A 126,188-nucleotide genomic window follows, 5' to 3' on the forward strand; every position below is an offset into this window, starting at 1 on the left:
GTTATCAAGTCTATGAGCCAAGGGAAAACTTTGGATCAGGACCGTATTGAAATGAAGGGGAGTGAACAGACCCAAGAATAAGAGTAATAATAATAATAATAATAATAATAATAATAATAATAATAATTTATTTATACCCCGCCCATCTGGCTGGGTTTTCCCAGCCACTCTGGGCGGCTTCCAACAAAACACTAAAATACAATAACCTATTAAACATTAAAAGCTTCCCTAAACAGGGCTGCCAAGGTGGGCATGTGTCTCTAAATGGCAGAAGAGAAAGTTAACTTTCACATCACCAGTGGAGTAGAATTGAGTGAAGAAATGGTGCACACCAATGTACCACTTCTTTAGCACATTGGGCTCAACCTCCTAAACTTCCTAACTCAGAAAAGGCAACCAAAACGGTCGAGGGGATGGAACAACTGCCCTTGGGACTTTCTAGTTTAGAGAAAAAGCGAGCACAAGGTGAGAGCAGCATTACAGAGACCCACAGCAAGGGAGTGTTGCTCTTGTGCTTGAGTCCTGAGTAGTTGGCTACGGAAAGAACAGGATGGGCCTTGTTGGGCTTCATCTAGCAGGCTCTTCTTATGTTAAAGGTAAAGGCAGTGGCGTAGCGTGGGTTGTCAGCGCCCGGGGCAAGGCAAGTAATTTGCGCCCCCTAACCCGTGGATTTGCGCCCCCTAACCCTAACCCCCAGATGTTGCGCCCGGTGCGGCTGGCCCCCCCTGCACCCCCCACGCTACGCCACTGATTTAAATATACCTTTGTTAAGAAACCGGAGGCCTTCCTCTTGGGCATTGTCGGCCAGAAGGTGTTAAAAAAGGACAGAAGTTTCTTTATGTATGCGACAACAGCAGCAAGAATACTTATTGCAAAGTATTGGAAGACACAAGACTTGCCCACACTGGAAGAGTGGCAGACGCAATTGATGGACTATATGGAATTGGCTGAAATGACTGGCAGAATCCGAGACTTGGGAGAAGAAACAATGGAAGAGGACTGGAAGAAGTTTAAGGACTATTTACAAAAACATTATAAGTTGTATGAATGTTAAGTATTTGCACGATTTAGAAAATATCAGTTCCAGCAAACAGACTTTGTAAAATAGAAAATTAAGTTATAAGTAAGAAAAGGTCGAAATTTAAGGCAACACTACGTTTAATTTTAAGGTATGAGCAATTGATAAAAATTGTTTTAAATTTAGAAGTATAATATTTGGAAAGTACAAAATAAGGTATGAAACAAGGTAATAATTTGCTGACATTCTTATTATAAATAATGCAGGGTAAGGAGATGTGAGGAAGTCCAATCAGCTATATAAGAAAAGTTGTACTGAATGGTTGGTTATATTTTTCTCTTTTTTCTTTTTTCTTTTTTATTTCTTTCTTTCTATATGGCTCTTTGGTATTTTGGTTCTGGCTTTTTGGTGTAGGGATCTTGTATTATGTATTTGAAAATTTAATAAAATATTTATAAAAAAATAAATGAATATTTTTATGGGTGTGGACAATGAGGAGCGTTTCTTATGCTTAATATCTGCAACACATTGAGTGCTCGTCCAGAAAAGTTGAGACTCACCCTCCAGTGCTATGCTCATGAGGCGCTTTCCTTCTCGTTGCTTAGGACTTCGTAGCAGCGGGGGAACCGCCAAAAAAGCCCCTTCGGGCGCACGGGAGGAGCGAGCCGCCCGCTTTCCCGCCCTCGCCGGCCTCCTGGGGCGCACGCAGCGCTCGCGCCCTCCGCAGCCCGCCCAAACGCGCGCCAATGCCGGGCGACGCGCCCCCTCCGGGAAGCGCGACGTAGGCGCCGCTCCTGCACCTGACGGCCTTTTCTGCAGGGCTTCTAGCTGCAAGCGAGTGTGCGCGCAGAAGGCGGCGCCTGGGCTGGGGAGCGCGCAGCCTCGTCCTTTCCTTCGCAGCCAGCACTGTGAGAGAGAGAGTGAGCCACCAGGACCAGGTAGGGGCAGAGAGCTCCGAGTGCGCCCCCAAAAATGTTGCGCCCGGTGCGGCTGGCACCCCTTGCACCCCCCACGCTACGCCACTGGGTAAAGGTAAAGGGACCCCAGATCATTAGGTCCAGTCGTGGCCAACTCTGGGGTTGTGGCGCTCATCTCGCTTTACTGGCTGAGGGAGCCGGCGTACAGCTTCCGGGTCATGTGGCCAGCATGACTAAGCCGCTTCTGGCAAACCAGAGCAGCACATGGAAATGCCGTTTACCTTCCCGCCGGAGCGGTACCTATTTATCTGCTTGCACTTTGACGTGCTTTCAAACTGCTAGGTTGGCAGGAGCAGGGACCGAGCAATGGGAGCTCACCCCGTCGTGGGGATTTGTACTGCCAACCTTCTGATTGGCAAGTCCTAGGCTCTGTGGTTTAACCCACAGCGCCACCTGCATCCCCTTCTTATGTTAAGAACAGGTAAAAAGGTAAAGGACCCCTGGATGGTTAAGTTCTGTCAAAGGTGACTATGGGGTTGCGGTGTTCATCTCGCTTTCAGGCTGAGGGAGCCGGTGTTTGCCAACAGACAGCTTTCCGGGTCATGCCAGCAGGACTACACCGCTTCCGGTGCAATGGGTCACAGTGACAGAAATCAGAGCACACAGAAACGCCGTTTACCTTCCCGTCGCAGTGGTACCTATTTATCTACTTGCGCTGGTGTGCTTTTGAACTGCTAGGTTGGCAGGAGCTGGGGCAGAGCAACGGGAGCTCACTCCGTCGTGCAGATCTGAACCGCCGACCTTCCGATCAGCAAGCCCAAGAGGCTCAGTGGTTTAGAGCACAGCGCCACCCGCGTCCCTTCCCTTCGTGAAGAACGTCACACTTGGGGGAAAATGTGTGTGTGTCTTGGTAAAGAAAAGTATTTCAATTATTACTTTTGGTCACATTTATTTTAAACCCTGTCTTTAAAAGCAATCAGAAGCCAAAGCAAAACACAGGCCTTTTGGTTTCTGCGGGGAAAAAATAAGAGCAGAAAGGAGCTTTTGGCTGGTCCCTGTTGCTATCTTCTATCTAAGCCAGCCCCCCCCCACCTCATTCCATAACTCAAGAGTGCTTCATTTAAATTTCAAACGCAGCATTGTTTAAGTTGTCAGGTGGAATGAAGGCATATAATTTTATGATGGGGCGTGAATCAGCCTCTCTCTACACCTGGCACCCTCTCATTTGTCTCTCTGATGCCTCCTTGCAAGATGGGGGGGGGGCATTGCGACAGGTATGGAGGTGGAGAGTGAGAGCTGCAGAGACAATAACACCTGCTGAATTCATCTCGAGTCATTTCCTGATCACCTCAAAGAATATTCAAATGTGAACATGAAGATACACCCAAAGGCAGAGGTTGCAACAGAGATCCAGTTGCGGGGGGGGGGGGCTGGGGGCTGGTGATATCTGGGAATGTGTTTACGATGTGGATTCATGGAGCTGGAAGTGATCCAAATTACTCTTAAATGGCATGTTTACCGTTTTCTACTGTACACTGAGAGTTGAAAACATCTCCTCCTCAATGCCTTGCTAACAGCACCTGCGCAGCTAAAAGGCTCTTCTTATGCCAAAGACATAAGAGACACCTCTGATGTCATGATGACACCTCTTACCTATTATGGGATGTACATGTGTGGGGGAAAGGGAGGGTGAGCCTTTGGCCTCCAGTGTGCACCAGCCCCAGCAAGCAAGGCTGCAGGTTAACCATGATGGGCGCCAAGGTTCAATGATGTCTGTGTGAATGGTGCCTGGAAACACTGGGATCTCTGCTTCTTCTTTCTTTGGCGATCCCTCGTAGCCGAGTAAGATTGTCTTCCATAAACACGGTTTTAACAATGAGTCCTTAAGTGACTGTGGAGGCCAATTCTGGATCCACACGTCCTTCCACAGTGGGGACATTGGTTTCTGGGTGGGAGTTGATCACAGTGAGGGTTTGCCAAGAGTGCCTTCCTCTTAGCATATTTCTCCCTTTCGTCCTGAGTTCGAGTGTCTTCAAAGCCCATGACACCTTTGGTAAAAGCTGTTCTCCAACTGGAGCGGCCGCAGGCCAGTGTTTCCCAGTTGTCAGTGTTTATGCTTTTTTTTTAATTTGCCTTGAGAGAGTCTTTGAACCTCTTTTGTTGACCACCAGCATTACACTTTCCATTTTTAAGTTCGGAATAGAGTAGTTACTTTGGAAGACGATCACCAGGCATCCGCACAACATGACCAGTCCAACAAAGTTGACGTTGAAGAATCATTGCTTCAACACTGGTGATCTTTGCTTCTTTCAGTACACTGGCATTAGTTCGCCTGCCTTCCCAAGTGATGCGTAAAAATTTTCAGAGACACCGTTGATGGACTCTTTCGAGGCGTTGGAGATGGCATTTATAAGTGGTCCATGTTTCACACGCATACAGCAAGGTTGGTAGTACAATAGCTTTGTAAACAAGCATTTTGGTTTCCCTGCGAATGTTCCGGTCCTCAAACGCTCTGCACTTCAATCGGGAGAAAGCTGCACTCGCAGAGCTCAGGTGATGCTGGGATCTAACCCTGCTTGGAGATTGGGGTGGCACACAACAAAGAGTTAAACCTCCCAACCCCCCTGCTTCTGAGACTGCTCAGGCTTATCCAGGATCCCTATTTGCATATTTGAAAGCATGAAGGTTGATTGCATTTGCAATTAACACCTGGTTTCTAGTTTGGGCCTTCGGAAGTTGGCTCTCTCCTTATCAGGCCTGAGCTGAGCTCTCCAGCCAATCTCCAAAAGAATTTTTAAAATGAGAAATATCTCTCTACGCCTTAACCCTCTCTCTCTCTCTCTCTCTCTCTCTCGGCTTTTACACACCAGCTCCAGAAAATGTGGGCTAACAAAGCAACGATGAATTTGATTAGCCTTTTCGAAAGAGTGAGCGCAATCTTCTATTATCCCAGTGACTCAAATCTTGAGAATATTAATACATACCAGAGATGAATTGCCCAATTCAGATTACTGATAAGCTTTTAACAGGCCCTGTGTTATGCAATTAAGGAACTTTAAAGAACTTTAAGACTCTAAACATATTATTTGCGTGTCCATACACCTACACATGCCCATCTCTGGAAAGCCCATGCAATTTAGGACTCATCCACACTTACATTTTGCCCTATAATTTCTAGGCACGGGTACACATTTCAACCTGATGTGTCCAAACACTTTTCTTTCTTTCTTTCTTTCTTTCTTTCTTTCTTTCTTTCTTTCTTTCTTTCTTTCTTTCTTTCTTTCTTTCTTTCTTTCTTTCTTTCTTTCTTTCTTTCTTTCCTTCCTTCCTTCCTTCCTTCCTTCCTTCCTTCCTTCCTTCCTTCCTTCCTTCCTTCTCTCTCTCTCTCTCTCTCTCTCTCTCTCTCTCTCTCTCTCTCTCTCTTTCTTTCTTTTTCTTTGCTTTGCTACTTTCCCCAGGAAAACCTGCTCTTCAGTGCTGAATCAGAACAAACATCAATTCAGGTTTTCTGCAGAATTGTTTTCAGCGATAAGAAGCAGGTTTTTGTGGGAATTGTGCTGGGAATGAAAGGGGGAAAGAAGGAAGGAAGGAAGGAAGGAAGGAAGGAAGGAAGGAAGGAAGGAAGGAAGGAAGGAAGGAAGGAAGGAAGGAAGGAAGGAAGGAAGGAAGGAAAATGCTCAGACACAAGCTTTAAAGCGCAGCCCTGTGGCTAGAAACAAGGCAAAAAAAGAATGTCCGGATGATCCCTCTTTGAGTAAAATATGTCCTAAGTTGCAATGTTCTTAATTAATAAAAGTGGATGTGTGCAGTGTGTCTTCATCTCAAAGAGCAATGCTAAAATGAAGTTGCCTGTCTCTTATCTTTGGGGCATGAGAGGAAAATGATTGACAGACATCTTGCTTTGAGGCATGAGCTGCCCTTTGCTAGCCTGTTACTGTTTTGAATTCTATTGTGTTGTTATGTTCCTTAGGGGGTCCTGCAAAACACTATTCTGAATAATAATAATTTATTATTTCTACCCCGCCCATCTGGCTGGGTTTCCTCAGCCACTCTGGGCAGCTTCCAACAAAAGGTTAAAAAAACATTAAAACAGCAGTCATTAAAAGCTTCCCTAAACAGGGCTGCCTTCAGATGTCTTCTAAAAGTCTGGTAGTTGTTGTCCTCTTTGACATCTGATGGGAGAGCGTTCCACAGGGCGGGTGCCACTACCGAGAAGGCCCCCTGCCTGGTTCCCTGTAACTTGGCTTCTCCCAGTGAGGGAACCGCCAGAAGGCCCTGAGTGCTGGACCTCAGTGTCTGGGCAGAATGATGGGGGTGGAGACGCTCCTTCAGGTATGCTGGACAGATGCCATTTAGGGCTTTAAAGGTCAGCACCAACACTTTGAATTGTGCTCGGAAACATACTGGGAACCAATGTAGGTCTCTCAAGACCAGTGTTATGTAGTCTCGGCAGCCGCTCCCAGTCATCCATCTAGCTGCCGCATTCTGGATTAGTTGTAGTTTCTGGGTCACCTTCAAAGGTAGCCCCACATAGAGCACATTGCAGTAGTCCAAGCGAGAGATAACTAGAGCATGCACCACTCAGACGAGACAGTCCATGGACAGGTAGAGGGTCTCAGCCTGCGTACCAGATGGAGCTGGTAGACAGCTGCCCTGGACACAGAATTGACCTGCGCCTCCATGGACAGCTGTGAGTCCAAAATGACTCCCAGGCTGCACACCTGGTCCTTCAGGGGCATAGTTACCTCATTCAGGACCAGGGAATCCTCCACACCTGCCCACCCCCTGTCCCCCCAAAACAGTACTTCTGTCTTGTCAGGATTCAGCCTCAATCCGTTAGCCGCCATCCATCCTCCAACCGCCTCCAGACACTCACACGGGACCTTCACTGGTTCTGATTTGAAAGAGAGGTAGAGCTGGGTATCATCCGCATACAGGGACGCGGACTTATAAAAAATATTGGGGGGGCCCGGGAAAGCTCATGAATAATAAATAAGCTCATGAATATGCAAATAAAGTGGCGCCGCCTCCTCGTGAGCGAATAGGGGAGAGCGTGCTGCGCCTATTAATCAGCTCCAAAGGAAATTGGGTGGAGCTTTTGCTCGGGAGGGAGGGCAGGAGGCATGCAGCCCGCCCCTCCCTGTGCATTTTGGGCTGGGGGAGGGGCGGCGATGGCGCTCTGCTGGAGGGGCGCCGGAGATTATTGGGGGGGCAGAGCCCCCCCAAACGAATTTTTGAGGGGGCTCGGGCCCCCTCAAGCCCCATGGAGTCGGCGCCTATGTCCGCATACTGATGAACACCCAGCCCAAACCCCCTGATGATCTCTCCCAGCGGCTTCATGTAGATGTTGAAAAGCATGGGGGAGAGGATGCTGCTTTTTACAGGGTTGCACAGGGGCCACTGGGATGAGTTTGTGGAACCAAGGGTCAGTGGCCCACAAAGGCTTGAGAACTGCTGGTGTGGACAGTGCTGCGCTAGCTGGACTGGGCAATGAGGTCCCAAGTGGGTTTTGCAGTGACCCTACCCTGACCGCCAGGCATAACTCACAGATGGTATTGATTATTCATCCCCCAAAGGCAAAGAGGTGCAAGGCCCCCACCTCCCACAAAGCATGGCGCCATTTGCACCTCCCTCAGACACCTCTGCGCACTGTCCCTGGCTGTCACTCAGCTTAGCTGGGCCTAGCTGAGCCTGAAGCCTGGCTGCCCGTCAGAGAGGGCCTGCTGTCAGCTTGAAATGAGGGTGAGCAAGTGGGAAGGTGTTGTCTTTTTGCTTGATGGATCTTTCTCCAGAGGAGAGCAAAGGCGGCAAGCTGACCCTCCAAGCCAAGCCCAAGAGCTTCTCTTCTGAAGAGATGGGGTGAAGCATTCCTGGCTTCGGGAACGCTCTGATAAAAGCCACCAACCTTTTCCCTCTGGGGAACAGTATCTCTGCAGCAGGAAGAACAATAGAAGTCATTATGCAAGAACTGGGAGGGGGAGCAATGATGTCTCAATGGAGGGAAGGATTCATTCTGGAAGGAAAGAACGAAATGGGCAACTTGCAAAACAGACATTTTCTTCATCTTAACTTTGTTCATTTGCAAAATCTGGAGCATGTGGGAAGAAAGCATTGTAATGGGGAAGGTAAAAGCTGCAGAAGGCGGTTTTTAATAAGTGTATGAAGAAGCGAATGACTTGGAACCAAGAGCGACAGGCAAGTGCGCAATACTTTCTCCCTGGCTACTAAAAGGCCTGTATTGGGCAACATCTGGCTTTGGAGGCCACAGAAGAAATCTCGTTCCCCATGTACTTTCCAGCATTGCTACACAACAACAATAATTGGTGGCTTTAAAAAATTAGGCATATTCAAGGAGATGAAGATAAAGGACCCTGGACAGTTAAGTCCATTCAAAGGCAACTATGGGTTGCGGCGCTCATCTAGCTTTCAGGCCGAGGGAGCCAGCGTTGGTCCACAGACAGCTTTCTGGGTCATGTAGCCAGAATGACTAAACCGCTTCTGCCGCAATGGGACACTGTGCCGGAAGCCAGAGCGCACGGAAACGACGTTTACCTTCTTGCCACAGTAGTGCAGTGGCACCTCGGGTTACATACGCTTCAGGTTACATATGCTTCAGGTTACAGACTCCACTAACCCAGAAATAGTGCTTCAGGTTAAGAACTTTGCTTCAGGATGAGAACAGAAATCGTGCTCCGGTGGCGTGGCGGCAGCAGGAGGCCCCATTAGCTAAAGTGGTGCTTCAGGTTAACAACAGTTTCAGGTTAAGAACAGACCTCCAGAACGAATTAAGTACTTAACCCGAGGTACCACTGTACCTATTTATCTATTCGCACTTGTTATAAGAACTTTAAGGTCACAAAGATAGAATAAATATTCATAAATGCACACATATCTAAATACATGAACCATGTGTCTGAAATAATACGGGAAAGCAAACCTGGAGCCATTTCAGCTCTCCCAATGACCTCAAATATTTCTCCGCAGTAAGGGAGGCAAATAGGGAAAGCCTTCCCATTGTCTTTTTGCTTGCAAATCTTGTCTTAAGGCCACATTTGTGTATGAATAAGGGTAAGCCTGTGACCTGGATTCAGGAACTAAAGTATTAACCATCACCAAAAAAAAAATGGCCAGGCTGCCTTGGTAATACAATCAGTGACCATTATCAGGTATCCTGGCAGGAAGGATTTCTGCTGTAGACCGCCTCCTTCTGTGATGTATATATGATGTTTTGAGGGGTGGTCTTGGGCTAACAGGTGGGCAATTTAAAAAGTCTATATAAGGGCTTGCACACCATTTGTCTGGGTTCTCTCCTCCCTCCATGTGGAGAGTGGGGACCCTGTTGCAACAGTTCCTTTAATAAAGATCCGGCTTACTAGCCAATTTGCTTCTCAAAATACTCTGGTTGGCCTTTGTTTTCTCCTACTGACAGGGAAACTGCGGGAGGCAGTGGAAGACAGGAGTGCCTGGCATGCTCTGGTCCAGGGGGTCACGAAGAGTTGGACACGACTAAACGACTAAACAACAACAACTGGCAGGGAACCCACTTAGAGACTCTATTCGGGCTCCGGAATACCCCATAAGAGAAAGTTTTTCTTATAGCACACTGGTGTGCTTTCAAACTGCTAGGCTGGCAGGAACTGGGACAGAACAACAGGATCTCACCCTGTCGTGTGGATTCGAACCACCAACCTTCTGAGCAGCAAGTCAAAGAGGCTCAATGGTTTAGACCGTGTCCCTTAACTTTCAAGGTGGAGAAGGCAATCAGTGGCTACAAACCCTCATGAGTATATTCTGCCTCCAGCACCAGAGGCGATGGTGCTTCTCAATATCTCTTGTTGGAAAACACAGAAGGAAAGGTTACTCTTGCACTTCCTACTGACAGTGGCGGAGCTTCATGCTCTGGCACCGGGGTGGTGGAGAGCTGGCGGGGATCGGCTGGTGCGCATCCTGGGGACGGGGCGCCCAGTGTGTGCGGGGGAGCAGCCGTGGTGGCACCCTGCGACAGAGTGAGCTCCCGTTGTTCAGTCCCTGCTCCTGCCAACCTAGCAGTTTGAAAGCACGTCAAAGTCCAAGTAGATAAATAGGTACCGCTCTGGCGGGAAGGTAAATGGCGTTTCCATGCGCTGCTCTGGTTTCGCCAGAAACGGCTTAGTCATCCTGGCCACATGACCCAGAAAAACTGTCTGCGGAAAACGAGATGAGTGCCACAACCCCAGAGTTGTTGGTGACTGGACTTAACTTTCAGGGGTCCTTTACCTCTTTAAGGACGCCTGAGATTGCGTTTGTGAAGTCTTTTAGACTGAGTAAAGCAAGAGCTAAACATGGTTTCTCTTGTTTGCCTCTATTTTGAGACAAGGTGTTCCCTAATTCCCCCTGTTACAATGTTATATTGGGTACATAGGCACCCAGCCGATGCGCCATAGACACTTTTTATATGGAGAAAGCCAATTCAGCGTGCAAATTGTGCAAAGAGCCAGCCTAATTGAAATAACAGAGTACTGTTGACAGGGAAACCAGTGAGAAAAAGCCATCCATCCCCCCCCCACACACACACTCCAATTTTCTCCTCCTCCTCTCTCTTTCCCCCACAGTAGCTGCTGAAAGGCATTTTTTTTTAAAAAAAAAAAAGATAAAGACGCTCCACACCTCCCACACAGTTCAGCAGTGAATCTGTGAGCATCCATTCCTATCATGCTTTGAGACTCCAGAGCGAGAAGATGTGAGTAAAACATCTTGTGGAATTGGATTTGCAGCCAATTGCGCGCGCTCTCTCTCTCTCTCTCTCTCTCTCTCTCTCTCTCTCTCTCTCTCTCTCTCTCTCTCTCTCTCTCTCTCTCTCTCTCTCTCTCTCTTATCAGCATTAATGCTTCTGACCAATTTAATTCCCCCCTCAGCTGGCAAAATGTCCAGGGCACCTCCGCTGGGGATGAACGGGGCTCCTCCCGATTTTGCAAACGCAACCGGCCACCCGGCACCTGCCACGGGGAATCAAACTGCGGAGGAAAGCTGGTCCGAAGATACTTCGCTCGGCTTGGGGGTGCTCTGCACAATCTGTGTGGCTTACGCCGCGATCATTGCCGTTGGCCTCCTTGGGAATGTGATCCTGGTTCAAGTCTTCTTCAAGATCAAGTCCATGCAGACCGTCCCAAACATCTTCATCACCAGCCTGGCTTTCGGAGATCTGCTCCTGCTGCTCACCTGCGTCCCTGTGGATGCTGCGTGCTACATCGTGGACACCTGGCTCTTCGGGAGAATGGGCTGCAAGCTGCTCTCCTTCATCCAGAGGACCTCTGTCGGCGTCTCCGTGTTCACCTTAACCGTGCTCAGTGCGGACAGGTAAGTTGGAAGAATTTGACAGCGGGGCAGGGTTTGCTCGCGCGTTGGCTTGCATGGGGCTGAGTTCCGAGTGGGGAGTTTTGAGCCTTGCATACCCTCCAACATTTCTCCAGTAAAAAAACAGGGACGCCCCTTCCATAATGATAATTTTATTTTTATTTTTATTTTTTTAAAATGATATTTTATTAAATTTCACAAAAATTAACAACAATAAAAACAACCCAAATCACAAAAAACCAACAAACACATACAACAAAAAATACCAACAAAAGACAAAAAATAAAAAATAAAAAAACATAACAAAGAAAATTCAAGATTAAAAACAAACTCTGTTTCGAATAATGATAATTTTATTCTTTCTACTAGAGATGGGAGGGCCTGGGGGGGACTGGAAAAATAGGAGGAAAACAGGGGTTCCCCATTTTTCCCTGGGGGGGTCCTCTTTTTTCCAGGAAAAATGGGGGGGGGAATATTAAAACTATATCAAACTTTTTTTTTCTTTCAGTTTTTCCTGGAAAAGATGGCTGTGGGGAAGGGTGGAAAAAACCTGGTGTGTCCCCCCCCCCCATTTTTCTGGTTTTTTTCCAGGCCTTTCCCCTCTCTAGTTTCTACCCCATCCATCTGAGTTGCCCCTGCCACTCTGAGCAGCTTCCAGCATATATAACATAATAAAACATATACAGGGCTGCCTTCAGATGTCTTCTAATCAGCTTGGCTGTTTGGCATAACTCCATACCCACCAACATTTCTCTGATGAAAATAGGGACGTCTTAAGGAAAAGCAGGAAATTCTGGGATCAAGAAACGGGGACGGCTTCTGTAAATCCGGGACTGTTTCTGGAAAATAGGGGCACTTGGAAGGTCTGAGTGACCTGCCCAGGGACACCAGTGAAATAATCTATAGGCGCCATGGCACCCTGTATTTATCACCTCTCATTTTAAAAACTGCCTTCTAGCAATAACTCACTTGCATGCTAGGCATTTACAGAGTGTTGTCCCATAGTCCCTGCCCCCAAAATAATCCTGGTAACAGTGGTTTGTTAAGGGTGTTGGGAATTGTAAAGCTGGGAGGAGGTCAAAACTGTTATTTAATTATTACCTTCATAAAGGTAAAGGTAAAGGGACCCTGACCGTTAGGTCCAGTCGTGGCCGACTCTGGGGTTGCGGCACTCATCTCGCTTTACAGGCTGAGGGAGCTGGCATACAGCTTCCGGGTCGTGTGGCCAGCATGACTAAGCCGCTTCTGGCAAACCAGAGCAGCGCACGGAAACGTCGTTTGCCTTCCCGCCGGAGTGGTGCCTCAGGTTACATACGCTTCAGGTTACAGACTCTGCTAACCCAGAAATAGTGCTTCAGGTTAAGAACTTTGCTTCAGGATGAGAACAGAAATTGTGTTCCGGCGGCGCGGCAGCAGCAGGAGGCCCCATTAGCTAAAGTGGTGCTTCAGATTAAGAACAGTTTCAGGTTAGGAACAGACCTCTGGAACCAATTAAGTACTTAACCTGAGGTACTACTGTACTTGCACTTTGACGCGCTTTCGAACTGCTAGGTGGGCAGGAGCAGGGACCGAGCAACAGGAGCTCACCCGTCGCAGGGATTCGAACTGCTGACCTTCTGAACGGCAAGTCCTAGGCTCTGTGGTTTAACCCACAGCGCCACCCTTGTCCAATTACCTTCATAAACCACATATTTCTTCCAAGGAGCTTAAGAGAGTGTACATGCTTCTTTCTCCCTCTCCCCCAATTCATCCTCACGACGACCCTGTAGGTTAGGCCAAGAGGCAGTGACTGGCCCAGGGTCACCCAGTGAGCAGGATTTGAACCCTGGTCGCTCTAACCATTATGCCACACTGCCTCTCTACGGTTATAGTTACTGTTGTTGCTGCTATTAATTAAATTTATGTTGCTCAAGGAAACCTAAAGCAACTTACAACCAGTTTCCAGATTCTTTGAGGGGTCCTTTGCGTTTTTTACCTATAAAGGGGGGGCTGGGAATTGTAGCTCTGTGAGGGGTGAACTGCAATTCCCAGGATCGTTTGGGTGGAGGGGGATGTACAATGTGTATACAGTCTTTGAAACGACCCCTTAGCCTGGGAGGGTGGGATTTGAACCTGTGGCCCACTCCACCAGGTATTGGATTCCACCTTCCCAACCAGCATAGCCAAGAGCCAAGGTGATGGGAGCTTTTGATGTCCCTGTTTCCCATTATTTCAAAGCTTTGCATTTCCAGTCTGTGTTTGGAGATTAAGACCTCCCTTTCTGTTAATGGAAGCAACTGTATTTTTTAGCAATTTGTCTCAGATATGTAAAATGTTAACTCTTGATTCCTGAATAACGGAAGCGGAATGTGACATGGAATATTTGGAACAAATCCCAAATGATTAAACTGCTAGCATCTGGAAGAACAACATTTCCCACTTTATATGATAGTGATAACGATGGTTGGTGGTGGTGATGATACAATGTTGTTGTTTAGTCATGTCCAACTCTTCATGACCCCATGGACCAGAGCATGCCAGGCACTCCTGTCTTCCACTGCCTCCCGCAGTTTGGTCAAACTCATGCTGGTAGCTTCGAGAACACTGTCCCACCATCTCGTCCTCTGTCATCCCCTTCTCCTTGTGCCCTCCATCTTTCCCAGCATCAGGGTCTTTTCCAGGGAGTCTTCTCTTCTCATGAGGTGGCCAAAGTATTGGAGCCTCAGCCTCACAATCTGTCCTTCCAGTGAGCACTCAGGGCTGATTTCCTTAAGAATGAATGATGATACAAACCAAGCGCCAAAAGACAGGATAAAGTGAGCTGTGTCTTGATGCCACCTAGTGGTTTATTAAAGCAGTTCAGGAAGAGCAAAAATTGAAGTGTAAGAATGACAGAAAACCTTTGCAGCCCATTTATCAGTGTAGATCAGGGGTCAGCAAACTTTTTCAGCAGGGGGCCGGTCCACTGTCCCTCAGACCTTGTGGGGGGCCGGATTATTTTTTGGGGGGAGGAGGGGGAAATGAATGAATTCCTATGCCCCACAAATAACCCAGAGATGCATTTTAAATAAAAGCACACATTCTACTCATGTAAAAACACGCTGCTTCCCGGACCGTCTGCGGACTGGACCGAGAAGGCGATTGGGCCAGATCCGGCCCCCGGGCCTTAGTTTGCCTACCCATAGTGTGGATGAAGCCCCAACCAAAAGGCAGAATAGAATCTCCAAGGCCCAATATATTTGGCCAAACAGTCTTGAGATCAGCAAACCCAACTGCGTTCAATTTCATTAATTCCCATATGCACCTAAGAGTTAGGCATTCGTAACAGATTGTTCCAAAAGCTTGGAAGCCAAACACATTTCCCGGAGTCTGATGGGGCACAGAGAATGCCAGGGAGACTGTTCTGGGGAAACGGGGTGTTCCTTTGATTTCGCTCAGTGCTTTCATTGCTTTCAACACCCTGACCTTAATTGCCATTCCAGGTATAAAGCAATTGTGAAGCCCTTGGAACTGCAAAGGGCTGATGCCGTCCTGAAGACCTGCTGCAAAGCCGCCGCCGTCTGGATCTTCTCCATGTTATTAGCCGTTCCAGAGGCCGTGTCCTCCGACCTCTACGCCTTTCACATTCCTGATAAAAACGGCTCCTTTGAGACCTGCGCTCCTTACCCCGTCTCCGAGAGAATCATCCAGGAAGCTCATTCTCTGGTGTGCTTCTTGATGTTTTATATCATACCGCTAGCAGTTATATCGATCTACTACTTTCTCATTGCAAAGGCGCTGTACAAAAGCACATCCAACATGCCGGCAGAAGAGCACAGCCATGCTCGCAAGCAGGTAAGTAGAGATCTAGGGCAGCCTTCGCCAAGCAGGTGCCCTCCAGATGTTTGGGGTTGTTGCTCTGGCACAAGGCTGATCGAGAGTCCGTCTCCCTGGAAGCCCATAGCAGAAGCTTATTCACTTATGGACCAAAAGTTGTATCAATAAGTGAGGGAGGAGCCATGCACCTGGAAAGCACCACTTTGCTTAATTAAGTAGCTAATCAGCAATGTTAATTAACTGTGCTACTGAGACGTATGTTGTGCTGACCTGAACAGTGGTTTTTAACTACTAGTGGTCATCTGCTTCAGGGAGTTGAAGGCCAGATTTCAGTTCATTGATGGGAAACATCGCTTTCACTCGTCTCCTGCATCAAACCTTACTTTCTTTTAACTCTCACCTGGTTTATCAGGGGCAGGCTATGCCCAGTTGATCGTCTGTGCTGAGAAGATATGGAACGGAAAGCCACAAATGTTCTCCTCTACCACTGAGAGGGTTTGGTTGGCAAATCTCTGGTCATACCTAGCCAAGCTCAAATATATTGATGAAGTTGTGCGAAAAAGGCCATTTCTTTGTCGCCATGGCTTGAATTCAAGCCCTGCCTGCAAAGGACAAACTTTATTTGCAGGTGCAGCTTGAAGAAGCTGTGGTTCGTTAAGAGTATTAAACAATTAATTTCATTCCCCCCCCCCCACAAAATGTACAGTTGAATTGGTATTACTGGATGTCTCTGTTACCAGTGAACAAAATACAGTGGTACCTCGGGTTAAGAACTTAATTTGTTCCGGAGGTCTGTTCTTAACCTGAAGCACCACTTTAGTTAATGGGGACTCCCGCTGCTGCTACTGCGCTGCTGGAGCATGATTTCTGTTCTCATCCTGAAGCAAAATTCTTAACCCGAGGTACTATTTCTGGGTTAGCGGAGACAGTAACCTGAAGTGTATGTAACCTGAAGTGTATGTAACCCGAGGTACCACCGTATTAGTGTTTCGCAACTTTAACCTGTTGCACGATCTTAGCCAGACCCAACTGAGTATAGTAGAGCATACGCAGACTTCCAGAAGCAATCAGTTGCAGGCAGGAAGGATGAAGCAGGAACAAGACGCTGCTACTAGTAACTTGGTTACTTAGAGGTGTTTATTATTTACAGCAGACTCTACAAGTTGCTGTATACATGAACAGATACGGACCTTCAACTAGCTCTCTCTTAACAAACTCCAAACGACTCTCAGAACACCACACTTCCAGTCAGGGAAGCTTATGAGTCATCATGCCTAAGTGGAAACCTCGACCAATAGCAGAGTTGTATCCAAGGTCCCAGATCTCTAGGCAGAATAACTCCCTCTGCTCAGTCTTCTTGGCCTTCGGCCAACTCTTAATTGCTTTGTATGAAGCTGCACATAGGCAAAATCCCAACACAAAATACATTTGATAAAATGCTGTTGGTGTTTGTCTGAACCTTGCTTTGACAAAGGTTTTGACCATAATCAATGAGCATGCAGCAGAAGAATTCTACTGTTTTTTCCAAAGTGAGCAGGTCCAATCCTGTACTCAGAAGTAAGTCCCATTGAATTCAGTGGGAAACTCTTTGGTAAGGGAGTACCCTAGGCTTTTTGTAATTCTCCAAGGTAACAAATATTTTGACGATTAAAGCATTTTTGTTGTTGTTCCAAGAAAAGTTAATACTTTAAAAACACATTGTCAGTATTTGACATTTAAGTTGGTCAGCCACTCAAATCTTCTTGAACTATTAAAATCTCCTAACCTTCTGCAAATAAATAAAATTGCAGGATGGAGAGTTCCTTTTGTTTCCTCCAACACATAAACCATAGCTCCCGCCCAGAGAAACTTCAATACAGCTTGTGCCTCCCAGATGTTTCAAAATACAACTCCCATCATCCTGAGCTAGCAGAGCTGACTGGGGGTGAGAGTTGCTATCCAAAACATCTGGAGGGCACCAGGTTCAGGGACACTGGTCTAGCCTTTACCGCCATGTTGATTTGGGGCTATTTTCTTTCAAGATTGTATGCAGAAGGACACCCAAATAACCTGGCTAACACACCACCAATTGCACACCTTCCTCAACAATGGGAGGACAACATAGGCCACAAAATTAACCCCACCCAATAGACCAGAATGTGGTCTAAACCTCCCTTAAAGTCCATATCAGCGAAAAGAAAAGAACTCACTCTGAAACTCACCTACAGGTGGCACCTAACACCACGGAAACTAGCGCTAATACGCCCAGGAACCTCACCAAAATGCTGGAGAGAGTGCACCTCCACAGGCACATACCTCCCCATGTGGTGGGAATGCCCTAAAATCCAACCCTTCTGGACAGCAGTCATAGAAGAAATAAGCAAAATACAGTGGTACCTCTGGTTGTGAACGGGATCCATTCCAGAAGCCTGTTTGCAACATGAAAAGAGTGCAACCTGCAGCGGCATGTCTGCGCATGCGCAGATTGCGATTTGCCGCTTCTGCGCATGCACGTGACATCATTTTGTGATTCTACGCATGCGCGAGCGGCGAAACCCAGAAGTAACCCTTTCCGGTACTTCCTGGTCACCGTGGGCTGTATCCTGAAAGAACGTAACATGAAGCGGACGTAACATGAGGTATGACTGTAACTAAACAGGTATTAGACGTCACCCCAGAACTGGCCCTACTGAACATCTTCCAAGATAATAATGCCCACTTATAAAGAGCTCATAACTCATCTACTCTCAGCAGCCAGAAGCTTCATAGCCAGACACTGGAGAGACCTGTCAGAAATAAACATGGACCAATGGTACCCCAGGGACAAAAAGAAGAAGACGCCTTCACCCCGGTTTGGTTCCCTTTATCACATACGCAACCCAACAAGACAACGACAAGAATCCACCGTCAGCAAACGAATCAATATGGCTAACCCGATTCAAAAACACCCACCCACCCCACAAATGCAAACAAACCCCAAATAATAATAAACAAATAGAAAGAAGAACCTACCCAGCTGACGCTGACACAAAACCCCACACATCCACTAAGTAAAAGAACATAAGCTTTACCACCACCACTCTCCCTCCCCAACTCTTTTCTTCCTAACCTTAAAATGTATATGACACCGATGAAACTGATCTGTAGGAAACACAACCTGAAGAAAGAGGCAATGCATGTGCTTTTGTGAACGAGGAAAATCTTTAGCCAAAAATTATTATTATTTTTTAAAGAGATTGTATGCAGATTTAATTTTTTTTGGACAGGAAATATCTTTAATATCAGAAGTCTACAGAAACACTTTGTTAAGCAACCACAAATCTTCTACAGTGGTACCTTGGGTTACAGACGCTTCAGGTTACAGACTATGCTAACCCGGAAATAGTACCTCAGGTTAAAAACTTTGCTTCAGGATGAGAACAGAAATCACGCGGCGGCAGCGGGAAGCCCCATTAGCTAAAGTGGTGCTTCAGGTTAAGAACAGTTTCAGGTTAAAAATGGACCTCCGGAACGAATTAAGTTCTTAACCCGAGGTACCACTGTACATAACATAGGTGCCATCAGGTATCCTGATGGCAACTCTTAAATTCTCCCAGAATTACGACAGAGCTAGCTGCATTCACTTTCATATCACAGGTGCAGAGCTGCGTGTTTACTCAAACTGAACAGACTCAGGTTTTCATCAGCTATGCACGAGGAGGACACAGGCTTATATTAACATTTATTTCAATTTGCTGAAGGGTTTGTGAGCCACACAATTGTCTCTAGCATGCAAGAAGTCAAAGAGTTCATCTGTACACTCCTCTAAACATTCCCAAGCTTTCACACATTTCTCAATCTGTTCACAATGCTCCCTGACAGTAGTTTAAGGATAAACGACCTTCTTCAGAGGGCTCCCTTTCTCGATGTACACGGGGTGGGGTGGGGGTATCTGGCGTACACATTGCTTTTTGTGACTCTCGCCTGCAGATTTTTTAATTTAAAAATGTGGGGTTTTTTACATGTGCAACGATTTCCCCCTGCAGATTGAATCTCGCAAGAGAGTCGCCAAAACTGTGCTGGTCTTGGTTGGCCTGTTTGCCCTCTGTTGGCTCCCGAATCATGTCCTTTACCTTTATCGTTCCTTCACTTACTACGCTTCCGTCGACACATCCACCTTCCACCTCGTTGCCACAATATTCTCCCGGGCTTTGGCTTTCAGCAATTCCTGCGTCAACCCCTTTGCTCTCTACTGGCTGAGCAAAAGTTTCCGCCAACATTTTAAGAAGGAAGTCCTGTGCTGCCAAGCCAAGACCCCTCCGGGCCATTCCCGCATCGTCCAGAGTGCAACTCCCACCAGGGCCATGTCGGTCACAGGCTCCGAAATCAGTGTCACTCTGCTGACAGATTATAGCATCACTAAAGAAGAGGAGAGTGTTTAATTCTGCCTGGCCTGTGGCCCAAGGCCCACTGAGATTAAAGCATGCCAGGGTGCAGGAAAGAGGTAAAGCCGCTTTTTCTTTTTCTTTTCTTTTTTTTTTTTTTGCTTTAAAAAAAATATTATTTTATTTATTTCATTAATTTTCCAAAACCAACAAAAAATAAAAGCAACAATACATATTCAAACATAGGGGGAAAATAGAGTTGACTTCCCCTTATTCCCTTCCCTGGTTCCATTGTTTATCATCCTACTGCATGTCCATTTTAAATTATGAAATCATTAAAATTACTTATGGTCCAATCATAATGTCTTTACAAGACTTTAAAAAATCCTGTGTACATTGCTTCTGTATATATGCAATATAGTCCTTCCAATCTTGCTTCCAAAAATTGGATTTTTTTATTTAAATTGGATTTTTAAAATAAAATGCTTTCGAAGGAAAATCTTTCTATATATATTTCTGTTACATTATAGTCCAAATGCTATTCATCAGGAAATAAGGATTTGTTTTAAGTTTTTCATGTGTGCTAAAACTCAGTCTGTTTTTTTTAATTGTTTAAACACATCAGTTAAGAAACATGGATACATGTTATTGTTTTAGTTAAATAAATTGTTTAAATTGTTATTAAGGAAATGATTATTTTTCTCCATCCAATAAAGTACAGCGGTTTCTTCTCCGCCTGATGACTTCTGACCTCCTCTGTGTGGTTCTTTTAGTTCCTTGTTAACTGCATCTGTTTGGGTCGATCGGTCCCTGACCTTTTCTGTCATAATCACGAATTCTGTGTACTCAAACAGTTTAACCTGCCACTCCTCTTTAGTTTGGCAAATACAATACCCCCTTAGTTTGCAAGTTTCAGCTGTTTTTGGACTAGGATAGCTTGGCCTCCGGAATCCACACTCTCTCAATATCCACATGGCTGGATTAGTTAAAACTGTGGCACATGCACCCACAAGAGGTAATACTATCCATCAACCTGGAGTCACAACTCTTCCCAGAGCTAATACCTGAGCTGAGCTACGGAACTCCTTGCCACAAGGGCTGTGTAGGTTTAGAGCACACTTGAAGAACACTTCCTCCTTAAAGGATCCAGGGAACTGTTGCTTGAAGCTCTGTGAGTGGCAAATAATTCCCAGCACAAACTACAGTTCCCAAGATTCTTCGTGGAGGGGGCGGGGGAATGTGGTGTGAATGTGTGTACATGGCTCTGGCATTTGTATGGAGCCCCCAGTCATCTCACAGACTATTCACCCGTACACCTCTGATCTGCTGCCACGAACCAGGTCCTCCCCGGTAAATAACTTAGACTCAGTCAGGTTCTTAAGTTAACAAAGAAGAGTGTAAAAAAGGTAAAGGTAAAGGGACCCCTGACCATTTGGTCCAGTCGTGAACGACTCTGGGGTTGCGGCGCTCATCTCACATTATTGGCCCAGGGAGCCGGCGTACAGCCACCATGACTAAGCCACTTCTGGCGAACCAGAGCAGCGCACGGAAACGCCGTTTACCTTCCCGCCAGAGCGGTAACTACTTATCTACTTCCACTTTCGACGTGCTTTCGAACTGCTAGGTTGGCAGGAGCAGGGACCGAGCAATGGGAGCTCACCCTGTTGCTGGGATTCGAACCGCTGACCTTCTGATCGGCAAGCCCTAGGCTCTGTGGTTTAACCCACAGCGCCACCCGCATCCCAAAGAAGTGTGTAGTTTATTGCAAACACAAATAAACTTTAACCGCATTCAAAATGTTGTTACTCTTTACCTTCTTAGTCTTATTTTATCCTGTCTCTAACTCTTCTACCTCCCCTCACACAAGAACCAACTGCACTAACTGTCTCTCTAATTCCAACTGTCTGCCAACCGCTTTTCCAACTGCCCAACCAATCAACCCACTAAAACCAACCAACTACTACCACCCAAACCTTGGGCAAAGCCCTTTTATAAACAGGTAGGCTCCGCCTCCGGCTTTCCTATTGGTCTACATATTAACCCTTTCTTTTCCCCTCTATGGACATTTTCAAACAGGCAAATGCCACAACGGCAAAGGAAGATCCTTTGGCAACTGGCAAAGAGGGATAAGCAAGAGAAAATTATCCAATTCCTTCCTCACTGATTATACCCAACTCTGCCTCCATCCGCCACCATTTATTTCTCAGATCTATCTCAGAAATCTCCAGGCCCATCAACTAGGGCCTGGGAGTAGAAGATTTGAAAAATCCTAGTCTAGGTAACAAACAATTTAGGTTTGGAGCAGAAGGGAAGTCCGGGCAGGGAAAATGAGAAGAAGAGGGGAAGTTGGGGGGGGATGGAGAGGCAGAGCAGAGGGGAAAGGCTGACCCATACCACTTTCTCCATATGTTGCAAAGGCAACAGCGCCCCCAAACCCTTCTCTTCCGCCCCGAGAGGCTGGGAGATTTCGCTGCCTGCCCCCAGGGGCTCCTCTTCCTGCCTCAGCATGAAGTCCTCTGCCAGGGTGAAGGTGTTGCAGGAAACACCCCCCTTCCCCATCATTCAGTTTCTACAAACTTCACACACACACACACACACACACACACACACAACATACCCTACGCTTCTGTTATAAATTCATAGAAAATCAACCATACTTCGGATCTGCACTGTTCCACTTTTGTTTTACTCCATGAAGGAAGGACTACAATATGGGGAAGGTTTGATACAGGCCAGCCATAATCCCTTGAGCATACCAGCACATACACAGGAGGCCCTGCCCAGCTGCTATGCCAACCCTGATGGTCCTAGACAGAAGACCATCAAGATCACAAAGAACTTGCATATGGGAGTGGATTCAACACGGACTGAAACAAAGGACAATGATCAGATCTTCCCTCAGGGGGCAGGAAACTGTCAACTCCCCTTTGTCTCCTGGAAGTGACTCATGGGGAGGGGGAGAGAAGGGAACCAGCCAGGTGACAGGACACTCAGGTTACCACCACAACTCCTCCCTCAACCCCTCCTTTTTGTGATGTAGTCTCAGGGGTGTAGTTTGGGGGATTAGTAACTAATAAAAGTTGGGGTCTTCTTTTGTTCTGGGCTTCCATTTTGCTTCATCTTGTTGCGGGTGGGAGTCCTGTCGTGACAGTATTCAATAAAGGCCAAGCCTACAGGCTGCTGTTTTGCTCCAAGTTATCCTGGTTGGTGTCCAAGGGAGCCCTCAGATTTTTCTGTTAACACAGGTCTCTAGGTCGCGATCCTTCACCCAGCTCTGCATCTCCGAGGGCAGGACGGCCAGGAACTGCTCCAGGATCAGCAGCTTCAGGATCTGCTCCTTGGTGCGCCTCTCCGGCTTCAGCCACTGGTAGCACAGGAACCAGAGGGGGCTGCAGACCTCGTGGGGACCCTCAGCCTCCCGGTAGCCAAAGTGCTGGAACTGCACATATTACAGGTGCAGAACGAGGAATAAATCAGGAGTTTGATTACTGAAATTTACTTGGAGTTGAGAGTGGATTTCATGCTCTTTATTCAGCTCATAGTGGTGAGGAGGAATGGAAGTTCCCCCAGAATGTCTGCTTTATATACATTATTTACACAATGGGCCCCACGTGATTGGCTAATTCCAGAATTCCCCTGTAGGCCAATCAGGTTGCAGATTCATTTCCACCTGGAGCTGGATTGGGTGGCTCCTGTGGACCAATCAGACTGCTGCATTCTGGATCCTATTGTTCTAGGACCAATCAGAATGCTGCCTTTTGGATCCTATTCAACTCAGTACATAACAATTACTTTTCGAGAAAAGCTACAGCTATTATCATGCTGTTTCTGAACTGTACAATTAGTACCCTGGGCGGGACTTAAATGCATTTGTTAAATATCATAATATCAAAAATTTCAGACTGTCTTTTAGGGCATATTTTATTTTATATTATTTTATTTAAAACAAATTACCTGAACAAAGAAAGCTATCATGTTAATAGGAAGAGTACCAGCCATGTGCAGCTTAAAAAAATTATTTAGATGGAGGTGCATTTAATTGTATGAAAGAACACAACAATTGGAGGCAGTATTGTTCAGACTGGTGACTGGAGCCCCTGGCCCTTTAAGACTTGTATAGCAGAATGAATTTCATCCACAAACTACACCTGTGGGTATGCCCTCTGTTATAAGAGACAAAAGGGAAAGAGGTTGGGAAACAGTAGCAGAACAGAATAATGGGGTTTGTTTTCGTGGGTGTTGCAAATGCCTGGATGAGAATGCTATCATTTCTCTATAAAGGAGGAGCTGGAGGAGGAAGGGACTTTGCAGTATTTAGAGTCCGCCCCCTCCTCCTTTTCAAATTTCTTGGCTTCTCTGGGAATCATTGCTCTGTGGTTTTAACCCTTTTAAAGGGCCACCGTTGGAAGCAAAAAAAAGGGAGAAATGGTGATGAACAGCAGCGGCTGATGTCCATCGAGAATGATAGGGTGGAGGGCAGGGAGCCCGACAGTAGGTGGCGCCGGAGAGCCGATGACCAGTGGAGCCGACCAATTCTAGTTGAGCCACCCATCTTCTTCCTGAATCTAATCCTACATCAATACATTATTGACTAGGAGAGAGAGGGGGGGAAAGTAATGTACTATAAACATTTCTTATTCTATTTTTTCCATTGGAATTTTATTAAATTGTTTCAAGTATCTCAAACTCAAGCACGTGCAGGACAAAAGCAGCAACGAAAAAGATTAAGCAAAGCCATAAGCAGATTTCAAGTAACTGCACTGGGGCAAATAAAATAACCATCGCACGCCGACCCGGTGGAAGCAGGAACTCCAAAACGGTACATGAGTTTCGTAAGACGTCTCAGTCCAAGAAGTGCTCATCAGAGGGCGACTGGAAACCTCTGCTTCAGAGTAAGTCTCGGATCAGGCTCAATCTGGGGATGAAGAGCCAGGATCCTTGGGACAAGGCAGAGGAAGAGCTCAGCTTCTGCAGCATCAAAATCCCTACCCAATCTCTCCCTACAGCCACCAGAAACTATTTTCTTAACCATGCCCTTCTGCATCAGGAACAGCAGCCCTCTGAACCAGGGTCTCTAGCTGTTTTTGGACAACAGTTCCCATCGTCCCTGACCACTGGCCCTGCTAACTAGGGATGATGGGAGTTGTAGTCCAAAAACAGCAGGAAACCCAAGTTTGGGAAACTGCTCTAAACAGTGCTGGGCTACAACTCCCATCCGTCCCAGGGAGAAGGGACAATGGGAATTCTAGTTCAGCAGCTCCCAGAGGTTCCCCCGCTTCCGTTCTGCACAGACATTCTTGCGCCTAACAGAGCCGGAGTTTTCGAAGTCCCCATTTGTCCGAAACGTGCCTGGCTTTGCTTTTTCTCCCTCTCTCGCGAGCCGAGAGCAGAGCACTTTTCACATGGCCTCCCTGGTGTGGATTCTCTTGTGGCTGAGAAGGCGGGAGTTCTGGCTGAAGCCTTTCCCGCAGTAGGAGCACTCGTAGGGCTTCTCGCCCGTGTGCGTCCTCTCATGCACAATGAGGTTCGAGCTGCGGCTGAAGCTTTTCCCGCAGCTGGCACACCGGTAGGGCTTTTCCCCCGTGTGGGTCCGGGTGTGCGCCAAGAGGTTCGAGCTTTGGCAGAAGCTGATGCCGCAAACGCCGCACTTGTAGGGCTTCTCGCCCGTGTGGGTCCTCTCGTGGGTGATGAGCTCAGAGCTCTCGATGAACCTCTTCCCGCACTCGGCGCACTGGTACGGCTTCTCGCCCGTGTGGATCTTCTGGTGGCGGATCAGGAGGGAGCGCAAGCTGAACGACTTCCGGCACTCGGCGCACTGGTACGGCTTCTCGCCCGTATGGATCCGGCGGTGGCTGATGAGCTGCGAGCTTCGGGAAAAGCTCTCCCCGCAGTCCAGACATGTGTAAGGCCTCTCTCCTGTGTGGGTCCTCTGGTGGTTGATCAGGTTCGAACTGCGGGTGAAGCCCTTCCCGCAGTCCGAACATTTGTACGGCTTGTCGCCCGCGTGGGTCCTCTGGTGGCTCATGAGGTTCGAACTGCGGGAAAAGCTCTTCCCACAATCCGCGCAGTTGTATATTTTCACGTCGGCGTTCACTCCCTCGGGTGCTGGGCGGTTGGGACACACCCTCGAGAGGTCCTCGCTTTCACCCTTGGAAAGTCCTTGCAGAGTCCCAGCCACGCTGAGGTCGCCATTGTCCTTTGCTCCACTGCAGCGGGACAGTCCATTGGGCTTGATCCCTCTGAGGGGCTCCTGCTTCCTCTCTGGCCTGTCCAGATTCTTAAGGGCATCCCCCTGGTTAGAACATTGGACCACGTTCTCCTTGGCCTGTCTCAGTGTTGTCATCTGCTCGCTTCTTCTGAGTAAGTGGTTTTTCTCATCCTCGCTTCGCCACCCACCTGGAATAAGGTAAAAATAAAAGAGAGTTGGCACGTGAGTCATACCTTGTGCCTAGGAGAAATGCACCCCAGCCCTGGGTAGGGCAGTGTTTTTTTGTGTGGATGTATTCTGCAACATGTGGGACGCGGGTGGCACTGTGGTCTAAACCACTGAGCCTCTTGAGCTTGCCGATCAGAAGGTCGGCGGTTCGAATCCCCACAACGGGGTGAGCTCCCGTTGCTCGGTCCCTGCTCCTGCCCACCTAGCAGTTTGAAAGCACGTCGAAGTGCAAGTACATAAATAGGTACCGCTCCAGTGGGAAGGTAAACGGCGTTTCCGTGCGCTGCTCTGGTTCGCCAGAAGCGACTTACTCATGCTGGCCATATGATCCAGAAGCGGTCTGCGGACAAATGGCGGCTCCCTCGGCCTATAGAGCGAGATGAGCGCGCAACCCCAGAGTCGTCTGTGACTGGACCTAACGGTCAGGGGTACCTTTACCTTTTTATTCTGCAACATGGATTGCCAATTAGCTACTAGGCCAAGTTCAAGATGCTGGTTTGTTTATTTACAGTGATACCTCAGGTTAAGAACTTAATTTGTTCTGGAGGTCTGTTCTTAACCTGAAACTGTTCTTAACTTGAGGTACCACTTTAGCTAATGGGGCCTCTGGCTGCCATGCGATTTCTGTTCTCATCCTGAAGCGGAGTCTGTAACCTGAAGCGTCTGTAACCCGAGGTACCACTGTATTTCATAAAATTAATCCACTTCTTGATTGTAAAACAAGACCAAAACCACCAGCTGGACAAATTTTCTGGCGGTTAAGAGCTGTTTGATCGTGGAATACAACTCTCTCATTCTCTACCAAGGCAGATTACAAAAAACAAAACAAAGAAAAATAGCAATCGAAGACATTTGAAAAATTAAAACAGCAAGAGACTAAAAACAGATTAAAACTCACATGGCTTGGGTGTATAAAGGCTATCTATATAGCTCGGGGCCAGGATACCTGAAAGATCCTTTCATTCCTATATTCTCAATTGATTGCTGTATTCTGCAGGGGGCGGGAGGCTACTGCAAATGCCACCTTATTATAAGTTCTGTTCTGTGCAATGTAGGAATCAGGCCTGTAGTGTAGCGGGGGGAATCTCCTCCCATCTCTGCTGTCTTTTTGCTGTCTGCTGAAGACCAACCAGTCTTTTCAGCAGAGATCCTTCCCAGTGTGCATGTGCTGCAATTGTTTTTAAGACACTTTAAAGAAGTTCTATGATTTTTAAATTGTGCTCATATATCAAATTTCCTTTTCTGCATATACTGTAATGTTTTACTGTTGCTATGGCCATTGGCTGATACAAATAAAGTTTTATCTATCATTTTTTAAAATTCTTTTTTAACACTCACTGTTTCCTGCCTTTGGCTCCTTTGGGAAGAAGGGGGGGGGGGTGAAACACAGTACAAAATAAAAATAAAAATAAAAATCCAGAGCCCCTTTCCCAACAAGTGGCAGGAAGAAGAACCTGATAACATCCCAAGGAAGACAGCATGAAGGACTAGAATCTTAACTTCCCTATTTAAAAGGAGCCAGCACCGAAATCCCATTATTAATGTTGCTGTCTACTGCCAATACCATGCTTCTCTCCTTACCCAGCAAGCCGGCATCTCTGTCCCCCTCTAGCTTGCTCCCTCTGCTGAGGTGTTTCTGCCAGATGTTGGAAAGCGTCCACTCAGCCGTTGAGAAGTTCAGAGCTGTCGTCTCCAGAAGCCCCGGGACCTGCAACAGCAGCAGTGAAGGTCTTGCCTCAGTGCAGGGGGGCGGGGCTGAAAAGGGAAAAGCTACAGGCAAGGGCTGGATGCCGTGCGCACGCACAGACGGCACACATACCGACACATGCGCCCCTTCCCAAAGTCACCCATGTGAATGCCTTTGCGAGCAACATTACAAGTTAGCTGGGCAGCAATGGGTCTAATAGCTGGTTTCCAACACACACTGCACTCTGGCGCATCTGCACGCTGCATTTAAAGCAGAATTATATGACGCCAGAGCATCCAGGGAACTGTAGTTTTCTGGGGGTGCTGAGCATTGTTAAGAAACCCTCTATTGTCCTCAAACAGCTACAAAAAGAGGGACTGATATTTAAACCACTCTGCGCATTGTAGCTCTGCCTCACTTGTTTTCCTTATGTAGGAAGTAACTCTTGTACTGTGTGGTCTAAACCACTGAGCTTTTTGGGCTTGCCAATCAGAAGGTTGGTGGTTCGAATCCCCGCGACGGGGTGAGCTCCCGTTGCTCTGTCCCAGCTCCTGCCAACCTAGCAGTTTGAAAGCATGCCAGTGCAAGTAGATAAATAGGTACTGCTACTGCAGGAAGGTAAATGGCGTTTCCGTGTGCTCTGGCACTTGTCACGGTGTCCCGTTGCACCAGAAGTGGTTTAGTCATTCTGGCCACTTAACTCAGAAAGCGGTCTGCAGACAAACACTGGCTTCCTCAGCCTGAAAGTGAGATGAGCGCCGCAACCGCATAGTCGCCTTTGACTGGACCTAACCATCCAGGCGTCCTTTACCTTTTACCTTTACCTTTACAGGTAAAGTAGATCTAGATAGTTAAAGTAGCATAGAATATGAAATAATGTTTGAAGCTACATTATCTTGAGCCACGCAATTGCTGGTTCACCTAGCTCAGCATTATCTACCTCATGGGTAGGCAAACTAAGGCCCGGGGGCGGGATCCAGCCCAATCGCCTTCTCAATCCGGCCCGCGGACAGTCCGGAAATCAGCCTGCCTGGTGTTTTTATATTAATAGTATGTGTGCTTTTATTTAAAATGCATCTCTCGGTTATTTGTGGGGCATAGGAATTCGTTCTTCCCCCCCCCAAAAAAATATAGTTTGGCCCCCAACAAGGTCTGGGGGACAGTGGACTGGCCCCCTGCTGAAAAAGTTTGCTGACCCCTGGTCTACCTGCACTATTGTCTACCTGCAAGTGGCTCTGCAAGGTTGGAGGGGGGAGACATTCCCAGCCCTTACCCACCAAGGCCGAGGATCGAACCTGGAACCTTCTGCATGCAAAGCAGATGTGCTGCCTTTGAGCTACAGCCCTTCCAGTTGCAGGGAGATGGGGGGTGAACACATGCACCATCTCAGCACCCATCCTTGCCCTCTCCCGCCAGAAGTCTGCCTTCTGACACTTCAGATCTGCTCTGCAGCCCATGCCAGTCCTCCCTCCATCGGGGCAAGAGATGCTCACCTCATGGAAGTCACAAACTATTACCCACAAAGGAGGAATGGATTTGTAAACTAAATGAATATTTAATTTTGGCAAAATTAACTGTTATAATAAGAAATCAGTCGAATCAAAAATTAAAAAAAGGAGTGGAAATGTTTTGATGAATATATTGCTCAAAAAAAAGATATGCTAATATGCCTAGATTAAAATGTGAAGTACTGGATGGAAGAAAAATTAGTAAGGAAAGATAATAAGAATATCTAGGTGATTTGAGAAGATTGTAGAATGCAAAGATTATTGTAAATTGTATAATGTGGAGCAAATCGAGTGGGGGCGGAGGGAAGTGGGAGGAAGGAGAAAAGAATAATATATGGATTGAGGAAATAGAAATGTGAATGTATGGGGGAATGGGGCAGAAATGGTGTTGGCTTGGGTACATCTGTATTGTAATGTGAAAACCAATAAAAATAATAATAAAAATAATAAAAAGAGATGCTCACCTCACGCTGCTGCTTCTCGGCCTCTCGACACCTCAGCAGAAAGGCCTCAGCCAGGGCCACTGCCTGGGCACACGCTGCTGGGCAGCGCTCCCTGACCCAGCTCTGCATGTCCGGCGGCAAGATGGAGACGAACTGCTCCAGGATCACCAGCTCCAGCACCTGCTCCTCCATGGGTGTCTTGGGCGTCAGCCACTGTTGGCAAAGCTCCCGGAGTCGGCAGCAAACCTCCCGGAGGCCCTGGGCCTTCTGCGGACACAGCTGTGGGTCCTGCATCTCTGTCCCCACAAAGGCTTCCCTACCCTTCCCGGAAGACCCCACCTGGGCCACGTTCAGGGGGCTGGAAGCTCGGTCCGCTTCTCTGCCGGAGGAAGGTGAGAGACGGGTTACCCACTCTCCTCGAGCCCAGCGGCGAACGGTAGCTGCTCCCTCAAAGGAGGCAAGAAAGGCCATCGAGTCGCTCCATGGCGGATACGACGGCGGGTCATCAAGTGTCGAGCGAAGGGATGGTGTGGCCTTCAAGAATCCTTGCCACTGGGCTTCCCAGTGCTCAGTCAGTTTGTCATCTGCTTCTTGCTTGACCTGAGGGAGCAGCGGCCATCTCAGCAAGTCCTCAGTGGCTCCACACTGGATAATTTGAGGGTTTTCCTTCCCCTCTTGCTTTTCCTCCGCTCGGTCCCCTGACCCACGGCCCTTTGCATCCAGCTCCTCCACCTTCGCTCCTGACTTCTCAGGCACATCTTGGTCCTGGTTTCCTGCCGACTCCCATTTTGACACCCTCTTTCGTTCCACAAGAGACATCTCTGAAGTCAACCGTTGTCTTCCTCAGGCTTACAGCTGCTCTCAGAAGAGCCCACCATGAAGTCTTCGCCGTCCCACAGCCCATGAGTTTGATGCTCACCCTGATGCTCATTCAACAGGCTGATCCGATACAACCTTCTGCAGTGTCACAGTTTTGGGAAGGAATGGCAGTGATGCCATCAGCTCAGGACAAGCCCAATTCTCCCTGTTTGTGAGAAAAAGAAAAGCCTCAGCACATTTTTGCCCCTATTTGAAAACAAATGTGTTTTTTTATAATTGTCCAAACCTTCCTTTTGAGCTTTATCAAATCAGTATCTTCCAAACTAAGTTATTAGGCAAAACTGTTTGCAATATTAAACTGTGTTCCACAAATATCAGTCATTTGGCAATCAACTGGCCTTTGGAGACTGCACTCTCTCCCCCCCCGGGCCCTAGAGGGGGGGCTGCTAGACATCCCTTAGCCTTCTCTCTCACTCTTAATGAATATAAAATACTTCTGCAAACAGCTGCACTGTATATTGTAAATGTTTTTTTTTATAAAAGATTTCTTACAAACTCAGATTTCTTACATGCTGACGCAGCTCAGGACCCCAATATGTTCTGGAATGTGTCTCCTGATATGAACCTACCCAGACCTTTAGATCTTCTTCTAAGGTCCTTCTCCAGGTCTCCACTCTGAGGGAGGCTCTGAGGATGTTGAAATAAGATGAACCTGCAAGCAGGATCAGAGCACAAGGGCACGATCACCTCCTGTGGTTTCCAGCAACTGGTATTCAGAAGCATTATTTCCTCCAAGCATAGCCAAGCATAGTCATCAATAACTGTCAGTTTCAATCCCCGACATCTCCATGTAAAGGCTGGAAATTTCTCCTGCCCAAAACCTTACGAGAGCTGCAGCCAGCTCAGCTAGATGGTCAAAAAAATGATCGGTATAGTGTTGTGGATTCGAGTCTCATGTTGGCCAAAAAGATTCCTGCATTGCAGGGGGTTAGACTGGATGACCCTCGGGACCCCTTCCAATTCTGTGCTTCCAAAGTTACACTCCGAATTTGATTCTGAATTAATTCTAGAATGAATTGATTTTAGAATGCATTTCTATTAATTGATTGTGATTTTATGTAAACTGCGTTACTTTTACTGTTGTTAGTCGCTCTGAGCCCGACTTCGGCTGGGGAGGGCGGGTTATAAATAAAAATTTATTATTATTATTATTATTATTATTATTATTATTATTATTATTAGCAACCCACCCCACCCTATCTTTAAAAAGAAAGGGAAACGGTGTGGGGTGGGAAAGAGAGAAAATGTGTGTTGTCCCCCCCCACCGCAGTGGCTTTCAACCAACCAACCGAATCTGCAGGTCCTTTTGGGACTCCAAACTAAGGGGAAACTGCAAAATAAAAAGCTCCACTCTTCACCTCGGCCTGGAAAAAATAATGCTGAATTCGCTTCCCACCCCGATGAGGCTCCGCGCATCTCTCACCTCCTTCGAGGGCGACCCCTGCAAGGTCGCTGCTGCAGCTGAACTCCAGGTGCCACTTCTGCCAACAGCGGGAGGGCGGGCGGGGGCGGGTCCAGAAGGCGGAACAGGAAGGAACCTTCAGCACGAATCGGTGCACACCCACGTGCCCACGCATTCTCAGGGCCGCTCTAGGAAGCGAGGCGCGGCGCGCTTTATCTTTCTTTACCCTTAACCCTTTCAAACCTACCACCCCTCTCGAATCGATTAAAACGCACCCAGTAGGTTTGTCCGATTGAGATTTGTGCTCCTCCTTTTGAAGGCGCCTCGTTGCCAAAAAAGGCAGGGCTCCCGCACCTCGTTGACCTGTGCATTAAGCAGTTGCTGCAATGTTAAAATGCAATGTTAAAATCAGAAGAAGAGGGTGGGACCTGCAAAGTCAAAGTGCATTTTGCTGGTTAACTGACTTACTGGTCCCACAACCCAAAATTGCTTTGGCTTTGAAGCCCACAGTTAACATTTCTTACCCCCCAACCACATCTCCATGCTTGACTTCTATATACTAGAAACATTACAGCAAACAAAAACAACACCCTGTCCCTGTAATGGCCTTCTAAAAAATGTTTGTTTGTTTTTTCAATTGTTCCAATTTCATTATTTTCACAAACTCTGTGTAATTTGGACATAATCCGCCAGCGGCATATCCAAAAAACCACCAGGCTAAGGGACAGCTATGAATTTTGCCTCCTCACTTGCTCATTTAGCTGTTCTTTACTTTCAGCACCAAAGCACAGCCTATGTAAGGGAACTGGAAGTGACAAATTTAAGCTAACCTTTGAATAAGCATAAGGTAAAGGGACCCCTGACCATTAGGTGCAGTCGTGGCCGACTCTGGGGTTGCGGCGCTCATCTCGCTTTATTGGCTGAGGGAGCCGGCGTACAGCTTCCGGATCATGTGGCCAGCATGACTAAGCCGCTTCTGGCGAACCAGAGCAGCGCACGGAAACGCCGTTTACCTTCCCACCAGAGTGGTACCTATTTATCTACTTGCACTTTGAGGTGCTTTTGAACTGCTAGGTTGGCAGGAGCAGGGACCGAGCAACGGGAGATCACCCCGTCGCGGGGATTTGAACTGCCGACCTTCTGATCAGCAAGTCCTAGGCTCTGTGGTTTAACCCACAGCGCCACCCGTGCTTGAATAAGCATAGAACCCTATAATTGTAGAGTTGGAAGGGACCCCCCAAGGGTTATCTAGTATAACCCCCTGAATCTCAGCTAAAACATCTGTGACAGATGGCCACCCGACCTCTGCTTGAAAACCTCCACGGAAGAAGTCCACCACCTCCCAAGGGAGTCTGTTCCACTGTCAAACAGCTCTTACAGTCAGAACGTTCTTCCTGATGTTTAGTCAGAATCTATTGTAGTTATTCTTTTGTTCTGCTTATTGTTGATGAAGATTAAATACCAATAAAATAATGTTTTAATTGCTTTAATTGGAATGTTTTCTGGATTTGTCACTCCTCAGGGGTTGCCAGAGTGGGGCCTGCGGGTGCCAGTACCCCCTGACGGCACTTGCAGGTCTAAGTAAATATTCCCTCATAAAATCACAATACCCGAAAAACTGTGCATGCCAATCAGCTGAGGGAGGCTGGAGTTACCATGCTCTCTGTGCTCAGCAGACTATGGTGCTGATGCCTGAGGAGGGGCCATTTTTTAGCCTCCCAAAAGGGCTGGAGTCTGCTCATAGTAGCGCTCTCACTGTGTGTGAGCTGGACTGACATTACCCTTGTCAAAATCAGTGTTCGGGGGTCCAGAAAAGACAAGTTGGGATTAGAAAAATAAAGAGCAAACACCTCGCTTACTGGAACAACAACAAAAGCTGTGGAATAGCTTGTGGTTTGAACAAACATTCAAATGGGAGACACTTGAGTTGTTGGGGTCTATGAGGACCACCCACAATTCATGCTGAAGCCCTGAGAAACACAATTAACTTCCACAGTTTATTGTGGACTTGGTACTGTTCACATTTTCCACAATATCTTGACCATGTCATCCTCAAGCAAATGACGTTCCCTTCCTCCCTGCCCAATTTAATCTCTTTTTACAGCTTCTTTGTTTGTTTTAAATTTATTGGATTAAATTCCACAGCAACAGGTTTTCCACAGCAACAGTACGTCTCAATTAAGGGGGAAATTACACAGGATAGCATTTTGATGAGGACAATAGCGTGTGGTCGGCCACATTTTTTGGGCCAGTGGAATTCTGAGAAACGGCCAGCGGCATCTGTCACAAAATGGCTGCTGTGAGGATGTGGCAAAGCACAAAATGGCGGGCACATCCACAAGAGCAGGAAAAGAGACAGGGCCGCAAAAAGATGCAGGCATGCACCTTCCCCCTCAAGAAAAAACAGGCGCCTACATCTGCCACCACTTATATAGAGAAGGTAGTTGCTCTTCTCTCCCATTCAGAACATCTCTCTGAAGCCCTGGCGCCTAATGAAATGTGGGCAGCTATAAAGAGGCGCATTTAATGTAGGAGGGGCTGAGACAGTGCAGGCAGGAACTGAGTAGGGAGGGCAGGGTCCCTTTCAACTTGTGGATGTTTGAGAGGTGATTTATTTATTTCCATAGGTGCCTCAGGAGGGCACACTGTCTCCTGTGGGTGTTGTTTGGCAACACCTGGCATGGACACAGGTCAAAATGTGCCACATGGCACTGCTGTGGGGATGCGCCCACAATCAGGTTTGCTAACGGAACCCACTGTTTGGCAGCCCTCACATGTAACTGATGTTTCCCCCCAAAAGCACCCCACAGACCAGAGGTTTGAGGTCCGACCTCTGCCCACCTCACACCCGGACCCCCTGAATGAGAAAATGTAAAGTTATTCTGTCAGGTGAGTTCTCTCGTGCTTGGTAAGCTTTGACCTCTGGCTATAGCTCTTCCCGCAAGCCGAACACTGGTAAGGCTTCTCTCCCGTGTGGGTCCTCATGTGGAGCGTGAGGCCTGAGCTCTGGCTGAAGCCTTTCCCGCAAGCTGGGCAGGCGTACGGCCTCTCCCCGGTGTGGGTCCTCTCGTGTTTGATAAGGCCCGAGTGGTGCCGGAAGCTTCTACCGCAGATGGAGCACTTGTACGGCTTCTCGCCCGTGTGGGTCCTCTCATGGGCAATGAGCGTTGAGTTGTGGCCGAAGGACCTGCCACACTCGGCGCACGTGTACGGCTTCTCTCCCGTGTGGGTGATTTCGTGCCTCACCAGGTCCGAGCTGCGCAGGAAGCTCTTCCCGCACTCGGAACACCGGAAAGGCTTCACCCCGGTGTGGGTCCTCTGGTGCAGGATAAGGTTGGACCGCTGGCTGAAGCTCTTCCCGCAATCCCCGCACGCGTAAGGCCGCTCGCCGGTGTGGATTCTCTTGTGGAAACGGAGGCCGGAACTCTTACTGAAGCTCTTCCCACAAGTCGGGCATGTGTAAGGCTTCTCTGCCGCCAGAGTTTTCTCTGTCACGGAAGGAGGGCTGTCGCTCCGGCAGATTCGCTTCCCGGCCTCAAAGGGCGCATACATCTCCTCTCCAGCGTGGGTGCGCTTGTGTTTCATGAGGCTCGAATAGAGGCTAAACTTTTCCCCGCAGGTTAAGCACGCGTAACGCTTCTCTCCTGCATGGATTATTGCGCGCTTAACAAGTGCCGAGCCCCTGTCGAGGTTTCCCCCGCAGTCTGAGCATCTGCAAGCCTCTTCTTCCCGTGCGTCACTTTGCTCGTGCTCAGCTGGGCTTAAATCGGAGTGCAAGCTTTTCCCGCAGCTCAAACAGCAGCAAATCTTCTCACTTGCCCCTTGGGCTCCCGCGCGATGCTTCATAAACTCAGCTCTCTGACTGGACGTCGCAAACTCTGAGCGTTTGTGGGGCTTGCCCTCGGCATCGATTAAAAAGTCCGCATCGTCACCAAAATCGCCCCCTTCTTCCTCACAGGGCTCCACCTTCTCGGACGCAGGCCTTGCTGGGGTGTCCTTGACATCGTCTACTCCAAGGAAAGAGGCATCTGATCTTTTGTCTGGGCTACATTCCTGCTTCCTCCTTGTCTTAAGCCATTTCTTGGAAGTTTGTCCTGGTTTTGGATGGTGCCGGGAAACACATTTTTCTCTTCTGAGCAAGGCTCCACCAATCTCTGTTTGTTTTGGATTTCCCACAGAAGCCTCGTTTTCACTGGATCCCTCAAGGTCACCTGTTAGAGACAACATCCAAAGAGAGAACTGTATGAGTGACAAGATCCTGGGGCTCAGTTTCTGCCCAGCAGGGCAAAGGAAGTCTCTACCTTTCATGGTTGCAAAGGCAGGTTTCGAAGCAACACAAAGGGAAGACTAACCCACGTACTGCACTTACCACAGATGCTCTCATCTGCTGGGTCGCTCTCTTGCTCAAGTTCACTGTCCAGCTGTGTCTGGTTGGAATCCAACAGGATCTGCTCACCCTCGAGGGAATCCCCAGCTCCTTCCTCAAACAGCCCCAAGACCTGGAAAGGCAGCAAGAACCCAACAGTAAGGACGGGCAAATCTGTCAATTACAGTTCCTCTCAGTTCCCCATTTTTCTAATTGTAAGTTCAGCTCTTCACTCTCCTTTGGCAGTTTGCTATTATTATTTTTCTGGACGAGATACCACAACACACTTTTGTATGCAAGTTTGCATAAAATACACATTTTTTTGCAGTGCATTCCCCCCTCCCCCACAACAATATAATGCATTTTTGGCTGTTATTTTCACTACTTTTTATGCATACTTCTTTACCCCGACATATGCATTTCTGTACATGCCACTTGGCCAGAGAACTGTATGGCAAAACTCAGAGAAGTGCATACAGTGGACGCTTGGGTTGTGAACGGGATGCACGTTTGCAACCCGCAGAATCCGCAACCCACAGCAGCACATCTGTGCACGCGCAGGTTGTGATTCAGTGCTTCTGCACATGCGCAAAGTGCGATTTAGCACTTCTGCGCATGCGCGACTGCCAAAACCTGGAAATAAACCCATTCCAGTACTTCTGGGTTTCGGCGGTCCGCAACCCGAGAAAACGCAACCTGAAGTGTCTGTAACCTGAGGTATGACTGTATTTTGAATGAGCTGTAGTCCAAAAACAGCTGGATATGAATGAATATATAATGATAATAATCATATTGTCTGGGCAGCCCAGGGCATCCATACACACAACCTAGGCTTCAGCCCCGAGGTCGTCACACTCCAATGTCTCTTGAGGTAGGGAGAAGACAACAAGCACAACAATACAGTGGTACCTCGGGTTACATACGCTTCAGGTTACAGACTCTGCTAACCCAGAAATATTACCTCGGGTTAAGAACTGTGCTTCAGGATGAGAACAGAAATTGCGCAGCGACGGTGCAGCAGCAGCAGGAGGCCCCATTAGCTAAAGTGGTGCTTCAGGTTAAGAACAGTTTCAGGTTAAGAACAGACCTCCAGAACGAATTAAATACTTAACCCAAGGTACCACTGTACTAGGAAGCAGGAGCAGTGAAGGGGTGGCCTGGGGCAAGCAGAGGCTGTGAGTGGCCCCCAGGCCTGAGGTTCCCAACCCCTGAGCTAAAGGCAGCCCAGCTTGCATGTCTGAAGCACCACAACTTCAGGGGCAGAGCAATACTGTTCTGTACGGAGCAATAGCAGCTCTCAGGCTTTGCCCTCTCCCTCTCGGCAGCCTCACCTCCTCTTCTTGGCGCTCGCCCTCTCGCTGCCTCAGCAGGAACTCCTCCGCCAGGGCCACCGCCTGCCCGCAGGTCTCCGGGCCGCTTCCCTTCACCCAGCCCTGCATCTCCACGGGCAGGACGGCCAGGAACTGCTCCAGGATCACCAGCTCCAGGATCTGCTCCTTGCTGCGCCTCTCCGGCTTCAGCCACTGGTGGCAGAAATCCCGCAGCTGCCCGCAAACCTCCCGGGGTCCCTCGGCCTCCTCGTAGCAGAAGAGACGGAAGCGCTGGCGCTGCCACTCCCTGCAGCTGGCCTCCCCGCGCAAGATGGCCGCCTTCATCTTCCCGTAACTCTCTCGGGCGTTGGGGACGCCCAAGCCCTCCTCGGCTGCTTCTCCCAGCCGGGTGGCCCACTGCTTGGCCTCGCTGGCCCCCTCAAAGTGGGCCAGGAAGGCCTTGATGTCTCCCCAGGGCATGGCGGGCTCTGTCGGCTGCGAGCAAGGGGCCTGCTTCCCCCCGGGGGACTCCAGCCACTCGGACCCCTGGCTCTGGAGCAGGCCCTCCTCTGCCTCCTCTTTAACCCGGGGGATCGTTATCCTCTTCATAAGTCTCCTCACGCTCCCGGGATGAAGGATGCTGTGAGGTGCTTTCCCGCGTCTTCCAGATCCCTCAACTTGTTCAGGGCCCGTGAGGTCCTCCTCCTCCATTTGGTCTTCATCCAGAGCAGCCTGGCCTCCCAGAATCCTTTGCTGGTCGGCCATTTTCTTTCCCGAGCAACGGGACAGCCTTATCGCAAGTCAAGCCTCACACCACTCTTCCTCGCCTTCTTATAACTTCAGACTTTCGGATAAATGGCTCGTGTCTCCACCGTACCTCTGCCCTTCAAACAAGCTGCACTCACAGATGATGGGCCTGTTTAGAGAAAGAGACATGGGTTTTTTGGTTTGTTTTAATTTTTATTCATATATTAATATGATATATGCAGAACATATATATATATAATAACCATTGACCTGTTAGTGTGACACTTTGGAACTCCTTTCCATTGACATCAGGCAGGTTCCTTTACTGTACTTTTTCTGGGACTTGCTGAAAACATTTTTCTTTAGGCAAGTAGGCCATGATTGGACCTAATGGTCAGGGGTCCCTTTACCTTTACCCAGGTATGTAGACTATTTACATGTGTTTTAATCTGTTTTTAGCTAATTTTTATTATTATTTGAATGTTTTAAGCAGCTGCTTTTAACTGCTGTTAGCTGTTTTTACTGATCACTTTTAGTTTTATTCTTTTTGTACATTGCTTTGAGAGGTTTTTTCAGTCAAGCAGTATAAAGTGGTACCTTGGGTTACATACACTTCAGGTTACAGAATCCGCTAACCCAGAAATAGTACCTTGGGTTAGGAACTTTGCTTCAGGATGAGAACAGAAATCGTGCTCCGGCGGCAGCGGGAGGCCCCATTAGCTAAAGTGGTGCTTCAGGTTAAGAACAGTTTCAGGTTAAGAACGGACCTCCAGAACAAATTAAGTTCTTAACCTGAGGTACCACTGTATAAATTGTATGAGATAACTTGTATGGGATAAACTGTATGGTATATAAAAATAATTTCACAGAAATAAAACAATGTTGATAAAAATATTTTTTTAAAAAAAGAAATAAATAAAACAGTGTATGGATGCATGTATGCATGCATGTATACTGTAGTTACAATATTTCAAATAGTAAACAATACTCCAGTTAACAATTAAAAGTTGTCTTCTCTTTTAAGATGTATTTTCTATTGTTGCTTATCAGAACAGATACCTCAAAATGTAATTCACCAAATTGTAAAACTGGAAGGGTGACATCTTTGCCAGTGTTAAGACAGGCATTAAAGTGTGTTAAGATGGGTCTCTACACACTTGTTGCAAGTCCCAGTATACTGCCTCCGACAGTGGAGGGAGGACACAGCCATGGATCCATTCCAGTCCAGCATCCTGTTCTTACACGTAAGTAAGACCTGAACACAAGAGCACTGCTCTCCCCAGCTGCTACTCTGTTTATTATCTTCATCACCATGATCCTATACATTGTTGAAGGGAAACTCCCCAAAAGGGTAGAGATCATGTATTGAACAGATGGAAAGCTCTTTAATCTGAGTAGGCTGAAAGCAAAGAGTAAGGTTACCGTAACTTCCGTCATAGATCTTCAGTATGCTGGTGACAACGTAGTGAGTGCACACTCAGAGGATGACCTCTAAACCAGTATCTTCGCAGAACCTTGTGGAAAGCCTGGCCTGTCGCTCAAAATCCAAAAACACACACAAAGTGCTGCAACAACCCCTCTGCAGTGCCACAAATCCAACTTAATGGTGTAACGTTGGAAAGTGTCAATCACTTTTCCTACCTGGGCTGTTATTTTTCCACAAGGGCTGACATCAATGCCAAAATCTGGCATTGCCTGAGCTCTGCGAGTGCAGCTTTCTCCCAATTGAAACATAGAGTGTTTAAGGACCAGGACATTTGCAGGGAAACTGAAATGCTAAGCTATTGTACTACCAACCTTACTGTACGCTTGTGAAACATGGACCACTTATAAACTCCATCTCCAACGCCTTGAAAGATTCTATCAACGGTGTCTCTGAAAAATGTTACACATCATTTGGGACGACAGGCGAACTAATGTCAGTGTGCTGGAAGAAGCAAAGATCGCCAGTGTCAAAGCAACGATACTTCAACATCAGCTTCGTAGGACTATTCCATGTTGTGTGGATTCCTGATGCTCAAACTCAGGACGCAAGGGAGAAACACGCTAAGAGGAAGGCACGCTTGGCAAACCCTCACCGTGATCAACTCCTGCCCAGAAACCAATGTCTCCACTGTGGAAGGACGTGTGGATCCAGAATTGGCCTCCACAGTCACTTAGGGTCTCACTGTTAAGACTGTGTTCATGGAAGACAATCTTACTCGGCTACGAGAGATCGCCAAAGAAGACGACGACTCCAAAGCACATAGTGGATGCAGGAAACTCATGAAATAACCAAGCAGAAGCTGGTTGTGGCAGGTGAAATTTGCACAGATGCATCTAGGTGTTTGTTTGCTTTTTAAATGACTGGAGGGTGGGTGGGTGCGGGTGCCTGGTCCCTACAGCCCATTACCTCCTTCTCCTGGTGTCTCTCCTCCCCCCCCCTTTCTGATCTTGCACCCACCCCTTTAAAACTCACCTCCCTTCCAGAGATGCAGCAGAAATAAATCCAGAGCAAAACTCCTTTGCACATCAGCCAAGCAACGCAGTGCAAACCGTGGCTGGGGATTCAAAAGGCAGGTTTCCTCCTGGAGAAGGTGGAGCAGGAAAGAGACTGGAGGGTTTCCCATTCTCCACCCCCCAGCCACACACACACACACACACACAGACACACTTTTAAGAAAGGAAAACCCACAGATTTCCGGCCCTTCTCTAGCAACTACAGCCTCTGTTGACTTAACTCTTTGCAGCATGCCAAGAGCTCAGTTTAAAAGGATCAAGGAGATTGGCAGAGCGAGGAGAAGGAGGAGCTTTCTCTGCCAGCCAGAGTTTTAATTATTTGTTGCATTTATATCCCTGAATTTGCTGCATTTAGACTCTTTCCAGCCACATGCCCTGCCATAGACTGGCCTGCTGCTTTTCAGTGCTGGGCTTTTAATTGTTGCTGTCATGGGCATAGCCAAGGGGGGCAATAAAAATCAATAGCAAGCTCAGGTTCGCCCCCCCCCAACGCAATGCAGGAATGAAATAAACACTAGTTCTTTTAAATAGCCAATGCACAAGCTTAGCAATGTAACTTTAGGACCACACGGTACCACCTGTCGCGATACTTTCTTAGTTCATCATGAACTTCCGAATAAGACCGAACCTTCTCGCAGAGGCAGTGTGGGGTAGTGGTTAGAGCAGGGTTCAGCAATCTTTTTCAGCAGGGGGCCGGTCCACTGTCCCTCAGACCTTGTGGGGGGCCGGACTATATTTTGAAAAAATAATAATGAACAAATTCCTGTGCCCCACAAATCACCCAGAGATGCATTTTAAATAAAAGGACACATTCTACTCATGTAAAAACACGCTGATTCCTGGACCGTCCGTGGGCCAGATTTAGAAGGCGATTGGGCCGCATCCGGCCCCCGGGCCTTAGTTTGCCTACCTATGCTGTATACCCCTTTGAGCTCCTTAGAGAAGAAGGTGGAGGGAATGCAATTTGTTGTTGTTATGTTTTTACATGTGTTGGAAACCGCCCAGAGTTACTGGGCCAACCCAGCCAGATGGGTGGGGTATAAGCAAAATTATAAATAAAATTATAATATAAATATCTAGCAGTGCACATCAAACACAGCCCTTCCTGAGTTATGGGGGTTTCCACCATCCTCTCCCCTAAGGGGTCTTGCGTCTTTCAAGTGGCAGGCAGAAATTCAGCAGGCAAAGCTCTCCCCGGGCATGGAAATGCAATGCTGTGCCTGGCTGCACCTGTTAGATGTCTGCCTGTCACGGTGCCACTTAAGGGCCAAGGCTTTGTTTATTTTTTAAGGAGTACTAAGGGATCTTGCGTCTTTCATAGCACAGTGGCAGGCAGAAATTCAGCAGGAAAAGCTCTCTCCTGGCATGGAAATGCAATGCTGTGCCTGGCTGCACCTGTTAGATGTCTGCCTGTCACGGTGCTACTTAAGGGCCAAGGCTTTATTTTTTAAGGAGTACTAAGGTATCTTGTGTCTTTCATAGCACAGTGGCAGGCAGAAATTCAGCAGGAAAAGCTCTCCCCGGGCATGGAAATGCAATGCTGTGCCTGGCTGCACCTGTTAGATGTCTGCCTGTCACGCTGCTGCTTCAAGGCCAGGGCTTTGTTTGTTTTTTAAGGAGTACCTGGCCTTGTGAGAGTGATGGTGGCTTGTCCCAGAAAGAGAGAAAGAGAGAGAGAGAGAGAGAGAGAGAGAGAGAGAGAGAGAGAGAGAGAGAGAGATGTCTGCAATAAGGGTTAAAAAAATAAAGCGTCACCTAGGCAGTTCTCTGCTTCCTAGAGAGGCCAGGAAAGGCAAGAGACTGCAAGGGAATATATTCTTTCCTCTTCCCTGGCGAGGAATCCTTTCCTGTGTTTTGCCACAGAGGAAAACCAGAGCCTTGGCAGGACATTGCCCAGAGGTTTTGCAGGGCAGCAGCTGCTGCAAGGAGCTGGTGAGTTGGAGGAAGGAGAATGGGGAATCTTTGTGGGGGGGAAGGAGGTTTCACTGGCGTTGGAGAGGAAAAGAAACTGCTGGGGGGGAAGGGATTACTTTTTGCTCCGTGCAAAGAGAGAGGGGCATTTCCCCCCAAATGTGCCCGGAAAGAGAAAATTGTATTTACTGGCACATTGGTGCTGCGCTGTTCGTTTTGAGCTGCTTTCACTGGCATAACAGGGTGGTGTGCAGTTCTGTCATAAGGCAGAAAGGCAAATGGTCAAATATTTTGGCAGGCGGACAAAACCAATCTGATCAATTAAAAAAATAATAATGTTTGTATGCCGCTAAAAAAATATCAAAGTGGTTTACAACAAACGAGTGCACAGAAACACACACTAAAGAAACATGTCAAAATGAAAACCCAAGATCACCCACTAACTATTTTTAGTAGCCTGCATAAGTCTGGCAGCATGGGAAAGTTCGCAGCAGACTTTTAAAGATTAAAGAGAAGGCAGCTATTGGGTCTCTATTGAGCCTTCCACAGGATTGGGCCAATGACCCTAAAGGCTCCCGTTTCTTGCTGCTCTCAGTTCAGCCTGGATGTGATCCCTCTGATCTGAGCCAGGATATAAGGCTTCAGGTGGCCCCTACATATTTTGATCCCCCTTTCTTCTTCCTTCTCTCTTTGCAGAAACTTATTTTCCTGGCTGTAATCATATTTTGATCATCCTATTCCACCCTGGGCTCGTTTGGGGGAAGGGAAGAGTATGTATTGAATAAATGAATAAATATTCCCCTGGAAGGGTCTTGAATACTTCTCCCTTAAAAGGGGAAAGCTAGAAACCTGGAGAGTATTTTATTACTATCATTATTGTTTCTTTGTGTTCTCCAGGTGTTTCAGGCTACAACTCCCATCGGCCTCAGCCAGTCCAGAATGGCACTGATGGGAGTTGTAGTCCGAAACGAAATGTCAGGAGGGCGCTGGAGAAGGCTGATGTACCGCATATAAAGCTCTACATCTTGGAGAAAATAAAAGATAAAGTGCGAGATTGGTTACATTACGTTCAGATTAAAGAAGTTTTTAAGTTGGACAAAAAGATAGGATTCCAGGTGGAAAAATCAAAGTTAGAAACAGAACTGTTAGAACCCAGTTCTAAGATACTTTCAAGAATGTATAACTTGTTGCTAAAATGGAACACACAAGATGAAACGGTCAAATCAGCTATGATAAAATGGGCACAGGACATAGGGTACAATATCATGTTTGCTGACTGGGAAAAGTTATGGACCACCGGTCTGAGATTCACGGCATGTAATGCCTTGAAAGAAAATATTATGAAAATGATATACAGGTGGTACATGACCCCAGTCAAGCTTGCATAGATATACCATTTGTCTGATAATAAATGTTGGAAGTGTAAAGAAGCCGAAGGAACATTCTTTCACCTCTGGTGGACTTGCCCTAGAGTGAAGGCTTTCTGGGAAATGATATATAATGAGCTGAAAAAGGTATTTAAGTATACATTCCCTAACTGATGGACTATATGGAACTGGCGGAAATGACTGGCAGAATCCGAGACCTGGGAGAAGAACTGGTGGAGGAGGACTGGAAGAAATTTAAGGACTATCTACAAAAACATTGCAAATTGTATGAATGTTAAGAAAGATGTAAGATTAGCAATAACATTATTCCAACAAATTAGTTATAAGGAATATGAATCTAAATGCAATTAAAAGAAAAGACAGATTTTGGATAAATAGTATGTTAAAACTAAGTCTCCAAAAGGGTGATCTAAATTTTCTAAAATTTGAGATTTAATATTGGAAAATTACATTACATGAATTGAAACAAGTTAATAAATTGCTGGCAAAATTTAAGAGTTTGGAATGCAGGAACAAGAGTTGTGAGGAAGTCCAATGATGAGAATGAAATGTGGATATTGGAAAATTCTATGTTACTCTGTATGTTTTTTTATTGTTTAAACAAAATTTTAATAAATATTATTATAAAAAAAAGCTCTACATCTAGGGCAAGGGTAGAAATTTGGTTCACTAATTTTTATTATTAGTTACATTTGCATACCATAGATCTCAGGGAGATCCATAGATCTCAGGGAGGTTCACAGCATTGAAATACAAGATAAAAACACAAATGCATAATGAAAACAAGAACAAAGCAAACCAATAACCCCCCCCCAGCCCTCCTAATTTACACTTTCTGGAAATAATATGTGACCAAAATACAGGGATCCTTCAAAATGTGCACTTATCCGAAATTTACAGTGCCGTTCCCCAGCCAAAAGGATGTGTATGAAACAGTGTATATTTGTGAGACATAGAATATAGCAAAAATGTGTTCTGTTTGTGAAAGTCGCTTGCCAAAATGTACATATTAGGCAAAAATGCATAGAAAGAGGTTTATTTTAGGTAAAATGGGCACTAACAAAGTTTCATAAGGAACGTTTTTTTTAAAAGGAAATTGCCAAATAATTCCCTTTCCGGCATGACAATGTACACCAAAATATTGTCATGCTTTCTCATCAGGCAAAAAACAAAGAGGTGTGAACCTTGAAATGGGAAGAGGGGCAGAGCATGCGGCCTCACATCTTGCAACATGAGTGGCAGTGGCCTGAAAAAGGTGGCAAAATTGCAATGAGAAACACCACTAGGTTGAGGGGGGTGCAAACAGATTTCTTTGGTACCAAATGACACAGAAACGAGTGCTAAACTTGTGCCATATGCCATTGCATTGCAGCTCAAATATTATGTGCAAAATAACAGGAGAAATGGAATAAACTGCAGTGAGAAGCCGAAAGCAGTCTGCTCCAAAAGTAACTGCACTTTAACAGTCTTTCTCCTTCTCTTGGTTATCTTCTTTCAGGGAGAAGGCCCAGTTGCCATTTGAGAAGGCCCTCAACTTCAATTTGACAAAAAGAGACTCCGATTCTCATGTTTGGATGCTTAGCCATCTGCCCCGGCACAATGTTTCCCTCGGATGTGTGCTAAGCCCTGCGAGTTTGAGAAGCCACGGCTGAGGGAAGGCCAAGACAAAATGGCCGCTGAGGAAGGAAGCGCCTCGCCATCCCTGAGCCTGCAGTTCCGGGTTGCGCTCGGACAGCACGGCGGGATAAAAACAGAGGCTCAGGACCCGGCTGACGCCGACGCTCACGATATCCAGATGGTGTGCGTCGGCGAGCCTCATGGATGGACTGCCTCAACCCATGTCAAGCCGGAACTGGAGGAGGTGCATTGGGAAACCCGAGAAAACGAGGTGTTCTTGAAGGCGAGGCCGTCCCCCCGCTCAGGGTGGGGAAGCCTGCCGCCGTGTCAGGAGGCCCTGCCTTGGGATGGGGTCAAAGTGTTCCCTGCCTCCTTCGAGGGAGCGCTCACGACGTGCAAATGGCTGGCCAGAGAGTGGGGGTCTCGACAGAGGACACCCGCCTCCGAAATGGAAGGGCAGCAAGCGACTGGCACGCCAAACGGTGCCAGAGCGAGGAGGGGCGGCAGGAAAGGGAAGGCCGCTGTTCTTCTGAGCGGTGCGGTCGGGGCAGAGGCCCAGCGCCAGCAGTTCAGGCGCTTCTGCTACCAAGAGGCCGAGGGTCTGCACAACGCCTACGGCCAACTCCGGAGCCTGTGCCATCGGTGGCTGAAGCCGGAGAAGCACTCGAAGGAGCAGATTTTGGAGCTGGTGATCTTGGAACAGTTCCTGGCTGTCCTGCCCCCGGAGATGCAGAGCTGGGTCAGGGAACGGGAGCCTGAGACCTGCGCCCACGTGATCGCCCTGGCTGAGGATTTCCTGCTAAGGCAACAAGAGGCAGAACAATTGGGGCAGGAGGTGACTGGGGCGGTGGTCGGTCTGAAGTTTGGGAGGTTCACGTGGGAATTTGCTAGATTAGGTGGGGGCCGAGTGCCTGGATCTGTTGATAAACCAGAGTTTAACTTGAGTGGGTGGGGCAAAGGGGGGGAGGGAGTGAACTGGAAGTGTGGTATAGTGTGTAGAGCAGGGTGGTGTCGTGGTTGGACTCTGGCCACATCCACAGTAAACACTGTAGAATCCTAGAATGGAAAACTTGGAAGGGACCATGAGGGTCATCTGTTTCCACCCCCTGCAATGCAGGAATCTTTTGCCCAACATGGGGCTCAAACCAACGACCTGGAGGTTAAAAGACTCATGCTGTACATTCAAAGCACATTCATCACACTTTTTGCAGCCATGGCGCGGGTGGCGCTGTGGGTTAAACCACAGAGCCCAGGACTTGCCGATCAGAAGGTCGGCGGTTCAAATCCCCACGACGGGGTGAGCTCCCATTGCTCGGTCCTTGCCCCTGCCAACCTAGCAGTTCGAAAGCATGTCAAAGTGCAAGTAGATAAATAGGTACCGCTCCGGCAGGAAGGTAAACAGCATTTCCGTGTGCTGCTCTGGTTCGCCAGAAGCAGCTTAGTCATACTGGCCACATGACCCGGAAGCTGTACGCCGGCTCCCTCGGCCAGTAAAGCGAGATGAGCGCCGCAACCCCAGAGTTGGTCACGACTGGACCTAACTGGTCAGGGGTCCCTTTACCTTCCCCCCAAAGATTCCTGGGAGCTGTAGTTTGCCCCTCACAGAGCTATAATGCCATTCAAGCTCTGCTCCAATGAAAGTCGTTCCTGATGTTTAGTCGGAATCTCCTTTTTCTTTTCTTTTTTGGAATATCCTTTCTTTTAACTTGAATCCATTGGTTCATTGTGGTGCCCAGATCGACACAGTGTTCCAGGTGTGCTCTGACAAAGGCAGAATAGAGCCGTACTATTACTTCCCTTGCTCTGGACACTAGACTTCTGTTGGTGCAGCCTAGAATAGCATTAGCTTGTTTTTTGCTGCTCCATCACAAACATTCCATTGCAATTTAACTTTATGAAGTGACGCGTTTCTTAACAAAAATTGGGGGAAATTTCCTCCCACCCTGGTCTCCCTGCCGCCTCTAGTGGATCCTTTCCCTGTCCCAGCTCTGACAGAAACCTTTCTGCTCTTCTTACAGGAGCTGGGATCCTTTGTGGAGGTGATGGTGAATTCTCCCGAGGGAGAGCAAGTTCCATCAGATGCTTGGCAGAGACCGCTCTTCAAGGAGATCAAGCAGAAGGGCAACAGAGATGCAGAAACACTTGGTATGGAGTCACTTAACTAGCAGGAGGGGGAGGAGGGAGGGGGAGGAGCTAATAAGATACCTGAAGGAGCGTCTCCACCTCCCATCGTTCTACCCGGACACTGAGGTCCAGCTCCGAGGGCATTCTGGTGGTTCCCTCACCGTGAGAAGTGAGGTTACAGGGAACCAGGCGGAGGGGCTTCTCGATAGTGGCACCTGCCCTCTCGAACACCCTCCCACCAGATGTCAAGGAAATAAACAACTATCTGAGTTTTAGAAGACAGCTGAAGGCAGCCCTGTTTAGATAAATTTTTAATGTTTGATGTTTTATTGTCTTTTTTATATTCTGTTGGGAGCTGAGGGAAACCCAGCCAGATGGGAAGGATATAAATAAATTATTATTATTATTATTATTATTATTATTATTATTAAGCTTGTAAGCGAAAAGTAGGCCACACCACTAATTCATAGCACTTGTCATGGCTTCCGCCAAGGAATCCTGGGAACTGTAATGTGTTACAGGTGCCAAGAGTTGTTAAGATACACACACACACACCACGACGACACGGCTTTATTCCCCTCACAGAGCTACAGTTTAACAATGGTTTAACAGTCAATCAATCCATCTTCCATGGGAACTCTGGGAACTGTAGCACTGGGAGGGGAATAGGACACCTCCTAACAGCTCTCAGCGCCCTTAACCACCTACATTTCCCAGGATTCTTTGGGGGAAGCCATTGTAGTTGTACCTTGGTTCTTGAACAGAATCCCTTCCAGAAGTCCATTCCACTTCCGAAAACATTCAAAAACCAAGGTGCAGCTTCTGACTGGCTGCAGGAGCTTCCTGCACTCAATCGGAAGCCGTGTTGGATGTTTGGCTTCAAAAAACATTCACAAACCGAAACACTCACTTCCGGGTTTGTGGCGTTCGGGAGCCAAAATGTTTGAGTCACAAGGCGTTCCAGAACCAAGGTATGACTGTACTGTTTAATGTGGTATCATACTGCTTTGAATGTACAGTGGTACCTCGGGTTACATACGCTTCAGGTTACAGACTCCGCTAACCCATAAATAGTACCTCAGGTTAAGAACTTTGCTTCAGGATGAGAACAGAAATCGTGCTCTGGCGGTGCAGTGGCGGCAGGAGGCCCCATTAGCTAAAGTGGTGCTTCAGGTTAAGAACAGTTTCAGGTTAAGAACGGACCTCCGGAACAAATTAAGTACTTAACCCGAGGTACCACTGTATAAGGCAGGAAGAAGTGACGTTAGATGGGAAACCGCTTCCGTTTTTGAATTATTCTTAAGTGGCATCTAAATCTTATTAAATAAAACTAAAAATGATTTGACCGGGGGTGGGTGTCGATGACTCAACCGTGTCTTTTCCTTCAGACAGCCGTACGACGTCCCAGGAAGAGGAAGAGGTCGGTCAGCAAAGAGATTTGGAGTTAGCGGAAGCACGCAGGATGTTCCTGGGCAAATCCGCCAGCCGCCTCACGCTGAGGTGCGAGAGCTTTGAGGAAGCTTGCGGATCGAAGCGGCAGCAGGAGTGGCTTCCCGCGGCGACATCGGAGGAGCCGTCGCACCGGTCGGAAGCCGACGGGCCTGTTCCTGAGGCGGGGATCCACGGTGTGGCGGTCAAGTACCTTTGCCCTGAGTGCGGCCGGAACTTCCAGCACAAATCGACCTTAATCCGCCACCAGAAGATGCACACGGGTGAGAAGCCCCACGTCTGCCTGGAGTGCGGGAAGAGCTTCCGCCGCAGGGACAAGCTGATCCGCCACCAGAGGATCCACACGGGACAGAAGCCCCACGAGTGCGCCGAGTGCGGGAAGAGCTTCCGCGAGAGGGGGAAGCTCACCAACCACCAGAGGATCCATACCGGCGAGAAGCCCTACGCCTGCCCGGCCTGCAAGAAGACCTACCGCTGGAAGGAGGAGTTTGTGAAGCACCTGAGGATCCACACGGGCGAGAGGCCCTACGGGTGCGTGCTCTGCGGCAAGGCCTTCATCAGCAAGGCCCACCTGGTCTCCCACCACCGCAGCCACACCGGCGAGAAGCCGTACGAGTGCGCCGAGTGCCGCCGCCGGTTCTGCAGCAAGCAAAGCCTCGCCAAGCACCAACGGGTCCACGCGGAAGAGAACGCCTACGAGTGCCAGGACTGCGGGAAGGTCTTCCGCTATGTGTCGAACTTCGCCAAACACCAGAGACTCCACACGAGCGACAGGATCCTCTAGGGAGGAATAATTATAATAATTAATTTTTTGTACCCTGCCCATCTGACCAGGTTGCCTCAGCCACTCTGGGCAGCTTCCCACAGAACACAGTGGTACCTCGGGTTACAGACGCTTCAGGTTACAGACACTTCAGGTTACAGACTCCACTAACCCAGAAATAGTACCTCGGGTTAAGAACTTTGCTTCAGGATGAGAACAGAAATCATGCGGCGGCGGCAGGAGGCCCCATTAGCTAAAGTGGTACCTCAGGTTAAGAACAGTTTCAGGTTAAGAACAGACCTCCAGAATGAATTAAGTTCTTAACCAGAGGTACCACTATATACTAAAACACCACAGACCGTCGTCGCACATTAAAAGCTTTCCGACGCAGGGCTGCCTTCAGATCTCTGTGGAAAGTCATATAATTATCTCATTGGCATCTGAGGCCAGGATGCATGAGTGTAGCCAGGATTTATGTGGGGGGTGGGGCAGACACGCGCCTGTCATCCTCCTCTGTCTGGCTCTGTCTAGCAGATTCGGAATGAAACGTCTCAACAACCGTTCTTTTATATTACTTTCTTTTGACCCTAAGTGCTCGGGATAAATCTGTCGAAGCCTTCAGTCATTTGAAAGCTAGGAAGTTAAATAAAAAAATTAACATCATCGACTGAGGGCTTTCTGCTGTATAGAAACTTCCAGTTGTTTCTAGGCTGGCCCTGCAGGTGCGCGCTCTCAGGAGAAAATGCCGGAAAGGATGAGAAGCTTCCAGAACTGAGCCATCTGCAACGCGATTGGTCAGTTCACGGAAGCCATGCTGATTGCTCAGTTGAGTTGCTAGAATGCACCACATCATCCAAGTGACCTCAGCGAGCATTTCAATTTCAAATATTCTGATTCATTTAATTATTTTGATTTATTTACTTGATGGGGGGGAGCTGCCCTCCTGCCCCCTCAGCTACGCCCATAGGTGGGCATTGCACAGGGCAGGCTCCACCACCAAGAAGGCCCTCTGCCTGGTTCCCTGTCGCTTCACTTCTCGCAGTGAGGAAACCGCCAGAAGGCCCTCGGAGGTGGACCTCAGTGTCCGGGCTGAATGATGGAGGTGGAGATGCTCCTCCAGGAACAATTATCATTCCATGATAAAAATCTACTTCTCCTTTGGCACTGTCAGACACCACAGCTTGTCTCCTGAGGCCCCCAAAATCCCACCAGCCTGCAGACATGAGCGAATCCACTTGCTCGGAGGAAGGGCCTTGTCTCATCCGCCTTTCATGCAGAAGGTCCAGGTTCAATTGCCCAAAAGCATTTTCAGGTACAGTAGGGAAGAGTCTCCCTGCCTGAAACCCTGGACAGCAGCTGCCAATCAGTGTAGACACTACTGAAGTAGATGGAGCAACAGTCAGGTTCAGGAGAAGGCATCTTCCTTTTATCCTGTTTATAACTGCTTATAAAACCTATTGCCTCGTTTTGGTTAGCCTTGTATGCTCAAAATCTTTGTAGCCACATAAGGCTAGACAGCTGTGCATTTCTATTTTTTTGTCTGAATGTGAGGAATGATGGTCTATTTGTGCAAACTAAGCTATTCTGGATAACTTGAGCAGGGAGACCCTCTGCTCAGTGGACAAACATTTTGAGAAGCAATTTACACAGCCGACCACCAACAGATTTCAGTGACTTCAGTGACAGAAACCACTCAAACCATTCAAGGGCCAAATGTGGACTTGCCTCGGACAAGAGTCATTTTTTAAAAGTCTTGATAATGGAGAGAAAGGCTTCAGAACATTTTGACCGCAGAATCACAGCTGAATGGTGGAAGCATGAACTGCCGCAGGGAACGTTTCTAGACAAAAACTTGGATCTGAACTGGCAGGTTTCTGCCCAAACCTCCTGGTCCCAATCCATAACATTGTGAGCTGGTGCTTCTATGTGCAGTTTAGGAAACACTGGTAAATTTAGTAACGCACTTTCTCAAATGTTTCTGTTGTGATTATTGCTGCTCCACTTTGGTGTTTCTTTGTGTGACATAAAAAAGGTAAAGGGATCCCTGACAGTTGTCCAGTTGTGGACGACTCTGGGGTTGCGGCACTCATCTCGCTTTATTGGCCGAGGGAGCCAGCGTACAGCTTCCGGGTCATGTGGCAGGCATGACTAAGCCGCTTCTGCCGAACCAGAGCAGCGCACAGAAATGCCGTTTACCTTCCCGCTGGAGTGGTACCTATTTATCTACTTGCGCTTGGATGTGCTTTCGAACTGCTAGATGGGTATTATTATTTGTAGTTGTTGTAGTAGTAGTAGTACTGTTATTATTATAAATTATTGCCTGCCCCTCACCCTAAGATCCCAGGGCAGGTTAGAGCAATCAAAAAACATTATTAATTTTAGAAAGAGTGTAAAACAACTTGAAATTCCAAAATAAGTTGAGTCCTGAAAATATACACCTCAAGGTCAAAAGCATTGTTTGTTATAAAACCATGACTTGTGTGGTGAAGGCGAACAGGGTTGCATATACACTGTATCTTTAAAGCACATTCTTTCCCTTGAATTCTGGGCCTTGTAGTTTACCCCTCACAGTTACCATTCCCAGCACTCCTTAAGAAACTACAGTGCCCAGAATTCTTTGAGGGAAAGAATGAGGTGGGAAGAATGCGCTCTGAATGTGCTTTAAAGATGGTGTCTTGTATGAAGCCTAGGAAGGCTTTCTCTCATAACATTAGAAACGGGTCATCCAGTGAATCTGACTGGCTGGACTTTCAGGCAATGAGGAAGGTGGTAGAGCATCTGCCTTGCAAATAGGCAGTGCGGTGTAGCGGTTAGAGTGCTGACCTAGGACTTGGGAGATCAGGGTTAAAATCCCCACTCGGCCATGACACTCGTTGGCCAGTCACTGTCTCTTAGCCTAAGCTACCATACAGCGTTGGAACCGTAGAATCATAGATTTGGGACCCCAAGGGAAACCTAGTTCAACCACCTTGAGCTCCTGGGATGCTGAAGCTGCAGAAAGGTCCCTGGTTCAAACCCCAGCATCTCTAGGTAACATTGGGAGAGACCTCCCCTTCTGAAACCTTGGAGATGCCCCTGGCAGTCTGTGTAGAGAACACAATCAAAATCATCTTGGTAGCTTCCTCAGTTTGTCACGGGTTCCCAAAGTCATGCAGCTTAAAAGGCGTTGCTTATTTTCACTTGTGACTCAAAGAGGGCATCTATTGGGAAAGATCAACAACACAGGGCCCTTGCAAATCTGCTCAGAAGTAAGCCTGATGGAATTCGGCGGGGCTTTCTTTTGGGTAAGTGGGGTTCGGATCACAGCCTGAAATGCCTGCCTTACCGCTGGCTCTGCTAAAACAGAAAATACGTTCACATATCATACACAATGCAGGAATCTACACAATGCAGGAATCTCAACCAAGCATCCCTGACAGATATGATGATCAGTGACGGTGGGGAGGGGGCAAATTCAGCCTCTCCCCAGGCCATGCCTCCAACTGACTTTGCTTCAAATTCTCCCTGAGTGTTTGGGCCTGGCTGATGTGTCCTCAAGCTCCAGTGATTGCATGGATGGAGGGTGGAGAGGGTCGTGTGCGCATGTGTGAACACCAGCCCCCACTGCAAAGGCAACGTTCACCTTTGCTCCACCCACTTCTGCCTCCGGCCCCTCCCACCACTTGCATGTGGCCCCCAGAAGGGAAAACCTGAAAATGGTTCTCTGCCTTTGCTCTGTTCCAAATTGGGTTCTGTGCACCTCACTGGGTGAGTGGTGGCGGTAGAATGTTTGCAGGCAGAAATTCAACCAGTGCCACTTCCCCAAACATTTGCTGCTTATGTGCCCCATTAATTTCTGCCCAGCCCTCCCTGCCTCCCAAAACACACTGAGCTGCTCTGCTGCAGCTACAACTGACGGGGATGTGAGTTAATGCAGCAGGTACAAAGCGGTGCAGAATCATTGTCCCGCCAGATGTTGCAGGACTACAATTCCCATCATCCCTGGCCATTGCCCGTGCTTGCTGGGGCTGATGGGAGTTGTAGGCTGACTGAAGCAGAGCCTCTGTCCCTCTACATTTCTGAATACAGCTCCAGGAAGAAGAAGAAGAAGAAGAAGAAGAAGAAGAAGAAGAAGAAGAAGAAGAAGAAGAAGAAGAAGAAGAATAGTAGTAGTAGTAGTAGTTTGGATTTGATATCCCGCCTTTCACTCCCTTTTTAAGGAGTCTCAAAGAGGCTAACATTCTCCTTTCCCTTCCTCCCCCACAACAAACACTCTGTGGGGTGAGTGGGGCTGAGAGACTTCAGAGAAGTGTGACTGGCCCAAGGTCACCCAGCAGCTGCATGTGGAGGAGCGGAGACGCGAACCCGGTTCCCCAGATTACGAGACTCTTAACCACTACACCACACTGGCTCTCTAGGGAAACACTCCCTAGCCCCAGTTTTCCGCACTGGGGAGCTGTAAACCTTTGATACCCCACCTGTCTGGCCTCCCCTATTCCCCAACACTGGGATCGGACATAAATCAAGCTGTTCCCAGAGGAACCTGCTTTTTTTCCTGCATGGGAAACTCTGCTTCTAGCCTACCTCATAGGGTCGTTCGGAGGATGGTGTGAGACCCAACGACAGTGCCCTGGGGCCAGAGGAGAATAAACAGTATAATCAATAGTAATAAACATTGTTGTTTAGTCGTCTAGTCATGTCCGACTCTTCGTGACCCCCTGGACCAGAGCACACCAGGCACTCCTGTCTTCCACTGCCTCCCGCAGTTTGGTCAAACTCATGTTTGTAGCTTCGAGAACACAATCCAACCATCTCCTCCTCTGTTGTCCCCTTCTCCTTGTGCCCTCCATCTTTCCCAACATCAGGGTCTTTTCTAGGGAGTTTTCTCTTCTCATGAGGTGGCCAAAGTACTGGAGCCTCAGCCTCAGGATCTGTCCTTCCAGTGAGCACTCAGGGCTGAGTTCCTTCAGAATGGATAGGTTTGATCTTCTTGCAGTCCATGGGACTCTCAAGAGTCTCCTCCAGCACCATAATTCAAAAGCATCAATTCTTCGGCGATCAGCCTTCTTTATGGTCCAACTCTCACTTCCATACATCACTACTGGGAAAACCATAGCTTTTACTATACGGACCTTTGTTGGCAAGGTGAGGTCTCTGCTTTTTAAGATGCTGTCTAGGTTTGTCCCCTTAAGGGGTCTCAAAGCGGCTAACATTATCCTTTTCCCTTCCTCCCCCACAACAAACACTCTGTGAGGTGAGTGGGGCTGAGAGACTTCAAAGAAGTGTGACTAGCCCAAGATCACCCAGCAGCTGCATGTGGAGGAGCGGGGAATCGAACCCAGTTCCCCAGACTATGAGTCCACCGCTCTTAACCACTACACCACACAGAGGCAATAATGCCTCTGAATATCATTTGCTGGAAACCACAGAGGGGGGGAAAGTGCTTTTTTGCTTTGGTCCTCCTTGAAGATTTCCCACAGCCACTGTGACTTGAAACAGGATGCTGGGCTGTGATCCCAAGGGATGCTACACAGAAATGGTCCTCCGCTTTCTGAGCAATTTCCTTTATGGCCGTTCACCAAAGGGGTTAAGTTCATGGAGACTTGCATTTCCTAGAGATGCTAAGCGGCTTTGGGAGCAGAGGGATGCGAAGAGAGCGCAACTCACTTCCTGCCCCGCCTACTGTGGGAAAGCAGGGGTTTAAATTTCCCAGGCGCTGCAGGAGGAGCAGCGGGGCTGATCTCTCCCACCTCCCTTGTTCTTTTTAGGAAAGATCAGGTGAGTGGGGGAAAGGGGGTTTGCAGCAGGAAGAGATGGAGAATTTCAGTAGAGAGATTCTCCAGTTTGGGCTTCTATGCCTTTCGTTACTGGGTGGCAGGCAGAAGTTGAACAGGTGAAGCCTTCCTCCATCATGGCATTTCTGTGTTTGGCAGCAGCTGCACCTGACGGATTTCTGCCCTGGGGTTAGCTTGTGATGGTGCCTTTTTGCACGCGCACACGCCCTTCCTCTGTTGGATCGCTCTGAATCAAGGACCTAGGGAGATAGCTCAGTCGGTAGAGCATGAGATTCTTAATCTCAGGTTTGTGGGTTTGAGCCCCACTTTGAGCAAAAGATCCCTGCATTGCTGGGGGCGGGACTAGATGACCCTTGTGGTCCCTTCCAACTCTGCAATTCTGTGATTTTATGCTTCTTGGCTTGATAAAGCATCCAGGGGCTGCCAGCCACAGTGTCTGTGTTTCCTTGCACTGGCAAAGGCAGAATACGCCTCTGGTACCAATTTTTGGGAATCACAAGTGGGAGGAGTCAGTGGCGTAGCGTGGGGGGGTGCAGGGGGGGCCGGCCACACCGGGCGCAACATCTGGGGGTTAGGGAAATCTACGGGTTAGGGGGCGCAAATTACTTGCCTTGCCCCGGGTGCTGATAACCCACGCTACGCCACTGGGAAGAATCAGTGCTGTTACACTCATGTCCTGCTTGGGGTTTCCCATTGAGGTGTCTGGTTTGGCCGCTGTGAGAAGAGAATTCCAGACTAGATGGGCCATTTATTTACTAATTATATTTTATATCCCACCTTACCTATGAGGAAGAATGATTTATTTATTTATTTATTTATTTATTTATTTATTTATACCCCGCCCATCTGGATGGATTTTCCCAGCCACTCTGGGTGGCTTCCAACAAAACACTAAAATACAATAACCTATTAAACATTAAAAGCTTCCCTAAACAGGGCTGCCTTCAGGTGTCTTCTATAAGTTCTATTTTTCTCTTTGACATCTGGTGGGAGGGAGTTCCACAGGGCAGGTGCCACTACCGAGAAGGCCCTCTGCCTGGTTCCCTGTAACATGGCTTCTCGCAACGAGGGAACCGCCAGAAGGCCCTCGGCGCTGGACCTCGGTGTCCGGGCAGAACGATGGAGGTGGAGATGCTCCTTCAGGTATACTGGACTGAGGCCATTTAGGGCTTTAAAGGTCAGCACCACCAGTTTGAATTGTGCTTGGAAACGTACTGGGAGCCAGTGTAGGTCTTTCAAGACTGGTGTTATATGGAACTCAAGGTGGAAGACATAGTCCTCTCCAATTTATCCTCAGAACAGCCCTTAGGGGTAGGGTAGGCTGAGAATTGCTGACTGGCCCAAGATTAAGGTTACCAGATTTTTTTCAATGAATCCAGGGACACTTTTCAACTTCAATTGATTTTGTATGGGGACAGATTTGTAAATCCAGGGACTGTCCCTGGGAAACGGGGACATCTGGTAACCTTACCCAAAATCACCCTGTGAGCTTCATGGCCGAGGGGGATTTGAACCCTGGTCTCCCAGCTCCTGGCCCAACACGCCTTAGTGTTATTCCCTAAAAGAGCTGTGGGTGTTGATTGTATTGAATATGTATGAACACAGGCATGGAAGGAGAAATATGGGCAGGAGGGTGCAATAAATCTCTGCTAAATGAAGAAAATGTAATAGCTCAGGGGTAGATCCCCTGCTTTGCATGTGGAAAGTCCCAGGTTCATAGAATTATACAGCTAGAAATGAACAGGGAGGTAATCTATTCAATTCTTTTGTTTAAAGTGTCCCTGTCCGGCCTCTGCTTAAACATCTCCAGCAAAAGAGAGGCCATTGGTTTATTGTGATATTTATCCAAAATCTGCATCTTCCCTGCAGTTTCCTCCTACAGGTTCTAGTCTAGGGTTGCCATATTTCAAAAAGTAAAAACCAGGAAACCCCAAAAGTTATTGATTTCTTTTTTTAGGAAGACCCCAAAGTTGTTGAGCTTTTCATCCTGGGGTGACGGAGAATGACATTCACGCCTTTTGGAAACATTCTTGTTCCATTTTAAGAGTCATGGACAGTTGTTAGGAGACTCTTAAAGGTAAAGGTAAAGGACCCCTGACAGTTAAGTCCAGTCACAAACAACTCTGGGGTTGTAGCGCTCATCTCGCGTTACTGGCCGAGGGAGCCGACGTTTGTCCGCAGACAGTTTTTCCGGGTCATGTGGCCAGGATGACTAAGCCACTCCTGGCGGAACCAGAGCAGCACACGGAAACGCTGTTTACCTTCCCGCCGGAGCGGTACCTATTTATCTACTTGCACTTTGATGTGCTTTCAAACTGCTAGGTTGGCAGGAGCTGGGACCAAACAATGGGAGCTCACCCCGTTGCTGAGTTTCAAACTGCCAATCTTCCGATCGGCAAGCCCTAGGCTCAGTGGTTTAGACCACAGTGCCACCCGTGTCCCTAGGAGACTCTTAGCAAGCTACAGTTCCCAGAATTCTTTGCAGGAAGCCATGATTGTGGAATGGTATTAAGTGCATATGTTTAGCCTTGGTTCAATCTAGCAGTGCTTGTCTTATATACTTATGAAATTAGTATATCTCTCTCCCTTTTTTTCCTCCTCAGGAAGCTTAAACTTCCCTTCCAAACCGCTTGCATGTCTGCACACCCTGCAGCTTCGTGAGGTCAAAAGCTTCACAGTCTGGGCTTGCAGAAAGAATTGGTAACTTGGGCTCGGGCAGACATTTGCCGGGAAGAAATAAAATGGCAACCAAGCCGAGGGACGGATTGGTGCTGGGTCTCCAGCCTGAGGCTGGGCCTCAACAGGGAGTGAAATTGGAGCAACCGGACCTAGCAGCCCTTGACCCAGGAGTGGGGAATGGCCCGCACATCATGCAGGCCAGGAATACCAGGGAATTCTGGGAGAGAAACATGTCAGGCCACGTTAAGCAGGAGCCACAGAAGGGGCTGCAGCAGCCATGGGAGGCCCAGCTGCAGGAGTTCCTCAGAGCGATGGAGTCTTCCCACTCCGACGGGAGAAACCAGCACCAGCGGACGTTAGCATTGCGGGATGAGGCCCACCCCGTCCTGCCTCCTTTGGTGGGAATGGATGGCGCCAGGCCGCATCTGAGGAGAGAGATGGCAACCCCTGTCCTGCCAGGGCCCTGCAGAGAAGCCCAACAGCCGGCTAACAGCCTCTTGGCCAAAGAGACAGGAGAGTCCGGGAAAGTCAAGGAAGAGGTCCTGGGGGAGGAGGAGAACGGCGTGGCCACTGGCATGGACGCTGAGCGCCAGCGCTTCCGGCAGTTCAGCTACCAGGAGGCTGAGGGGCCTCGAGAGACTTGCAGCCGCCTCTGGGATCTTTGCCACTGGTGGCTGAAGCCGGAGAGGCGCAGCAAGGAGCAGATCCTGGAGCTGGTGATCCTGGAGCAGTTCCTGGCTGTCCTGCCCTCGGAGATGCAGAGCTGGGTCAGGAAAGGCGGGCCAGAGAGCTGCTCGCGGGCGGTGGCCTTGGCGGAAGACTTCCTGCTAAGGCAGCGGCCCGAGGAGCAGCGGCCCGAGCAGGTGAGTATCTGCTTCTCCCTGCTACCTTCCTCTTTTTTAATTTTATTGGAAGGTTTATTTACAACATAACATAACCCCCCCCCAATACAGAAATCCACCCTCATTAAACGTGAACATAACATACAATAAGCATAACATACAACAATACAAACAACCAAATAAAAGACTTCCTTTCTCCTGTATCTGGCCTCCTTATTTACTTCTTATAAGCTGTTTCCTTTATGAATAATTATTAACATTTTTCTAATTATAACTTAAATATCCACAAAGTCTCCTGCAGACATTAATCGAAACAAGTCCAGGTAGGTATTTTAGGGCACTGTTTTGTGATGTACTCTCTGCATTTTCCCCATGCTTTTTGAAACCCTTGTCTAGTGTGTTCTCTAATTGCCTCTGTTAATCTAGCCAGTTCAATATACTCTTAACAGTTTGTCTTGCCACTCCTTTTTCGTTGGCACAATTTCTTTTTTCCAGTTTTTAGCAGTTAGGATCCTTGCCACTCCTGTGGCATAGAGGAATATTTGGAGGAATATTCTGCTTTCTCCCTGCTACCTGTGAGGCTTTCGGAGTTGCGGACAGGGCAGAGATGGGCCGCATTCACAGCCTACATTAAGGCACTATAACAGTCATGGCTTCTCCCAGAGGATTCTGGGAGCTGTGATTTAAGGATGCTGAGCGTCGTTCGGAAACCCCCATTTTCCTCACAGAGCTGCTGTTCTCAGAGTGCTTTAACAGTCAATCCCTCTTCTCAGGGAGCTCTGGGAATTGACTGCCTCTGAGGGGGAAAGGGGGCTACCCAACAACTCTCAGCACCCATAACAAACTCCCATAATTCTTTGGGGGAAGCCATGACTATTCAACATGGTCTCATAGTGTTTTAAGTGGGGTGAACGTTGGCCTTAATGGACGGGCAGTGACAGAGCTCTTACTTCAGATACAGGAATATTCACAGGTTCATTCCCTGGCATCTTCAGTTCAAAAAAGGGCCTGACCACAAGGGATGGGAATAATCCTCTGCATGTGACCTTGATAGCTGCTGCCAGTCAGAACAGACAACACTAAGCTAGATGGGGAAGAAACTTAATTCATTGTACACACTTAGCAAGCCGAAGGTCCCAGGTATCTGAAACCCAGGGTGTGGGTGTGTGCTTCTAGCCTGTGAATGGTCTGAGTATTCCCTACAGTAACCAAAATAATCACACATTTTCCCCTTCCTCTCTGACCCACCTATTTATTAATTTTTTACAAAAAATTAGTGTAAGCTCTTTGGGCTGGGGTTGGATAAGTAAGAACAATCTTTCCTTCTGTTTCAGGTGCCGGGGGTGTCCAAGGAGGGGGCTGCCAAGATCCCTGAAGTGGAGGCACCTCCCTTGGGTGCCTGGCCAAGGCCTCTCTTCAGAGAGATCAAACAGGAAGGTGACAGAGATGCAGCCTTGCTGGGTAAGGATTCCTGGTGGCAGAGTTTTAACCACATTGCTTCTCCTGTGTTTTCCTTTCGTCCTGCCCGGCACTGGCATATGGCCCTCAGAAGGTTCTGCAGAAGGGAAAGTGGCCCTCACACTGAACAAAGTCTAAACAGAGTACATTGTCCTTCAGGTAACCTGGTGCCAAGCTCCTCAGGGCTCTGCACATTAATAGCAAGCCTTTGAACATGGCTTCGTAGCTAACAGGCAAACAGCAAATAACATTGAGATTCTCTCCTTATTCCAGCAGGAGGTGGGCAGGAGCAGAACATACAAGAAGATGCCAGGAAACGGGAACCGCACTGGGTGTTGTCAGGAAGAGGCGGGCAGAACGCCTCTGGCTGGCCCAATCGGGGCAAAGCGTCTGCCGGCCAGGAGGAAGTGTACCCCGAGAAAGAAGGGGACAAATTTATAAATTCCCAGGGCAGGTACGTGGAATTTGATGGAAATGCCGCCCAGCTTGCCGTCCCTGCACCAAGCGAGTCGCAGAAGCCAAGTCACGAGAGGCAGAAGTCCTGCGCCCACTGCGGAAAGGACTTCCAGCTGAAGTGTAACCTGCAGGCCCACGAGAGGACCCACACGGGCGAGAAGCCCTACAAGTGCTCCGTCTGCGGGAAGGGCTTCAGCACGAGGGCGTACCTGATCACCCACGAGAGGATCCACACGGGCGAGAAGCCGTACCAGTGCTCGGACTGCGGCAAGAGCTTCTGCGACAACTCCAACCTGATAGTCCACCGGAGGACCCACACGGGCGAGAGGCCCTACAAGTGCACGGACTGCGGGAAGAGCTTCCGGGAGAGGCCGGTGCTCATCCGGCACCAGCGGATCCACACGGGGGAGAAGCCCTACAAGTGCAGGGACTGCGGCAAGAGCTTCAGCCAGAGCTCGGGCCTCCTGGTGCACGAGAGGACCCACACGCGAGAGAAGCCCTACACGTGCACGGACTGCGGGAAGAGCTTCGGCGGCAACTCGAACCTCAGGGTCCACATGAGGATCCACACAGGGGAGAAGCCCTACAGGTGCTCGGACTGCGGGAAGATCTTCAGCGACCGCTCACTACTCATGCGGCATCAGAGCACCCACCAAGAGGGGAAGTGTTAGAAAAGGGGGGGGGGACAACACACAAACTGGAGTTTCACAGTTCCATACTGTCTAGGAAAATGACATTTTGATGCACACATGTACGCCACTCACATATACGTTTAACATGCTGTGGTACCGCTTTAAACAGTCATGGCTTCCCCCCAAAGGATTCTGGGAGCTGTGTTCTGTTAAAGGTGCTCAGAATTGTTAGGCGAGACCTCTATTCCTTTCACAGAGCCACAATTCCCAGAGCTCCGTGTGAAGAGGGAATAATAATAATACAGTGGTACCTCGGGTTAAGAACTTACAGTGGTGCCCCGCAAGACGAATGCCTCGCAAGACGAAAAACCCGCTAGACGAAAGCGTTTTCCGTTTTTCGATGCGCTTCGCAAGACGAATTTCCCTATGGGCTTGCTTCGCAAGATGAAAACGTCTTGCGAGCCTTGTGATTTTTTTTGCTCCCCCCCCTTTTTCTAAGCCGCTAAGCTTTTAATAGCCGCTAAGCCGCTAAACCTCCAATAGCGCTAATCCACTAAGACGCTAATAGGGTTGCTTCGCAAGACGAAAAAACCGCTAGACGAAGAGACTTGCGGAACGGATTATTTTTGTCTTGAGAGGCACCACTGTAATTTGTTCTGGAGGTCTGTTCTTAACCTGAAACTGTTCTTAACCTGAAGCACCATTTTAGGTAATGGGGCCTGCTGCGCCGCCGCCGCGCGATTTCTGTTCTTATCCTAAAGCAAATTTCTTAACCCCAGGTACTATTTCTGGGTTAGCAGAGTCTGTAACCTGAAGCGTCTGTAACCCAAGGTTAATTTATTTTTTATACCCCGCCCATCTGGCTGGGTTTCCCCAGCCACTCTGAGCGGCTCCCAACAGAACATTAAAAACACGGTAAAACATCAAACATTAAAAACTTCTCTAAACAGGGCTGCCTTCAGATGTCTTCTAAAAGTCAGATAGTTGTTTATTTCCTTGACATCTGATGGAAGGGCGTTCTACAGGGTGGGCGCCACTACCGAGAAGGCCCTCTGCTTAATATCAAACCACTCTGGGAGTTGTAACTCTGCGATGGGAATAGAGGCCTCTCAGCTCCCTTAGCAAACCACAGCTCCCATATTCTTTGGGGGAAACCATGACTGTTTATAGAACCATAGAATTGTAGAGTTGGTCCTGTGGGTCGTCTAGTTCAGCCCGCTGCAATGTAGGAACCTCAGCTAAAGCATCCATGATAGATGGCCATTCACACTCTCCTCAGAAACCTCCAAGGAAGGAGAGGCCACAACCTCCCGAGGGAGACCGTTCCACTGTCAAGCAGATTTTACTGTCAAAAAGTTCTTCCTGGTGTTTAGTCTTTTTTTGTAACTTGAATCCGGCAGAGGTGTGAATGTGGCTGTAGTTGCCTTACGACCCACCCTGATTACGCCCAGACTCTTTTAAAAAATGCATCTTTCTGCCTTTTAATATGAACCACATGCCAAAATGGCTGAGTGGGAAGACCTAGAAAGCGTCTGATGTCCACAACCAGGCAATAAATAGCTTTATCAGGGCTAACCAAGATGCTGGAAAAGCGCAAGCCATTCTCAAGGTCCACAGAACTCTTCCATCAGCTTGGACGTTAAGCAAAGCGGGAGGGAGCGAATCGCTGGCACTGGCACTGTCTAGCTGCAAAGACACATGCTTTGAAAATCCGAACAGGAGAGCCACAGCAAATGCGCAGGGAATCTCTGGGATTAGGGAGGAGAAAGTGTGGGACGGCAGCCTTTGGAGGAGAACACCACACAGACGAGGGGGGAATAATAATAATAATACATTTTATTTGTACCCTGCCCTCCCCAGCCAGAGCCGGCCTCAGGTTGTCTAACACCAATAAAATCACAGTAAAAACATAATAGGGGGAAGGGGGGGAGGAAAAGGGGGACAAAACTATTTAAAATACGGGTTAAAATATAATTTAAAATGCAGCCTCATTATAAAGTAGCTGATAAATCAAGACCATAAGGGGAGGGAAACATAAGGGTCAGACCGAGTCCAAACCAAAGGCCAGGCGGAGCAGCTGTCTTGCCAGCCCTGCGGAAAGATGTCAAGTCCCGCAGGGCCCTAGTCTCTTGTGACAGAGCGTTCCACCACGTCGGGGCCAGTGCTGAAAAGGCCCTGGCCCTAGTTGAAACCAATCTAATCTCCTTGAGGCTCGGGACCTCCAAAGTGTCGTCATTTGTGGACCTTAAGGTCCTCCGTGGGGCATACCAGGAGAGGTGGTCCCGTAGGTACGTGGGTCCTGGGGCTTTAAAGGTCAAAACCAGCACCTTAAACCTGACCCTTACTCCACCTGGAGCCAGTGCAGCTGGTAAAGCACTGGATGAATGTGATCCCGTAGCAAGGACCGTGTAAGGAGTCTCGCCGCGGCATTCTGCACCCACTGGAGTTTCTGGGTCAGCTTCAAGGGCAGCCCGGCGTAGAGCGAGTTACAATAATTAAGCCTGGTGGTGACCGTCGCTTGGATCATTAAAGGATGAGCAAGCGATTCACAGTCCACATTGGTGTGCCCAGGCCGTGTGACTTAATGCAGACCTCATGGCTACAGCATCTAAAGTGGTTTCTCACTGCCCTTTCCCTCCTCCCCTCTGCTCTGCTTAACTTCCTGCCTGATTTCTGGAGAAGTGGAAAGCTTTGCTGACCGCTGAGCACCTGCGACTCTCCACTCAGGATAGGCCCTCTTTTCTTGCGAGGTGGTGGAAAAGTACATGGAGCTGGAGGGGTGATGGGAGTCATATTCCATCAAAAACCTGGAAGGGCGCAGCTTCCGCAGCCCTGTCAAAGAGACTAGTCCTCAAACAAACGGCAGCCGGGGTGGCGTGCTGTTCACAATTCCAGTGCTCCTTCGACACATGTCTTTTACCAAGGGGAACGAAACCCTAGTAGTAGCTTAGTAGCGGTCAGGCGTACAGGCCGAAGTTTCTAGTAGGTTTTAAGTTTGTAGGGTATAAATCTGTAGCATGTACACGTTCCTTGCCACTTCTAGCGGGAGGGAGGTGGGTTTGAAGGGCGAAGAGTATGAAATGTGATGCTGACGAATGCTGATTTGTATACATGCAGAGAATTTTAAATGTAATATTTCTCTTCTCTCCCACTGCCCTGCCTCTGTGTCAGCAGTTCTTCCAGGAGTGGCTCCATGTTTTGGGATTAGCTTTGCCCTAGGAGAGGGAAATTTGTCATTAGAAAGACGTATGACTCACATAGCTAATAGATTTTTTTTTGTTCCTAGGTAGCTTAGGGGTTCTATGATGATCTGATTTGGTTTGTTTGGGCATTTTTCCCAATCCAAGAATTTTAGAGAAAATGTTTTTATGGACATGTAAGAAACACTGATTATAACAAATAAAAAGGAGTTCTTTAAAAAATGTGCAAAGTATGGCTTGGACCTGATATACTTGGCCTCGGCTCAGTATACCTGAAGGAGCTTCTCCACCCCCATCGTCCTGCCCAGACGCTGAGGTCCAGCGCTGAGGGCCTTCTGGCGGTTCCCTCATTGCGAGAAGCAAAGCTACAGGGAACCAGGCAGAGGTCCTTCTCGGTAGTGGCACCCGCCCTGTGGAACGCCCTCCCATCTGATGTCAAAGAGATAAACAACTACCTGACATTTAGAAGACATCTGAAGGCAGCCCTGTTTAGGGGAGTTTTTAATGTGTGATATTTTAATTTATTTTTAATCTTTGTTGGAAGCCACCCAGAGTGGCTGGGGAAACCCAGGCAGTTGGGCGGGGGTACAAATAATAATAATAATAATAATAATAATAATAATAATAATAATAATAATTAATCTTTGAAAAGGAAAAGTGTATTTATCATTGTAAACTCTTAATACTGTGGTGGTTTGTTTCTTAAGAGAGTCAGTGCAGCAGTTAAGAGTTGGGGTAATCATTGTGGAACCTTCCAGATCTAGTTGAGATCCACTTGGAACCAAAAAGATCCTTTATGGAGGAGCAATCCATCACTGGGGGGGGGGCACCACAGAGAAGGCTCAGTGCAACTTATAAAGAGCAGGCTTACTCAAGGTGACTGGACTACAACTCCCATCATCCCTGGGGGCTGATGGGAGTTGAAGCTGCAACACCTGGAGGGCACTGGGCCTGCTGCCACCCCTGCGTTAGACTATCATTACTATTATTATGATGAGTCTCTGTAGGGCTCCCTCAGAGTGCACGGTCAAGGCTGTGTCATCTGCAAACAACACCTCTCAGATAAGGACCAGCGACTCTTTCCTCTTGGTGCAAAAATATGCCAGATTGAACAAACTCTAGGCACTTTCTTGAATGGATGTAACTGAAAACGAACAGTGAGGTTGTGCCTCCATAATGGTGACCGGAGGAGGAATGGCTGCTGGGAGGAGTGCAGAGAGAAGAAACGTTGCAGTGTTTCTGCAGCACCACAGCTGGACACCTTTCTCTGCCCAGCTGCAACAAAACATGTCTCTCCCCTATCGGTCTCTACAGCCACAGATGGATGCTAAGATGATGATGATGATGATTACGCATTTATTTATTTATACTCCACCTTCTTCCCTGGCAGCTTACAGACAATAAATAATAATTTTATTATTTGTACCCTAACCTTCTGAAGCTGAGGCTCCAATACTTTGGCCACCTCATGAGAAGAGAAGACTCCCTGGAAAAGACCCTGATGTTGGGAAAGGAGAAGGGGACAACAGAAGACGAGATGGTTGGACAGTGTTCTCGAAGCCACCAGCATGAGTTTGACCAAACTGCGGGAGGCAGTGGAAGACAGGAGTGCCTGGCGTGATCTGGTCCAGGGGGTCACGAAGAGTCGGACACGACTAAACAACTAAACAACAACTATTTCTGACTGCGTTGCCCCTGCCAGTCTGGGCGGCTTCTGATGTATATAAAAACATAATACAGTGGTACCTTGGTTTACAACCATAATCTGTTCCGGAGGTCCGTTTGTAAACCAAAACAGGTTGTAACCCAAGGTGCACTTTCGCCAATGGGGCCTCCAAAAAAAAAAAGTTTGTAATCCAAAAAAAGGTTGCAAACCAGGACACGCACGTCTGGGTTTGACGTGTTTGTAATCCAAAACGTATGCAAACCAAGGTACCCCTGTAAAACATTGCACAATACACATTAAAAAACTTCCCTATACAGGGCTGCCTTCAGATCATAGCTGTCAACCTTTCAGGTTTGAAAATAAGGGATCAGCAGCCTCACCTGTCCGAAGGACAGTCTATCCCGGATATCTAACAATCCAGGATAGCAGCGGGAAACGGTGCTGGAATAAGGGAATTCCCCGCAAAAAAAAGGGTGATATAGTTGTTCATCTCTTTATCTTCCTCTTCCTCCTCCTCCAACCGCCCTACGCCCTATTGCACATTCTTTGCACCAAAATCACTAAAATGCCAATATTATAAAAACAAGAGCATAAAATGTACGCGTCGCGACCGTCTGAATTCGACCAGGATGTCGTTTGCCAGGATTTTACAACAGCTAGCGACCCCCCCAAAAAAAGGGCTAAATGGAGCCTCCAGTGCCAGTGGCAGTCTATCTCTAAATCCTTGCAACAGAAAAAGGAGGCGGCTCTTGCGCTTGCAGTCTTCTGGCTGGCCACTGTCAGAAGAGGAGGCTGGGCTTTTTAAGGAGAGGCGAGCCTTTGGGGTCCTATCCAGCAGGGTTGGGGTTTTTTTGGGGGGTTAGGGGAAGTTGGGGGGTGGAAATGACTTTCTCAGGGTTAAGGCGACAGATTCCTGTTTCCCAGAACAGCCTGGGAGGAAGGGGAGGGAGAGGAACCGAGGACATCACTTCCTATCCTGCCGGCCATAGGGGGCGTGGGGTTGGGGGGCACCGGCAAGGGTCCTTTGCCCCCCAAGTAGCAGCCCAGCAAGAGGGTTGGGGGGCACGATGCCCCGTTGATGCCTCCTGCCCTTTCCCTCCACATTTTGCAAGAAGCTCCTTCCTTGGTGAGTGCCAGGCGTGTTGCAATTGCAGAGGGAGGGATTTCAAACAAAGCTCCTGGGAAAAGTCCAGGGAGACGAGAGAGCAAAAGATCTGGGGCTGGAGGGACTTTTGCATGCATATATTCTTATTATTTTCATGTTTTCAGCTGCTTTCAATTATGTGCAGATGGTGGTTTGGGAAGGCGATGAACAAAGCAATGGTTCTAATGAAAGAGGAGCGGGAGGCGGTTGGAAGAAAAGGCGTTTGCAAAAATAAAAATTAAAAAAACGAGTTTTAGGGGAGGGCTTCGCCAGCCCCGTTTTCATCCAGGCTCAGTATAGGGCTTTAATGTGCTGCGACCCCAAAGCTGGGGGGAGTGCAGGGGGGTAGCCAAGGATGTAAGAGAAAATAATAATAACAACTGGGGCTGGGGGCACTTGTAGCTCCAAAATGATGCCCTCCAGAAGTTTGGGGGGTACAACTCCAGCCAGTGCCAGTTCGGAACATCTGGAGGGCATCTGGAGCTTAGGGAAGGCAGTTCTGAAGAATAAGTGACCAGTTAATTTAATTTAAATTTCACAATGTTTATAGACCGCTTGGTTGTCATCAAACCTCAGAGAGGCTTACAGAAAAATGATGAAACCATAAAATTTAGGGTGTGTGTTTTTATGAAAAACAAACAAAAAATGCTTAAAACATTAAAAAACAATTAAAATGAACTAAAACCAGATTTGAAAACTTGGCAGCCTCTCTGAAATGTGTTCCAGGGGACTGTTTGGAAACCAATTCTGTTTGCATAATTTCTCTGCAGTAATTTCCTCAGTATTCAGTGGGGCTTACTCATTGGTAAAGGTAAAAGGACCCCTGACCATTAGGTCCAGTCGTGACCGACTCTGGGGTTGTGGCGCTCATCTCGCTTTATTGGCCGAGGGAGCCGGCGTACAGCTTCCGGGTCATGTGGCCAGCATGACTAAGCCGCTTCTGGCGAACCAAAGCAGCGCACGGAAACGCCGTTAACCTTCCCGCCTATTTATCTACTTGCACTTTGACGTGCTTTTGAACTGCTAGGTTGGCAGGAGCAGGGACCAAACAACCTCCCCATCGCAGAGATTTGAACCGCCGACCTTCTGATCGGCAAGTCCTCATTGGTAGGAGTGTGTAAATTTGTAGCCTGACTTAAACCTTTGTTCTGCCTGCTTTTGCTTCCAGCCGTAATACTTTTTGTCAGGAAAATTGTTTGTTAATAGTCCCCAGTGAATGGTATCCTCCCCCAATGGGAAGCAAAAGATTAGGAAATAACTGGTGAATTGTCTTGAATTTTTATTATTGCAATTGTATCCCACCATTTTCTCCAAGGAGCCTACATGGTCCTCCTTCATTTAATCCCCAACAAGAACCCTGGGAGTCCGGTTACTTTGAGAGGGAGAGACTGGCCCAGGGTGACCCATTGAGCTTCATGGACGAGTCAGGATTTGAACCCTGGTCTTCTTGTTCTTAGTCCAACACTCTAACCACTGCACCACACTGACTCTTGTTTTTCTTTTTGGAATGTGAGAGATTATCAGATTTTGGGAAGCCCTTCTTCTCCCCTCACCCCACTTTGAACTTTGAGGGAGATTTCTGATGTCAGCTGTGTGTCAGAACATTTGCTTTACAGGAGAAGGCTCCAGGTTCAATTCTCAGGGACTCCAGTTAATATTAATTATTGTTATTGTTTATTTCAGTTCTATGTCGCTTTACAGTTTTAAAGAAAAATATATCGAAGCGGTTTACGGCACATTTAAAACAACAAATAGAACAATCCAGGATAAAACGTTGCTGAAGAAAGTCAGAGGTAAAATACCTTAAGGATATCAAAATGAAACATTGGAAAGGAGGCCAGCTCCAGAATGCACATTTAATGCATCAAAGATAACAACAGAAAATAAATTGGAAGCATTTCAAAAGAAAACATTACTAAAGGAAGTCAAATGTAAAATGCATGTTCAAAACAACAGGAAATGCAGATTTTAAAGTAAAGTAATAATGGATGCGGGTGGCGCTGTAGGTTAAACCACAGAGCCTGGGACTTGCCGATCAGATGGTCAGCGGTTCGAATCCCCGTGATGGGGTGAGCTCCCATTGTTTGGTCCCTGCTCCTGCCAACCTAGCAGTTTGAAAGCACATCAAAGTGCAAGTAGATAAATAGGTACCACTCTGGCAGGAATGTAAACGGTGTTTCCTTGCGCTGCTCTGGTTCGCCAGAAGCGGCTTAGTCATGCTGGCCACATGACCCGGAAGCTGTACGCCGGCTCCCTGGGCCAATAAAGCGAGATGAGCGCCGCAACCCGAGTTGTCCGCGACTGGACCTAATGGTCAGGGGTCCCTTTACCTTTTTAATACGGCCAAGTGTCCCAAAAAGTTATTTATGTATGCTACTACAGCGGCCTGTGTTTTGTTAGCCCAAAAAAAGGGAAAACGAGAAAGGTCCAAACTAAAGAAGAACGGCAACTCAAGTTGACAGAATATACGCAGCTTGCAGACTTAACATATAGAAAAAGAAAGCAACAAGAACATACATTTAGAGAAGATTGGGAAACGTTTATTGAATGTGTGGGGAAAGAATTGTGTATATCTGAAAACGGTGGCAGCATTAAGATAAATTCAACAGTGTAAATAAGTTTAGATGGATGTAATAATGGAATACTGAATGGTTTAGTTTACATAAAATATGCAGAGATTTATGATATGTAAAATGAACCATGGAAAGAGAACAAGGGAAGTCACTGATATTATAAGGAAGTTAAAATGAGTATTTTAAATTTCTAAACAGAAAAAATTAATTTTTTACATAAAAAATAAAATAAAGTAATATGTTAACACCTTGCTTCATGTTGGTTGGTTGGCATCAGCAAAACTAACTCAGGTCAGTTCCAGTGTTTGTACTATGCTATTAGGCTACCTGAGCCAACATAGTTTTCAGAAAAAAATCATTGAGAGTACATATCATTGTAAAGTTAGCTGGGATGGGATTTCATTGCAATCTGATTTTGATCTCAAAGAACCCATAGATTTCCATGGGAGACAGAAGCAAGTTTTATTTTGAAATCTTTAAGATAATATTTTAGTTTTCTGTTAATGTTGCTTTGACTGTATACTCTGTATTTGACTTTCTTCAGATGGTTTTATTTATGTTTTATTGAATTAATATGCTGTAAACCGCTTTACAGTGGGTGAATTTATGTGGGTGGCGCTGTGGGTTAAACCACAGAGCCTAGGACTTGCCGATCAGAAGGTCAGCGGTTCGAATCCCCGCGACGGGGTGAGCTCCCGTTGCTCGGTCCCTGCTCCTGCCAACCTAGCAGTTTGAAAGCACGTCAGAGTGCAAGTAGATAAATAGGTACCACTCTGGCAGGAAGGTAAACGGCGTTTCCAAGCGCTGCTCTAGTTCGCCAGAAGCGGCTTAGTCATGCTGGCCACATGACCCAGAAGCTGTACGCCGGCTCCCTTGACCATTAAAGCGAGGTGAGTGCCGCAACCCCAGAGTCAGCCATGACTGGACCTAATGGTCGGGGGTCCCTTTACCCTTTACCTTTAAACTGCTTTGATATTTTTCTTAAAAATATAAAGCGGTATAGAAATTAAAAATAAATAAAAATGTTTCTAGTCTCTCCTAACCTTTTTAATGGTGCCTACTCCTTCCCTTAGGGAGAAACTCATCGAGAACAAATTTGGGCCTCTTTGGTCTGTGGTGTGTGTTGTTTTGAGGTGCCCAACCACCCTTCCAAAAGTCAACATTGGACGAATGGTCACCCCGGTCGCAGATGCCCGGCTTGGCCTGAGACACAAAATGGCCACTGAGCAAGGCAGCGCCAACACCCGAAGCTTCCAGTTGCCGGCGGATCCAAAGGTGGGGACGAAAATGGCGGAAGAGGAGCAGGCTAGCTACCTTGCTGGCAGGGCTGCGGGTCCTTGCATTCTTCAAGCTGGGAGCATGTGGGGCCTTGAGAGGAGAAGCGGGGAAGATATCCCAAATGGGACCAGCAGCGTCTCCAACACTTGGCATCAATATATCCGGCCATTTAGCCACCACGAAGCCGAGTGGCCGAGACAAGTCTGCCGGCAGCTCTGGGAGCTGTGCTGCCGGTGGCTGAAGCCCGAGAGACACGGCAAGGAGCAGATTTTGGACCTGGTGGCCCTGGAGGAGTTCCTGAGGGCCTTGCCCCCAGAAATGCAGAGCTGGGTCAGGGCGATTGGGCCAGAGGGTGGCTCGCGAGCGACGGCGGCCGACAATTTCCTCCCGAGGGAAAGAAGCAGTGAGGAGCAAGAAGAAGAGGTAAGAACGGTTTGCTGCAAGCAATCTGAAGGGGTTGAGAAGGTAGGTATTGGCTGATCACTGTTGCGCCGTTCCTTTTTTTCCTCGATTTTCGGGAAATGGGTGTCATTCCTTAAGTAGCCAAAACAGCACCACCCACAAGGGGGAAGCACCAGCAGGCTTAGGTAACCCCAGTCTATCCGTAGAAGTACAAAAAGGCTTTATAGTGGTACCTCGGGTTACATATGCTTCAGGTTACTGACTCCACTAACCCAGAAATATTACCTCGGGTTAAGAACTTTGCTTCAGGATGAGAACAGAAATCGTGCTTCGGTGGCACAGCGGCAGCGGGAGGCCCCATTAGCTAAAGTGGTGCTTCAGGTTAAGAACCGTTTCAGGTTAAGAACGGACCTCCAGAATGAATTAAGTTCTTAACCCGAGGTACCTCTGTATAAGGGGGTCTGGAAAACCTTGAAAGGGGAAAATCTCGAAATATTCCCATAAGTGAGAATTCTTAGATGACATTTGAGCCATACCTCTGAAGCGCTAGCGACACCACTTTAGACGGTCATGAATTCACCCAAAGAATCATGGAAAGTGGGTTGTTGTTTTTTAGGATGCCCAGAATTGTTAGGTAGGGGCGATTTTGGGCATCCTAAACCACCCCCCCCAAAAAAAAAACCACTTCCCAGGGATGGTAGGATGAAAGGAGTCTTTCAACTTGCCAAGGAACTGATAAGGTTCATTTTTGAGTCATCTGCAGTTTGACAGACTGCTCTTCTTCCCAGGGTGAGATGGGAAATGGCGAAAACAGATTATTTTTTGGGACAGAGTGACTTTTGCAGCTGTTGTTAAAGTTGCAAAACAACGAAGCATGGGACAGAGCGAGGGAGAAATTTCTGGAACAACAATGGAATATCAGCTTCGCCCAAGGCATGATGGAGAACAGCAACAACTGGGGGGGAAATAGACATAATATTTTACAAGGACAGGAAGAAATAACATGGACAGAATAATTTCCACACACAGGAAGAACAAGGTTATAGTTTGAGCGCTTCACTTGTAGTTTCATAAATAATTTAATGTGTCAAGACGAATAGAAGTTATTAATATTGCAGTTGTTGTATAATGGGATTATTATTATGACCGGAATGTAATTGAAATTAATAAGATTTTGGAACGCAGAAATCAAGAAACTCATCAACCATCAATTCTAGCATGTGGGGGGGGGCACTTTATCTAAATTATATAATTCAGTATTTGAATGGTTGGTATTGGTAATTGTATTGTAAACTGGCATTGTTATAATGAGGCTGTTATTGGATTGTAATGGAAAACTAATAAAAAGTATTATTAGAAAAATAAGAAAAAGAATTGTTAGGGGGCCCCTATCTCCATCACAGAGCTACAATTCCCTGAGTAGTTTAACATGCAACCCCTCTTCACGGGGAACTCTGGGAACTGTAGCTCCGCCTGCTTTCTAGCGGATCTTTGCACCCATGATAATAATAATTATTTTATTTTATTTATACCCGCCCATCTGGCTGGGCTTCCCCAGCCACCCATGGCAGCTTCCAACAAGATATTAAAATACAACAATGCATCAAACATTTAAAACTTCCCTAAACAGGGCTGCCCTAAGATGTCTCCTAAAAGTCAGATAGTTGTTTATTTCCTTCACATCTAATGGAATGGCGTTCCACAGGGCGGGTGCCACTACCGATAAGGCCCTCTGCCTGGTTCCCTGTAACTTGGCATCTCGCAGTGAGGGAACCACCAGAAGGCCCTCGGCGCTAGATCTCAGTGTCCGGGCAGAACGATGGGGGTGGAGACGCTCCTTCAGGTATACAGGACCGAGGTTGTTTAGGGCTTTAAAGGTCAGCACCAACAATTTGAATTGTGCACGGAAACATACTGGGAGCCAATGTAGGTCTTTCCATGAGGGCTGGAACCTTAAACAAGCACGGAAGCTGCATTCTTTGCTCAGCTCCACATCCCGTGCTTTTTCCTACGTTCCCTGGAAACAGTGGCACAGCCCTCGCTTGATATGAACTGTGAGCAAATGAGAAATCGCGCTGCTGAGAAGTTGACGGTGCTTTCTCCTTTCAGGAGCAGGTGACTTTTGAAGAGGTGGCTGTGTATTTCTCCAGCGCCGAGTGGAGTCTCCTGGATGCCGGCCAAAAAGCCCTGTACAGGGAAGTTATGCTGGAGAATTATGGGAACGTGGTCTCCCTGGGTAAGGACGCTGTTCAAAAAGCACAGAATATGAGTACTGGTTATTGGTTTGGTTCATCTCAAGATGTTCTTGGCAGCTGAATTTCAAGACCTTCCCTGCTGGGGGCAGGAGATTCATAATCCACCAGACCCCACAGGGGACACTTTCATATTTAAAGCTCTATGATAGCACTTTAAAAGAGTCATGGCTGCCCCCAAAGAATTCTGGGAGCTGTAGTTTATTAAGGGTGCTAAGAGTTATTAGGAGGCCCCTATTCCCCTCGCAAAGGGACGTCAGTGGCGCTGTGGCTTAAACCACAGAGCCTAGGACTTGCCGATCAGAAGGTCGGCGTTTTGAATCCCCACAACGGGGTGAGCACCCGTTGCTCGGTCCCTGCTCCTGCCAACCTAGCAGTTCGAAAGCACGTCAAAGTAGATAAATAGGTACCGCTCCGGTGGGAAGGTAAACGGTGTTTCCGTGCGCTGCTCTGGTTCGCCAGAGCATGCTGGCCACATGACCCGGAAGCTGTACGCCGGCCCCCTCAGCCAGTAAAGCGAGATGAGCACCGCAACCCCAGAGTCGTCCGCTACTGGACCTAATGGTCAGGGGTCCCTTTACCTTTACCTTATTCCCTTCCCATAATTCCCTGGGCTTGAAACTTAAACCAGTCTGGGAATTGTCGCTTTGTGAGGAGAACAGGGGTCTGCTGTCAGCTCTCAGCATCCTTAAGCAACCACAGTCCCCAGGATGTTTTGGGTACAGAAGCTGTGGCTGCTGAAGGGATATAAGAATTCTTTAAATGTATAGGGGAACGTGGCCGGGGTCAGCTCCACGTTTGAGGGCGGACATGGCAAAGTGGGGAAGAATTGCAGCTCTGTGGGTGAGCAGAAAGTCTCAGTTTCAATCCCTGGCACCTCCAGGCAGAATTAGGACAGGCTCTTTGCCTGATTCCCTGGATAGCTGCTGCCAGTCTGTGAAGACAACACTGAGATAGATGGACCCATGCATCAGGTAGCTTTCCTGTGGAAGAGCTTAGCCACTTTTCTGGTGTATGCAGAGGGCCAGTAAGGTTGAGTGGAGCCCTTTTCGAGAAGTCACAAAAGTAAAAAGGTTGTGCTGATGGTTCTTCGTTTTGTTTCCTTTGAAGGACTTTGGCTTCTCAAACCCGAACTCGTCTCCTGGCTGGATGAAGAGGAAGAAGAAAGTGAGATATTTGTCCAGGGAGCTGCTGAAAGAGAGGAGAGAGCAAGAGGAAGGAGTTCTTTGGGTATTTATTTGTATTCACTCTTATTTGATTTACACGCTGCCCTTTAATAGGTTCCCAGAGTAGCTTACAGAAAGTCCAAACCACACTAAAAGTACACACACACACAAAATGCTAAGCTATCAGCAGAATTAAAACAAAACACCAGGCAGCCTTTAAAAAAAACACCAGACAGAAGATTTTTAAAACCAACGAAAATCTTATGTCACAATTCTCTGCTTCTTCCGGCAGGGGTTGAGAAGGGGTATGAGAAGCAGATGAATGGGCCGGAAAGTTCTAGAGACGTGGAACTGTGCAGTGAGGCTTTGTTGAGAAGAGCTGAGCCAGAAGATGCGCTCGGTAGCGCATGGGCCGGAGACGCCAAGGGGCAACTGGGGAGCCGCTCACATGAAAGCCAAGTCCAGTTCCTTAATTGCCTGGAAGGCTACGGCAAGCCTGAGGATTATTTGGCCCAGCTGGGAATCTTCCAGAGCGAGGGGGCTTTCGAAAGCATGAAGGCCTTCATGCAGAATCCTGACCTCCTTGTCCCGAACCAAGCGAGTCTTCCGGGACGGAGGACGCACCAGTGCTTGGTGTGCGGGAAAAGGCTGGCCAGCCGAGGGAAACTCATCATCCACGAAAGGACGCACACGGGAGAGAAGCCGTTTGCCTGCTCCGACTGCGGGAAGTGCTTCAGCCAGCAGGCGCACCTCAGCGGCCACCGAAGGACCCACACGGGGGAGAGGCCCTTCCAGTGCGCCGAGTGCGGAAGGAGCTTCAGCGACAGGACCTCCTTCAAGAGGCATGAGAGGATCCACACGGGAGAGAAGCCCTACGAGTGCACCGAGTGCGGACGCCGCTTCAGCGACTGGACGGCCGCCAGGAGGCACATCGCGGCCCAAATGCGCACCAAAGCCCACAAGTGCGCCGACTGCGGGAAGGGCTTCCAGAACCTGGAGGAGCTCTTGAAACACGAAGAGGGCCACCCGAGCGACAAGCCGTACACGTGCTCGGTCTGCGCGCAAGGCTTCAGCAAGGCGCAGTACCTTTTCCGGCACGGCATAACGCACGTGAGGGAACGGCGCGAGCAGCAGCAGCAGGACCAGAGAGGCTCCCCTGGCGAAGCGGCCGCGCAGGAATCGCCGGTGTGCGCGAGGGAGGGGCGCGAGGGCCGAGGGTGCAGCGAAGGCTCGCTCGCCAAGTGCGCCCTGAAACGCGCGGGAGCCGGGAAGGCCTTTGGGTGCTCGGAGTGCGGCCGCAGCTTCAGCCAGAGGACCAACCTGGTCATCCACTGGCAGACCCACACGGGGGAGAAGCCCTATGAATGCGCCGAGTGCGCGAAATGCTTCGGCACCCGGACGTCCTTGCGGAGGCATCGGAGGATCCACACCGGAGAGAAGCCCTATCAGTGCTCAGACTGCGGGAGGTGCTACAGAGACGGGACGTCCTTCCGGCGGCACAAATTGACCCACACAGGCGAGAAGCCGCTTCCGGAGAGCTTTCCAGCTCCAGCCCAGCTCATTAAACAGGAAGAGACCCACATGGGAGAGATTCTCTGGGGCAGCCCCAGTTGCAGGGAAACTCCAGCTCAACAGCCTTTCTAAAGGAGGAGGTTTCCGAGAAGGAAGTCACATAACAGCGGGGGAAGGGAACCTGTGGACCTCCAGATATTTTTCTCCCCCAATTATTTTTGCTGGGTTCAACTCCCTTCCTCCCTCACCACTGACCATGCTGGCTGGGGAGTTGGAGTCCAACACAGACCTAGAGGGTCATTGTGTCAATGAAATACAAACTCTTGTACAGTGGTACCTTGGGTTACAGACGCTTCAGGTTATATACGCTTCAGGTTACAGACTCTGCTAACCCGGAAATAGTACCTCGGGTTAAGAACTTTGCTTCAGGATGAGAACAGAAATCGCGTGGTGGCAGCAGGAGGCCCCATTAGCTAAAGTGGTACCTCAGGTTAAGAACAGTTTCACGTTAAGAACGGGCCTCCAGAACGAATTAAGTTCTTAACCTGAGGTACCACTGCATTGGGGTAGAAGCTGTTTCTTCTAAACCTGCCACATCCCCTCAGACCGCTTAGCCATTTGAACTCCCCTTAACCGAATTGTAGTTCAGCAACATTTAGAGTGCTCACAGCAGGCCGCCACCCCATCCCTGATTTAACCTTTCCTCGACCCCCCAGAAAGTTCTAGCAGCCCATTCCCGCCCCCCAAGTCATAATTGTTACGTTTCAGAACTTTGGCCATATTTACGCCACACATTTTAAGACGCCGTGATGACACTTTGAAGTGTCATGGCTTCCCAACAACAATTCTGGGAGCTGTAGTTTGTTGCTCCACTCCCAGATGTACAAATTTAATAAATAGTTATAATAACTATGGGAATAGTAAGTCTAAAAGGGGAATAGTGGGGTCTCCTATCAACTCTCAGCACCCTTAGCTAACCGCAACTCCCAGAAGTCTTTGGAGGGAAGCCATGATTTTTGAAAGCGCATTATAAATGGATTGTGCGCAGGTGCAAGTGCCTCAGTTTGAATGTGTGCTGGATCAGTTACAAAGCAGCCTGGTATCTATAGGCAAAGACTGCAGCTTCTGAAACTATGGAAATCTGGAAATTAAAAATAAAAAGATCTTGTTTTAAAAGGGATGCATATTACATCTTGTTTTGCCTCTACGATTTGAGTATGCAGCAGAATGGGGGCTGGGGCAAAACACCTTAAAAGTGGGGAGGGGAGGCAAGCTCTGGTGTCCAGTGAAGCAAAATTCTTCACTGCAGCTTGCTCTGTGGGTTTTGGAGTTTAAAACTCCTTCAGGAGCTCTTGGTGGAAACAACAGGATAACAAACCTTGTGAAGAACAGTTGAGGAAGTTGGGTACAGTGGTGCCTCACAAGACGAAAAGAATCCGTTCCGCGATTCTCTTCGTCTAGCGGTTTTTTCGTCTTGCGAAGCAAGCCCATTGACAGCTTAGCGGATTAGCGCTACAGCGGTCTAGTGGCTTCCAGCGATCAGCTGTTAAGCGGCTTATCAGCGGATCAGCTGTTAAGTGGCTTAGCGGCTTAGGAAAAGGGGGGAGCGGAAAAAACCTGCGGGAACTCGCAAGATTTTTTCGTCTTGCGAAGCAACCCCATAGGGAAATTCGTTTTGCGAAGCGCCTCCAAAACGGAAAACCCTTTCGTCTAGCGGGTTTTCCGTCTTGCGAGGCGTTCGTCTTGCAGGGCACCACTGTATGTTTAGATTGGATGAGACGAGACTGAGAGGAAATATGATCGCCACCTTCAAATATCTCAAGGGCTCTCACATGGAAGATGGAGCAATATTGTTTTCTTGTGCCCCAGAGGGTAAAATCTGAAGCAATGGCTTCAAGTTACAAGAAAAAAGATTCTGACTAACACCAGGAAGAACTCCCTGACGGTAAGAGTTGTTTGAGAGGTGGTGGACTTCCTTGAAGTTTTTTAAGCAGAGGTTGGATAGCCATCTGTCATGGATTTAGCTGAGATTCCTGCAATGCAGGGGGTTGGACTTGATGACCCTTGGGGTCCCTTTCAGCGCCACAATTTTATATGTACTTTTATGGATCTCTGAAGCACCTCCCTGGTTGTTAAAGGTGTTTAACACAGCGCACCTCCCACTCTCCTTGAAACAGCTGCCTGGCATCTGCGCTGCTGTGCTGTTGTATGTTGGAGATAGCTTGTCCCCCGAGAGGAAGTCGTATGAACTTGTAATGTAACGACAGCCCTACGTTTTTATGTATATAGGAAGACATTTCCAGCCCCGGGAAATCATTGAATATTATGTACTGCTGGTATCCATGCCTCACATTTCTGGAAACAAAGTTTTTCATTTCTGATATTCAGCCAATTAGGAATTTTATTTCACTGAGTCCCAGACCCATTTTTAAGCACATGCGTCGTAGGCAATGTGTTTTGATGCACCACAGTCACACATTTCCCTGTCTGCTACCCGGGTTAAAAGGAAGCAAATGCTCTCCAAATGCTCAATTGGGCAACATTACTGCGGTGAGTTGCTACTTTCATTTTCAGTCATGGGACTGTTTAAAGAATATTGGGAACCTGTTGTTCGTTAAAAGTGCTTGTTGGGTGATCTCTATCATATCTCTATCATCAGATCTACGGTTTTCAGAGGGGGTTAACTATCAGTCCCTCTTATTACTTACTGTATTAAAATTATTAGTCGTTTTTTGACACAGCAGTTCAAAGCGACTTAAAATATTTTAAGCAAAAACACGCATATATATAAAAGCCAACTTTTTAAAAAAATATATATATAGAATAAAAATATATTTCTTTAAAATAAAAAGAAATCCCACCCAGGCAAAAAGTAAAAAAAAAAGGGTTGAGGTGGAGCTTCTGCCACAAAAGGGGGTGGGTGGGTTAATGGATTATTTTTGTTTAGATTACGTATTTTTTGTTATTAGATTGTGATTTTAGATGGTGAATTACCCTGAGACCTGCAGGTATAGGGCAGTATACAAATTTAATCAGTAACAATAAACAAAACACACAGGGAACCCCTTCGCCGCCTAAGTTTCTTTCTCCAAGATTCCTGTATGGAGTTGTCACCCAAACATCATCACCACCATTATTATTACTATTACTATTATTGAGAAACCAGCTCCTCACGCACACAGGAGAGAAGGACGCCTCGTGATAAACCCTCTCTTTTCGCCCCGCATATGGCGCAGGTGAGGGCAGGGAGCCGGAAGTGTTTATGAGTGCCAGGCCTGCGATAGTTTCCCGCTTCTCTAGGAGCGGCAGCCTGGGCGGCCCTGATTGGCTGCCGCCGCTCCTTATTTCCCTCTCGGCCGCCGTAGCCCCACCCACAGCGGCCATGTGCGAGGCGGCGCGCGAGGGTCCGGCAGACGCCGTGCGGCGCTTCTTGCGGGAGCATCCCGCGCTGCGCCTCCTGCCCGCGGGGGACAAAGTCCGCTGCGCCCTGACCGGCCACGAGCTGCCCTGCCGGCTGCCGGAGCTCCAGGCCTACACGAATGGCAAGAAGTACTCTCGGCTGGTCCGGGCGGCCGGGGCGCTGGACTACGGCGAGTACGGGCCGCACATCGTGCCCAGCACCAAAAGCCCGGGGCAGCTCTTCTGCAGGCTCACCCTCCGCCACATCAACAGGATCCCGGCGCACGTCCTGCGCCACGTGCAAGGCCGGCGCTATCAGAAGGCGCTGAGGCGGTACGAAGAATGCGAGAAGGAGGGCACGAAGTACGTCCCCGCCTGCTTGCTCCGGAAGCCCCGGTCCGCCCGGGATGATCCACCGGCAGGGATCCCCCGGCAGTCCGATCGGAAGGGATCCTGGGAGCACCCGTCCAGCAGCGAGAGCAGCGGGACGGACGACAGCATGAGCGACTTGTACCCGCCTGAGCTTTTCCCGGAGAAAAACCCAGCAGCCAAGGGAAGGAGCAGCGACGGAGAGGTGGCAGAGCCAGCGGCGGATAAAAGTGTCGCGCTGGCGGAGAGAGGGGATCCCATGGAGGTGGATTTGCAAGCAGGCAGCAAAAGGGCAAAGAGACAAGCAGGCCCCCGCAAGAAGAAGTTCAAAAGTTGAAATCGGAGCTTTGGGAGAGACGTCGGTGGGAAGGAGACGTTTCTTGACACCACAAAACACCGATCGTGTGTGGCGAGGGGCTGGGGAAAGAAGACTGGTTTCGTCTCGCCTAATTCTGACCCCCCCCCAAAAAAATATGTATGTCTACTGGCTAGGAAAACAGCTGGAAAATAGGCATCTTCCCATGTGTTCTGGTTAAGTGCATTGGTTGAACAGTGTTCAGTGAATTAGTTCAAAAATCTTGGGTGATTTTTAGTTCATCGGACCATCTTCTGTCAGGTCACAATCTGAGGCCCATGGCATTCTTTCAGAAACCCAACCCTTTGGGCCTTTTAAGTTTACAGTTTGCAATTGTTGGGGGAAATAAAGAATTCAGATTCCACTCTGTGTGTTCCAATGTTTTATTAGTCTTAGTATATTTTATACTTCAGCACAGCAGCATGTAAACTTGTGAATACTTTTGGGGGGAGATTGCCAAGGATCAGGGTTTCCCAAATTTGGGCCTCCAGCTGTTTTTTTGGACTACCATTTCCATCATCCTTGACTACTGGTTCTGCTAGCTAGAGATGATGGGAGTTATAGTCCAAAAATAGCTGGAGAGAGACCAAAGTTTGGGAAACCCTATTTTAGATGAACTGTGGACTTTGTTTTGTAAAGGGTCAAATTTGAACTGGAATGGATTCCTTTTTAAAGCAAACTCCAATTGGCGCATTTGTAATTATGATTCTATCTGGCTAAAAGGGAGGGGAGCAAATGGGCTCTGCAATAAAATGTTGCGGTGTGGAGAACTCCCAGTTCAGGATTTAAAAATGTAATAAAATATTAGGAAAAATGGAGGCTGGAACCAGGTCTGGGTAGTTTTTCACTGCCTGCAGCTTCAACGACAGGACAGAAAATGCAGAAAAACAAATCAAGAGTTATATAATTGGGTGGGAGCTGGAAGGCTGGAAGAAAGCTTACGAAACTGGCAGTAAGAAAACATACACAAATCTGTGCTGCTCTTTCCAAAATATTTTATTTGTGCATGGTGTGTTAAACCATAAATACAGTTCTGCACAGGCTGTGAATGCAGGCACACCAAAAAGAGAATATGAGGAAAGACACAACTCAAGTCTCCTAAGGAACTCAGTTTTTTAAAATGCGAATTTCTAGTCCTTGTGGATTCAGAGGTGCTTGAAAGACAATGTGGGTGATGCTTGCTCAAATCACAGAACCCAGTAAGGGTCCATCAGATCCCAGGGCTGGGAGGTAGCTGCAGGGTCTGGTATAATTCCTTCCTTCTCCCCATAATTTACCATATCTTTTCGCAAAATAGAAATAAACTGCAGACTAGGTTATGCAGAGCAAGATGATAATTTATTTAGGTAGCAAAACTTCCCCCAAAGGTTCTAGAAGAATTTTGAGTGCCTGAAAGCGAATTCCCCCCCCCCTGTTGTTTGGTCGTTTAGTTATGTCCGACTCTTCGTGACCCCCTGGACCAGAGCACGCCAGGCACTCCTGTCTTCCACTGCCTCCCGCAGTTTGGTCAAACTCATGCTGAATCCCCCCCCCCCCCCGCAAATATTTATTTCTCCATGGATTATACATAGCTTCAGAAATATGGAATAATTCCAAATGGACCACACCTGCAAGTTTCTCCCTCCTGAACCACCAACACAGTGCTCTCATGACTGGGAAAGGAACAATTCTCCAATCTGACATGATCTTACAGGGGTTTCTCTACCCACACCTGTTAAGAAATGGTTTTTTAAAAAATCTAGAATAAAGGTGGCGGTCACATAACTAATGTGTGGGAGAATGTTTTTCAAAGATAGGGCTGCTATGCACTCTGGTTTTCCCAGACATTACTGGGATTTCACATTTCAAAGGTGGAATTGATGTCCGGGGTGAATCTCTGAATGGTGGCGCTTTGTCCTGAATCTGGGGGTTGTCTAAAAGCTCAACAACTTTTGGCAACCCTAAGCAAAGGCTATTAGCCATGGCAGCTGAATAGAGACTCCGTCTCTAGGACCAGTCTACCTCTGGGTATCGGTTGCACAGGAGGGCTGTGTCCTTTATGCTAAGCTATGGCCCAGCCAGAGGACTCTGGCTGGATGTTTGGAGGAATTAAGGAAGCTGGACCAGATGGGCTCTTTGGCCTGATCCAGATGTTACATTCTCAGAAAACGTTTTAATAACTCGGGGACATCCAGCAAAGCAGGAAGTTGGAAGATTCAGGGCAAGCACAGAGTTTAACTCTGGAACTCGCTGCTGCAGGATGCAATGGCTTTAAATCAAATTAATGGGGCATAAAGCTGGCTAAGTTCTACCTTCACTGCTAGAGGTAGTTCTGGGTAACAGCTGCTGGGAATGGCAAGTGGGCAAAGTGCTACTGCACGCAGGTCCTGCTTTTGGGGTTCTGTTTTGGGGCACTAGGAAAGCGGGATGCTGGCTGGGCCTCCTGTCCAATCGAGCCTGTCAGGCTCATCCTTGTTGGAGGAAGAGCTCTACAACCCAGCAGGGATTGTGTGGCTTCTGTATTCATACTATGTGACCACCCTGAACAACCATATCAGCACCAGTAAGTTGATACTGAGACTGTTGTGGATCAAAACTTTAATCTATTTCCAACCCCAAGGTATTAAAATTTTGACCCACAACAGTCTCAGCATCATGCTTTCACACACCCTACCATTCTGCAATAGTCCAAAATCCACACCTTTTTAGCCTATATATTTATGGCCGATTTGGGGTAAAGGTAAGTCCAGTCTGGTAAAGTCCAGTCGAATTAGACTTTGGGTTCAGCACTCATTTCTGCTTTCAGGACAAGAGAGCCAGTGTTTGTCCACAGACTGCTTTTTGGGTCTTGCGGTCAGCATGACTAAACAGCTTCTGGCGCAAGAGGACACCGTGACGAGTGCCAGTGCGCACGGAAACGCCGTTTACCTTCCCGCCACAGTGGTACCTATTTATCTACTCGCGCTGGTGTGCTTTCAAACTGCTAGGTTGGCAGGAGCTGGGGCAGAGTAACGGGAGCTCACCCCGTCACAGGGATTCAAACTACCAACCTTAGGATTGGCAAGCTCTAGAGGCTCAGTGGTTTAGACCACAGTGACACCCACTGATTTAGGGACAGTTTTATCAGTCCTGCTAGCCAGCTTCCCACTGAGGCATCTGATTGGCCACTGTGAGAACAGAATGCTGGACTAGATGGGCCCCTGGCTTGATCCAGCAGGCTATTCCTATGTTGTGTGTGTAAACAGGTGTTCATTAAATTTGTAATAGTCCGTCAGGCTTTTGCCCATGGGCAAACCGTGTTTCTTAAAACAGCGGGCCAGGAGTCTCAACCCACTCTCAGGTGGGGCTCAGTGCCATCACCTGCCCAGTGCTTTCTCCTCACTCACCTGCCTGGTTCCTGAACTGTTGGACCAATGTCAGCACCATAATTTTATTGCACACCGGGTCAAGTTTTCTGGGAGACAGAAATTTAGAGGAGCAGGAAGAAATGAAGATCTCCTTCCTCTGGAGGGAACCGGCCAGAGGAAATATTGAGGGAAATCAGATATTCAAAGGTTAATATTTCAAATAACAATAATAATATTTCACCCTTCCCGTAAGAAATCCCCACACACCTGAGAATAGCAATGAAAGGAAAAAAGGAAGAAATATGTTATAGGAGGAATGAAAGAAACTGGCAGCTTGGAGTGGGCACAGGGAACGGTGAAGGGAGGAAAGGAGAAGAAATAGCAGGAGATGAATAAATGTACTTGTGAGAGGTGCATGGAGAGAAAAGAAACATAAAATAATTTGACGTCTCCACTTAGCTTCGTTTTAGGCAGAATTTTGCTCTATCATGATATTGCTCACAGCTTGAGGAAAGCTGAACCATGGAACTCTGCACTACAGTGGTGCCCCGCAAGACGAACGCCTCGCAAGATGAAAAACCCGCTAGACGAAAGGGTTTTCCGTTTTGGAGGCGCTTCGTAAAACGAATTCCCCTATGGGGTTGCTTCGCAAGACGAAAAAAATCTTGCACCCCCCTGCGGGTTTTTTCCGCTTTTTCCGCCCTTTTCTTAAGCCGCTAAGCCGCTTATCAGCTGTTCCACTGATAAGCCGCTTAACAGCTGATCGCTGGAAGCCGCTTGACAGCTGTAGCGCTAATCCGCTAAGCTGTCAATGGGCTTGCTTCACAAGACGAAAAAACCGCTATACGAAGAGCCTCACGGAACGGATTAATTTCGTCTTGCGAGGCACCACTGTACAAGGAAATTGCTAAGGCAAAGAATTTAGAAACTGAGATCAGGGAGCAGTGGTTTTCAGCTGATTGTGCTGAACTTCATCTCAGATCTGCCACCATTTTGCGACTGGCTCTGCCCTCGCACCTTGTGACTGGTGGGCCTCACGTTTGTTGCTGGTGGGTCTAAGTAAGTTTCAGCCATTTTAAGTGTTTGCTGGAGGTGGACAGTTTTGAGACCAACCCTGCTCTGGTGAGAAACTAGCTCAGCCTGGCTAAAAAAATCTGCCCCGTAATCTTGTTTCTGCGCCGTTTTTGCTTTCCTGTGTGCGATGATCCGTCAGCCACCATGGAAGCTTTTCCTGCAATCTGTGCCTTTGTACATTTTCTCTCTGCTGAGGAGCCATAAACGTGGTTGAAGCTTTTACCCTGCACTCTCGGATTGCTGATACGATTTCTCTCCTAACTCAGTGATTTGGATTCTCAGATGAGGAAGAAGGCAGACGATGCAAACCTTTACAAGGTTTCTCGTGCTAGGTGGATTTTCTTGTGCCTGAAGAGGTGCGAGGGGTCGCTGAAGTTCCGCCCACATTCAGGACACACGAATGGCCTCTCCCCCGTGTGGATTCTCCGGTGGTTCACAAGCTGCGAGAGCTGACGGAAGCATTTCCCACACTCCAAACACGTGTACGGTTTCTCCCCTGTGTGGATTCTCTGGTGTTTCACAAGCGGGGACCGCTCTCGGAAGCACTTCCCGCACTCGGAGCATTTGTACGGCTTCTCTCCCGTGTGGATTCTCTGGTGACTGATAAGGGCCGACCTCCTCCGGAAGCACTTCCCGCATTCCGAGCACCGACACGGCCTGTCGCTCGTGTGGGTCCTTTCGTGCACGAGTAGCTCGTTCCCTGTGCAGAAACTCTTCCCACAGGCCAGGCATTTGTACGGCCTGTCTCGTGTGTGGGTCCTCTTGTGTCTGATCAGGTGCGAGGGGTCTCCGAAGCTTTTCCCGCAGTCGGGGCAGCTAAAGGGTTTCTCCCCCGTGTGGGTTCTCTCATGGTTCATGAGCTGCGAGTGCTGGCGGAAGTCCTTCCCGCAAATGGAGCATTTGAAAGGTTTCTCTCCTGTGTGGATTCTCTGATGTTTAATGAGGACTGATCTGCTGCTAAAGCTTTGGCCACATTCCGGGCATTTATATGGTTTCTCTCCCCTGTGGATTCTCTCATGGGCAAGGAGACCTGAATTGTGGTTGAAGCTTTTCCCACACTCTGAGCACTGATACGGTTTCTCTCCTGTGTGGATTCTCATGTGAGTAGTAAGATAGGCACTGGTGCTAAAGCTCTTCCCGCAAACAGAGCACTCACAAGGTTTCTCTCCGGTATGGGTTCTTTTGTGTCTGTTGAGGTGAGACGGGTCGCTGAAGGCCCTCCCGCAATCCGAACACGCATATGGCCTCTCCCCTGTGTGGATTCTCTGGTGGCTCCCGAGCTGAGAGTGCTGCCGGAAGCATTTTCCGCACTCCGCGCACTTGTAGGGCTTCTCTCCCGTGTGGATTCTCTGGTGTTTCACAAGTTGCGACTGCTGCCGGAAGCACTTCCCGCACTCGGGGCATTTGTAGGGCTTCTCGCCCGTGTGGATGCCCTGGTGGTTCATGAGCTGGGAATGCTGCCGGAAGCACTTCCCGCACTCGGAGCATTCGTAGGGCTTCTCTCCTGTGTGGATTCTCTGATGTTTTGCGAGCTGCGAATTGTATTGGAAGCACTTCTCGCACTCGGAGCATTTGTGTGGCTTCTCCCCTGTATGCATCCTCTGGTGGCTAATGAGGACCGACATCCTGGTGAAGCTTTGCCCACAGTCAGCGCACTGGCACGGTTTCTCGCTTGTGTGGATTCTCTCATGCATGAGAAGCTCGTTCCCTGTGCAGAAACTCTTTCCACACACCAAGCACTTGTACGGCCTCTCTCTCATGTGGGTCCTCTTGTGCCTGATGAGGTGCGAGGGGTCACCAAAGCTTTTCCCGCAGCTGGGACAGCTGTAGGGTTTCTCTCCGGTGTGGATTCTCTCGTGGTTAACAAGGTGAGAGTGTTGGCGGAAGCCCTTCCCACAAACGGAGCACTTGAAAGGCTTCTCTCCCGTGTGGATCCTCTGATGTTTAATGAGGACCGATCTACTGTTAAAGTTTTGGCCACAATCTGGGCATTTGAACAGAGCCTGGTTGGCTTGGATTATTCCATGTGCCAGAAGATCAGACATCTCCCTTAAGACTTCTACACACCCAAGGGGTCCTTTTTCGTGCTGATCCTTGGGGAGACCCTGCTGGAATATTCTGTCCTCCAGTTCCTCGTACCTGCCCTGGTGATCAATCAGGTTGTCCTCCTCTCCTGCTAGGCAGTTTCCCTGCTGGCTCTCAGAGGCTTCATCTCCCAGATTGGGGCTCCAAGATAAATTCTGTTCCGCTCCTCTCAATAGCATCACATGTGGTTCCACTTCCGTGGGATTTCCAGCCTGATTTGGCTCATTCCCACACATCCACTTATCACCTGCTGGAATAAGAACAGAATTGCAATGTGCGTCTTTTTTTGAGAGAGAGATGGAGGGACAGAGAAATGAAGCAAGCAAGCTCTGACTATACACTAGGAACAGCTGCATGGAAACACCGACGGTGCCACACGCCTGAATTACGTCTCAGTTAGACTACTGCAACCTCCTTGGAAGCCCCACCTGAAACATCATATCTTCCTATACGAACTTAAAGGTAAAGGTAAAGGTACCCCTGCCCGTACGGGCCAGTCGTGTCCGACTCTAGGGTTGCGCGCCCATCTCGCTTAAGAGGCCGGGGGCCAGCGCTGTTCGGAGACACTTCTGGGTCACGTGGCCAGCGTGACGAAGCTGCTCTGGCGAGCCAGCGCAGCACATGGAAACGCGGTTTACCTTCCCGCTAGTAAGCAGTCCCTATTTATCTACTTGCACCTGGGGGTGCTTTCGAACTGCTAGGTTGGCAGGGGCTGGGACCGAGCAACAGGAGCCACCCCGCTGCAGGGATTCGAACCGCCAACCTGACGATCAGAAAGTCCTAGGCGCTGAGGTTTTACCCACAGCACCACCCGCGTCCCTTATACGAACTTACCTGGGTGCTAATATCCTCAGGTGAGGCCGTTCTGTCAGAAGCACAGACCCTTTTCTGTGGCAGCCCCCATACTGTGGAATTCCCTCTCAGGAGATGTTAAGCTGCCTTCCTTTTTGTTATCCTAAGGCCTTCCTATTCATCCAGGCTTTTGAAAACCAAGGTGCGGGTGATGCAGACCACCAGGCCGCTATCAGGGCAAACTGCATCTTAAGGCTGGTTTTAAATGTGTTTCAATGGTACTTTTAACTATTGTTTCCTGTCAGGATAGTTTTACTCCTTTGTATCTGATACAGTCAAACCTCAGGTTGTTGAACATAATCCATTGTGGAAGCCCGTTTGGCTTCCGAAAAGTCCGACAACCAAGGCGCGGCTTCCGATTGGTTGGAAGAGCTTCCTGCACTCAAGCGGAAGCCGCGTTGGACGATTGGCTTCCGAAAAACATTAGAAAACCGAAGCATTTACTCCCAGGTTTTCAGCATTCGGGAGCCAAAACGTTTGAAAACCGAGCCGTTCAGGAGCTGAGGTTTGGCTGCTGACCTGTAAGCTGCCGTGGTGGAAAGGTGGGATAATAAATACATCAAATAATTAAATAATCTCCGGCTTTAAAAACAAACCAACCAGGGTATGTGTGACTCTAAATTCATGGCGATTAGATCTGTAAATGACCACTAATCATGGTGATTAACAGCAGAATTTCTATCGTTCCCCATCTCTAGAGCACAGTTTCCCAAAGTGGTCAATACTGACCCTTTGGGGTCAAATTGGAAGGGGTGGGAGTCCCAGGATAGGATGAGAGGGCAAATCAAGCAAAGAGGATCCTTGCCTGAGAAGGTGGCAGCTCCATCATCGGCCTCTTGCTTGATACCCTGGAAGAGCAATCCCTGCCAAGTGTCTTGAAGAGTGTCCTCTGTCTCGGGGAGATTCATTTTTTCTTGCTTCTGCGGACTCAGAACCTAGCAACAGAGCAGCAGAGATCTTGTTCAGTAAAGAGGTGGAGAAAAGGAAAAAGGACCACTCTGGAAATTATAGCTCTGTGAGGAAAATATGGGGAGGGGACTCCTACGAACTCTGAGGATGCTTAACAAACTACAGTTCCCAGGATCCTTTGGGGGAAAGCTTTGACTGTTGAAAGACCCTCTTGCCCTGATGGGAGGGGAAGTTGGACACCATATATATTAAAAAAGCACTTGGTAATTTCCCTTTTTTTAAATCTGTTTTCTGTACAGTGGTACCTCTGAATGCGAACGGGATCCGTTCCGGAGCCCCGTTTGCATCCTGAAGCGAACACAATCCGCTTCTGCACGTGCGCGGGTCACGATTCGCTGCTTCCGCACATGTGCATGATGTCATTTTAGAATCATAGAATCATAGAGTTGGAAGAGACCACAAGGGCCATCGAGTCCAACCCCCTGCCAAGCAGGAAACACCATCAGAGCACTCCTGACATGATTGTCAAGCCTCTGCTTAAAGACCTCCAAAGAAGGAGACTCCACCACACTCCTTGGCAGCAAATTTTGAGTGTGCATGCGAGAGCGGTGCAACCCGGAAGTAACGCATTCCGTTACTTCCGGGTCACCACAGAGCATAACCTGAAAACACTCAACCTAAAGCATATTTAACCCGAGGTATGACTGTAGTTCTGTGTAAATCTACACACCTCTGTTTTTTGCCTTTATAAGTAAAGGAAATCCCATCAGGGAATTCCCATCTGAAGCAAATATTTTTCTTTTAAAGGGCCTCCGTCAAAAATTTATAATCCTCTCTCTTCTTTTTCCCTCCAAAAATCAATGCATTGCCTGAAAATATTACCCTCTCTCTGCAGGGTATAATCATAAATCCATATTCTTCGTGGGAAATGCTTCTGCCAAATGGAAACAAAGAATAAGGTCAATATTCAGCGACAATGCATGTTTCCAAATCTTAAGAAGAGCTTGTTGTTGCTGTTGAATTATGAATGTCTGTGTTTTCATCCGCATTCCCGCCCCCACAAAAAAACCTTCAATTTCAGATGAGAAAATTGATGACTTTGCTGTTTCCTCCCTGCACTGTAAAAATTTTGCTGCGCTTTGAGCCAGTAAAGTCAGTTGGGAAACCTCTATTGGCTGTACCGATGTGGCTTAATCCCCCAAACACTCAAAAACAGTGAAAGTCTGGAAGCGATCCCAAGACCTCTCAAACGATACACATAGCAAGTCATCAATTTGGACACAACAACCAAAATATCGGAAAACAGAGGCCAACTTTTCCGCTTTCTGCTGTCAAGAGACTGCCTGCTAAGCAAACAAGAAGGTGTGCTTAAAACCATGGAGAGACCTGGTCTGAACAAAGACATTGGATTCTTATCTCATTGTACATGACAAAGCCATTTTTCACCTTCTCACCCCTTGCTTTTTCCTGTAAGACCTATTGCAGTCGTTAAGAGTCGTCAACAGGCTCATCACAGCTATCTGCCAATCACCCATTCCCACCACCCTTCTGAGTAATACCCCTCCCCACCTTCTCACTATATAGAAGGGTCTGGTGACTTCTGTTTCAGTGTATCTGAAGAAGTGTGCATGCACACGAAAGCTCATACCAAGAACTAACTTAGTTGGTCTTTAAGGTGCTACTGGAAGGAATTTTTTTTGTTTTGACTATGGCAGACCAACACGGCTACCTATCTGTAATTAAATATAGTATTTAGCAACAGCTTTAAGAGGGAGTGTTGGAGGAGATTGCAGATTTCCATCTGGGGCTGTGGAGACAAGTCAATTTCATTTATCTATTTTATATATATAAATTTAAAAACAAACGAGGAGTCAGCCATTGTGTGCTCTTTTCTCCCAGCAGCCCTCGGTGTAACCTGAAACTTGCAGAGCAAACTACTACGCCCTTACCCAACTGAGCTTGCAGTCTCCTCCCCATAGAAGACTGGGATTAAGTGCATTAAATGTGGGCTTTGGGGCCGCAACATCGCCAGGCCCTTTCCCCCACCCCTCTCCTCCCTCCTCCGCCCCTTGCTCTGCTTAGCCTCCAGCCTGACGAAGGGCTCTGCTGAACCCGAAAGCGGGCGCTTTTCACACTCACCGACATCACCGCCCACCAGCTGCCCTGCTCTCTCGGGTCCTCCAGCCAAGGTTGAGCGAGGCCGGAAGAGGCTCTCGCGCCCTCTCTAGGAACGAAGGCTCGCTCTCCTTAACCCTTTTAACGGGAGGCGGAGAAGGCGGTGGGGTGGGAGAAGTATTTTCAGAGTCTTGTGACAGCTGAAAGGCTGCCAACGTAAGATGCCACGATGCAGCCTTCCCCAAGCTGGTGCCCTCCCATCAGCACCATGGAGCTTTGCCTTGAGTGTTCGTTTAGCATGATGTTGCTGCTGGTTTATTTATTTTAATTCTGTTTGATTGAAAACATTTCGACTGAGCAAAATAACGCGGAAAAAGGAAAAGGAGCATTAAAAGAAACAACCACTATAATTCCATAATACAAAGGTATATGAGTGAAATTATTATTCTAATACATATACATTTATTTGTAACCCACTGTGTACAGATCTGTAGGCACAGACCATCCCCCCACTCAAACTAGTTGGTGAAGAAAACCCCCAAACTCGGTTCAATGGGTGACTCTGCGTCATATCTATGCGGTAGCTTATCTTAAAGTTTTAAGTGTCCATATGCTTATCGCATTTATAAATGTATAATTTATTGTTGTACATTGTTTTAACTGTTTGTTTTCTTTCTGGGATTGTACCTCCAAGTGTGTTTTATAAGCTGTTCTCCGACCATAATAAATTATCTATCTATCTATCTACCTATCTATTTAACCCACTGTATTTTTTTATAAATATATTGCAAATGTCATTCTATTTGTCCAGACACAATCTGTGTCTATAAGCTATCTGTCTGTCTGTTGCAAGAGTTGTCAGAATAAAGGGCGACTATAGATTTATCATTCCACTGACTCAAGTCTTTTAGCTGTAGCGAGGGCACAGCAAAACCATTTACGTTGACAGGTTGTCAAATCCAACGTAATTTAAAATAATGTTACCCTCTGACAGTACTACCCCGCCCCCGTGCCAAAAAAGTAATATTTATAATATAACAATCAGGGACTTTCTCCCAAAACTTCATAAGCATAGGATATTGCATAAACATATGTATCAAAGAAGCATTATCTTTATTACATCTCCAATATGCTGCCATAAATAGTTCCCTTCTAGACAACTGTAAGAGTACAGCTGAGATGATTGTATAGAATCATAGTAGTGTTTTGAATGGGACTCTCCGAAGGTCCTCTAGTCCAACCCCCTGTCACACAGGTATCTCAGCTGAGGAATCCCTGACAGATTGCCACCCAGCCTCTGTTTAAAAACCTCCAATGAATGAGGTCCAACACATTTCAAGGGAGTCTGCATGGAAGGTGATGAATTAACGAATAATAGAATTGTAGAGTTGGACGGAATCCTAAGGGGCATCTAGTCTAACCCCCTGCGATGCAGGAATCAGCAACAATAAGACTGCTTTTTGTCTGTCTTCAATAATATAAGACCTTTCCAAGACAGTCAAGGGACTGTACTGCGATGAGCAGCTGCAGGATCTGTTATCTTGGGTGCGGGTTTCCGGTTGGAGCCAGACTGAAGTCGAGAGAATAATAATAATAATAATAATAATAATAATAATAATAATAATAATTTATTATTTATACCCTGCCCATCTGGCTGAGTTTCCCCAGCCACTCTGGGCGGCTCCCAATCAAATGTTAAAAACAGTACAGCACTAAATATTAAAAACTTCCCTAAACAGGGCTGCCTTCAGATGTCTTTTAAAGATAGGATAGCTGCTTATTTCCTTCAGATCTGAAGGGAGGGCGTTCCACAGGGCGGGGGCCACCACCGAGAAGGCCCTCTGTCTGGTTCCCGGTAACCTCACTTCTCGCAATGAGGGAACCGCCAGAAGGCCCTTGGCGCTGGATCTCAGTGTCCGAGAGCTGGGCCTGGTGAAGGAGATCTTATATTTTTCACCTGCAACCAGTTTGCAGCTAGTGATGGAGAGTCCCTAATAAATTATTGGTGAACTGGATTAAGGAAATTAATCTTTTAGTGTGGCGGCACCTACACTTTGGGACTCCCTGCTTCTGGAATCACCAAATCCCCTCCCAGGAACCAGCCACAAAGCAGCCGGCGAGGTAGAGGATAGCCGCTTAGAGCATGGTGCTGATCATGCCAAGGTTGCAAGAGGAAAGCTGCATATTCAGGGGGGTGGGCTGGATGATGCCCAGGGGTCCCTTCCAGAGTTTCACGCTTATGCGCAGGAGATAGGCGCCGCTGCTCTGAGCTGCGGCTTGGAAAGCATTCAGAGATCGGTGGCAAGGTAGCTCCTGCGCTCCTCCTCCTCCTCCTCCAGCCAACTCCCCTCTCCGGAAGCAGGATGGCCAAAGATGAGGCGGAAGCTGGGAACCGGAAGCTTGAAGCAGCTGTTTTAAGCGCGGCACAGAACTGTAGACTTGGGAGCGGGGATCCCTGGTGGTCATCTAGACCAACCCCCTGCAATGCAGGAATCTCATCCATAACAGAGCGGCTCGGGGCTTCGGTGACTTCTTCTCCTCTTCCTCCTCCAGCTCCTTTGGGGTCTCGATTTCCCCCAGGGTAGCCGGGGGGCAGGCGGAGGCCAACCCCGGGGAGACCCTGCGTGGAGCAAGACGCCCGCTGCCCTGCGCCACGAGGAGCGAGGAAGGAAGCGGAGGTAGATCCTGGGGAGAGAAAGGGATCGGGCACCGGGCAGGCGGGGCAGATCACAGAGCGGAGGGTTGTTTTTAAGGGAGCGGGAGATCCCTTTTCTGTAACCCCGATCATCCCCGAAAGTCTCCCCCCCCCCATGCAAGGCTCACTCGCGAGCGAGACGTGGGTGGGAATCGAACAGCGCTCTGCACATGGGCCGGGAACAGCTCTCCTTTATCGCCGGGCAATTTGCAGGGCTGGGCGGTGCTGAAGCCCGCAGGTTCTAGCCTGCGACTAAACAATTGGCTTCAGGCACATTTGCAAACCTAAGCAGGGTCTCTTGTACGGTTTCAAATTGGGAGGGTGGCGGCGTTTTGAGATTCCTGCGCTTAGGGGCGTTGGTTTGGATGATCCTTGAGAACCCTTCCAACTCTATGATTCTGTCATTCTATGAAATAAGAGCGAGGCAAGCGAAAGTGGAGCACGCCTAGCTGGATTTATTTGGTATTTGGGTGAGCTCAGGTGGCAGGCGTTGTTCTACTCTCCATTTCCTAATCCTGCATGCCTTTCAGGAAGCTGCAGTTGGGGCCCCAAACCTGGATCTAGGCAGGGGAGTTTTCCTTTTACAGTGGTACCTTGGGTTACATACGCTTCAGGTTACATGCGCTTCAGGTTACAGACTCTGCTAACCCAGTGGCATAGCGTGGGGGTGCAGGGGGGGCCGGCTGCACCGGCGCAACATCTGGGGGTTAGAGTTAGGGGGTGCAAATCCACGGGTCAGGGGGCGCAAATCCACGGGTTAGGGGGTGCAAATTACTTGCCTTGCCCCGGGTGCTGACAACCCACGCTACGCCACTGCGCTAACCCAGAAATAGTTGTTGTTGTTTAGCCGTTTAGTTGTGTCCGACTCTTTGTGACCCCCTGGACCAGAGCACGCCAGGCACTCCTGTCTTCCACTGCCTCCTGCAGTTTGGTCAAACTCATGCTGGTAGCTTCGAGAATACTGTCCAACCATCTCGACCTCTGTCGTCCCCTACTCCTTGTGCCCTCCATCTTTCCCAACATCAGGGTCTTTTCCAGGGAGTCTTCTCTTCTCACGAGGTGGCCAAAGTCTTGGAGCCTCAGCTTCAGGATCTGTCCTTCCAGTGAGCACTCAGGGCTGATTTCCTTCAGAGTGGAGAGGTTTGATCTTCTTGCAGTCCATGGGACTCTCAAGAGTCTCCTCCAGCACCAGAAATAGTACCTCGGGTTAAGAACTTTGCTTCAGGATGGGAACAGAAATCGTGTTCCGGCGGCGCGGCAGCAGTGGGAGGCCCCATTAGCTAAAGTGGTGCTCCAGGTTAAGAACAGTTTCAGGTTAAGAACGGACCTCTGGAACGAATTAAGTACTTAACCCGAGGTACCACTGTATTCTTAAACCAAATTGCTAAACAAACCAGCACAGAGTGACTTTGCCATGCCAGAACAAATGTGGCAACCATAATTCACTTTGCAAAGAAATGGATTTAGAGAAAGCTCCCCCAACTTGGTACACTCTCTAAATGTTTTGGACTACAACTCCCATCAGTCCCAGATGGCGCTACAACTCCCATCAACCTCCACGCCAACCAAGGCTGATGGGACCTCTAGGGCAAAACTTCCAGAGTTTGGGGAAGGTGGAGTTTGTAGCTCTAATTTTTTTAAAAAACAGAAACTGCTCACTGTTTCCATATGTTTGGGGAAAGCTTCACCTGAAGCATTTCTGCCTGTTATGAAGCTGTCAAAAGCACAGGAGCACTGCGAGGAGGCAGCCTCTGAGAGAATGGCAGGCTTATTGTAGGTTTACAGGATTGGGGAATGAGCAGGCGGACATTCATGACATTGCAGAGGGTTGGGCTAAATGACCCTTTGGATCCCTTGTAATGCTATAATTCCGAGTCTAAGGCTTTTTATTAAAACATGCTTAATAGCTCTGTTGAAAAGAAATGGGGGGTTCTGGAAGGTTACTTAGAGGATTTGCAAATGCAAGAGGAGAGCCAAGAATCTGTAGGGGCATTTGAAATATAATGACATGGCGTAAATACTGTAAATCGCCATTCGGGATGACACCTCGCTGTTTGTGTCAAGAGTTGAATAAATTGTGGGCATGTGACCCAGGTGTGGCTCAGGGGATGTGTGGGGAAAGTTACAAGGTCATGGGTTCCTAAAATGCCTGTATGAGCCAGGAAAACAGAGGCTTCCACCATCCTGGTTCACTTCTGCAACTTGCCTCTTCTGTTGTCCCCATTCTGTTTTATGTCAATATTTCAGGCTTGCCTCTTCAACCATCATGGTTCACCTCTGCAACTTGCCTCTTCTGTTGTCCCCATTCCTATTCCATGGCAATATTTCAGGCTTGCCTCTTCCACCATCCTCATTCCCTTTTGTAGCAATGCTCGAGGCTTACCTCTCCTGCTGTCTCCCTTCTGTTTCTTTCAGCAGCGCTCAACCACTGGAACGAACCCATTTTCACCACCGCGTTCGGAAGGATGGCATCCCTGACGCTTTCTGAGCCACACCAGCTTCCTGCTGGTGTGGCAACAGTTGCTCTGGTTCCAGCTCAGGTGGGCAAGGGGACAACTGGCTCTGGGGCGACAACCTACCAATTTCCCTTCGCTTCAGTATGAAAGGTGGCCTTAGCCCCACCTGCTGCTCCTGAGAAGCTCTATGGAGAGACAGTGAGGTGTAGTAGTTAGAGGAGAGATGGGAATTGTTGGATTTTGATTGTACAGTGGTACCTCGGGTTAAGAACTTAATTTGTTAGAGGAGCAGTGGGAATGTGTTGGATTTTATAACACAAGTACTTTGTTTGAGAGTCTCCCATAAACAATTGCTGCCATCTTCAGAAAGAGCTGGTAAGGACCCTACCCAAAAACCTGGAGATTCTCTGCCAATCAGTGTAGAAAATACTTAATTAGACATCCTGCGCTGTGGGTTAAACCACAGAGCCTAGGACTTGCCGATCAGAAGGTCGGCAGTTTGAATCCCCACGACAGGGTGAGCTCCCATTGCTTGGTCCCTGCTCCTGCCAACCTAGCAGTTCAAAAGCATTTCAAAGTACAAGTAGATAAATAGGTACTGCTCCAGCAGGAAGGTAAAGGGCGTTTCCGTGCGCTGCTCTGGTTTGCCAGAAGCGGCTTAGTCATGCTGGCCACATGACCCGGAAGCTGTACGCTGACTCCCTTGGCCAGTAAAGCAAGATGAGTGCCGCAACCCCAGAGTCGGCCACGACTGCACCTAATGGTCAGGGGTCCCTTTACCTTTACCTTATGCCCTTTAAAAATGTGGGGGGGGGCATTGGGGAGGGGGTTATTGGGCTGTTGTTTTTATTTTGATTATATGTTTTGTGGTTTTAGATTTTGATTTTGTTCTGTGAACTGCACTGAGACCTCCGGGTATAGGGCGGTATTTACAGTGGTACCTCAGAAGTCAAACGGAACCCATTCCAGAAGTCTGTTCGACTTCCAAAATGTTTAGAAACCAAGGCACGGCTTCCGATTGGCTGCAGGAAGCTCTCTTGCAGCCAATCGGAAGCTGCATAAGCTGCATTGGACATTCGGGTTTCAAAGAACGTTCGCAAACCAGAACGCTCACTTCCGGGTTTGCGGAGTTTGGGAGCCAAAACATTCAACTCGCAAGGCGTTCAATTTCCGAGGTGCGACTGTAAATTCAGTAAATGAAATTAATTAGATGGATCAGCTGTGTGGCTTGTGCGAAGGCGTCAAGTCCTTTGGGGAAGGGATATATAGCTCAATTGTAGAGCACCTCTTTTGTATGTAGAACGTCCCAGGAAAAGCCCTGTCTTGAAACCCAGTTAGCATTGATCAGGGGTAGCTATTGTGGTGGCCTCTGGATTTGTTTTTGGACTCCAACTCCCATCAGCCCCAGCCAGCATGGCCAATGGACAGGGATGATGGGATTTGTAGTGCAGCAAAAATGTCAACTGGGCACCTTGTGGACTACCCCTGGCATAGATAATAGATGGACCGATGGTCTGACTCTGTACTATGCAATTTCCTTGCCTGGGGCCCTGGAGATCCTCTGGTTGGTCAGTCTATAAACTGCTGAACTAGGCGGATCAATGACCTGACTACGGATGAAGCCCCTTCCGAAGTTCTTGTGTCTTCTTTCCAGGTTTTGGTGACCTTTGAGGACGTAGCGATCCACTTCAGTGAGGAAGAATGGGCCCTTTTGGACCCGGACCAAAGAGCTCTCTATATAGATGTCATGGTAGAGAACAACTTCAACTGGGCCTCTCTGGGTATGCATCCCTTCTTTGCTGCTCAATAACAACAACAACAACAACAACAACAACAACAACAACAACAACAACAACAACAACAATAATAATAATAATAATAATAATAATAATAATAATAATATCTTTATTGTCATTGCCCCCTCTCGGAGACAAGGAAATTACTTGACTGCTCCATAAAAACACTAATTAAAACAATACAGTATAGTACAGCAAGGAAGATTAGATGACTTTCAAAGTCCAGGCTTCCCATTCAGGGCCGAGATCGCTCTGGAGAAGAAGCTGTTCTTAAGACGGCTCGTTCTTGTCTTCATCGTCCTGTATCTCCGTCCCGACGGCAGGAGCTTGAAGAGACAGTGACCAGGATACGATGGATCTTTTACTATGTCCAGTGCTTTCCTATGGCACCTTGTGGCATAAATCTGCTCTAAGGTGGAGAGTGGGCAGCCAACAATGCTCTCTGCTGCCTTAACAACTCTGCACAACCCCATCCTGTCCTGGATAGTACAGCTTCCGTACCACACACATAAGCCATAAGTGAGCACGCTCTCAATGGCACAGTGATAGAAGGCAAGCAGCAGTTTCTGCGGAAGATGGTTTTTCCTTAGAATTCTCAAAAAGTACAGTCTCTGCTGCACCTTCTTCACAAGCCCCCTTGTGTTGACACTCCAGGACAGATCCTCTTGTAATTCAATGCCCAAAAATCTGAACGTGGTTACCCTCTCCACACAGACCCCATCTATCAAAAGTGGCTGGACATTGCTCTTCTGTCTCCTGAAGTCCACCACAAGCTCCTTTGTCTTCCTTGTATTTATGAGCAAGTTGTTAGCTCTGCACCACTCTGTCAGCCGCTCCACCTCATCTCTATAATCCGTTTCACCCTCCCTTTCAGGGATGAGCCCAATCACGGTTGTGTCATCTGCAAATTTGACAACCGGTGTTGAGAGGGCTTGGGAAGGCTCTAGGAAAGCATATAATAGCTCTACTTTTCCCACCTCTCAGTTTGAGTAAGGAAAGGGCCATAGCTCAGTGGCTAGAGCACTTGCTTTGCATACATTGTCACTATTACAAGGTTATAAGCCAGTGTGGTGTAGTGGTTAAGAGCGGTGGACTCGTAATCTGGTGAACCGGGTTCGCTTCCCCGCTCCTCCACATGCAGCTGCTGGGTGACCTTGGGCCAGTCACACTTCTCTGAAGTCTCTCAGCCCCACTCACCTCTCAGAGTGTTTGTTGTGGGGGAGGAAGGGAAAGGAGAATGTGAGCCGCTTTGAGACTCCTTCGGGTAGTGATAAAGCGGGATATCAAATCCAAACTCTTCTTCCTCTTCCTCATCTTCTATACAGTGGTACCTCGGGTTACATACGCTTCAGGTTACAGACTCCGCTAACCCAGAAATAGTACCTCAGGTTAAGAACTTTGCTTCAGGATGAGAACAGAAATTGTGCTCCGGCAGTGCAGCAGCAGCAGGAGGCCCCATTAGCTAAAGTGGTGCTTCAGGTTAAGAACAGTTTCACGTTAAGAACGGACCTCCGGAACCAATTAAGTACTTAACCTGAGGTACCACTGTATTTATTGCTCAAATCATGCAGCAAACCCCAAGCGGAACTGATGATTATTACTTGAAATACTTAATAGAAGACAGGGAACTAGCGATTACCTTAAAAGTGGCTAAATTCTGTGCTGCTGCTATAAAATTAAAGAGACAAGCGTTGAATGAATCTAACTGCCAATGTCTTAATATGTTTTAAATTAGCAATTAAAGCTTTAACTAAAATAGATTAAACATAAATAGATTAAAATTAAGCTCTATGAGTTAATGCACAATAAATAATTCAAACTGCTAAAATATATATTTATTGTGTATTAACTCAAAGAGCTTAATTTTAATCTATTTATGTTTGTATGTTCTCTTTTGTTGTACTGTCGTACCTTGGAAGTTGAACAGAATCCATTCCTGAAGTCCGTTCGACTTCCAAAACGTTTGGAAACCAAAGCACAGCTTCTGATTGGCTGTAGGAAGCTCCTGCAGCCAATTGGAAGCCACAGAAGCCCCGTCGGACGTTCGGGTTCCAAAGAACATTCGCAAACCAGAACACTCACTTCCGGGTTTGCGGTGTTCGGGAGCCAAAACATCTGAGTACCAAGGCGTTCAGGATCCAAGGTTTGACTGTATATGTTGTTCTCTGGTCAGGGACCAAAATAAATCGATTCAGGCATGCATACAGAAGGCCCCAGGATCAATTTAGGGTTTGGAAAGGCTCCCTGTCAAAAGTTCACATCCTCACCATACATTTAAAGCATTCTTATGCCCCTTTAGCCTGGGACACGGGTGGCACTGTGGGTTAAACCACAGAGCCTAGGACTTGCTGATGAGAAGGTCGGCGGTTCGAATCCCCGCGACGGAGTGAGCTCCCATTGCTCGGTCCCTGCTCCTGCCAACCTAGCAGTTTGAAAGCACACCAGTGCAAGTAGATAAATAGGTACCGCTGCGGTGGGAAGGTGAATGGCGTTTCCATGCGCTGCTCTGGTTCTCCAGAAGCAGCTTAGTCATGCTGGCCACATGACCCGGAAGCTGTACGCCGGCTCCCTTGGCCAATAAAGCGAGATGAGCGCCGCAACCCGAGTCGGCCACGACTGGACCTAATGGTCAGGGGTCCCTTTACCTTTACCTTATGCCCCTTTAGCAGGCATAGCTTCCCCCAAAGAATTCTGGGAGCTGCATTTATTCCTTTATTCCTTTTTTCATTTTGTATACCACCTTTTCATACGAAGGTCTCGGGCAAGTTCACAGCATAAAAATACAAAATAAAAACACAAAATGCATAATAAAAATGAGAACGAAAAGTGAAATAAACCAATATCCCTCCTTCCCACAAAACATATTTAAAAGGACACAGAATGTTCATCAGCCACAGGCCTGTTGAAGAGGAACGTTTTTGCCTGGCGCCGAAAGGTGTATAATGAAGGCGCCAGGGGAATGTCCCCGGGGAGAGCTTTTCACAAACAGGGAGCCACTGCAGAAAAGGCTCCGTTTTCGTGCTGCCACCCTCTGGATTTCTTGTGGAGGAGGCACACGAAGAAGGGCCCCAAAAGATGATCTCAGGGTCTGGTTAGGACCTAGGTTGGTATTGAGAAGTGTTTCAGAAGGAGTAAATTGTTCCTAATTCCACATGTATTTTTGTCTTCCCTTCTGAAGGAGGAAGTTTATTTCCCAAGCTGACCCTCATTTCCAGGCCCAAAGGCACCAACAATCTCTGTGTACAGGACTCCAAGGAAATGGAGAGAATTTCAGGTAATGCCGTTCAAAGAACACGGCCAGCAGGCTTGAATCTTCCTAGTTCAGTCAGAACATCATATTTCCTGAACACTTTTCCTGGCAAGATAGATGTAAAGCCAGAAAACATGTATCTCAGGGTTGGTTGGTTTTTAAAAATATGTATCAGCCTTTCCAACTTGGTGCTGTCTAAATGTTTTTGACTACATCTCCCATCAGCCTCAGCCATATAGTTTATTGCTGGTCTGGTGACAGTGGTTTTTATTCTTTATGCTCTGATCTTTTGCTCAATTAATGGTTTTTGAAATCAGCGACCTGTCTTGAAATATTTTTTATTTCTGCTCCGTAGAGAGACCAGTATTCTTGTGTATCTGAGCTAGAGTTTAACTCTAACAGCAGGCATCACATCTAAACTGAGTTTCCTGCCTTTTCTGTTCTTTGGAGCTGTATTGACCGCTGCCTGGTTGGTCTCCCCCTCCGCTGACAGAAGTGAGTCTCAGGATTCAAAATTAGAGCGCAAGTCCTTTTCTTTAGATCCTTGAGACTTCTGAGTTGTATCAGAAGCCACAAACCTTTATTCTCGGTGCCGTTGTGAGTGGAAAGGTGTTAATTCAGTTCATTTGGTGCTGGAATATAAGGAAAGAAAGGAGCAGAGAGCCATCTTGGCTGGATGACGTCACTATCCACAGCCCTGGCCATATTGTTGATGTACTTATGGCATTTGGAGATAACCTGCCTTGGAACAGGGAAGCTCCATTTAGCTGCCATGGCTTATAAACCTATCTTCTTCCATGAATTAGTCATCCCCAACAATGGCCACCTGCTTTGGAAGCCAGTAGCTATGGTTGTGCTGCGTGTGTGCGGTCTCACAAGTTTTTAAATTGTCATTTGTGAATATATTTGTTCTTCTCTTCCAAAAGGTGGTGGGATGGTGAGTGAGATCAAGCAAAAGCCTCTTTGGCCAGAAGATTATTCCTTCGAAGAAAACAAGACTTTCATGAGAAGATCCCAGAATAATGTTTCTTTTTCAAGTAAGTGCCCATTAAAAACATTACGGGGGAAACAAGAAGGGATAAGTCCATATGTAGCCCCAAACTCTGCAATTTTTCCTCATAGGGGAGCTGATCCGTCCCCTTGATCACTTGGTCATCCTTAAAGTAAAGGTAAAGGGACCCCTGACCATTAGGTCCAGTCGTGGCCAACTCTGGGGTTGCGGAGCTCATCTCGCTTTATTGGCGTGCTCGCTTCGGCAGCACATATACTAAAATCTGGCTTTATTGGCCGAGGGAGCCGGCGTACAGCTTCCGGGTCATGTGGCCAGCATGACTAAGCCGCTTCTGGCGAACCAGAGCAGCGCACGGAAACGCTGTTTACCTTCCCGCCAGAGCGGTACCTATTTATCTACTTGCACTTTGATGTGCTTTCAAACTGCTAGGTTGGCAGGAGCAGGGACTGAGCAACGGGAACTCACCCTGTCGCAGGGATTTGAACCGCCAACCTTCTGATTGGCAAGGCCTAGGCTCTGTGGTTTAACCCACAGTGCCACCCATGTCCCTTGGTCATCCTTACCAAGAGCCTTTTGAATAAGAGCTATTTAAGGGAGCAGGATACTTTTGGGGGGGTGGGGAATGCTTCTGAGGCAGAGATAGCTTCCCTTTTAAACTTTCCCCCGAGACAAGTAAGGTGCAATCTGCTCTTCTCCCTTCTGCAGAGGAGGCTTGGAGCCAGGATTGTCTCTCCCCATCCTCTTTGTGCGATAGAATAATGTTTGGCGAGGCTGAAGGTCCACTCCTCCGTTCTGAGCACCCGGGAACACAAGAGGAATCTTTGGGAAGACTAGAGCAGAAAGGTGAGGCCTCTGGAGGCCTCCTCATAGATGAAAGAGAAGAGGTGTGGACCAATTCTGGGAGGACTTACCGGTGGAAGTCGTTCCTCGTCCCACGGGAAACGAAACCTCCAAGGGAGAAGCTCCACAGGTGCCCGGTTTGCTGGAAGTGTTACAGCACGAGGCCCATCCTGGCACGCCACCAGAGGGTCCACACAGGTGAGAGGCCATACCAGTGCTCCGAGTGCGGGAGGAGCTTCGGCCAACGCGTCGACCTGAAGAACCACCAGAGGATCCACACAGGCGAGAAACCGTATGTGTGCTCCGAGTGTGGGAAAAGCTTCAAGCACCACTCCAGCTTGACGGCCCACGAGAAGATCCACACAGGGAACAAGTTCTATTCTTGCCTGGAGTGCCGGAGCAGCTTCAGCAACAGGTCGAGTTTCTCCAAGCATCAAATGACCCACTTGGCGGAGAAGGCAGGGCCTTCTCTGGGAGCAGGGAAAGTTTCAGGGAGCGGCGGAACCTTACAGGACATCAGAGAATCCACCTGAGAGAGGTGGGCTGGCCACCTCGGCCATGAACTTAGGACATTCCTGTCTTACGGGGGCAAGAGGAAGCTGTGGCCCTCAATATGTTATTGGACTCCAGTTCCTTTGACCCTTGACTGTTGGCCGTGCCCCACTGTGCTTGGTTCTGCTATGAAGTTCCTGAGCAGCATTGATCACTGCCAAAAGCAGGGCTTGCCTTGGGTGCTGAAAGCAAGCCCTTCCTGGGGCAGGAATCTGGTTTCGTTATGAAGGTTTGACTGGGTAGTTTTACGGGGTTTCTGAACTTTTGCATTAAATACATGATGGTTTTGTACTGAAATTTGTTTACTGGTTGTTGTTTTTAAAACACCATGCGCTAGCCTCCTTGGGAGTGCAGCTAGGCCCTGGGAGGTGCTATGTACACACACTCAGCAAGTTGGAGTTAACTCTTTATTAGCAAAAACACTATAAACACAGGTGTGTCGGGCCTAAAAAGCACAGCAACTGATCTCTGGCAGGTCTGTCCCCCTTGCTGAAAGTCCCCTCCCCTCTAGGGTTTTTCCCAAGCAGTTGGAGACTGTGCCTGTGCGAAGCTAACGTCTCCTCTCCCCATTTCATAGTAATAATAATAATAATAATAATATTTTTTTATTTATACCCCGCCCTCCCCAGCCAAGGCCGGGCTCAGAGCAGCTTACAAGCATACATAGCTGTCAACTTTTCCCTTTTCTTGCGAGGAATTCTATTCGGAATAAGGAAATTTCCCTTTAAAAAGGGGAAACGTTGACAGCTATGCCTCTTTTATGCCATCTGTTGGTCATCCTGGCTGGGGTTGATGGGAATCAACCGTATATTTAAACCACACACATGCCCCAATCCTGGGAACTGCAGTTTACCCCACAAATAGCTACAATTCCCAGCACCCATAGAAATTACAGCTCCTATAATTCATCATTGTCAGGGTTTCTGGGAGAGAGGAGGAGATGACAGAGGAGACGGAGAGCGAGTGGGAGGAGGGGCAGAAGGATGAGGAAGAAGATGACGGAATTCTGAGGGAATCCACGAGTCTGAGCAGCGAGTCAGAGGATTCTCAAAAGGGGGTTACCTTAATCAAGCAAAGGGGAGGAGAAGGGAGAAGCGGAGAGGAGCCCAGTGGAAGACAGAGGAAGCAAGAGACGTCTCAGCCGGAACGGAGTAAAGGGGGTGGAGTCGTCAGCCTCTCGGAGGGAGCAGGATTAGGAGAGAACAGAGAGAGGGGGTTGGAGCAGGGTGTTCAGCCGGAAAGGGTGGAGAGCAGAGCAGGGGGTGGTGTAGCGGTCGAAAGAAAGGTCAGCAGCAACGTACGCGCGCCAAGTTCAAACGTAGAGGCGCGCGGAAGTGGAGAGAGCTCAGGGGAGGAGCCCGGCCCTAAAGCCAGAAAGAGGGGGGAAGAGGCGGCAGAGGATTCAGCCTCAGGCGAGTCACGGAGAGAGGGAACCCAGGGGGGCAGGAAGACCCTGCGGAAAAGAAAGGAGAGGAAGAGGTGGTCTAGAGCCAGGCTATTAAGTTGGTGCGGAAAAGGGCAGGAGTCAGAGGGGACTTCAGCGGTCTAACGTGGCAGACGTACGGCCACAATGCTGAACTGTATGAGAAGCAGAAATCTTCAATAAACTTTTCCTGTAAATAAGCTGCAACGGAGTGAGGTCTCTTGTGAGCTGGGACCAGACCTGGGTGGCCGTGACAGTAAGTCCCCTCTCTCAAAGCAAAAATTTTTTTTTGCGAAGCTCACGAACGGGAGCAGCCATGAGCGCTGAGGAGCAGCTGGTTGCATTGCGTAATCAGGTTACCGCTCTCACATCGGCAGTCATTGCTTCGCAGAAGAAGAATGACGACTTGGAGAAGACGTGCCAGGATTTGCAGGCAAGGTGGGAGCGCGCGGACAAGGCGGGGGCCCCAGGATCCAGAGCGGAGGGCATTGCGCTTGGACGGAGGGGGGGTGCCCTAGTTCCGCATTTTAATGGCAACTTGCAAGACTATCCCAATTTCAGAGCGGACGTTGTATATGCACTGCACTTACTCCGTCACGATTTTAAAGATGAGGAGGAGAGAGTGGGGTTCATTGTTTCGCACCTGCATGGGGAGGCCAGGGCTTGGCTACGCAATTTGTGGCGCGAAGATGGACCGGCCCGTCGCGATTCAACTGCGTTCATCAAAGCGATGGATTCTTGTTTTCAATCCTCTGTGGATGTGGACATTGCGCGCCGTCAAATGCACGGGCTGAGGCAGGGGAAAGCGACTGTGCGCCAATACCACTCTAAATTTTTTGCATTGCTCACCGCCTTAGATTGGCCAAAGGACAGTAAACCGGTCAGAGATCTTTTTTGGGAGGGATTGAGCCCCCCCATCAAGGATGAGATCGCTAGGGGGGACAGACCCCAGACCCTAGAAGACGTGGTGCAACGGGCTTTAGCTCTTGGAATTCGACATGAGGGGCGTCCGTGGCATGAGGAGGACGGGCCCCAAGCGCGTGCGCAAGCAAGGACTCTCCCTTTTGGGCACAGGGACTTCAGCCGTGCGCACCCCTCGCCAATGGGGAAGGACAGAGAGGAGCCAATGGAGATTGGTGGTGCTAGGGCTCAGAAGCCATCCCAGAGCCCTGTCCCTGGTGCAGCCAAAGCGAAGCCTCCTAGAGGAACCAGGAAGTGTTACATCTGTGACAGTGCGCACCATATGGCGAAAGAGTGCCCCCAGAGGCTCCAGAAGCACACTGCAGCGCTGGCAACTGTAACAGCAGAGGTGCAACCAGGGGAGCAGCTTCAGGGAAACGACAGTGCCTGGCTGGAAGCAGAGCTACTGGGGCTCAGCCAGGCGGATCTGTAGACAAGCCCCCAGCATCACTGCAGAGCGTGGACCCTTTGCCTCCCAAACCGGCAGTTCTGCTCACAGCAACACTCCAGTTGCCTGATGGGAGACTCCTCGAGGTTCCAATAACGATCGATTCGGGAAGCAACGCCGACTTCATGGGACTGCAGTTCGTTAAGCAGCACAACATGGCGCTCCTGCCTGCAACGACGCCTCTGAACGTGGTCACGGTGGACGGCAGGAAGTTGCTGGGGGGGCAAGTGGTGCAGCAAACCCCTCCCATGATGATGCAGATTGGCAACCATCGAGAGCTTATTAGTTTCAATGTCACCCACTTATCGGACACACCCATCGTGTTAGGCATGAGTTGGCTGGAGAGGCACAGTCCCGCGGTTGCGTGGTACCAGAGGCAGATCAACTTTTGTTCATCGTATTGTGCTCAGCATTGCTTTCAGACCGATCAGGGAGGTGAAGCTGAGCAGCCATTGCATCTGGGTATGGTGCAAACAGTGCCTCACAAGTACCAGGAATTCTTGGAGGTTTTCTGTGAGAAGGAAGCTGACAAGTTGCCGCCTCATAGACCTTACGACTGCGCGATTGATTTAGTGCCAGGGGCGCAATTGCCTGCTGCCAAGCTGTACTCCATGTCGGAAGACGAAATGCAAGAGCTTCGGGAGTTCATAGACCATAACCTCAAGCGCGGTTTCATCCAGGAATCTAAAGCAGCGGGAGGCAGCCCTGTTTTCTTTGTGAAGAAGAAGGACACGCCCCAAAAAAGGCTTATAGTGGATTACAGGTTCATCAACAGCTTGACTAAGCCCAAAGCTTTCCCCATGCCCAAGATTGACGACCTTTTAGCGACCGTCAGGAGGGGCAAGATTTTCACCAAGCTGGACCTACGTGGAGCTTACAATCTCATCCGCATCCGGAAAGGAGATGAGTGGAAGACCGCCATGTTCACCCCTCTGGGCACATACGAATACAGAGTCATGCCTTTCGGCCTCCAAAATGGCAGCCACGTTTTTCAAGCATTTATGCACCACGTGCTAGCAGGTCTCCTCTACAAAAAGTGTGTCTGCTTTCTCGACGATATCCTGATTTTCTCGGAATCGCCGGAGGATCACGATAAGGACGTGAGGGAGGTCCTGCAGAGGCTGAAGGAACACAGGCTGTACGCCAAGTTGGAAAAGTGCCAGTTTGATGTCAGAGAGGTTGATTTCCTTGGCTACAAATTGTCCGACGAGGGACTGGCCATGGACAGGGCTAAGGTTCAAGCGCTGTTGGACTGGAAAAGCCCTCGAAATCGGAAAGAGGTCCAGAGGTTCATCGGCTTTGCCAATTTTTACCGCAAGTTTATTAAAGGTTTTGCGAACGCGACGGCGGCGATCACTGACACCCTCAGTTCCAAGAAGAAGAAGTTCGTCTGGACCGAACAAGCGGAGCGGTCCTTCCGGACGCTTAAGGGTCTTTTCGCCTCCGAAGAGCAGCTGCTCCACGTGAATCCCGGCAGACCCATGCGGGTAGAGACCGATGCGTCGGATAGAGCGGTTGGGGCCGTTCTTTTGCAAGAGGATTCACAAGGCAACTGGCGACCGGGTGCGTTCTACTCCCGGAAGCTCAGCAAGACGGAGCGCAATTATACCATATGGGACAGGGAGTTGTTGGCCATTCATGCAGCTTTCAAAGCGTGGCGACACTTCTTAATAGGAGCCAAGCACACGGTGCAGGTCCGCACGGATCACAAGAACTTAGAGTATTGGCGGACGGCTAAGTTGCAGACCCAGCGACACATGCGCTGGGCGGAGTTCTTTGCGGACTTCGACTTCAAAATAGAATACATCCCAGGAGACTCCAATGTTATTGCAGACGCGCTGTCCCGAAAGCCGCAATACTTGAAGGAAGCAGCTCCAATCGCAGCAAAGCACATTTTCGCACCGCAGGCGTGGACGTGCGCTACCATCGCAGTCGACCTGGACGCGGTGCGACGCGCGTTGCAAAGGGATCAGTTTGCACAGTCTAAGATGGAGGAGCTACGCGGAGGGTCGCGACACAACGATGAGTTTCAATTACAAGATGGACTTTTGACTCGTAAGGGTGCCCTTTACGTGCCCACCGACGATCTTCGAGCCAAGGTTCTGCAACAGTTGCATGACGCCCCTAGTGCAGGCCATTTCGGCAAAGAAAAGACGATGGAGTTGGTGGCTAGAGACTTTTGGTGGCCCCAGATGAGAGGAGAGGTGGCGGACTACGTCGCCAGGTGTGATATCTGCCAGAGGTCCAAACCAGTGCACCAGAAGCAGGCGGGATTGCTAGAACCGCTGGAGACACCGCAGCAACCATGGGAGAGGGTAGCGTTGGACTTTGTTACAGACCTGCCCAGCTCCAGAGGTAAGACGGCGGTGTTAGTGGTGGTGGACTTGTTCACCAAGATGGCGCACTTCATCCCTTGTGCCAAGGTGGCGACGGCAGAACAGACCGCAAAGCTCTTCATCGATCACGTCTTCAGAGTGCATGGACTTCCGCAGTCCGTCTTGTCCGACAGGGGGCGCCAGTTTGTTTCCACTTTCTGGCGAAAGCTTCTGGGCATCTTGCACGTCAAAATCAACCTGACATCGGCGAGGCATCCACAAACCAACGGTCAAGCGGAGAGGGTCAACGCGATCATGCAGCAGTACCTGCGGTGCTACGCCAACCAGCGACCTGCGGCGTGGGTGGACTATCTGCCGATGGCTGAATTCGCCTACAACAACACGAAACACGCTTCCACCGGGGTGACGCCTTTCTTCGCGAACAATGGCCGTCATCCCAGAGCCTTCCCGAGATTTGCGGCACCAGGAGGGGGGGGGCCTCAAGATGCCGACCAGTTTGCAGCGGAGTTGCAAGAGGTGCACGAGGAGCTGCGGAGACATTTGGAGCTGGCAAAACAGGCGTATAAGGTGCAGGCCGATAAGCACAGGAGGGCGGGAGAGGACATCCAGGTTGGGGACTGGGTGTGGTTAGCAGCCCACGCGATGCCGGCCAGGTCATTGGCCAAGAAGAAGTTAGGACACAGGCAGCTAGGGCCATATCAAGTTGAGGCTAAGATCAATCCGGTGGCTTTTCGTATAGCCCTTCCGGAAGGTTCCAGGGTGCACCCGGTCTTTCATAGGTCGGTGCTCACTCCCTACAAAACCCCACACAGGTTTCAAGAGTCAGGAGCACCCCCAGAGCCACGTAGGAGGGCGCCTGAGAGGGGGGAATCGCCAAGACCAGAACCTCTTAACGAGGTCACAGAGATACTGGACTCGAGATGGGGGGAGGAGGGAGTTGAATATTTTCTCGCCAGGGAGGGCACACCAGCCGCTGCTAATAGTTGGGTGCCAGGCTACGAGTTAGACGAACCCCTTTTGAAAGAAGAGTTCCATGCACTTTTCCCACATAGGCCCATGCCAGCTGAGTACTTTGATGACTGGCTTTTCACACCCACATTGTCAGATAGCACGTTCAGGGGTTTCTCTTCCCCCGAGGAAAGAACACCAGAATCAAGCCCGCCCAGGGGATCGTGCTCGGGGGTGGACACGGAAACCCCTTATTGGTGGGAGGAGCAGCCAGAGGAGGAATGGCGTAAGAGGTGGCTGATAGGTCCTTGGCGGGCAGCACCGGAGGAAGTAGCGATGGAAGCAGAGACTGAGAAGCATTTGGGGGAAGAACCCGACTTCGAATACACTTACACAGAACTGCCAGCAGAGAACATTGACGTAGACGACCTGTATCCTGAGCCTACCCCCGAAGAGCCGCAGTTTCCACAACCGGTCCCCGGCGAGCGGGAGGGGGGAAGGGGGGGCTTCGAGGGGGGGATGGATGTCAGGGTTTCTGGGAGAGAGGAGGAGATGACAGAGGAGACGGAGAGCGAGTGGGAGGAGGGGCAGAAGGATGAGGAAGAAGATGACGGAATTCTGAGGGAATCCACGAGTCTGAGCAGCGAGTCAGAGGATTCTCAAAAGGGGGTTACCTTAATCAAGCAAAGGGGAGGAGAAGGGAGAAGCGGAGAGGAGCCCAGTGGAAGACAGAGGAAGCAAGAGACGTCTCAGCCGGAACGGAGTAAAGGGGGTGGAGTCGTCAGCCTCTCGGAGGGAGCAGGATTAGGAGAGAACAGAGAGAGGGGGTTGGAGCAGGGTGTTCAGCCGGAAAGGGTGGAGAGCAGAGCAGGGGGTGGTGTAGCGGTCGAAAGAAAGGTCAGCAGCAACGTACGCGCGCCAAGTTCAAACGTAGAGGCGCGCGGAAGTGGAGAGAGCTCAGGGGAGGAGCCCGGCCCTAAAGCCAGAAAGAGGGGGGAAGAGGCGGCAGAGGATTCAGCCTCAGGCGAGTCACGGAGAGAGGGAACCCAGGGGGGCAGGAAGACCCTGCGGAAAAGAAAGGAGAGGAAGAGGTGGTCTAGAGCCAGGCTATTAAGTTGGTGCGGAAGAGGGGAGGAGTCAGAGGGGACTTCAGCGGTCTAACGTGGCAGACGTACGGCCACAATGCTGAACTGTATGAGAAGCAGAAATCTTCAATAAACTTTTCCTGTAAATAAGCTGCAACGGAGTGAGGTCTCTTGTGAGCTGGGACCAGACCTGGGTGGCCGTGACAATCATCATCATCATAATATTTTTATTTATATCTTGCCCATCTGGCTGGGTTTCCCCTTTGGTGGGGAAGAAGATGTACTCAAAATGTATGATATGTACGCAATCTTGAGTCCAGCAATGTCCACAGGTTTCCCAACCCAGTGTTAGTCTCAAATGTCATGTCCTCCAGACATTAACAGGGTGCAGCTCCCGCCATCCCCAGCCAGGGGCGATGGGAGTTGTAATTCAGCAACATCTGAAGGGATCCCATGTCAGCGAGCTTTGTCACAATCTGCATTAAGACTATTCCTTCCAGTAGCACCTTAAAGACCAACTAAGTTAGTTCTTGGTATGAGCTTTTGTGTGCATGCACACTTCTTCAGTCTGAAGAAGTGTGCATGCACACGAAAGCTCATACCAAGAACTAACTTAGTTGGTCTTTAAGGTGCTACTGGAAGGAATTTTTTTATTTTGTTTTGACTATGGCAGACCAACACGGCTACCTATCTGTAACTGCATTAAGACTCTTTTGCCCCGCAAAGGGTTAAGGTGAGGGAATACCGCTTCCTAGAGAGACCGGAAGCTCCTCTGCGGCAGGAAAGGGGGGGACAAAAACAATCAAATGCCACTTCCTGTTCCGCTTCCCATGGGAAAGTGGCCTTTGAATTTTCCCACGCGCAGAGAATCAGGGCTGGGAAGGACTTTTCCGGTGGTTGCGAAAGAACCAGGCAAGTGGGAAGGGCGGAGGGGAAGGGAGGGTGTGCTGGGCCTCGAATGGGCTCCATGGCAGGCAGAAGTGCAACTGGAGAAGCTTTTCCCTGCCGTGGGGCTGGGGAGGAGAGGGAAGGCTGGGAAAACATCCTTGGTTGGATTTCTGCCTGCCAGGTAGGGGACAGCGGCAGAAAAACGAGGAGCCCTTCGATTTTTGGGGGGATGATGCACACTTCCAAGTGGAGCAGAGAGTGATTGTGCAGAATGAGGGGGTGGCAGTCTGGCTCCTCTCTCAGAGTGTCATGCCTTTGAATGCTAACCCACGTTCTTTAAAGTAAAGAACGTCATTCCTGTAGACATAGGTATACAGGTGAAACTCGGAAAATCAGAATATCGTGAAATAAATATTAGAATATTTATTTCAATTGTTGTTGTTTAGTCATGCCCGACTCTTCGTGACCCCCTGGACCAGAGCACGCCAGGCACTCCTGTCTTCCACTGCCTCCCGCAGTTTGGTCAGACTCATGCTGGTAGCTTTGAGAACACTGTCCCGCCATCTCGTCCTCTGTTGTCCCCTTCTCCTTGTGCCCTCCATCTTTCCCAACATCAGGGTCTTTTCCAGGGAGTCTTCTCTTCTCATGAGGTGGCCAAAGTATTGGAGCCTCAGCTTCACGATCTGTCCTTCCAGTGAGCACTCAGGGCTGATTTCTTCAGAATGGAGAGGTTTGAACTTCTTGCAGTCCATGGGACTCTCAAGAGTCTCCTCCAGCACCATAATTCAAAATTTATTTATTTCAGTAATTCAACTTAAAAGGTGAACCTAATATATGAGATAGACTCATGACATGCAAAGCAAGAGATGTCAAGCCTTTATTTGTTATAATTGTGACGATCATGGCGTACAGCTGATGAAAACCCCAAATTAACAATCTCAGAAAATTAGAATATTAAATGAAATCAGCAAAACAAGGACTGCAAATAGAGCAATATTGAACCTCGTGAGAAGTAGAAGCATGGGTTCAGGAATAATATTCCCACATAGCAGTGGGTTGGACTGGATGAAGCTCTGGGTCCCTTTCGACTCTACAGTTCCATGATTCTATGATTCCGTGGCTACCAGGCTGGTGCCTTAATACAAGGCTCCCCCTACTCTGGCAGGTAGCCTTTGGCCAAAGAATATTTCCAGCTCCAATTTTTCTTTTCTCCCTTCAACAGCACAGCTGTCGCCCCTGTCAGCATCTCGGAGGGGAGCGAGAGGATGGCCCGCCTCCTGCCGGACTTCTGTAAAGAAACCCAGCTGTCAGAGAGCGGCTTGTGGGGCAGCGACAAAGTCCGCTGCTTGAAGGTGAAGGAGGAGGTCCTGGAGGACGAGCCAGCCAGCTCAGAGGCGCAGCGACAGCACTTCCGGCAGTTCGGCTACCAGGAGAACAAGGGGCCGAGGGAGGTGTGCAACCAGCTCTGGGAGCTGTGCAACCTGTGGCTGAAGCCCGAGAGGCACACCAAGGAGCAAATCCTGGAGCTGGTGGTGCTGGAGCAGTTCCTGGCTGTCTTGCCACCGGAGGTGCAGAACTGGGTCAGGGACGTGGAGCCGGAGAACTGTTCCCAGGCGGTGGCCCTGGTGGAGGACTTCCTGCTGCGGCAGCAAGAGGACGAGAGGCAGGAAGAGCTGGTGAGGATGTTGGGAAGGACCCAGGAAGAGGTCAGGCCAAAGGGGCTCCGTCTAGCCCAGCATCTTGTTTCCCACAGTGGCCAAACAGATGCTCCGATGGGAAGCCCCTGAGCAAGACCTGCTTGCGACAGCATCTCTCCCCTCTTGAAGCCTCCAACAACTGATACTCAGAAGCACACTGTCTTGCACTAATGCATGAATTGGACCATCGATGGCTACTAGCATGGTGGTCCAGCTCTGTCTCCACAGTTGGAAGTGGTAACACTTCTGAACAACAACAGCAATAATAATAAACAACGGCCTCGGTCCAGTATATCTGAAGGAGCGTCTCCACCCCCATCGTTCAGCCCGGACACTGAAGTCCAGCTCCAAGGGCCTTCTGGGAGTTCCCTCACTGTGAGAAGCCAAGTTACAGGGAATCAGGCAGAGGGCCTTCTCGGTAGTGGCACCCGCCCTGTGGAACGCCCTCCCACCAGATGTCAAAGAGAACAACAACTACCAGGCTTTTAGAAGGCATCTGAAGGCAGCCCTGTTAAGGAAGCTTTTAATGTTTCATGCATTACTATATTTTAATATTTTGTTGGAAGCCACCCAGAGTGGCTGGGGAAGCCCAGCCAGATGGGCAGGGTATATATAATAAATGATGATGATGATATATGATTTACATGCCACCCATCTGACTGGCTTTCCCCGGCCACTCTGGGCGGCTTCCAACAGAATATTAAAAACACAATGAAACATCAAACATTAAAAACTTTCCTAAACAGGGCTGCCTACAGATGTCTCCTAAAAGTCTGGTAGTTGTTTATTCCCTTGACTTCTGATGGGAGGGTGTTCCACAGGGCGGGCGCCACTACCATGAAGGCCCTCTGCCTGGTTCCCTGTAATTTGGCTTCTCGCAGTGAGGGAACCGCCAGAAGGCCCTCGGAGCTGGACCTCAGTGTCCGGGCTGAACGATGGGGGTGGCGACGCTCCTTCAGGCATACTGGGCCGAGGCCATTTCGGGCTTTAAAGGTCAGCACCAACACTTTGAATTGTGCTATGAAATGTACTGGGAGCCAATGTAGGTCTTTCAGGACCGGTGTTATATGGTCTCAGTGAAAAGGATATACCAAGAGCTCTGGCCAAAAGTTTCAATATAAGGAATAATTCCTACTCGAGAGTTGAAAAGAAAACCGTGTATATTCTGCTAAGAATAACAGTTTTAAACTAATAGTAAATTTAAACACAACGTATAAGTGCGACAGTTTTAAGATAATAGTAAATTTAAATACAACGTTTAAGTGCAGAAATAATGTAGTTTCAAATATGCAGTGATATAGTATAAAGGTACATAAAATAGCAGTACACAACAATTGTTTTATACAAGTCTCAATGGCAGTCAAAAAGAGTCCATATTATATAAAATCAGAATAAAAAATAAAGAATCAAATAGGGCCAAAAAGAAGTATCCGGAGTGTGAATCAGATGTACGACTCAGTAGTGGTGACCAGGACAGGGCCCTGTTAGAGCTCTTGGCATATCCTTTTCATATGGTCTCAGTGGCCATTCCCAGTCACCAGTCTAGCTGCTGCATTCTGGATTAATTGTACTTTCCGGGTCACGTTCAATACCAGTTTGCTGGAGTCTGAAGCAGGGGAGAGGACTGCTGTGCTTGGGTCCTATTTGTGGGTATCCCACAGGCATCCTCTTCCCCCTCGGGTGCAGTGGTTCAACGTGTCTGACTGTTAACCAGAAGGTTAGTGGTTCGTGCCCACCCAGGGCACGAATTCCTGCATTGCAGGGGGTTGGACTAGATGAACCTTTGGGTCCCTTCCAGTTCTAAGCTAAAAGGTAAAGGACCCCTGGACAATTAAGTCCAGTCAAAGATGACTGTGGAGCTGTGGCGCTCATCTCGCTTCAGGCCGAGGCAGACGGCGTTGGTCCACAGACAGCTTTCCGGGTCATGCGGCCAGAATGACTAAGCCGCTTCTGGTGCAACGGGAGACCGTGACAAAGCCAGATTCTATCAGTCTGAGGAAAACAGGTGGGATTAAAATGCAGCAAATAAATAAAATAAGTTTGTATCTGCAGGTGGGGCAGTGACTGGTTGGGTCACTAAAGGGAGAGATGATTTTTCAGGTCTCCAGGTACCGAGCTTTCTAGGGCTCACTCAAACCACCCCTTTGAACTCGCCATCAACCAGCCGCGTCTCCTTTCAACGTCCTGTGCTCTTGTTTCAGATGTTGGGCCCGTTCAAAGAGGAGGATGCTCAATTCCCCACCGCTGAAGACTCTTCCTCAGACACCTGGCGGAGGGTCGTCTTAGGGGAGATGAAGCAGGAGGAGGACGACGACGACAGAGACACAGCCTTGTTGGGTGAGGACTCCTCTTTCTGTGCTGTTTTGAGTGTGAGTGACTCATGTATTGGTGGTTTAAAGAGGTGTGAGGTCAGGCAGTGGTGGTATGAGTGAGAGGTTGCCTTGCTTGAGCAATTCTAAATTGTACAGCCTTGCATTGCACTCTCATTTTATTTATTTGTATGTGGTGTTTATATTATTATTATTATTATTATTATTATTATTAGAATTAGAATTAGAATTTATATACTGCCCTATACCCGGAGGTCTCAGGGTGGTTCACATAAAAAGATCACAGTATATAAAATCAAAATAGAAACAATAACCCCAAAATACCCCGGTTCAAATCCCTGCGATGGGGTGAGCTCCCGTTGCTCTGTCCCAGCTCCTGCCAACCGAGCAGTTCAAAAGCACACCAGTGCAAGTAGATAAATAGGTACCGCTGCAGCAGGAAGGTAAACGGCGTTTCTGTGCGCACTGGTTTCCGTTACAGTGTCCCATTGCGCCAGAAGCAGTTTAGTCCTGCTGGCCACATGACCCGGGAAGCTGTCTGTGGACAAACGCCAGCTCCCTCGGCCTGAAAGAAAGATGAGTGTTGTACCTCATAGTCACCTTTGACTGGACTTTAACCGTCCAGGGGTCCTTTACCTTTTACCTTTACCTTTTACCTCATAGTCTCTAGTCAGATGCTGCAACAAGCAGTGTGTAAGCTTTCTTGAGGACCCCCCCTCCCATATCAGGGAATGACTTGAGTTGTTTTGTTTTTTTGGATGAAAAAATTCTTTATTGAAATTCATTAATGTCATTACAGATTTAACTTCACACATACACATACTAACTATCTATCTATCTATCTATCTATCACCTACCTATCTATTATCTATCTATCTATCTATCTATCTATCTATCTATCTATCTATATCTATCTATCATCTATTTTCTTAAATTAGTTTAACTTAGAATGTTAATTTGACCTTCTAATTCCACTTAGATATCAGCTAAGCTAAAATCATATAATGGTACATAAAATAAAACAACAACAACAAACTGAAGCAAAATAAATATAGACTTCCCATCATTTCCCGATATAGTTGACATTTGTGATTTTGAATGTGCTTATAATTATTACCTTACATTTAATATACTTTCTAATACTTTCTTACAACCTAGTGTACCCATTTTCCTTTATTTCTTAATATTTTATGTACACAAGCTATAGATAATATGTCACTGTTACTTTTTTGTAAGTCTCTCTTAAACATTTCCCATTTTTGGGAAAATAATTGTTTGGTGTTACCTTTTAACCTATTTGTTAGTTGAGCCATTTCCACATAGTCTAATACCTTGGGTTGAAGTAGCTCCGGGATGAATATTTTCAGGTTGCGCTCTGCAGAGACCCGGAAGTAACGGAGCACATTACTTCCGGGTTTCACCACTCACGCATGTGCAGACGCTCAAAATGACATCACGCGCGGAAGCAGCGAAACGCAGACACGCAGTCGCATCTTACGTTTACTTCAGGATGCGAACGGGGGTCCGGAACGGATTCCATTCGTATCCAGAGGTACCACTGTAATTCATTGGCAGAATGACTTCCGTTTTGATTTCCTCCTTTCCGGCAGCTTCCGAGAGAGCGTGCGGCGGGGACGACCCGGACCGTTCCGCAGATCCAAGGCCTCACGAGGTGCTTTTGGGGATTGCCGAGTGGAACAGTCCCAATCCAGGGGAAGCCTCCGAGAGCCTGCCAGGAAGCCGCCCGGAGAACGGGAAGGACAAACTGGTTTGCGGGCCGCAGGGCTACCAGCCGGCCAAGGGAGGAGTGGCTGTGCAGCCGCGGATCCAAGACGAACGCCTGAAGAAGTGCCCGGAATGCGGGAAGGGCTTTGTGTGGCGGTCGGAGCTGATAGAGCACCAGCGCTCGCACACCGGGGAGAGGCCCTATTCCTGCTCGTACTGCGGGAAGAGCTTCAGCCGCAAGTCGTACATCATCAAGCACGAGAGGATCCACACGGGCGAGAAGCCCTACATCTGCTCGCACTGCGGCAAGGGCTTCATCTCCAAGTCAGACCTGATCAAGCACGAGAGGACCCACACGGGAGAGAAGCCCTACATCTGCCCCGACTGCGGCAGGAGCTTCAGCAGGAAGCAGTTCCTCGTCACCCACCGCAGGACCCACACGGGCGAGAAGCCCTACAAGTGCTCCGAGTGCGGGAAGAGCTTCAGCCAGAGGACTTGCCTGGTCATCCACGAGAGGGCCCACACCGGGGAGAAGCCCTTCAAGTGCCTGGTGTGCGGGAAGAGCTTCGGGCGCAGGGACATCCTCATGACCCACCAGAAACTGCACACCCGTGAGAAGGCCTTCCAGTGCGCTGACTGGTTGTGAAGCTGCCCTTTTCCCCTATTCCGTATTCTCTTCAGAGTTCATAACTGTACAGGGGTACCTCTGGATGCGAACGGGATCCATTCCGGAGCCCCGTTTGCATCCTGAGTAGAACGTAACACGTGTCTGCGCATGCGTGGATCGTGCTTTGCCACTTCCGTGCATGCGCGCTACGCCATTTTGAGCGCATGCACGAGCTGCAAAACCCAGAAGTAACACGCTCCGTTATTTCCGGGTCGCCGTGGAGCGTAAACTGCAAACGCTCAACCTGAAGCATATTTAACCCGAGGTATGAATGTATATATTGTGGAATTGGGTGTTGGTTTTTTTAAAATGAAGGTTTTGCATAGAAGAAGCCTTACAGAAGGCTGCTTAACACCCCCCACACCTTTTAAAGTATTTGATGGCTTCTTTTGTACATCGGGAAAATGTAATGTGTGAATTAAGTAAACAAGTGTGTTTTACAGGTAATCAGGAAAGTAAGACCTACCAGAGAGACCTAAGGTTGGTTATAGGTCTCGGTTAAATGCACATTTAGTGTTGACCCACTGGGTTTCCATAATGGGCTGGTTCAGATGCCAAATACGTTGGATGTTTCCCAGAGGTTCCCAAACTTACTTGGCCTATCTCCCCCTTTTCAGGATAAAAAAAAATACCCAGCGCTGAAGATTTGAAATCTATCTTCATATTTAAACAAACAGACAGAAAGATGCAGTGAAAACTGGACAAAGAGATTGACTAGGCCCTGGGATTAAAAACTCATGGGGTGGCGGACCAGAGTGAAGCCTGCAGGCTCATTCTGATTCACCCCAGGAGTCGGGCTGACACCGTAGCTCACTTGCCATTGGCCAAATAGGCAGGTAAGCTGTGATCCATTTCTTGGGCCTGGGTGAAGCCAGAAAGGGGTCACCGAAACCTGGGAAAGCCCCTCATGACCACCGGGTCCAGGGGAGGGGTTGTCACCGTCCTGCAACAGTGCCCAACGTGGCGGTAAGCATCATTACACAACAGATGAAATGTGTATGAACAGTTTTTCAAAATTTTCTTCTTTCCTTGTGCTTCCACAGCCCCTCTGTTTTTATTCAAGGTCCCCAATTGCATCTCTGCATCATTCCAGCGACCCCCAGGGGGCGCTATCGACCACTTTAGGAAACACTGATGTAATCTGTGGAGTTCTGTGTAGAGAAACTAATGATAATAATAATAGTTTATTATTTATACCCCGCTCATCTGGCTGGGTTTCCCCAACCACTCTGGGCGGCTCCCAACCGAATATTAAAAACAATAAAGCATCAGACATTAAAAAACTTCCCTAATGAACCTAGATCATTAGCTGTGTCCATTAGTTCAGTAGGTCTACTCTCAGTGGGACCAGCCTTGGATACAACCCTTGACTCAGCCGTCTTTGGTGCTGAGCGCTGCCACCTTGTGTGCTTGGATCCAGAACAGTCCTGCTAGATGGGGCCCATCTAGTCCGGCATTCTGTTCTCACATTGGCCAACAAGGTCCGCCAATGGGAAGCCTGCAAGCGCAACACCACTAGCCTCCGTGATTCAGAGCAACTGGCGTTCAGAAGAATATACTGCCCCCGGCTGTGGATGTACAACATAGCCGTCATGGCTGGTAGATTCCTGCTTTCTCACTTCCTGCTTTGGACAAACCACCGTTTAAGCAGGTTTCCTGTTTCCTGCTAACCACAGTTTGGTGGTTAGCGTGTAATAAACTCTGGTTTTCCTGAATCGGGAAGTCAGGAAGGGAATTGGAGATAAGTCAGCCAGAGCTACTGACCCAAGGACATGTTTGTTTGTTTTTAAAATAATGCAGAAACCGTTGTGTTGAACGGCCCTAAGAGAAATCAGCTCATGGCAATATTCACTCTGACAAGCAACCTTTGGCCAGGAGGATCTGAAGAACCTCCTTCTGGGATGTTGTGTGTGCCTAAGGGTGTTTTGCACTTAGATGGCAGTCCTACCTCCCTGTTACATCAGTGCTGGATTTGAAACCAAAGGGTGTCTTTAAAAAAAGCAAAAAAGCTGTATGGTACTTTTAAAAAGTATGGTGTGCAAGGATTCCCTTGCAGAAAATGAACAGAAGCTTCAGGGAAGGAATTTAGACTTACTGTTCCATCAGGGCAAGCATTTCAGCTTGGCAGACTGAATGATCCTTCCTCTTTGTACCCCAAACCAGTTTCTGGGGGAGAAGGGGGAGCCCCGTTGTGCTATCGGAAGTCCTTACACGAGCTTCTGTTTGGGGGCACTTGTCAGCTGAATCCCTTTCTCACTGCCTTAGCTGAGACGTTTGTGCCAAACCATGGTTTACAATCCAAACCATCCTTCAGAATTGCTTGTTTGCTTGCTGAAACTCTCCCTCTTGGGGGTCGTAGCACAAACCATGGTTTACAAATCCGTTTCAAGCCACGGTTTCTGATCTTGATTTGCAAGCTGACTGTAACCATGGTTTGTTTGATTCATAACACTAAACCAAACCTTAGTTAACCTTCCACTACCATGTTTTTGGGTGGCCTCCTTATTTGAGGCCCTGCATGAATAAGTAGTGAGGTGTGCCTAACATAACGCAGCCTTGTTCTTTGACCACTTTCCTGGTGGACCTTGGTAGTCAGGAATTCCATGTGTGTGAATGGGTTTGCAGAAAGGTGGGCTGCTTAGATGCCAGTCTGTTTGGTAAAAGGCTCTTTGTGGTACCTCAGGTTAAGTACTTAATTTGTTCCAGAGGTCCGTTCTTAACCTGAAACTGTTCTTAACCTGAAGCACCACTTTAGCTAACGGGGCCTCCTGCTGCTGCTGCTCTGCTGGAGCACGATTTCTGTTGTCATCCTGAAGCAAAGTTCTTAACCCGAGGTACTATTTCTGGGTTAGCGGAGTCTGTAACCTGAAGCGTCTGTAACCCGAGGTACCACTGTATTACTTGCCCGCTAACAGGCTACACCCCTCTTTTACTCAGCCAACATGAAAACACAAGCTAACTAGCCTCTTGGCAAGTTAGTGGTTTTGAGGAGCAGGTTTTATAAGCCTGTTTAATAGGTTTATTCCAAATTCTTGCATTTCTCATCTATTCCCACCCCCCAAAAAGACTTTTAACAGAGCAAAGCAAACACGGTAACATCACAATGCCTGATAAATATTAGGCTGACTGTTGAGAAGCTTTCCAAAATGTCATCTTAAAAATGTGACCTGTTTTTAGATTGTGAGCCTGAGAGGCAGGCAACCCACTCCCCTTTTGATCTCGATATAGCACAACATCTAGTGTTGCTTTGTAGGTTCTCGATGAAATAAATAAGTAGATACGTTTGTTGTGTGCATTTCCTCAGCCCCCGAGGGAGGAGGGAACAAAGAGCTCAGACATGTCAATCTATCTAGTTGTTAAGCACTGGCGTAGTGTGGGAGGTGCAGGGGGGGCCGGCCGCAGCAGGCGCAACATCTGGGGGTTAGGGTTAGGGGGTGCAAATCCACGGGTTAGGGGGTGCAAATTACTTGCCTTGCCCCTGGTGCTGACAACCCACGCTACGCCACTGTTGTTAAGCACTGGCGGAGAAAGAGGAGTGCGGAGGGAGCACATCGTCCAGGTAGTGCGACCCGGTGGGCACCATGCCCCCAGGACGCGCGCTATGCCCCCGGGAAGCTGAAGCAGAGACTGTTCCTGTTGTGAGTTCCTTTAAAAAGCAAAATGATCAAATTGGAGGGCAGTCTTGTAAACCAGCCATCTAGTCTCACCTCCCCACAGAGGTGCTTCTTTGCATAATGTGAAATGTGCTTTTCAGTGTATGGTTTTGGCCACAGCCTCGGTCTTTTAAGAGTTAAGATGACCGAGTCGGTTCCTAGACAGGCCTGGATGCCTCTCATTCCTGGAAAGAGAGAAGAGGGCGGCTTGGAATTTACTTCCTACTTTGCCTGCCCACGTGACCTGCCCTTTGAATTTCCCAAGCGTGGATTCAAGTGGGAGATATTTTTTCCCTAGCAGTGGGAGGGGGATCAGGTGAGTTTAGAGGGTAGGGGCCGTTTTAGGGAGTGGGGGTCCTGGGGAGGGGGAAATATCCAGGCAGGGGGTTTAAAGATAGCGGTTTAAAGATGGCAGGATAGCGGGCAGGGTGGGCATCTGCTGCCAAGACAGTGCTTTCATTTGCACCCACTAAAATGTCATAAAATGATTTCCTTGGCAGCTGAGCGGCTGTGTCAGTAAAACTGACCAATGAGTCTGGTGTCTATGTGTTTGCCCTTTAGGTGCCTCCAGGTCGCACCATTTAAAGTGCATTAGCCCACACCCACCCCAATCTGTGGTTTGTTCAGAGTGCTGGGCATTGTAGCTGTGTGAGGGACTACAGTTTCCATGCTATTTTTTGGGAGGGACCTGAATGTGTCTTAAATTTATGGTGCAGTTGGCTTCCCTCAAGGAATCCAGGGAATTATTGTTTGTTTAGGGTGCTGGGAATTGCAGCATCACAAAGGGCAAACTACAGTTCCCAGTGGTCGTGTGATGGGGTGTGTGTGTGGCTTTGAATGTGTGGTTGGCAACCAGCCTGCTGCTGATTTTAAGTGCATATCAGAACTTTAGGTTTGCACATTTAAAAGTGGATGAAAGGGCTCTGTTTCTCTCAAGCAACAAATCTACTTTATAAAAGAGAGGGATTTTTGTGGTTAGGAGAACAACAAGGAAATGTATTGAAAAACATGGGTACTCTCAAGCAAAATAAGGATGAATGCAGGACAAAGACTGATTGTCAAATAACTGTCCCATGAACAAATGAGAACAAATGCTAATTAAAGTCCAGATACAGGACCCATCTACCCTATATATTTAAAGCAATGCTATATGAACAGCCATGGCTTCCCACCAAAGCATCATGGGAGCTGTAGTTAAGGGTGCTGAGAGTTGTTAAAAGACACAATTTCCCCCTCAGAGAACTACAGTTCTTAGAGTAGTCTTAACAGTCGATTTCTCTTCATAAGAGACTCTGTTAGCAGCAGCTCTCTGAGGAGAATAGCCTTCAGTGGTTTGTATGTTGCACTAAACCATGGTTTATTTGAATGTCTGAACACACATGCCACCAACGGTATAACCATAATTCGTTAACCACAAACCATGTTCATGAGCCATGGTTTATTGCTAGCTTGTGAGAGCCGGTGTGGTGTAGTGGTTAAGAGCAGTAGATTTGTAATCTGGGGAACCGGGTTCGCTTCCCCACTCCTCCACATGCAGCTGCTGGGTGACCTTGGGCCAGTCACACTTCTCTGAAGTCTCTCAGTCTCACTCACCTCCCAGAGTGTTTGTTGTGGGGGAGGAAGGGAAAGGAGAATGTTAGCCGCTTTGAGACCCTAGGGTAGTGATAAAGCGGGATATCAAATCCAAACTACTACTACTACTACTACTACTACTACTACTACTACTACTCCTTCTTTCTTCTTCTTCTTCTTCTTCTTCTTCTTCTTCTTCTTCTTCTTCTTCTTCTTCTTCTTCTTCTTCTTCTTCTTCCAAACCTTGGATTGTGTAAATCAAATGTGTTTGACAGCTTGCACTTCCCCTGCAATCCATTATTAGAATTTTCAGAAGCAAAATGAGCAGCACAGTCCTGTGCATGTCTTCTCAGAAACTGGACTGGGCAAATCTGTCCTTTCCTCTCGCTGTGAATCGCTCCTCGCATGTTTGTATGCAAAGCTGCCCGCTACAAACATTTCTCCTTAATGCAATGCTTTTTAACATGTTCTTTTCTCTAACAGATGTATTTAAGCAAATGTTTTGTATGCGTGGCTGGAGAACGGCAGTGCAAAATTCAGAAAACATTTCCAAGGAGAGCTGTGGTTTGGTTCTCATGCTGTTTCAGAAATTGCAGATTAGGTCCCGTTTGCTTTTAAATGCAACCTGGATCCAATTCCCCTACTCCTCCTCTGGGAACTCTTAACACTTTTATTTTTTCATTTATTTTTCTCAGTAAGGGACTTCTCATGACTTAATTCCAGTTTTTCTTGTTTTGCTCAGCCCTAAGCGCTAAGCTCACGGCCACATGACCTGAAAAGACAACATGGCCACCGAGGCTGGGGAAATAGCAGCCCTGGGTCTCCACCTCAGAGCTTTGCTGGAAAAAGGAAAGAGGGAAGAATCGGACGCTGCAACACTTGGAGCAAAGTGTCCTTCTGCCGCCTGGGCGGAGAGCCTGGGGGATTTGGAGAGAACAAATACCGTATTTTTTTGCTCTATAAGATGCAGCAGACCACAAGACACACCTAGTTTTTGGAGGAGGAAAACAAGAAAAAAAATATTCTGAATCTCAGAAGCCAGAACAGCAAGATGGATCGCTGCGCAGTGAAAGCAGCAATCCCTCTTGCTGTTTCGGCTTCTGGGATAGCTGCGCAGCCTGCATTCGCTCCATAAGGCGCGCACACATTTCCCCTTACTTTTTAGGAGGGAAAAAGTGAGTCTTATAGAGCAAAAAATACAGTAATTCAGAGGAGGCGAAAGGGGAAGCAGAGGAAGGACCGCAACAGCGCTGGGAAGCCCAGTGGCGTCGTTTCCTGAAGGCAGTGGAGTCCAGGCAATTGGAAGAGAGAACCTCACCCATTGATGGTGCCAGGAGGGCGGCTGAACCCGGTCAGCAGCTTGGAGGGGAGAGACCAGCCCAACAGGTTGCCAACAATAGCCAGTTGGCCCAAAACAAGGCAGGTTGCAAGATGCTGAAGGAGGAGCTCCCAGAAGAGATCAGGGCTCTGGAAGCGCAGCGCCAATCCTTCAGGCAGTTCCGCTACCAGGAGGCCGAGGGCCCCCGAGAGGCGTGCAGCCAGTTCAGAGATCTTTGCCACCGGTGGCTGGAGCCTGAGAGGCACACAAAGGAGGAGATCTTGGAGCTGGTGATCCTGGAGCAATTCCTGACCATCCTGCCCTGTGAAATCTGGACCCGGGTTCTAGAAGGTGGGCCGGAGACCTGCTTGCAGGCTGTGTCCCTGGCCGAGGATTTCCTGCTGAGGCGGCTGGAGGAGGAGGAGGTGAGAGGCTTTGACACTGGCGGTTCCATAGGGCAGAGAGCCTGGGCCATGGAGAAAAGCCATGGAGGAAAGCTGTTCTAAAGCGTCCGGAAATGGAGTCAGCGCGACAAGTGCCCTGTCACTTGCCCATCTAACGGAGAGCCAGTGTGGTGTAGTGGCTAAGAGAGACAGATTCGTAATCTGGTGAACTGGGTTTGCGTCTCCGCTCCTCCACATGCAGCTGCTGGGTGACCTTGGGCTAGTCACACTTCTCTGAAGTCTCTCAGCCCCACTCACCCCACAGAGTGTTTGTTTTGGGGGAGGAAGGGAAAGGGGAATGTTAGCCACTTTGGGACTCCTTCGGGTAGTGATAAAATGGGATATCAAGTCCAAACTCCTCTTCTTTTTCTTCTTCTTAGCTGAGAAAGTTGCCAAACAGAAAGCGCAAGCTGAGGTTACCAGACGTAGGGGTGACATAGATTGAGAGGGATGGGTGTGTGTGTAGCCTTAATTAGAAGCACCACCACTCTTAGAGGGAGACATTCGTTATCCCTTGTTGTGATTATTAAAGAATTCTAACTGTGTTCTGCTTATCTACTGCCAAGGGGGGGGGGGGGGAGGAAGCCAATTCCTTGAAGCCTGACACTACCTCAGTAAAGTGTGGCCCAAAATTGGTCCCT

General features: G+C 48.4%; 10 protein-coding genes and 1 long non-coding RNA gene across 19 annotated transcripts; 7 read left to right on the forward strand and 4 right to left on the reverse strand.

Annotated features, from left to right (window-relative positions):
* The first annotated feature begins 10,572 nt into the window (after positions 1–10,572).
* On the forward strand, positions 10,573–19,541 carry BRS3 (bombesin receptor subtype 3). 2 transcript variants are annotated; one of them, XM_081902987.1, is made up of 4 exons: positions 10,573–10,654; positions 10,830–11,271; positions 14,730–15,081; positions 19,068–19,540. In XM_081902987.1, exons 2-4 carry the CDS (start codon positions 10,838–10,840, stop codon positions 19,461–19,463), a joined length of 1,182 nt encoding a protein of 393 aa, XP_081759113.1. In that variant the 5' UTR covers positions 10,573–10,654; positions 10,830–10,837; the 3' UTR covers positions 19,464–19,540. The 2 variants fall into 2 exon arrangements, with proteins under 2 accessions (XP_081759113.1, XP_081759112.1); XM_081902986.1 differs by lacking the exon at positions 10,573–10,654 and having other exon boundaries at positions 10,683–11,271; positions 19,068–19,541.
* A 4,495-nt stretch (positions 19,542–24,036) lies between these two features.
* Positions 24,037–31,866, reverse strand: LOC309364583 (uncharacterized protein). 4 transcript variants are annotated; one of them, XM_081902200.1, is made up of 5 exons: positions 31,783–31,866; positions 30,869–30,986; positions 29,502–30,504; positions 27,424–27,550; positions 24,037–25,802 (listed from the first exon to the last, which is right to left on the reverse strand). In XM_081902200.1, exons 3-5 carry the CDS (start codon positions 30,297–30,299, stop codon positions 24,805–24,807), a joined length of 1,923 nt encoding a protein of 640 aa, XP_081758326.1. In that variant the 5' UTR covers positions 30,300–30,504; positions 30,869–30,986; positions 31,783–31,866; the 3' UTR covers positions 24,037–24,804. The 4 variants fall into 4 exon arrangements, with proteins under 4 accessions (XP_081758326.1, XP_081758327.1, XP_081758329.1 ...); XM_081902201.1 differs by lacking the exon at positions 30,869–30,986 and adding an exon at positions 31,047–31,205 and having other exon boundaries at positions 31,783–31,858; XM_081902203.1 differs by having other exon boundaries at positions 30,929–30,986; positions 31,783–31,852.
* Positions 31,867–33,577: 1,711 nt separating this feature from the next.
* LOC309364475 (uncharacterized protein) lies at positions 33,578–41,149 on the reverse strand. Its single transcript, XM_081901843.1, has 4 exons — positions 40,643–41,149; positions 37,459–38,353; positions 36,131–36,260; positions 33,578–35,972 (listed from the first exon to the last, which is right to left on the reverse strand). The coding sequence occupies exons 2-4, from the start codon at positions 38,200–38,202 to the stop codon at positions 34,639–34,641; spliced, it is 2,208 nt and encodes a 735-aa protein (XP_081757969.1). The 5' UTR covers positions 38,203–38,353; positions 40,643–41,149; the 3' UTR covers positions 33,578–34,638.
* A 1,051-nt stretch (positions 41,150–42,200) lies between these two features.
* On the forward strand, positions 42,201–51,902 carry LOC309364634 (uncharacterized protein). Of its 2 annotated transcripts, none has more exons than XM_081902317.1 (4): positions 42,201–42,619; positions 45,488–46,434; positions 47,618–47,744; positions 49,112–51,902. In XM_081902317.1, exons 2-4 carry the CDS (start codon positions 45,595–45,597, stop codon positions 49,954–49,956), a joined length of 1,812 nt encoding a protein of 603 aa, XP_081758443.1. In that variant the 5' UTR covers positions 42,201–42,619; positions 45,488–45,594; the 3' UTR covers positions 49,957–51,902. The 2 variants fall into 2 exon arrangements, with proteins under 2 accessions (XP_081758443.1, XP_081758444.1); XM_081902318.1 differs by having other exon boundaries at positions 42,201–42,615; positions 45,481–46,434.
* Positions 51,903–53,187: 1,285 nt separating this feature from the next.
* LOC309364647 (uncharacterized protein) lies at positions 53,188–62,072 on the forward strand. 3 transcript variants are annotated; one of them, XM_081902352.1, is made up of 4 exons: positions 53,188–53,219; positions 58,313–59,251; positions 60,565–60,691; positions 60,962–62,072. In XM_081902352.1, exons 2-4 carry the CDS (start codon positions 58,451–58,453, stop codon positions 61,813–61,815), a joined length of 1,782 nt encoding a protein of 593 aa, XP_081758478.1. In that variant the 5' UTR covers positions 53,188–53,219; positions 58,313–58,450; the 3' UTR covers positions 61,816–62,072. The 3 variants fall into 3 exon arrangements, with proteins under 3 accessions (XP_081758478.1, XP_081758479.1, XP_081758477.1); XM_081902353.1 differs by lacking the exon at positions 53,188–53,219 and adding an exon at positions 55,485–55,692 and having other exon boundaries at positions 60,965–62,072; XM_081902351.1 differs by lacking the exon at positions 53,188–53,219 and adding an exon at positions 55,487–55,692.
* A 5,531-nt stretch (positions 62,073–67,603) lies between these two features.
* LOC309364464 (uncharacterized protein) lies at positions 67,604–78,145 on the forward strand. 2 transcript variants are annotated; one of them, XM_081901794.1, is made up of 5 exons: positions 67,604–67,768; positions 71,437–72,060; positions 74,149–74,275; positions 75,402–75,521; positions 75,750–78,145. In XM_081901794.1, exons 1-5 carry the CDS (start codon positions 67,721–67,723, stop codon positions 77,099–77,101), a joined length of 2,271 nt encoding a protein of 756 aa, XP_081757920.1. In that variant the 5' UTR covers positions 67,604–67,720; the 3' UTR covers positions 77,102–78,145. The 2 variants fall into 2 exon arrangements, with proteins under 2 accessions (XP_081757920.1, XP_081757921.1); XM_081901795.1 differs by lacking the exon at positions 67,604–67,768 and adding an exon at positions 68,861–68,893 and having other exon boundaries at positions 71,433–72,060.
* A 2,071-nt stretch (positions 78,146–80,216) lies between these two features.
* On the forward strand, positions 80,217–81,192 carry SURF2 (surfeit 2). Its single transcript, XM_081903237.1, has one exon. The coding sequence runs from the start codon at positions 80,232–80,234 to the stop codon at positions 81,072–81,074; it is 843 nt and encodes a 280-aa protein (XP_081759363.1). The 5' UTR covers positions 80,217–80,231; the 3' UTR covers positions 81,075–81,192.
* An 878-nt stretch (positions 81,193–82,070) lies between these two features.
* Positions 82,071–84,871, reverse strand: LOC309365437. Its single transcript, XR_014166145.1, has 2 exons — positions 82,918–84,871; positions 82,071–82,374 (listed from the first exon to the last, which is right to left on the reverse strand). It is a non-coding gene; the product is annotated as an uncharacterized lncRNA (long non-coding RNA).
* Positions 84,872–85,591: 720 nt separating this feature from the next.
* LOC309364539 (uncharacterized protein) lies at positions 85,592–91,514 on the reverse strand. The gene is made up of 2 exons (XM_081902048.1): positions 91,478–91,514; positions 85,592–87,824 (listed from the first exon to the last, which is right to left on the reverse strand). The coding sequence occupies exon 2, from the start codon at positions 87,811–87,813 to the stop codon at positions 85,804–85,806; it is 2,010 nt and encodes a 669-aa protein (XP_081758174.1). The 5' UTR covers positions 87,814–87,824; positions 91,478–91,514; the 3' UTR covers positions 85,592–85,803.
* A 2,555-nt stretch (positions 91,515–94,069) lies between these two features.
* Positions 94,070–104,351, forward strand: LOC309365160 (zinc finger protein 34-like). The gene is made up of 7 exons (XM_081903361.1): positions 94,070–94,131; positions 94,567–94,618; positions 96,564–96,688; positions 98,259–98,385; positions 101,579–101,674; positions 102,577–102,687; positions 103,368–104,351. The coding sequence occupies exons 3-7, from the start codon at positions 96,614–96,616 to the stop codon at positions 104,033–104,035; spliced, it is 1,077 nt and encodes a 358-aa protein (XP_081759487.1). The 5' UTR covers positions 94,070–94,131; positions 94,567–94,618; positions 96,564–96,613; the 3' UTR covers positions 104,036–104,351.
* Positions 104,352–113,255: 8,904 nt separating this feature from the next.
* On the forward strand, positions 113,256–119,194 carry LOC309364914 (zinc finger protein 24-like). The gene is made up of 3 exons (XM_081902923.1): positions 113,256–113,818; positions 116,041–116,176; positions 117,780–119,194. Exons 1-3 carry the CDS (start codon positions 113,408–113,410, stop codon positions 118,538–118,540), a joined length of 1,308 nt encoding a protein of 435 aa, XP_081759049.1. The 5' UTR covers positions 113,256–113,407; the 3' UTR covers positions 118,541–119,194.
* The last annotated feature ends 6,994 nt before the right edge of the window (positions 119,195–126,188 follow it).

This window comes from Podarcis melisellensis (genome assembly GCF_964234715.1).
Source record: "Podarcis melisellensis genome assembly, chromosome: 2".
NCBI lineage: Eukaryota > Metazoa > Chordata > Lepidosauria > Squamata > Lacertidae > Podarcis > Podarcis melisellensis.

What these genes read in the sequence shown, in the direction of transcription:
- LOC309364914 (XM_081902923.1), top strand. Translation starts at nt 113,408, where the DNA reads ATGGCCCGCCTCCTGCCGGACTTCTGTAAAGAAACCCAGCTGTCAGAG. An exon ending in ACGAGAGGCAGGAAGAGCTG is followed by an intron (nt 113,819 to 116,040) that starts GTGAGGATGTTG and finishes CTCTTGTTTCAG; the next exon opens with ATGTTGGGCCCGTTCAAAGA. An exon ending in CAGAGACACAGCCTTGTTGG is followed by an intron (nt 116,177 to 117,779) that starts GTGAGGACTCCT and finishes CCTTTCCGGCAG; the next exon opens with CTTCCGAGAGAGCGTGCGGC.
- LOC309364634 (XM_081902317.1), top strand. Translation starts at nt 45,595, where the DNA reads ATGTGTGCTAAGCCCTGCGAGTTTGAGAAGCCACGGCTGAGGGAAGGC. An exon ending in CAGAACAATTGGGGCAGGAG is followed by an intron (nt 46,435 to 47,617) that starts GTGACTGGGGCG and finishes CTCTTCTTACAG; the next exon opens with GAGCTGGGATCCTTTGTGGA. An exon ending in CAGAGATGCAGAAACACTTG is followed by an intron (nt 47,745 to 49,111) that starts GTATGGAGTCAC and finishes CTTTTCCTTCAG; the next exon opens with ACAGCCGTACGACGTCCCAG.
- LOC309364464 (XM_081901794.1), top strand. Translation starts at nt 67,721, where the DNA reads ATGCCTCCTGCCCTTTCCCTCCACATTTTGCAAGAAGCTCCTTCCTTG. An exon ending in TGCAAGAAGCTCCTTCCTTG is followed by an intron (nt 67,769 to 71,436) that starts GTGAGTGCCAGG and finishes TCCCTTAGGGAG; the next exon opens with AAACTCATCGAGAACAAATT. An exon ending in TGGGAACGTGGTCTCCCTGG is followed by an intron (nt 74,276 to 75,401) that starts GTAAGGACGCTG and finishes TTTCCTTTGAAG; the next exon opens with GACTTTGGCTTCTCAAACCC.
- LOC309365160 (XM_081903361.1), top strand. Translation starts at nt 96,614, where the DNA reads ATGGCATCCCTGACGCTTTCTGAGCCACACCAGCTTCCTGCTGGTGTG. An exon ending in GGAAATGGAGAGAATTTCAG is followed by an intron (nt 101,675 to 102,576) that starts GTAATGCCGTTC and finishes CTCTTCCAAAAG; the next exon opens with GTGGTGGGATGGTGAGTGAG. An exon ending in GAATAATGTTTCTTTTTCAA is followed by an intron (nt 102,688 to 103,367) that starts GTAAGTGCCCAT and finishes TCCCTTCTGCAG; the next exon opens with AGGAGGCTTGGAGCCAGGAT.
- BRS3 (XM_081902986.1), top strand. Translation starts at nt 10,799, where the DNA reads ATGCTTCTGACCAATTTAATTCCCCCCTCAGCTGGCAAAATGTCCAGG. An exon ending in ACCGTGCTCAGTGCGGACAG is followed by an intron (nt 11,272 to 14,729) that starts GTAAGTTGGAAG and finishes TTGCCATTCCAG; the next exon opens with GTATAAAGCAATTGTGAAGC. An exon ending in ACAGCCATGCTCGCAAGCAG is followed by an intron (nt 15,082 to 19,067) that starts GTAAGTAGAGAT and finishes TTCCCCCTGCAG; the next exon opens with ATTGAATCTCGCAAGAGAGT.
- LOC309364647 (XM_081902352.1), top strand. Translation starts at nt 58,451, where the DNA reads ATGGCAACCAAGCCGAGGGACGGATTGGTGCTGGGTCTCCAGCCTGAG. An exon ending in AGGAGCAGCGGCCCGAGCAG is followed by an intron (nt 59,252 to 60,564) that starts GTGAGTATCTGC and finishes CTTCTGTTTCAG; the next exon opens with GTGCCGGGGGTGTCCAAGGA. An exon ending in CAGAGATGCAGCCTTGCTGG is followed by an intron (nt 60,692 to 60,961) that starts GTAAGGATTCCT and finishes TCCTTATTCCAG; the next exon opens with CAGGAGGTGGGCAGGAGCAG.
- SURF2 (XM_081903237.1), top strand. Translation starts at nt 80,232, where the DNA reads ATGAGTGCCAGGCCTGCGATAGTTTCCCGCTTCTCTAGGAGCGGCAGC.
- LOC309364583 (XM_081902200.1), bottom strand. Translation starts at nt 30,299, where the DNA reads ATGTCTCTTGTGGAACGAAAGAGGGTGTCAAAATGGGAGTCGGCAGGA. An exon ending in CCGAGAAGCAGCAGCGTGAG is followed by an intron (nt 27,551 to 29,501) that starts GTGAGCATCTCT and finishes CTGCTGTTGCAG; the next exon opens with GTCCCGGGGCTTCTGGAGAC. An exon ending in CAGAGATGCCGGCTTGCTGG is followed by an intron (nt 25,803 to 27,423) that starts GTAAGGAGAGAA and finishes ACCTTATTCCAG; the next exon opens with GTGGGTGGCGAAGCGAGGAT.
- LOC309364475 (XM_081901843.1), bottom strand. Translation starts at nt 38,202, where the DNA reads ATGGCCGACCAGCAAAGGATTCTGGGAGGCCAGGCTGCTCTGGATGAA. An exon ending in GCGAGCGCCAAGAAGAGGAG is followed by an intron (nt 36,261 to 37,458) that starts GTGAGGCTGCCG and finishes CTGCCTTTCCAG; the next exon opens with GTCTTGGGGCTGTTTGAGGA. An exon ending in AGCAGATGAGAGCATCTGTG is followed by an intron (nt 35,973 to 36,130) that starts GTAAGTGCAGTA and finishes TGTCTCTAACAG; the next exon opens with GTGACCTTGAGGGATCCAGT.
- LOC309364539 (XM_081902048.1), bottom strand. Translation starts at nt 87,813, where the DNA reads ATGTGTGGGAATGAGCCAAATCAGGCTGGAAATCCCACGGAAGTGGAA.